Source organism: Hemicordylus capensis, chromosome 7 (assembly GCF_027244095.1).
Source record: "Hemicordylus capensis ecotype Gifberg chromosome 7, rHemCap1.1.pri, whole genome shotgun sequence".
In the NCBI taxonomy this organism is placed as follows: Eukaryota; Metazoa; Chordata; class Lepidosauria; order Squamata; family Cordylidae; genus Hemicordylus; species Hemicordylus capensis.
The window spans coordinates 22,494,542-22,634,539 of NC_069663.1; the positions used below are offsets into that span (position 1 = coordinate 22,494,542).

Here is a 139,998-nt window from a genome sequence, read left to right on the forward strand (position 1 = left end):
CCAAAGAAAACCACATGGCTCTGTGGTTGCCAGGCATCGACACTGACTTGACGGCACAACTTTAACCTTACCACATGGGTAGCTGGCATTGTTTTATTGCTTTGTGTAGTTTTCTACATTTTAGTTATTCTTGCTGTATCTTTTAGATTTTCCAGCAATAGTTTTTTTTAAAATGGTTCATTCATATTAAAGATATATATATTTTTGAATTTGAGGAGAGAGAGAGAGAGAGAGAGAGAGAGAGAGATTTGTGGAACTTGTATTTGAGAAACAGAGAGAGAGAGTCTGCGTGTGCACACATAAACACACTCTCGTATAGATAGATCGATTGTGATTATTGGATTCTTTTTAGATTAATGCTAGCTTTGAATATCCAAGTACATTGGCTTGTGCATTGACTGAGATGTATTTACAAATAGACAGGAGAGGCAAAAGAAAGTTTTCAGCACCCTTCTCCTCACAAGGAAAACTCACTTGTGAAAAGGCTGGCCTTAGAACTTTCTATCTCCTGAGGAAGTCAGGAGTGTAAACTGCTTTCAAGCTTGAATGTGCTCATTTTGTAAAATAAGTGCATGCCTGGGAGGGCGAGAGGAGCTGTGTTAGACACTAAGCAAGGGAATGGAAGCCAAATGTGATTAATGTGGTGTTGGCAAGAGCAAAGGAAATTTCCAGGCAAACATGAAACTCTGCAAGAGAGGCAGTAGGTCACTTCAGCATGCTGTGGTAGAAACAGTGTCCAGCTGCTGGGACAAACTAGATGATATGTTAACCATATAGCTGCCCCACATTGCTGGTTCCCACCCACCCCTTAAATAACCAAATTGTATTTAAGTTATTTAAGGGTTAATAACAGTGAAGGATTGGGACCATGGTACGGTGGGTACAGCCTTCTCCTTTCTTCTACAATCCTGGTGTGCAATCCTCTTACAACTAAGTTGCGTCATTACAGAGTCATCCTATATAACTATAAGTATGCTTAAGTGTGGCAATTGAAAGCACAATGTGTCGCTTCTCTTTTTGCCCTGACTACATGCCCTTTCCTCTGTTCCCTCCTTTGCGTAAATATTAGGCCTGTGCAATTGGAAGGACTGGAATGCTCAATAGCACCGTCCCTTCTGAACGGATGAACTGGTTTAGGTAGCTGTTACTGGGAGTGGTGGCACCCTTGACCCTTTTGGCTTTCATTTCTTGTGTCCAGGAATGGTTGTCATTGAAAAGAGTTGCAGTACCAAGGCTGTCTGTTCTGAACCGAAAGTGCATGGAGGGCAGATCGGACCCACTGGAGGTTTAATTAAGAAGGTTGAATGCCGCAAGGCCTCGCCTTCATCCAGATCCCTCCTCTTGGCTCTCACTGGATGCATGTAAGCCACAAGGAAACATTCCTATAGTGCTTCTCTTGCTGCAACAGAGCCCCAAAGAATGTTTCCTTGTGGCTTAAATGCATGCATGCATCCAATTTTCTGCAGATCCCATCTTGTAGCCTTTCCATGGGATGAGGCTTCTTTGCAAACTGAATATTCATTTTTTAAAAATGGGGAAAGGATTAAAAACCTGTTTTTTGCTTCGTTCTTTTGATGTTTGGGTGTGTTGCAGGTGTCACCCCACCCCACCCCCAGACAAAATGGCCAGGCGCACAACGTGAGAACGGAGTGTGCATAAATTCTAATATTGATAAGCTGTCAGTCTATAAGAGAGGAATAGGGATAAACTTCATGTCCTTGGAAAGACTGAGATACTCTGCCTCCCCCACCGCATACCTGTCACAGCTAGAAATCCCAAGCTACAGAAGGGTTAGGGTTAGGGTTAGGGTATAACACATTTTAAATCTATAAGATAAAAATTAGATTAAAACATGTTAAAAACACATTAACATTTAAAACAACACAAACAAAAACAACAGCCACACAAACAAAAACCTGGGTAGAAGTGATTGTGTGAAAGCAAGGTACAAGGAAAAGCTCCTCAGGTTTTCCTCGTACCTTGCTTCCACACAACCAAAAACTGGGAGCACACACAGCTCCCAAACCTGGGTAGAGCACTGCTTTTGATGGCATGAATGATCTCCATATGTTGTTAAACTACAACTCCCATCATCTGCAGCTACAATTTATTAATTCTGTATTGTGTTGTTCCAGTTCCACCCAATACAGCATGGCTTGCTTCGAAGCAACTGTGCCACCCCAAGAAGTAAAATGTCCTGTGCTTAATGACACCAATTTTGGAATGAATGTGAATAGGTTTGGGCCGTCAGCCAAGTTTTTTTAACAGGTTCAAGCCACTATACAAAAACAAAAAAAGAAGAAGAAGAAACAAATGCACACCAGTGTGGAAACTGAAGGGGCCGTTTTCAAAAAAGTTGTGTAATGGGTATGGCAAAACAGGAGCTGAAGAAATAGGTACTCAAAGGTCTTCTTTAAAAGGAGGAAGAAGAAATGTGTGAATTAGAGAACTTGGAACGTGGTGTTCCCGATCTCCTGTCCGAGTTGCTGCTTTCTACAAACCCCATCTCAGTGGTACTTGGGGATTCGTCGTAAGTACTATTTTCTGTGTGGCCTTTAGTCCATTTCATAGCCTATTCTTCAATGAAACACCGAAATTTAGAGGCTTCTGCAGACTATTGTCAAGAGTCCAATTATAATGCGATTTAGGATTCAAATGAAATCTTCAGAAATTTGGTTGGTGACTACTTCAGGGCTTGTTGAAAACCAGGCTATTTCAGCAGGCTTTTGTGGGTATTGACCATTTGCTTATTTGCTGACTCTGTGGTTTCTTTCTTTCTTTCTTTCTTTCTTTCTTTCTTTCTTTCTTTCTTTCTTTCTTTCTTTCTTTCTTTTTCTGCCTTTACTTTTTTTTGCGTTGCTTTGTTTTAAATTGTAACTGTATATTTGATTCTTCTGTGGAAGCTGCTGTGAGTTTACTTTTACTGATGGAAAAAGTGGGATAACACTTCTTTAATTAAGCAGGAGTTTGGGCCATTACAGGTTCCAAGTTGTAAACAGACTCCCACTCTCTCTCCAGAACTACAAATGTGAATGCCTCTAGATATTGCTCATCTTTGCAGTAAAGGGACGATAGCTTTTAATATATGCACAAGCAAAAATATTTCACAGTCAGCAGCTTTTCTCCTTCTGTACAGGACACTTTTAAAAAGTGTTCCCTTTTGAATCCTCCTGTTCCCTACAAGGGATTCATAGCTACCTGCCAAGGGTGTGTCCTATCAGCTCTTGTGAATTAGCTTAGGCTGAAAATAGCAAATGGCACCAAGTGGCCCCATGGTTGAGCAGGGTTATGCTCTTCCAATCAAAGTCTACCACTCTGCCCACTGCACCTGTGAGTTTCTGCCTGCTTTGCAGCTCTTAGGTACAGAGACAGTACTGGGAGGAGGGAAAGTGGCAAACATGGATGGAAATAGAAGCTGATGGCAGGGGCAAGGGGTGTACTCACAACAATGAAATTCTGCTTTTCCAGCTGCAATATATTCAGAGAAGCCTTCTAAGACTGCAGATTAACTGAGGCAGATTAACTGAGGCTGTTCGCACTGTGGTAGGACAAGTGTCTTGCCTAGGTTTGGGAGCTGTGGAGGCTCCCAGTTTTCAGTTATGTGGGAACAAACAACTTGGTAGGAGGAGGGAGAAGTGATTGTGTGGGAGGCAGGAACTGGGTAGGGCAGCTTTTCCTCCTACCTTGGTCAAATGACTGGGTAGGATAACACTGCCTTACCCAGCTCCCGTCTTCAACACAATCACTTCTCCCTCCTCGTTGTTTGCTCCCGTGCAACTGAAAACGGGGAGTGCACACAGATCTCAGACCAGGGTATGGTACTTGTCCTACCCAATGTCTGGTTGTGTGAACAGCCTTTTTGTCTACTGAATTGATCCAAAAATAAGTGTGTCCCTTTAACAGCTCAGCCGTTTGATCTACAGAAATCGGAAGGATTTTCAGCTGTAAAGATGAGTGTTCTCTCTTGTGAACCTCCCCCTGCTGCCGCCGCCGCTGTACAGGGCATTTCCCTCCAAGATACTCACAGCTGCTACCAAAGATGTGTTCTGGAGCTCACTTGGTGAGCTAGGTTAGGCAGAAGTGGTAGGAGCACATCAAGCTACTTTTAAAGTCTCTCAGTCCCTGCCAGTCAAAACCTGGCAACTCCAATACAAAAGGCATCCTAGAGGTCCTTCTGTGTGATTTTTAACCATGCATTGCCCACAACTTTGCAAATTTACTTGTGTGTGGGGGGGGAGGTTTTAAGGAAACTGAACTTTGCAAGCAAAACCACAGCATTTTTTACAACAAATTTTACATCATTGTACACAATCAGCCATAATTGTGGTTTCCTCTTGAGTAGTTATTTCTTTCCGGCTCCTCCTCCAAAGATATTGAAGCAACTTAGATGGAGATCTTTTTGGTTGCCTTGGTGAGCTTTTATCACCTTTGCCTACTTGCAGGCCATAAAAATGCTGATATTTACTCTTAATAATATTATTCTTTAGAATAATTAAATACTCTTGTTTCAAACAACAGGTTCTCAAAGTGGTTGACATAGCAAAAGAATGGAGACTATGAGGTCATTCACCCAGTCATTCACACAGATCATTCACACAGTCAGAAACTATATTCAAACCGGGTTTGGGAGCTGTGTGTGCTCCCAATTTTCAGTTGTGTGGAAGCCCGCTAGGTCCGTTCTCCCCGCAAACCCCCTTTGTGGGTTTGCGGGTTTTCAAACTGATCATGAGAAGAGCTTTGTAATCTCTCAGTGAAAACCAAGGCAGACCCTGCTTATCAAAGGGGACAATTGATGCTTGTGACCACATGGCCTGCTCTCCTCCTCCCCATACAAAATGCAGAAAAATGCTTACTGGGTCACCATATTTTAGAGGCAGTGCCCCTACCGGTGCTGTTAAGGTGCCCACTCACTCCCCAACCCACCTTCCAGCTGCCCTTAGAAGCCTTTTAAAAGCTGGAGTCCCCTTTGCAAGCATATCTCCTAGGATCATCAAACCAAGTTGAACTGGTTCAACCAAGTTCAATCGAATGGACCGGACTGCTGGTCAGTTCAACCGAACTGTTTTTTGGATCAGTGGTTCAGTTTAAATTCGGTCCGAATTCAAACTGAACTGCTAGGAACGGTTCTGTGTGCACTCCTAGAACAAATCCATGGCTGTAGCCTGAGGAGTCAGGAGGGTTCTGAGTACCCTCTGGAGAAACAAAGCAGAGTTTGATCCCCACCCCCACCCCACCCCCACCCCCCAAAATGAAAGGGATGTGCTTTGAGATCTTAAACTAGAAGCCGTATTAGATGGAAAGTTTCTGAGCTATTCAGTTTTGGGTTCAGATTCCAGTGACTAGAAAGACTACCTCCCTTTGTGTTAATGGATATTTGTTGCAGACTATCAATTTCCCTCCAAATATAGATACAGTTTGGTTCAAAATCTGGACCACTGCATTTGTTGTCGTCATGATGAAGATCCTGCTGGGATCCGTCGTCTCCTTTGTGCTTGTCACTGCAGGTAAGGAGGAACTCTTGCAATGTTCAAGACCAAACATGGCAATGTTGCATGTGTGTCACTCATTGTTTGTCACTGCTTTGACTGATTAATTAAAATAAGACCCATTTTCAAGTAAGACACATTTGTTCACCCAGACTTTTAGATATACAGATTTTAACCTTGTTTTACATTCAAATTATTTTAATGTGTCAGTGTTTTAATTGGTCCTGTTTTGTTGTAAACTGGCTAGAGACACAAGTTTGGGTTTGAGAAACAAGTTAAATAAATAAAATAATAAAATAGAAAGCGCCCTAACCCACACATATGGTCTTAATTTACCCAATGCTTCTACGATTGCCAGCCATGTTGAATTTTGCATTATGATTAAATTTAACTTATCACATCCCCCAAGCCAGAGTCATGAGTGGTCTGTGCATTCTGTGTTTGAGTAAGAAGAATGTTGGGGACCTGGGACTGGCCCACAGACCTTGCTATCAAGTGCCAAACAACAATCAAGCGATGGCTGGGTTCAGACGTAATGCGGAACTGAGGGTCCAATGGTCCCGTGGTTCTGCTCCCCTCCCCATGTGCTTATCTGTTCTAATTTGGATGGAAGCCCTGGCTTCCTCTCTTCAGTTTGCGAGACTGCAGAGAGGAGGCTGAACTGGCTGCCAGGCTTCCTCCTTTGATTGATAGACAGCCACAACAGCAAATCAGGACCCAGAGAGGGAGGAGCTTCCTTCCCTCAACTCTAGTCCTGGGGAAGGCTGCCACCATAAGTGAATTTGTACATAATGGAGGCAGCCGCAAACCGGAGGCCTGAGCAGCGAACCTTACCACAAACTAAGAGTTCAGATTGGAGTTTGGTGAGTGAACCCTCAGGTTGAGTTAGGCTCCAAACCACAGTTTCCTGTTGTTCAGGTTTAGGGCCCACTGGCTGCTTACAGGTTACTGTAATGCACTTTACATGGGGCTGCCCTTGAAGAATGTTCAGAAACTGCAGGTAGTGCAAAATGCGGCAGTTAGGATTTTTTCTGGAGCTGCCCGTTGGGATCACATCACAGCCATTTTGAAAGAGCTGCACTGGCTACCAGTTTGTTTTCAGGTCCAATTCAAGGTGCTCGTTTTGACCTTTAAAGTCCTTAACGGTTTGGGCCCGGGATACCTGAGGAACCGCCTGCTCCCAAGGGTTGCTGCCCACTTGATGAGGTCGTCTGAGGGGGCTCTGCTCTGGGTGCCAACAATGAAGGAAGCTCAGCTGTCGTGCACACGGGACAGGGCCTTCTCTGTGGCTGCCCCCAGTCTCTGGAATGCTCTCCCGGTGGCTATTTGCTCTTCAGTCTCCATCACAGTTTTTAGAAAGCATGTTAAATCTTGGCTTTTTACCCAGGCTTTTATATGATTGTCTCTACTGCTGCTTCTTTATAGTTTAGTCAGATTCATGTTTTTTATATTTTGGCTTAATATTTTAATTGTGTATTTTTATGGTCTTGTGTTAATTTTTCTGTGAACCGCCTTGGGATGGTTTTAATGAAAGGCAGTGTATACATTTAGCAATAAATAAAATAAATAGATAAATTGCAGGTAGAGATAATGGGTAGTCAAGAACATTTGGGGATCTCTCTTACATGGAACGGTTACATGCTTAACCTCATGTGTAGCTTGGCCCTAAAGCAGGAGTTCCCAACCTGTGGTGGTCCTCCAGATGTTGCTGAACTACAATGCCCTTCATCCCCATCTACAATTTCTTGGGTGTTGTAGTTCAGCAACATCTGGAGGACCACGGCTTAGGAGCCCATGCCCTAAAATACAAGCCCTCCCCAAAATGGGAGGGTTGATAATTCCCAAGAAGACGGTTATATATATGAGGAGTGATGCCATTTTTCTTACTTCTCTGACCATTATAAGTCTTTGAATCATTCTCTGGAGAACAGAATAGCTCCTGGGAATGCCAAAGTGGGTCATTTCTGTTACCTATGATTGCTAGACATTTATCCAATGATAAAATTTTGGAAATAAGTTCTGTTTTTCTTCTTCCTCCTCCAGGCAGTTCTTTGGAGTGTGAAGTTTGCTCAGGCCTTGGCACCAGCTGTGTTGGCAAAATGCAGGCCTGTGAGGCAGGCAAAGACACCTGTATCATTGTCTTGGCTGAAAACACACTTGGTGGGTGAGAAGATTTACAAGTATATCCAAGGCCATGAATCACTTGGCTGGCAGCCCTACAATTAGGCAGGCTGAGGCAGCCTGCCTCTGGTGGCAGATCTAATGATCCTGGTGTCTGTATGCGCAGACATGTTATTTTTAAAAGCGAGCCAGGGAACAGACCCTTTCCAACGCAGGGTTTAGATAGGATGTGTACTACTCTGTAACATCATTCAAACAATTAAAAACTGTGATCTACCTGGGTTTGGGAGCTGTATGTGCTCTCAGTTTTTGGTTGTGTGGAAGTAGGAGGAAAAACTACCCAGGTTTTCCTCCTACCTTGCTTCCACCCAATCACTTCTACCAAGATTTTCCTTCTACCTTGCTTCCACACAACCAAAAATTGGGAGCACACACAGCTCCCAATCCGAACCTGGGCAGAACACCATTTTTGATTGTATGAATGACCACACTAGTTCACAGAGTTGCACATCACTGTGGCCATTATATATAATGGCCTCTCACTGTCACACAACTCAGTTTGCACTATTTTGGCTTGCACATCAGGACAAATGTTACATTCAACTACATGCATAACATTGCACAGTGCATCAGCCAGAACTTTTACTGGAATGGAATCTGAGATCTTAAAGGACAAAGTGATTCTTCCTATTGCATTAGGAAAACAGTTTTTCACAGGTGTTATGCGCCTTTCATGTCTAATGAAACATTTAATCCACCTGCTACATTTGAGCTATTTAAATTATCCAATGGTGTTTGAATTCTCCAAGGGTATCCTTGAAGATCATTTGGCTTTTCAGTTCTATTTTGGACAGAGCCCTGAGCCTGATTCAGAGGTTAAAAAATCACACTTCTGTTGCTGAGTGCAGTGGCACAAAAGGGTTCCCCCGCCCTGCTGTATCAATTATCCTCATACCCGCCATTCATACGTACAGTAGGGCTCGTCTGATGAGGGAAGAGCCCTACCCCTGATGGCGGGCACTTCTGGGACTGCTTGTCTAAAGCAGGAAGAGCCCCAAGCTTGATGGCAAGCCTTTTCGTGATTGCGAGGCTGGATCGACCTAGTCTCACAATCACAGAAGTGTCCACCATCACACTTTTGGCTTTTCTCTCTTCGGACAAGTCACGCTATAAGCATGGGCAGCCGGGCACTTTGCTGATTGACATGGTGCGGGCAGGGCATCCTCTCCCTTGGCCCCACTCTACACGGCTACAATGGGTGATTTTATAATGTCTGAATAAGGCCCTGGCTATTTGGAATTTTAGAATGCTGGGAAACCTTCTGGTGAGGTAAACTGTATCCCTGTGGGTGTTTTTTTTTTTTTTTTTTTTTTGCAAAGGGCACTGGTTAGGGATGTGCAGATCGATTCAAATTCGAATAAATTCTACTCAAATCTGGTCGATTTGAAAAATTTGAATTCAAATAGAATCACCCCTTAAAAGAGCAATTTGATTCTATTTCCAATTGAATTGGCCAGATTTGAATTCAAAATGATTCAACAACTGTTTAAGGACATTTTGGCACCTTTTAAGAACCATTCAGATGCCCTGATTGGTTAAAAGGGTACCAAAATAGGCCGAATCGATTCAAATCCCAATTGAATCAGCTTGTTTCCGGCCATTCGACTCGAATTCAAATTGAATCGGTCAGTTTTGATTGAAATTAAAATCAAATCTGAGAATTCAATTCGGGCACATCCCTAAGACTGGTAAGAGGAGCAGAGACTACTGCATCATCCAGGACAATCCCTTTCCATTCTTTCCTCTACAGCTGGGTACTCACTACAGACGATTAATAAAGGTTGTGGATCCTCTAGTGTCTGTCATCATGGACCAAATTATTCAAATTTTGGGCAAGGAAAAGTATTGAGGTCCTCCACCACTTGTTGCGTGGGGGACGCCTGCAGAACAGCACATCCTCAATGTAAGTCATAATTGTACATATTTACTGTCATGGAGTATTTACTGTACAGAAAGCTACTACCACAAAACAATGGGCTGGCTTTAGACTAAGTCATGACAGTTCCATTGAAGCCAACGGGACCTAGGTTAATCATGACTAATGTGTCTCATTTATTCCAACTGTGGTTGACTAACTTGCTCTGGATCCTGCCCAGCAAATGATCCTGTTTCCTGTTGGTGTTTCTCCCCTACTTCTGTATCGTTTTCACAAGGCATGGGAACAGTTTCCCCCAGAATGAATGGGGAAAGAGGGACAGAATGTCAGGTTTCAGCCAAGATGAAACATTGGATGGATCTCAATTAGGGTGCTCTGGATTATGAGGGACCATATTTCGAAGCACCAGCTGCTCAGAAAATATCCTAACAATCTCAATAGGCCCGAGTCAATGTAGCCAAAGCAACACGATGCAGAGGCACTTCACACGATCGGTGTGAAGTGCCTGAGGGGGTTCTGTGGGGAGAGCGGGTTTAGCCCGCTCTCTCTGCAGACGACTGCTGGCTCCGTCACAGAGCCGACAGGGGCAGCGGGGATCAGGGCCCGCGTGGCTCCCGGAAGTTCCAGGATGCCCTGCGCAAGCACACAGGGCATCCTGGAGAGTTCTCCGAACCCCTGGTCTCCTCATGTGTTGCCATGGCGCGGAGCTGGGCCGTGGTGGCATATGATCAAAAAACATGTGTTCCAGGAGTGCTCGCTCTGCTAACCTGAGCTAAGGGGAGGGCTGCTTTGGCGGGCTAGCTGCCAGAGAACTACCAGGCTCGCCTGCTGGTTCTCACGATGGGGGAAAAACGGGCTGGGTTTCTTTCACCCGGTTTCCCTCCATCGTGAGTAGAGCCTCATTGAGTCTACATTCACAACCCTAAATTGTGGCTGGGCATTTATTTATTTATTTATTTTCTAATTTTTCACATTTTTATATCGCGCTGTTCCTCCAAGGAGCCCAGAGTGGTGTACTGCATACTTAAGTTTCTCCTCACAGCAACCCTGTGAAGTAAGTTAGGCTGAGAGAGAAGTGACTGGCCCAGAGTCACCCAGCTAGTCTCATGACTGAATGGAGATTTGAACTCGGCTCTCCCCGGTCCTAATCCAGCACTCTAACCAGTGAGGATCACAGGTTGGGACTCCGGAGCCCCTGTCTTAGGACACTCCACCCTTCTGTGCTCTCTCTGCTCCGCCAGGAGATAGTTATCACAGCATGCAGGCTTTCTATCCAAGTTTGTAACTTCTTAGAACAAACCTTTACATGTTTTAGCCCTTAAGCAATCATCTCCAGATCTCCTCCTTGAGCTCTGTTCTCACCAGACAGGGCTTCTCTGCCAAATAAGGGGTTGTCTTAAATTCTCCCCTGCATTATAGTGGCAAGCGCTGCAGAGAGTGGAAGCCAAGTTGTGCTGCCCTCTATGTGACACAGGGGAAGAATATAGATCTTGAGCCAGCCTCAGAGTCAGACTTGGGGAGGGATTTCCAGGGAGACCGGGAACAGGGTCAGAGGTTGCATTCTGGAAGTATAATCGGCAAGGTTGCTCTTTCAGAACGATGTGTATAGATAGGCTATTGAGCCTCTGGGTAAAGCACCTCTGTTGTTCCATCCAATGTATTAATAGGCTTGTTTTCTGATTGGTCTCAGTGCCTCCAGCAGTTACCAGACCCAATGGGAAGCAATGCCCAGCCTGCTACGCGGTGTCACCCAGCACCTGCAATGACAATGAGACTGTGGATTGCGCTGGACCAGAAGATAACTGTCTTGATTTGGCTTTGACAATCACTTATGGTAATGCTAAACTTCACAATTCACATACAACGAGCCTTGACTCTCGCCACCATGGCATATATCTCAGGGCGCTCTAGGATACAGGACAGGGAAGCCAATAATAGAATTCCACATGCAGCTCTACTCTGACAGTCCCACATAGCCCTTTTGGTGTCCTATTTCCAGCTTTTGTCCATCTAAAAGCATTCTCCAATGTTGAGTCTACAGCGTCTGTATTACTGGCTTAATCATTAGGTTAAGAGGCCATTCACTCAGTCAAAAACTGAAGCTCTTCTCACAATCAGTGAGAAGAGCTACTGTTGGGTCTGTGGCCTCTCTCCCTCCCCGCAGACGATCTCGCTCTCCCACTCTCGCTCCCCGTTCTCCCTCTCTCCGCTCTCTCCCTCCCCGCTCTCCTGTCTGGTCCTAGTCATGGAATCTTCTCCCCAGAAAAATAACGTGGCACTTGACCCCTGCAGATGCACATTTCCTCTTCAAAATGGCCACGCCACCAGTGCAATAATTCCAGTTCTTACACTGGAAATGGCTGTTTGTTGATGGAAGGTGGGGTTGGGGATGTTCTCAAACAAGTTGGACTTGGATGGAGGCCAATTATGCTAGAGTCTGTGGCTCTCTTTGACTTGCCATCTTCTCGTCTGTATCCAGGAACGTTCTTGGTCCAAACTGCTCAGAAGGGTTGTGCCAGCGAGTCGGCTTGCCGTGAATTAAGAAGAGGTGAAAGCAACACAGCAGACGTCCACATTGATGTCACAAAGGCTGAATGCACAGTTGCCTCTCTGCCAAGGCCTGGCTGATGCCTTGATCCGTAGTCTCCCAAGACTTGCTGTGTTCCTGCTGGCCAAGATCCTCTTGCATTCTGCTGCATGTCCACCTGCATTCTGCTGCTTGTCATGATTTGGGACCTTGCTTCCCTAGCAATTATAGCTATGGTCTTCTCCAAAGGCATGTAGGTCTTCCAGGAAGCTTCTATGCCCCTTGTGAGTGAAACAAATAAAAGCTAAAGCAAATAAAAGCAAAAGCAACAGCAGTGCTCATTTTTACCACTAAGCTGGTCAAACAGGAGGTTCTGTTTAGCTCCACTCTGATGGTTTCAAGTGTTTCCATGTATATATTCAAATATATAGCTTCCTTCTGTTGGAAAGTTAAAGGACTTTGTGCTGTCTCTTTGCCTCAGACAGTGGAGGACAGACTAGTAAGTCAGAGGGCTAGAGGGTCAAGACATTTGTCATCCCTTCTCCACTGCTCTGATGCTATCTCTTTGAAATGTAGATTGCTAATCTCAGGGATTCAACTTCCTTCCTTTCTCTCTCTTGCTACCTGGCCGTCTACCTTGCAACATGGCAAGGCTCTCTCCCTGCACCAAATGTGCAGGGAGGATGCAGAATCCATCTGCATCCAGATAGATAGATAGATTAGGGATCCTAACTCCTCACTTTCCTATCTAGAATGGAGTTCCTTAATAAATGCCTTTTATATTGATTTGAAACTATGAATTGGCTCCAAGTTACTTTACTCTCAGGATACACGCATGCCTAACTAAATCCGCTGTGTGTTGTGCCTCTGTGCACTCTGCTATAATGAGAAAGGGATTCTCTCACCACAGAGAATTTCCAACACCTTCATCAGGCAAGATCAAGGCAATTGATTTAAAAAGTATAACATATTCCATTAAAACAATACCAAAAATAAAATCTATGTAAGAATAGAAGAAGAGCCCTGCTGGATCAGGCCCAAGGAGGCCCATCTAGTCCAGCATCCTGCTTCACACAGTGGCCCACCAGATGCCTCTGGGGAGCCTCCAAGCAAGACCTGAGGGCATGCCCTCTCTAATTACAAAACTACCCATGTACGTCAACCAAACATTCTACTGAAGATGTTCTGTCTCTTATTTGGTGAGCCAATTGAGGCTCAAGCCCCCTGAAATCCTACCAATTCCGTTATCTTGGGGAGAAGACTTCAGATCATCCTTAAATATTTTGAATATTATCCCACTGTGTCTCCCCCCGCCAATGGCTCTACAGATTCCATAAATTCATAAGTCTCTCAAGGTGGACCCTAATAGAAAGGTCATCGAAGGCAGGAGTGTCCAGTTGCTATTGGACTACAATCCCCATCTCCCCCAGCCACAATGGTCTTTGTAGCCCAACAAGGTTGAGAACCCCTGATTTAACAGGACTGAAGTAGTCTCAAGCTTGGGCTTTGACCAGTCTCCAAAGGGAGTCTGTTTATGGAGGGGCTCACATATGCCATACAGTCATCATTTTTGAAAACTGACAGCACTACGTGGCAGGATTCACAATGGTTGGCTTTCATTACCTTTCTGAACAAAACTATCATTGTTTCAACAGAAAGGGCAAATATTTCCCAAGCCTTTCGGTGACCAAGATATTGTTACCATTCTGTGTTAATGATTTGCGTCTTTCCACCCCCACAAATCACCTCTTAGGCATGCAGCACAGGAAGTTGGGAAGTCCCCAGCTAAGATGGGTGGCAAGCAGTAGGCATCATGTGGCAGTAGGCATCATGACCCATAACAGCCCAAGTCCTGTCCACTTTCCCCTTCTGTGCATTTCCTGAATGCAGAGGGATGTCGTGGCCTTACTGGAGTGAGGAAAAAGCCACCCAGGTTTTCCTCCGACCTTGCTTCCACTCAACCAAAAATTGGGAGCACACACAGCTCCCAAACCTGGGTAGAACACCATTTTTGATTGTGTCAATGACTTTCTTGGATGCTCCATTTCAGTTACTGTTGTATCTTTTATGTTATTTCTTTGTTTTATTTATTTATCCATTTTATTTATTTATTTACATCTATGTAAACCGCTTTGGGAACTTTTGTTGAAAAGTGGTATATAAATGTTCGTCATATTCGTATTTGTATTATATTTGTTGATTTAGTGGTTTATTGGTTTTTTTGGTTTATTTATTAAAGATTTCTTGTATACCACCTCCTCCAAAGGCTCTAGGTGGTGAACAAGAACAATAACCATTATTAAAATAAAAATTAAAGGGCAAAAGCCTGGCCAAAAAAAGGTAGGTCTTAAGAACGGCCTTAAAAGCCTCTAAGGAGGGGGCTGAATGAATCTGGGGGGAGATGGTGTTCCAAAGATGAGGGTGGCCATAGAGAAGACCTTCCTACAGGCCTACACACCACACAGGGCCCAGGACACTAAAGAGGGCCAACTGAGAGCACCTCACAGGATGGGATACAACCAGCCGAGAGAAGTGATCCCAGAGAAATACAGGTGCTAAGTCCATAAGGGTTTATATCTTAACCACTACAGAAAAAAAATTCTGGTTGGATATATCTCTGTCTCTATCTCTATCTCTATCTCTATCTCTATCTCTATCTCTATCTCTATCTCTATCTCTATCTCTATCTCTATCTCAACAATGGAAAATATATTCAGCATCAAAATAAAAGGAAATTATTCCTCTAGAACCCAGGCTGGGAACCCAACGTTAGCTGAAGCTCTTAAAAAATGGAGCAGTGCTGGGTTCCCAGCCTGGCTGGGATGACTTCTCTCTGCCTACATAAGCAGGGAAAGGCACTCCCCGCAACTCTGCAAATGTGGCGCTGGCTGTCCTTTACTCGCAAACAGGGGATCAAGGCCCCATTTGTGATGCGGTCATGCCCCCCGCATGTCTGATGCAAGGGTGTGGCTGAGGCACCAGGTGCGGCCCCTGGGGCATGGCGGCCCGGGTTATTTGAACCCATCCACGCAAGGGACACGATGCCCCTGAGCACCCTCATTTGCCCTGCCCTGCCAAAGATACTCCCCACAGAGCCCAAAGTTACTCCCCACAGACCGTTCCCCAATGAACAGAACACTCTTCTGCAATAGTGCTGTCAAGTTCCCACAATGAAGGATTTCCACCCCCTGTGGGTAGGCTTATAAATATCATGGAAGGCAACAAAGGATATGTGTCCAGAAAAGAGAAAAGCCCAGGTGCGTATGGTAGCAGCGCATGCTGTACACATGGATTTCATTTGCGTACCATTCTGCTGTTTCGAAATGTCCTTTAAAAAACCCTGTATTGTGGCAAACCGTGGAGGTCAGCGCCATCTTTAAAACCAGTCTCCTGCACTTCAGAATCAGAGATCCTGCCAGCTGTTACTCTTATCACACTCTCCCTTTCTCTAACTTTCATGCGATGATAAGAAGTCACAAGAGTGACCTCTCTGCCTCTTGTGTTTGCTCATGTCGTGCCAAGTAGTTGGTTTTCTTTGTTTTCAGAATGGGAAAGGATTGTGCCGGTGGGAGTGAGAGAGGGGGAGGAAGGGGAGAAATCAAAATCTATTGTTGGCGGTGGGGGCGGCAGGGGGGCGGCTCAAGAGGCGGCAATTCCAACCATAATAGGTGTGTAATTAGAGTCCTTGCTTATAAGGTAGAGCTAAGAGACTCACAAAGCTAATTCCATCGGAAAGGCTGTTCCCTTCAACCGACAAAGAACCTCTAACTTTGGTAAGACTCTGTGCTTCTGTTTAGCACACGTTCAGCCTGTTCTTGTACCTGTTCATTCCTTCTTTGACTCTCGACATTTCTACTCTCCCAGGGATTCAATGGGCTCAAAATTCACTGAGGCTATTCACACGAGTGTGCAAAACCGGGCTAAGGGAGCCCAGCCCAGTTTTGTGTGCTCGTGTGAACCACCAGGATCGTGGTCAATCCTGATGACCACAGGGTGGCAAACACGCCAAAGTAGCCTCCTAGTTAAACGAGGTTTGACCTCATTTATCCCCTGCTGACTCGGCAAAGAGGCACCTTTTACCGTGGTGATTCTCTTTAGCAGGGGGAGAGTAACAGGCCTATCCACCCCCAGCACACTACCTCCAGTGACTGTTGCTGGTGTCTATCACAGACTGGCAACTGCTTCTCCAATGTTGCAGGCAGGAATCTCTCTCAGCCCTATCTTGGAGATGCTGCCAGGGAGGGAACTTGGAACCTGCTCTTCCCAGAGCAGCTCCACCTGTTGAGAGGGATATCTGACAGTGCTCACACATCAAGTCTCCCATTCAAAGGCGGACCCTGCTTAGCTAAGGGGACAAGTCATGCTTGCTACCACAAGACCAGCTCTCCTCTCTATCAATCATAGATGGACCTCCCCAGATGATCTGAATAGGCTCTCCTATGTTTGAGAGTATTCCCTTTGAACACCCTCAGACATGAAAAAGATTGGCTTTAGGATGGGTTTGGGGTGGGAACTGTGTTTTGCAAGTATTTTATCTTCTTCAAATAACATTGCAGGCACTGTGATCCAGCACCTTCACTTCCCCCGAGATCATTTCCAGCCAACATGCCGGCTCTGCTGGGACTTTTCCTTTTCTCAGTGCTTCTAAGGACAGGTAAGAAGAGGCTGGTAATGTTTCCCTGTGGGGACAATGCTCACTTGCTATCCTGCCTCAGACGAAGGTCAGGGGTGGAATTGGGTAGCTTCAGGATGGGTATGAGGCATACAGGAACAACATCCCATGATGTGGCTCCAGCAATGATCCAGAATCGCTAAGGGCTTCTGTGGACAGGTTTTCCGGCCCCACTCCATCCAAAGAATTTTGATAGTGAAAGGAGCTTTGTCCTGTATCTCGGGTGTTGATTCCAGCAGAACTTCCAATGGCACCAGGAGGTGGTAGAGTAGCAGGAAATGCCCTCTTGCATGGCTAAGGAGTAATTCTTGGGGCAGGGCTACTTCCTCAGGCTGTACCTCATGCAGTCTCACCAGCTCCTGCAGTGCCAGATTTCGGCACATGCTCAGTGGAATAGAGAGGCAGCCCAAGTTCATCCTGCCACTGATGCCCCTTCAGCGTTCAGCGCTGGGTTTCCTGTGTGGCCAGGAGCACCTTTCCCTGATTGGAAAGGCAGAGAGACGTGTTCCCAACCAGTCCGGGAACCCAGCGCTGGCTGAAGCTTCTCACAAATGGAGCCGCAGCAGGGTCTGGCGTCAGATGCAGGGGCGTGGCTGGGGCACCAGCAATGGCCCCTGGGGCGTGACGGCCCGGGTTCTTTGGACCTATTCAGTCAATGGTGGCTATGCCCCTGCACACACTAAGTAAGCTACGGCTTAGGGCCTCACATTATGAGGGGCCTCTGTATAACCAGAAAAGGGACTACATCTCGAGACTTTCATAATTGGTTGAAAAATAAAGGGTAAAAGAACAAAGACCCCAAACAGACATTCTTGTTCAGATAAGACAAAAATATACTTCTATGGCTGCATAATTATTTATCATATTGAGTTTATAAATTTCATAGGAGAAATTACAAGCACCCGCACCAAACTACACTTCCCAGAATTATTTTAGGGAAGCCATCACATTTAAGGTAGTGATGTAGATATATCCTATGGCAGGGGTTCCCAACCGGTGGTGCTCCAGATGTTGCTAAACCACAGCTCTCATCATCCCCAGCCACAATTTATTGTAGCTGGGGATGATGGGAGTCGTAGTCCAGCAACATCTGGAATCCCACAGGTTGGGAATCCCTGCTTTGTGGCATTGCTTGCCATGACAATAAAAGCTTGTTCTGCAGGATGAAAGGATAGGAATTAGAAGAAAGCTTATGGGTCAGGAGTTGTGCAAACCTGAAGAAATAACGATGGATCTGTTTCCCTTTTCCTTCTCTCCTCCAGGCACCTCTCTGGAATGTGAAGTTTGCTCTGGCTTTGGTAGCAGCTGCACTGGCAGCATGGAGACCTGTTATGCTGGCCAAGACACCTGTGTCATCACACTGTCTGAAAACTCACTAGGTTGGTGGTGAGCAGGGTCATAATGTCAAATAGAAAAAGGAACAGTTCATAGGTTCAGGAAATGACACTGGAAAGAGTCACTGGAGAGATAGAACAAAAATCTGTTCATCGTTACCTTACCCATGACCCTAACCCTTTCCATTGTGCAAAAATGACTACAATTTTATCCTAATCCTTTGGGGTAAGGGCAAAAAAGGGGGGGGATAACCCATAAGACATTTTAGGTGCAACAGTGCCATCACTTATTATCCATCTTTAGGGGAGTAGACATTGCCAAAAATCACGATGAGCATTTGCCCCCCTGGAAGCCACTCTTGTGGCAGCAAGCATGAATTTCCCCCTTTGCTAAGCAGGGTCTGCCTTGGTTGCATATGAATGGGAGACTATGTGTGTGAGCTGGAGATGTGCACGGAATGAATTTTTCAATTCATTTTGAATTCGAATCACATTCTGAAAATTCATTTTGAATTTGAATCAAATTTGAATAGACGTATTAATCCGAACCCGTTTTGGGACCGTTTAAAACCAATAAGGGGGCCTAAATTATTTTTTAAAGGTGCCAAATGACTCTCGAATTGATTTGAATGCAAATTGAATTGTCCTTTTAAGGGGTGATTTGATTTGAATTTGAATCACTCGAATCACCCCGATTCAATTCAAATCAATTTTCACATACCTGAAAATCACACCCCAATGTTCACATCCCAATATGAGCACTGTAAGATATTCCCCTTAGGGGATGGATCCACTCTGAGAAGAGCATCTGCATGCTTGCATTCAGAAGGTTCCAAGTTCCCTCCCTGGCATCTCCAAGATAGGACTGAGAGAGACTCCTGCCTGTAACCTTGGTGAAGCCACTGCCAGTCTGAGTAAACAATATTGAGCTAGATGGACCAGTGATCTGACTCTGTATAAAGCAGCTTCGTATGGGTCCTATGTAGATGGTTCTGATGGCCAAAATGTGTGGGCCTGGCTCATGAGCTATAAGGAACGCAACTTCATTAAATCAATCCTTTCTCTCTTTTGCAGCTGGTGAAAAGCTTCAGATGGTGACGAAGGCCTGTGGATACTCCTATGAATGCAAAATGCCTGCCATTTATCAAAATTTTGGGTCAGGGAAATACACACGATCATTTGTCACCTGCTGTGCTGGGGATGCCTGTAAAACGGCCACACCTCAGTGTATGTATCCTTGATCTAGGGTTACTGGAAAACAACCCTAGATTTGACATTTGTCCTGTCCAAATTATCCAAGAACTGGGGAATGTCATTGCTGTACCTTCCCCTCAGCTTTTTTTGGCCGGCCTAACCCAGCCCCACCTCATCTACTGTTCAGGACATCTGGAGTCCCATTCACAGCAGTGGAGATTGGTGTAGAGATTAAAGGACTTGTGAAAAAGCTGTTTACTGAATATGCGTGGGGTGGGAGTTGCCAGGTTTTCCCCCTGTTAAGGCTCCTGGGCCTTTAATAATCATGCGACAAGAGGAGGGTTCATCAGATTAAGCCAGGCACGTAAATGTGAGAATGGGGAACGTTTTGCTGTATTTCTGTTTTGTTTAAGTTTGTCATGCAACTGTTAAAAACATGAAAAGAGTTTTAGAGATGTGCACGAAATGAATTTTTAAATTCATTTTAAGTTTGAATGAAATTGTCAAAATTTGTTTCAAATTCAAATCAAATTCAAATCTAGTCCCAAAATTTGATTCAAATTCAAATCAAATTTGAATGAATTTGACCCTGTTTTGGTGCATTTTTTAACCCATCAGGGGGCCTGGATGGTTTAAAAAAGGTGCCAAGTGGCTTTCAATTCCTATTTGAATCAAATTTCAAAAATTCAATTCAGATTCGAATTGAATTACCCTTTTAAGGGGTGATTTGATTCCAATTCAAATCACTTGAATCACTCTGATTCTAGTCGAATCAATTCAAATTCAAATCAGTTTGCACATCCCTAGAGTGGATATCACTTGTCCTGTTCCTGTCCTTATTCTGCCCTATTCACCCAGAATTCTGGTTAAAATAGCAGCATTTCAAAATTAATTCTGGAATTAGATCTTGAGCAGTTTGCCATCATTCTATGTCCCTTCCATTAATCTCTTCCCTAGTTTGTGTTGCTAACGAGCAAGTGTGCTTTGAAAAAACACTGCAAAAAGCAACTTTTGATGGGACTCCTCTCTATGCAGCATTTTAATGAGGTGCAGGTGGACTCCTGATAAAATACTTTCAAACCCCCCTACAAAAAAGGAGTAGCACAATCATGCAGGTCAGCAAGATAGCTTTGGGAGCAGTGCTGTAGGAATGCACATCAGTAATTTAGAGAAGGGGGAAAGACACGGATGATATGAGGGTAGTGAAAGCTCTGAAAAATTGTACATGCAGAGTCCTCTGTATAAAATTAGGGAATAAAGAATGGAAAGATGGATTTCTAATACATCCATTCCACTTCAGAAACTAGACCAAACATCTCCAAAACCTGGGAAGAAAATTGGATATGCACGATTTTAAAAGCATCCACAAAGAGGAGTCCTGCTTGGAGTGGGGGGATGTGGCAGCCTAACTGTAGCAACTGTCATCTTGACCATCATCTGAGAAAGTGACCTGTTCCTTCTGTTTGGTTTCAGTTCCACCAGCAATGACCACAAGCAATGGGAAGCAATGTCCTGGCAGCTACTGTTTGTCCCCTTTTGGATGTGAAACGGAGACTGTGGATTGTGTTGGAGAGGAGAACTACTGCCTTGATATAGAGGAGAAAATAACATACGGTAATTAATTTTAGATCTGCAAGGGGGGAAAATAAGTTGGAATATGCTGCTTCAAATGGAAGGGGATCTGGTCTTGTGGTAGCAAGCATGAATGGTCCCCTTTGCTGTGCAGGATCTGCCCCGGTTTGCATTTGAATGGGAGACTAGAAGTGTGAGCACTGTAAGATACTCCCCTTAGGGGATGGGGCCGCTCGGGGAAGAGCACCTGCCTGCTTGTATGCAGAACATGCCATGTTCCCTCCCTGGCAGCATCTCCAAGATAGGGCTGAGGGAGACTCCTGCTTGCAACCTTGGAGAAGGTGCTGCCAGACTGTGTAGAAAATACTGAACTAGATGGACCAATGGTCTGACTTGGTAGACAGCAACTTCCCAGGTTCTTAAATGAACAATTTGTGCAGTTCATTGTTAAAAACATTGATATCTGTAACGAGAGAGAGAGAGAGAGAGAGAGAGAGAGAGAGAGAGAGAGAGATGGATGGATGGATGGATGGGTGATTTCTCCAGGGTTATGGTTAGGCCCATTGCCTTATGGTTCTTTGTACCCGTGAACAATTTCCGATGAGGAAAATCATTCTCCATGTAGTGGCATTTCAAGTACCTACCAAGATATTGTCTGCATGTGTGAACGGGTTCCCTGCTGACCTGGATGAAGAATGCTTATCTGGTAAATGTTTTCTCACCCTTCTAACCATCCACTTTGATTTCCATCTCCAGGTAAATTTGTCATGCACATCACCATGAAGGGCTGTGTTACAAAAGAAGTGTGTGCTGTTAAAGAGGGTGAAACCTCCATTGCAGGGGGTCAAGCTGATGTCATCAAAGCCGGGTGCAAACCAGCTTCCGTTGCCAACTGAGTGACTTCTCTTGACAGTCTGATTCCTTCCCCACTTTTGCTTTGAGTGAAGTGACTCTTGTAACCTTTCTTATTCATTTTGCCAGAAGTCGTGTCTCTGTTGGTGAACTTGAAGTCACTTCATCTTTTCTGGAGATTTAGATTTCCCCTTTATTTTGTACATTTATTTTACTGATTCATTTGGTTCATTTTACCAGTAAAGCTCATTTTCAAGAGCAGTGAAACGAAGTATCTTTCTCTAAAAGGTTTAATTGCTTTTCCTCAGAGCTCTCTATTGTTTCCAGGCCTGATAAAAAAGGTGAGTGGACCCAGATGACCAGAAAAGCAAGGCAGGAGAGCTATTTTCTCACACCTTGGTTAAGAGCAGGGTAGGAAAGCTGGGCTACCCTCTTGGAGCAGCCTGTGTTGGAGGGAGTTTTGTGAGTGCACACCACCATGCAAACCATGGTACAAGGCCTCCTGTCCTGATACTGATGGTGGTGTGAACAGGTCTGATACATACAAAAAACCTCTGGTCACTATCAGAATGGAACACATTGGAACTCACTCACTCCCTACTGCATCAGCCTATTAGTACAAAGGAACACCTTTTATTTGCTTTCATTGCTGTTACTTTTTATTGGCTTCACTCAAAAAAGGACATCAAAATCCCCTGGGAGGGATGAAGTACTTTGAAGGCAGTTGTGAATAAGCAACAGGAAGACACATGAGTCATGCAGAAGAATGCTGGTGGGTTACAAGGGGGTCTTTTGCTGGCAGGAGCCCAGCAATATGCAGGAGGCAGCTGGTGAAACCATTCTCTAGGGCTTGCTTAGGAGGCAGCTCTGCATTCAGCTTTGGTGATAATGGAGTGGAGCCCTTCCAACAACTTTTTACCTCGGCTTACATCATCACAAGCCCCCTTGGTGACACAGCCCTTCTGCACCCTGCTGCTAACGACAGTTCCTGCAAGAAGAACACAAGGCGGGCAGTCAAAAAGAAACCTCAGTTCCAGTCGTCCTCTCTGGCAGTCCTGCTAGGCTCTAAAACATGCTCCACCCCTGTATCAGACACTTATGGGAACTGGTGGATTGGCCTTTGGATGAGATAATGACCACATTTGCATGTAATGAGGAACCTCTATCAGCTCCAGCCTGGCTGAATGCAGCCTCCAGTGCTGCATTCGGATGGAGCAGAGGCTCCCTGGAACCTTGGTTTAGAGCAGCAAAACTCACTACAAACTGAGGGTTGAAACCGGTCTCCTGAATGCAAACTCAGGTGACACAATTGATGAGACCGGAGTTGCATGTGTTCGGATGTAACCATGGTTCTCTGCTACTCCAGTCCCCCGTTACTTGTGAATGTGGCCAATGTGAGAAGCTCCACATGGAGATGTCATACATAGGAGTATCTGTGTCATTTTCTATGGAGACATTTCCATAATTAGCATCCAAGATCCTGTTTGTGATTGCATCTTGGAAATATTTCCTGCCCATGGGCAGGAAACCCCATGATCCCTTTGACATGTACGTTACACTTCAACTAATAGGAACTGAGGAAGTTGCCTTAAAATGGGTTGGGTCATTGTTCCATCTAGCTCAGTACTGTCAACACTGACTGGAAATACCTCCCTAAGGATTTCAGGTAGTAGTCTCTCCCAGCTCTCCCTGGAGATGCCAGGGATTGAACTTGGGGCCTTCTGTATGCAAAGCAGACACACTACCACTGAACTATGGCCCCATCATCTCAAAAGAGAGATACTTCCATATGCTACCAATTCTGCAGTACTGGCTTTTACCCCTTGTTGTAGGCTGAATGATACCACTGAGAGACTGAATGGTACCACTGAGCTTTCACTCATCCCAGTAGGGGAGTCCAAGGCACATTATACAGGAGATCAGACTTACCATGAGTGACAGTCACAGCCAAATCCAAACACTCAGTCTGCGGTCCAACACAATCCACCATGTCCCCAGCACTGCAGCTATTATAGGAGCTGAAGCAGGCAGGGCATTGTTTCCCATTCAGCCTGGTGATGATGGGAGGCACTGAAAAAAATCAGGAAAAGCTCACTAGTTTGGTGGGTGGAACAAGGGAGGATGCAGTTGATGATGAACACACAGATGCCATTAATTCTGAACCAGGAGCTATACCTTCTGTATTAAAGGAGACTAACATTCCTCAAGCATAGATACCATTCCTGGAAATAACTCTTCCTCTTTCCCATGGCTGACTCAAGTGTGTGAAGGACAAAATTCTATGCCTTTGCTTTCTGACACCCATAGATCTTGTTTTGCAGTTTCTTACATGCCAGCTACTATTATGAGGTAGAATCCATGGTCCTAGTTGTGAGTGGCAGAACAGAATACAGAAGGAGGGACCAGGTGATACAACCCCCTTTCCCCTTGTCTTGGAGGCCTCACCAGCAGGGTGGCTAGTCTCTGAACTGACCAGGGAAAGTACTGGGACCAACATACTTTCCAACTGCACTTGTACACTGGGGAAGAGGTATTTTTGACAATCCTCTCTACCACCTTATACTAAATAGGGCTTTTCAGGTGGCTAAGAGAACATCCTGGAGAAGGGGAGGTGGTCAAAATAGTCCCCCCCCAGTACACCAGGGCAGTTATTTGGGAAGTTCTGTTAGCCTACTCTTCTCACTGATCTGGTGTTCCTTTGCTCTCTATATCAGCCATTGGGAGGAAGTATGATGTACCTTGAGGAGTTGCTGTTCTACAAGCATCCCCTACGCAACAACTGACCATGGTCCTTAATGAAAATCCATGTCCAAAATCCAAATAATGTGGTCCCAAGTTGCAGTATCTGGAGGATTCACAGGCCTTAAATATCAACGGAATCTGAAAGTTGAATCCAGCTGTAGAGGAGAAAAAGAGAAAGGGTTTATCGAAGGATGTGTCGGGCTCAGCCTCCTCTCTCTACATAGGTGGGAAAACCAGAAGAAAGGAAAATGTTATCTGTAGCCAGCCTGTATTTCTTTTCAAAGATGTATATGGCAGCTTTCAATCAAATCTATATTAAAGTCAACCACCAGCTTCATGCATTGAAGAATCACTATATAATAACAGCAACAATAGTAACAATAATATCAGCAAAGCAAGAACGGTGATCAGACGAGAGGAGCAAAACAGAAAAAATCCTTAGTTCTTCCTGGATACTTATTTTAAAAGAGAAGTATTAGCCTATATCGTAGATCTTGATAGAAGGAGCAATATAAGAGAACGTGACCAAGGACAGCCCAAATAGCCAATCATGGCCGGATTGAGGGAGGAGCTTCCTACCTCCGCTCCAGTTAAAGCGAATGCAGCCTCCAGTTCTGTATTTGCTTGTAACGCTTGGAAACTCAAACATCGGGCAGGAGCAGCAAAACTCACTACCAGCTGAGGGTTCTGATTGGAGTTTGTCGAGCACAACTTTGGGTCAGGTTCCAAACAGGACTGGAGTTATACGCATTCAGACATAACGGTTTGGCAACCTCAGCCGCACTTTAACTGCTTAGCAAAGGGGACAATTCATGCTTGCGACCACAAGACCAGCTCTCCTCCCTAAAGTCGCGACCAAATGGATGAACCGGAAGTGACCTGTCTCATCCTAGTAGTAGTGTTGGCCCTCTTCCTCACAGCCTCAGACCTATGTAGGATCCTTCTTACCCACCTACGGTGCATTCAGACACGGCGATGGTGCAGGTGTCTTCGCCCGCTTCACAGGTCTGCATCTTTCCAGTGCAACTGGTGCCAATGCCAGTGCAAACCTCACACTCCAAAGTAGTACCTGGAGGAGGGAAGAGAAAGCCATGGACATCATTTTGCGTTGTCAACGTGCCTCTCCAACATGTCAGAGTTCTAAGGCAAAGGAGGAACACACAAGGAACAGAGGGAGGAACAGAGTCTATAGGTTGTACATTAATTTGTTGTAAAGAGGAATTCAGCTAAAAGGACGGGAAAACTTCGTAAAAGTTGATGCAGCTGCTTGAGTCTAAGGAAGCCTACTTTTCACAAAAAGTAGGAAGTACTTTTTCTCACATTCAGCATTTGCCTCTGCAGATGTGACAAGGGACCCCACCTAGCATAGTGGTTAGAGTGTTGGACTAGGACCAGGAAGACCTGAGTTCCCAATTCAACCATGAACTCACTGGGTAACTCTGGGTCAGTCATGTAGCTCTCAGCCTAACCTACCTCAAAGGCTTGTGGTGAGGATAACAAATAACCATGTACTGAGCAACTCAGAAGAGGATCAGAATATAAATATAATAAATAAATAAATGCCAAATGATGCATAATCCATCCGTCGGTAGCTGATCGGAGTTCTTTACTGATTTGATATTGATATTGATATCCTTCCCTTCAGCCTAAGACCCCAGGGTGGTTAACAGCAAGATAAAAACAATTCAATAAAAACTTAAAAACCAGAAGGAGTACAGCTAAGATTAAAAAGAGCAAGGGACCACCCATTGGCCAAAAGCCTGGATAAAAAGGGCAATCTAATTGTTACCAGACTAATGAAACACCTGACTATCCAAGCATGGGTGAATTCCTCCCAGGTGACCTGAAGCCCCTCCTCACCTGTAGTTACAAGCACACAGCAGACAAAGAGTCCCAACAGGGTCTTCATGATGCTGACGACAAATTCAGACGCCTAGATCTGCCACTAAACGGTACCTGTAATGAGATATATAAATGTACACATCTGAGCACATCTTGCTTCTCGGGGAGGAAAGCTTTCCAGCGGCACAAATCGGGGTCTAACAATGAATTGCTAGAAACAATCCTCCATCAAATGGGGCTGGGGATGATGTGGCCGTAGCAACATTCACTGAGCAAATGTCAAGGGTACAAGTAGGTGTGTGCTTCAAACCTATGCATGTTTTCCAAGAAGTAATTCCGTTGGCGTTCTTTGCAGCATGTTGTCCAGAAAGTACCCATGAGACTGCAGCCTTCAAGGGCAGTGTTGTGAAGACCATCTGCTCATGCACCCACCTTATAGCCCTCTCCAGATGTTAGAAGAGGTAACCGTGAGTGCTGCTCACGAGGGAGTAAGCAGGGAGGAAGTTACACACCCAGACACACACACACACCGTCCGTCACTCACTCCTACACGCAACGGCTACACTTAGGGTGCTTTGCATGGGGCAGAGCCGTAAGCGTGATGGCTGGCAATCCCATGAGATGCAACTTTGATCAATCAAGGTTGCATTTCACAGGATCACCGGCCATCATGCTTTTGGTGCTGCCCCATTCAGGCAGAGCCATAAGCATCAAGGTTGCAGCACACCGGATTGCCAGCCATCGTGCTCCATTCAGATAAACAGTGTTATAAGCATGGTTGTTGAACATGGTACATGGGTGACAGTGGGAGGGTGGGACTTCCTTCCTGCTTTCCCTTCAGTGAGTTACACCTGCGGTTACAATGTCTAATGTCTGAAGAGGGATTATGTCTATTTCCTTCTAGGGCTGCTACCTAACTTTGGGACATTGGGACTGAGATCTCTGAAGTTGATAGTATGGAGGAGGGCGGGCTCCAATCTAAATTTCAGAGATCTCAGTCCCAATCCCCACTTAGCCAAGGAACTTACTGAGTCACTGTAGACCAGTAGCTCACTGTAGACCAGACCCTTCTGATGTTCTTGCCCATTTCCAGTTCTGTAAAGAAGATGAGTGGTCCAGGGAATAGAATAGATGAGAGGTCAGACTAGAACAGATGATCACCTGGATCCTAAGGTCTCTCTGTAATTGAACTCTAGCTCTATGGGTTGCAGCAGTGCGGACATTTCTAGGCTTTGTTCAGTATGGGAGTCTGCCACTTAGAAGAGAGGCATTACAGAGGAGAATGGTGGACTTACTTACCAAGAATGGTTTTCAAGAAGAGGCAACTGTGGATGAAGATTCCAAGTGTGTTGTCCACGTTTTTCTGACTCACCTATTTCTTTTATAAGGGAGAAATCTGAGAACATGTGTTTAAGATCCTGCCTTGCCACGCCTGTTACAAAACAATTCTGAATGGTTTTCCTCCAGATGTTGCACCAGTGTGATTTCTCTTCCCTGTGTGTTGGATACAATGAATTGATTCAAGCCCTCGGACTCCTCAGTGTTCACACGGGAGTGTCAGACCTATGATATTGCTCCCGGGCTGCAGAATCACAAGGCTATTGATCTGGGGGAGGAGGATGTCGCCCACCATTGAGTAATGTGTTGCTGGCAGAAGCTCCGAAGTTCCAACCCTGGCAATTCCTGGAAGGGATTGGGGTGAGGAAGACCTTCTGTGAACCTTTGGTGAGTCACTGCAGGTCAGTGTAAACAATACTGAACTAGAGATAAAGACCAAAGGTCTGACTCGATACAAAGCAGTGTCAAAAGTTCAACAGGAGCATCCATAGCTCAGCAATAGCAGGCACATGCAAAATAGGGAGGAGAACTGGTCTGGTGGTAGCAAGCATGACTTCTCCCCTTTGCTAAGCAGGGTCTGCCCTGGTTGCATTTGAATGGGAGACTACATGCATGAGCAGGGTGAGATATTCCCCTCAGGGGGTGGGGCTGCTCTGGGAAGAGCATCTTCATGCGTGCATGCAGAAGCTTCCAAGTTCCCTCTCTGGCACCTCCAAGATAGTGCTCAGAGACACTCCTGCCTGCAACCTGGGAGAAGCTGCTGCCAGTCTGTGTAGACGATACTGAGGAAGAGCGACCAAGGGTCTGACTCGGTTTATGGCAGCTTCCTACCTTCCTCAGGATTGGTAAAATCGAACATGGCTACAATTCTACCCAAATCAGAGCAGTTCAGAGAGAGTCCAAAAGTCAACCAGACTTTCCAACCCCATTCATGGTTGGGGGGAACGGAGCTTTCTGGAGCTCCAAATGGTGGTAACAGTCTGCTCTTTTTCTTTTTTACATGATCGTGTGTGTGTGTGTGTGTCCTATTCTCTATCAGTCTACCTGTTTGCTTGCCTGCACATAACTCCTTTTTAAAAAATTTGTAAAACTTTTAGCCCATTTTGACTCACAAGTGGATGATTTCTGGGTTTCTCTTGGGATTATCTGATGTTACATCACTTCCCCCACGACTCTCTGGTGTTAGGTTACCTTTCTTCTAAATTCACAGGGAGTATCCATGGTTACTTTAAAAAATGTGTTAAGATTTGCCTAATCCTGACTGGTTTGATTAGATCAGGTTGGAACCAATCTTGATGCATGCGTTCATGCACAGGCCTATGCAGTAGAGCATCTGTGTATGTTCTGCCAAGAAGGCCTTCCACTTCTAAAATGGCATTATCGTTCCCTAAAAGTTTTAATTGATTTTCTTCAGAGAGATCCTATACCTACATTGATCATTTTTCATCTATTTTATCAGAGTATATAGATGTATTGATTTGGATTTATTATATATTACCTAGTCTGGATAATTTCCCACCATCCTATTTTATTACTATGATATTAAAATACTAGTATTTAGCATTTGGATTCTTTTGTGATGCCTTGATATCGTTGAATCCCAACAGGGTTTTGTTTTCTGTTGTTCTCTCCTACACTTATGTCAATTGTGTGAACTGCCTTAGTCTTTACTATGGGATGGAACTGACCAGGATCACCTGATTTCCAGGAACAGGGCATTTCTAGGCGCCAGTGTGAGCGCCCATCTTGAATTGCACCTTCCCTCTCTGACTAGAGATTGCCATGGCATAACAGGAAAGGTGTCTGTGACTGACATGGAAGGAAGGAACTTGGTTTGACCCCCACCCACCCCACATGACATTTGCCACTTCTCCTGGGCAACAATAACAATGTGTCTTATGGCACCTTCAAGACATAAAGGTTTATTAAAGCATTAGTGTTCATGAACTAGGATAGAATTCACCAGATAGACTATGGTCAATTGGCATGTGGAGTGTGTGTGTGTGTGTGTGTGTGTGTGTGTGTGTGTGTGTGTGAACATTTTATTTTACACACACACACACACACACACACACACACACACACACACACGTATTGGACAATGGAGCTAACAGGCTGTGAAATGCAGATGGTACAGTTGGTGATTAGCCTATGCAAAGCGTGAATATACATAAAATAAATGTATGAGAATTCATAAGAGCAATAATTGGTCAGAGCAGAACCTTTCAAGCTTTGCTCAGTTAATTAACAGGAAACCACTGCTCTGGAAAAGGTTGATTAATTAATAGGAAACAACTGTCCACATCAAGCCTCCATTAATCAAATCAAGCTTCTTGATCCATTTGCATTCTGAGATTCTCTCTTGGGAGGCCTGTTGTTGAAGACTGGAGCCTTTCAGGTCGGCAGCAAAGAGCCATGGGAGATTGACGTGTCCACTCAACCACCAGCATCAGAAATAATATCATTCACTTTCTCCTGACTCCCCACCGGACTGTCAATAGCACCAGCCAAAGACTTGATTTACATCCCACGCACCCCCATCAGTTGGTTCAGATTTGTTGCCACTCAGATAAATGTACAGGAGGAGAAATGTCACTGAAAGTCCCAATCATTGGCTCCAGAGTGGGCTGTATATAGATCACAAGGAGGCCATCTTGGGTGCTGAGTCGCTGTATTACAGGAGGGCTTTCATCAGCAGGAGTCCAGCAAGAGTCAGAAGGACAGATCTGAATGATGGAGTTGCCTTGTTACATTCAACCTTCTTATAATAAACATTTTCTACTACCTTCCCTTCAAGTATTTTGAGTAGATCACAGTCAACCTTCGTAGTGCAGTTCTTTTCAATGAAAGAGACAGTGCTTTCCCCTGGGCATAAAAAAGCAAAAGATAAGTGGTCAGGATAGTCACCATTTCCAGTTCCTACCTCCTAAACCGATTCATCCCTCAGTTAAGACCTCACCTTTTCTATCGGCATGTTGATCATCCCTCCCTCCCCGCAGATTAGAACAGTACAAATAAATCACAACAACCCCCCCCAAACTATTTGAATAATAGCAAACTTCCTGTCATTATGACATGGGACACATGTCTGTTATGTGTAGAGAATCCCTCTGTATTGCAATGACCCCAAGGGGTGCTGGGTGTCTTTCTCAGCATGGCTTTTTATCCAGATCTTACACATCCCTGGAGAAGCCCCGGGTGCAAAGCATCTGTGCCTCTAGTTCTCCCTCATTCAAAAATATTGTTATAGTATTTAATCCAGGTGGAAGTTGAGTGCAGCATGAGAAGGGAAGCACCTTTTGGGAGTTCGGCCGTTCAAGCAACAACCCAGACTATATCCGGATTAGGAAGTACAACTAATGTTCTTGGGTTGACGGTTAAGTTACTTCATGATCCCGGGCTCCACTTAAGTTACTTCCCGGGTGCCACTTTTTATCCACACACCCCACGGCCACTTTCTCTCCCCTCCTGCCCATTGGCCTTATCTTCTCGGCCGCGTTCCTCTCCCCCTCCCGGCAACTCGCTTGCAAACTCTCGCGAGAGCTGCCATGCATGGAATTAGCAACGGGTATGTCTAAGAGAATTGCATATACAGATACCACTTTTCAGAAATAAGTTCTCAAAGCAGTTGACAAACAAAAAAAGTTGAAGAAAACGATTCATTTTTCCAAAAAGGATCACCATCAAAATACACACACACAGGTAACAGTAACAGCCATTGAAGAGACGATGGACTCAGATGATACAGTCCTCTGTGCGATAGAGGCATGGACTGGGAGGGCATTGGGATGTCCACTGACATTGACATCATTGATGTCATGAACAGCATAATCAAGGCATACCCCCTTCTACTCTCACGGGCAGCGTATTGTCTGTTTCTTTGTGTGTTTGTGTGCACACATGTGTGTTTTAGACTGGGTCCTTTCCCCAAAAGGACTCACATTTTCTTAAACCTTTCACTCCAGCAGGGCCAGACGAATGTGGTCTCTTCAGGTAGCCCTGTGGAAACCAGCCTGGCTGCCACATTCTGCACCAGTTGCAGTTTCTGCACTATGTACAAAGGCACCTCAACATATATTATGTTATATATTAGCATAGTAAAGTATATTAGTTTAGTTGTTTTTTAAAAAAGAAAATACTGAAAGGATCACACATGGTATGAAGCAAATTGTACTCATGTGTTCTGTATGAACTTCACCCTCTCCTCTGGCCTCAATCTCTCTTACCCACCTTTTGTGACTTGAATCACAACAGATAAACAGATATTGGTGCCATTATGACACAAGTGCTTATTTCCAGTACAGCTGGAGGTGATGCCTTCCGCAAAACAGGTTTCACATTCCAAAGAGGCACCTGGAGGAGGGAAGGGAAAAGGTTGCATCAAGTGTGCCGGATGGACAGATTCCTAAAACATCTGTCTTAGAAAGTGGGTGGATGTTGTGCTCCAGAAACCCACCTGGGTCTCAGAACCTGTGGCAATAAGAAGAGCTAGGAATATCCCACGCTAAAAATAATCCAGTCATCTAAACCCACTTTGGTTTAAGTGGGAGTTAAGATACTTTCAATTTCCACGTGTGCTCTAAAAAGCATCTGCCCGCCTTAACATCCACACCATATAAGCTGTGAAGACTTTGTCCAGTCCTCTAAATCAGGGATTCTCAACATTGGCTCCCCAGATGTTATTGGACTTCAGCTCCCATAATCCTCAGCCCCAGTGGCCTTTGGCTGGGGATTATGGGAGTTGAAGTCCAATAACATCTGGGGACCCAACGTTGAGAATCCCTGCTCTATATTATGCTCCTTTGAAAAAGAGGCTCCTCAGCCTTACTCAGGAGTAGACCATTCACTCTTACTCATGAGAGGTCCTTATGTCCTTACTCATGAGTATATTTCACATTTACTCAGGGGTAACCTCTATTGATACATACAGGGGGTGACTGTCTACTTATGAATAGGGATACACCCTCACCAGCAAAGTGGATTCTCTCATTTCCTACCAGAGAATCTGCTCTCAGAACACCTCAGACATTGAAAACAACAAAACCCAGTGCCCCGTGGGCTTGTCGTTCTGAGGGTGGTTGGCACCCTATGTGCACTATACCACCACCTACTCTGGGCCACCCTTCCGCCGCCCCTTAGAATTATGGGGCTGCTAAAATTCCCCGTTATTCCTTATGGGCGAAAGCTTAAAGAAAAAACTTCAGAAAAGCACTACCACCCAACCCACTTTGGCTACAAAATGGCGGTCCGAATCTCCAAAATTTTGGGGTCCAAATCTGGGGTGATATGTTTTGTACCCGAATCTGGGCAACTGAGCACAGGAGTGATTTGTTTTGTCTACAAATCACCCGAATCAGCCAGATTCGGGTACAAATCATTTTGTACCCGAATCGTTTCACACATCCCTACTTTTTATATCACAAGTGGAAATTGAAAGTTTCTTAATTCTCACCTTATACTGAAGGCTCTTGGATGACTGAATTTCCAGGCTTTTTGAAAATCAATCAATCAATCAATCAATCAAGGGGGTAGCAGTGATTTTTTTACCTGTAGTTAGTAGCACGGAGAAGAGCAACAGTCCACAAAGAGCTTGCATGGTGTTGGAAAATGCACTGTGTGAGGGCTAGCCCCCCAAGACCTTCTTTGTTGAGGCAAATTCTCTGGCCTAAAGTACTGGAGAGAAAAAACAGAGAGGAAGTACGCATGGAAGGATGGAAAACAGAGATAATATAAGCCACCAAAAGGAAGAAAGGGGAGTTCCCAAAATGCCAGCTAACTTGAAACCTTTTCAGGCCCTGCGATTAGCTCCTTGAGGTCAGGTGGTTATCAGTCTGTAACAGCCAGCGACTAGCAATGGGTTCCTCGTTGTACCTCTGGAAAGGCGTCAAACCACAGCACAGCCTAACCTCCTAGACCTCCCAAGGTTGGGAAGTCTGGGAGGCTCTGTCAGAAACAAGGAGGGTGATAAAAACAGGCTGCAGTGCAGTGGTCCAAAGGGCGGGGGGGGGGACAAACCCACTGTGGCAGTTCATCATAGCACTTACATTTATATACCGCTCTATAGCTGGAAGCTCTCTAAGCGGTTTACAATGATTTAGCATATTGCCCCCCCAAAATTCTGGGTACTCATTTTACCGACCTCGGAAGGATGGAAGGCTGAGTCAACCTTGAGCCCCTGGTCAGGATCAAACTTGCAACCTTCTGGTTATAGGGCGGCAGTTTTTACCACTGCGCCACCAGGGGCTCATTCCCTGAAAGGTCTTCCTCTTAGGTGGGCTTTCCCTGACACCAGAGATACACCTAGGTAATTTTGAAGCCTGGACTTAAAGGCTTTTGGAGGCCAACACACACACACACACACACACTTCACACAATTGGTGTGAAGCTCCAGATGGGGTTTGTGCAGGGAGAGTGGGCTTGGCCCGCTCTCCCCACACACAAGCAGTCGCTCATTGCTGGGCGGCCAGATCGACTGCCCAGTCAAGCAGTTGCTCCGGTTGGGCGCTCCTGCGCCCGACTGAGGCTCCGTTGGGAGCTCCAGGGGTCAGGGGGAAAGGAGTGCTGCCACGCAGTGCCCCGGCCTTCCTGGGGTCTCCCCTCCCATCTCCCCCGCACCACCCCACTATGTCAGCCGTGGCTGCAAGCAGCCACGACTGACACACGATCAAATAAACAAGGTTAACAGAAGGCTTGCTCCGTTGACCTCATTTAGAGTGAGGGGTAGTTAGGCAGGCTTTGAGCCAGAGAACTACCGGGCTCGCCCGCAAGCCTGGTGGTTCTCCTGATTACTCAACACAAGGCTAAGGGAGCCTAGCCCAGTTTTGAACAATCGTGTGTGCAGTATTTGTAACACATTTGTAATGCCACCACTCCACCTGGGACGGACTAAAAAAGATTGGGGGGCCCCCAGGGGTGTGGAGGCCTTGGACTTCAGCCTGGAAGTCCAGGGGTAAGACCACCTCTCCCTGACACCTGTAGATCCCCACCACCACCGGGAAGTGGGCTGAGCTTGGTTGCCTCCCTTTCCAGCTGAGGTGGATCTGACTCTGATTGACCTGGCAGAGTGCAGGATCCCCAGCTCCCAGAACAGACGATTCTGACTGAGGGGATCCTCGCAGGGAATACTCCTAGGCAAAGCTGCACGGGCTGCCTTCAAGGAGTGCCTGGACACCTCTGCCAAGGTGCCATTTTTCTTTCTTTCTTTTTTACTTTGGCCATTCAAAATAAGAACCCAAATTACTCCCAATTTAGGAAGTGCTTCTAATGTTTTTGGATGGATAGTTAGCTGAATTCATGATTTATTTATTTTTTTATCATGGTTTTGTAAGAGTAATCTGAATTTGTAATATGCTGTTTTTCCTAACCTGGGTCTGCGACCAGGAAATAAAGCATTAATTTGACTAGAACAGGTGTGGGGCTAACAATCCAGATTTCTAAGGTCCCATTCCAACTGGACTCTGGTTCTATGGGCTCTAGCAGCATCCAAATGACTAGGTTTCATTCAGGAATAGAAAATGCAATTTAGACTTACCGAGATTTCTCAATGGTGAGGTGATTTTGGTAAGAAGAGGCAGCCCTCTGGCAGAAGACCTGGAATGTGTTACCCCTGTTTCTAATCTGAGTTTCTTGTTCCTCCTTCCTCCTTTATAAAGACCAAATCTGAGCACAATATATCTATATCTCGAGCCTTTCATTGCCATCCCCATTGTAGAGCTATAAGATTAAATAAATCAATCTCATTTCTCCTCTGTTGGTTTAGTGATATGAATGTTCTTAAGTGGTCAGCATTGCGAGCAACATTATTTACTTATACAGAGGGAAACGAAACCATTCTGGAAGAGTGGATATGGAGCATTTAACTTTCTAATACACAAGAAAGTTCATAGGTCAAGGTCACGGAATTCTAGATCTAGCAGTTTCGTGAATATCAGTCCTTAAATCTATAACCATTTTCTGCTGCAGAAGTTAGTTGAATGAGAAGAAGATAATTATATGTTGTTTTTGAAGCAGCCTGGTTTCAGGAAGGACTATAACAACATGGCTGGATAGATGTTTTGTGCTGATTAAGAAGTACAGAACTGGGACCCCTAAAAATTTTTGTTCCTCCTTTATTAATCTGTCTTCTGCCTTTGATCTGATTGACAAGACTCAATTTCAGGATAACTTTGCAAAAACCAGCACTGAAAAGCAATCATTCCTGCTTATACAAGAGCTTTATACCAACAACAAAATGAGATCCGAGGTCAGCCTAAGGGTGCATTTTCAGATGAAATATCAACAGCTAGAGGTGTTATACAAGGTTATCTATTAGCACCTTTTTTGTTCAACTTATACAGACATAATATTGTCACCTAGGTAACTTGAGCAACTTTTTCTACCAGCTGTGGACAACCACAAGATTGCTGTGTTAAGGTATGCTGTCCATATCCTGGTGGTCCTGCTCCCTCCTGATCGTGTGGCAGTGTGGATCACACTCCCACCAAGCAATGAAGGAGAGCTGGTCTTGTGGTAGAAAGCATGACTGGTCCGCTTAGCTAAGCAGGGTCCACCCTGGTTGCATTTGAATGGGAGTCTACATGTGAGCACTGTAAGATATATGTTTTGTGTCTGTGTGTGTGTGCGTGCGTGCGTGTGTGTAAACTTCTTCATTGTCAAGGTCATATGGAGACTTTTATTGCATCTCGTTTTAAGACCCACAGTGGCAAATACCAGAATTACACAATGCTTCATCGATATCGATATCGATATCGATATAGATATTAAGGATGTGCACAGAACCGGTTCAAAGAACCAGCAGTTCCGCTGGTTCAAAGGCAGTGGGGGTGCCACTTTAAGAGCGGGGGAGGGTCACTTACCCCTCCCGCCACTTTTCCCCCACCGACGCCCTTTGTTAAGAAAGCTGATCGGAGCAGCAGCATACTTCCCTACCACCCTGTAACTGTTGCCCCTGTTGGCCGGATATGGCCGGAAGGTGGTATATACATGTAACAATAAAATAAATAAATAAGTCCCCAACGTGCCTGCATGTGTCGGCACGTTGGGTCTTCCAGCCATATCCGGCCAACGGGGGCAGTGAAGTGGCAGAGAGGTATACTACCACCCTGATCAGCTTTCTTAACAAAGGACACCAACAAGGGGAAAGCGGCGGGAGGGGTAAGTGCACCCTCCCCCACTCTTATTGGACATGAAAGGGCAGGAGTCAGACCTGGCCCTGCTGAAGAATCATAGAGTGTGCTTGGCAGAGTGGCACATTCACAGATTGCAGCCCCTGTAGCCGCAGCTCTCTATTGTTTCCAGGCCTGATAGAAAAGGTGAGTGGACTCACATGACCAGAAAAGCAAGGTAGAAGAGCTATTTTCTCGCACCTTGGTTACGAGCAGGGTAGGAAAGCTGGGCTACCCTCTTGGAGCAGCCTGCGTTGGAGGGAGTTTTGTGAGTTCACACAACCACACAAACCGTGGTACAAGACCTCCTATCCTGATACTGATGGTTGTGTGAACAGGTCCTATACATACAAAGAACCTCTGGTCACTACCAGAATGGAGCACATTGGAACTCCCTCCCTCCCTCCCTACTGCATCAGCCTAGTAGTAAAAAGGAACACCTTTTATTTGCTTTCATGGTCATTACTTTTTATTGGCTTCACTCAAAAAAGGACATCAAAATCCCCTGGGAGGGATAAAGTTCTTTGAAGGCAGTTGTGAATAAGCAACAGGAAGACACATGAGTCATGCAGAAGAATGCTGGTGGATTACAAGAGGGTCTTTTGCTGTCAGGAGCCCAGCAATATGCAGGAGGCAGCTGGTGAAACCATTCTCTAGGGCTTGGTTAGGAGGCAGCTCTGCATTCAGCTTTGGTGATAATGGAGCGGACCCCTGCCACCTCCTTTTTACCTAGGCTTAAATCATTGCAAGTCCCCTTGGTGACACAGCCCTTCTGGACAGTGTTGATAACGACGGTTCCTGCAAGAAGAACACAAGGCGGGCAGTCAAAAAGAGACCTCAATTCCAGTGGTCCTCTCTGGCAGTCCTGCTAGGCTCTAAAGCATGCTCCACCTCTCTATCAGACACTTATGAGAACTGGGGGATTGGCCTTTGGATGAGATAACGTCCACATGTGCATGTTATGAGGAACCTCCATCAGCTCCAGCCTGGCTGAATGCAGCCTCCAGTGAGATACTTCCATATGCTATCAATTCCACCGTACTGGTTTTTGCCCCTTATTTTAGGCTGCCTTGAGAGACGGCATGATACCATTGAGTTTTCACTCTTTCCAGTAGGGGATTCCAAGGCACATTATGCAGGAGATCAGAATTACCATGAGTGATGGTTGCAGCCAAATCCAAACACTGAGTCTCCGGGCCGACACAATCCACCATTTCCCCAGCACTGCAGGTATTTGAAAACATGCTGTAGCAGGCCGGACATTGTTTCCCATTCAGCCCGGTGATGACGGGAGGCACTGAAACAAATCAGAAAAAGCTCACTAGTTTGGTGGGTGGAACAAGGGAGGATACAGTTGATGATGAACACACAGATGCCATTAATTCTGAACCAGGAGCTATACCTTCTGTATTAAAGGAGACTAACATTCCTCAAGCATAGATACCATTCCTGGAAATAACTCTCCCTCTTTCCCATGGCTGACTCAAGTGTGTGAGGGAGAAACTTCTATGCCTTTGCTTTCTGACACCCATAGATCTTGTTTTGCAGTTTCTAACATGCCAGCTACTATTATGAGCTAGAATTCATGGTCCTAGTTGTGAGCGGCAGAACAGAATACAGAAGGAGGGACCAGGTGATACAACCCCCTTTCCCCATGTCTTGGAGGCCTCACCAGCAGGGTGGCTAGTCTCTGAACCGACCAGGGAAAGTACTGGGACCAACATACTTTCCAACTGCACTTCTACACTGGGGAAGAGGCATTTTTGACAACCGCCCACAGGAAATCCTCTCTACCACCTTATAATAAATACACCCCCAAGAGCTTTTCAGGTGGCTAAGAGGACTTCCTGGGGATGGGGAGGTGTTCAAAATAGTCCCGCCCCCAGTACACCAGGGCAGTTATTTGGGAAGTGCTGTTAGCCTACTCCTCTGACTGCTCTGGTATTTTTTAGCTCTCTGTATCAGCCATTGGGAGGAAGTATGATGTACCTTGAGGAGCTGCTGTTCTACAAGCATCCCCTACACAACAATTGACCATGGTCCTTATTGCAATTCCTTGTCCAAAATCCATATATTGTGGTCCCAAGTTGCAGTGTCTGGAGGATTCACAGGACTTCATTATCATCTGAAAGTTGATTCCAACTGTAGAGGAGAAAAAGAGAAAGGGTTTATCGAAGGCTGTGTCGGGCTCAGCCTCCTCTCTCTACATAGGCACCGGAGGTGGGAAAACCAGAAGAAAGGAAAATGTGTTCTGTAGCCAGCCTGTATTTCTGTTCAAAGATGTATATGGCAGCTTTCAAATCAAATCTTTATTACAGTCAACGACCAGCTTCATACAGTGAAGAATCACTATATAATAACAGCAACACTAGTAACAACAATAACATCAGCAAAGCAAGAATGGTGATCTGATGAGAGGAGCAAAACAGAAAAAAATCCTTAGTTCTTCCTGGATACTTATTTTAAAAGAGAAGTATTGGCCTATATCGTAGATCTTGATAGAGGGAGAAATATAAGAGAACGTGACCAAGGACAGCCCAATTAGCCAATCATGGCCGGAGAGAGGGAGGAGCTTCCTCCGTCCACTCCAGTTAAAGCGAATGCAGCCTCCAGTTCTGTATTTGCTTGTAACGCTTGGAAATTCAAACATTGGGTATGAGCAGCAAAACTCACTACCACCTGAGGGTTCTAACTGGAGTTTGCCGAGCACAACCTCAGGTCAGTATCCAAACAGGTCCGGAGTTGCACGCATTCGGACGTAACGGTTTGGCAACCTCAGCCGCACTTTAACTGCTTAGCAAAGGGGACAATTCATGCTTGCGACCACAAGACCAGCTCTCCTCCCTAAAGTCGCGACCAAATGGATTAACTGGAGGCCACCTGCCTCACCCTAACAATAGTGTTTTTGGCCCTCTTCTTCACAGCCTCAGACTTACGTAGGGTCCCTTTTACCCACCTATGCTGCTTTCAGACATGCCGATGATGCAGGTGTCTTTGCCTGCTTCACAGGTCTGCATCCTTCCAGTGCAACTGGTGCCAATGCCAGTGCAAACCTCACACTCCAAAGAAGTACCTGGAGGAGGGAAGAGAAAGCCATGGACATCATTTTGCGTTGTCAACGTGCCTCTCCAACATGTCAGAGTTCTAAGGCAAAGGAGGAACACACAAGGAACAGAGGGAGGAACAGAGTCTATAGGTTGTACATTAATTTGTTGTAAAGAGGAATTCAGCTAAAAGGACGGGAAAACTTCGTAAAAGTTGATGCAGCTGCTTGAGTCTAAGGAAGCCAACTTTTCACAAAAAGTAGGAAGTACTTTTTCTCACATTCAGCATTTGCCTCTGCAGATGAGACAAGGGACCTAGCCTAGCATAGTGGTTAGAGTATTGGACTAGGACTGGGTTCGAATCCCCATTCAACCATAAACCTCACTGGGTGACTCTGGGCCAGTCATGTATCTCTCAGCCTAACCTACCTCACAGGGTTGTGGTGAGGATAACAAATAACCATGCACTGAGCTCCTCAGAAGAAGAGCAGAATACAAATGTAATAAATAAATAAAAATTTAAAAAATTGTGCAAAATGCCAAATGATGCATAATCCATCCATCGGTAGCTGATCAGAGTTCTTTATTGATTTGATATCGATATTGATATCCTTCCCTTCAGCCTAAGACCCCAGGGTGGTTAGCAGCAAGATAAAACAATTCAATAAAAACATAAGAACCGGAACGAGTACAGCTAAAAGGTTAAAAAGAGCAAGGGACCACCCATTGGCCAAAAGCCTGGATAAAAAGGGCAATCTATTTGTTATCAGACTAATGGAACACCTGACTATCCAAGCATAGGTGAATTCCTCCCAGGTGATCAGAAGCCCCTCCTCACCTGTAGTTACAAGCACACAGCAGACAAAGAGTCCCAACAGGGTCTTCATGATGCTGGCGACAAATTCAGACGCCTAGATCTGCCACTAAACGGTACCTGTGATGAGATATGTTAATGTACACATTTGAGCACATCTTGCTTCTCAGGGAGGAAAGCTTTCCAGTGGCACAAATCGGGGTCTAACAATGAATTGCTAGAAACAATACTCCATCAAATGGGGCTGGGGATGATTTGGCTGTATCAACATTCACTGAGCAAATGTCAAGGGTACAAGTAGGTGTGTGCTTCAAACATATGCATGTTTTCCAAGAAGTAATTCTGTTGGCGTTCTTTGCAGCATGTTGTCCAGTAAGTGCCCATGAGACTGCAGCCTTCAAGGGCAGTGTTGTGAAGACCATCTGCTCATGCACCCACCTTATAGCCCTCTCCAGATGTTAGAAGAGGTAACCGTGAGTGCTGCTCACGAGGGAGTAAGCAGGGAGGAAGTCACACACTCACACACACACACACACCGTCCATCACTCACTCCTACACGCAACGGCTACACTTAGGGTGCTTTGCATGGGGCAGAGCCGTAAGCGTGATGGCTGGCAATCCCATGAGCTGCAACCTTGATCAATCAAGGTTGCATTTCACAGGATCACCGGCCATCATGCTTTTGGTGCTGCCCCATTCAGGCAGAGCCATAAGCACCAAGGTTGCACCGGACTGCCAGCCATCGTGCTCCATTTAGATAAACAGTGTTATAAGCATGGTTGCTGAACATGGTACATGGGTGACAGTGGGAGGGTGGGACTTCCTTCCTGCTTTCCCTTCAGTGAGTTACACCTGCGGTTACAATGTCTAATGTCTGAAGAGGGATTGTGTCTATTTCCTTCTAGGGCTGCTACCTAACTTTGGGACATTGGGACTGAGATCTCTGAAGTTGATAGTATGGAGGAGGGCGGGCTCCAATCTAAATTTCAGAGATCTCAGTCCCAATCCCCACTTAGCCAAGGAACCAGTAGCTATCTTCAACTTCACCTCCTCGCAAGCCTTGCTTTGAAGAAAAACTCTATATAGGTCTTCAGCTCCAGAAGGGGCAAAACAGAATAGAAGGGTTATCAATCAAATCACCAAGTATGCCAAGAAGGAAACCAGCTCATGTGAATGCTCGGAATATTTGCTTTTTAAAAAAAGGTAGCAAAAATTCTTGATAAATTGCTCTAAGGTGGGATTAGAAAAATCACTGAAGATAGCTGCCGATGGACCTATAAATCATAATGTTAATACAGAATCTCTAGGTTCAGAGATAGCATGCCACCATATGCCAGTTGCCAGGAAGCAGGATTATGTCTATTTCCTTCTAGGGCTGTTACCTAACTTTGGGACTGAGATATCTGAAGCTGATAGTATGGAGTGGGGGTGGGTGGGCTCCATACTATCAACTTCTGAGATCTCAGTCCCAATCCCCACTTAGCCAAGGAACTTACTGAGTCACTGTAGACCAGTAGCTATCTTCAGCTTAACCTCCCAAAAGGCTTGCTTTGAAGAAAAACTCTAGATAGGTCTTCATCTCCTGGAGGGGCAAGGCAGAATAGAAGGGTGATCAATCCAATCACCAAGTATGCCAAGAAGGAAACCAGCTCATGTTGAATCTTTGCCAGATGATCACCTGGATCCTAAGGTCTCTCTGTAATTGAACTCTAGCTCTATGGGTTGCAGCAGTGCGGACATTTCTAGGCTTTGTTCAATATGGGAGTCTGCCACTTAGAAGAGAGCCATTACAGAGGAGAATGGTGGACTTACTTACCAAGAATGGTTTTCAAGAAGAGGCAACTGTGGATGAAGATTCCAAGTGTGTTGTCCACGTTTTTCTGACTCACCTATTTCTTTTATAAGGGAGAAATCTGAGAACATGTGTTTAAGATCCTGCCTTGCCACGCCTGTTACAAAACAATTCTGAATGGTTTCCCCCCAGATGCTGCACCAGTGTGATTTCTCTTCCCTGTGTGTTGGATACAATCAATTGATTCAAGCCCTCGAACGTCTCAGTGTTCACATGGGAGTGTCAGACCTATGATATTGCTCCCAGGCTGCTAAATCACAAGGCTATTGATCTGGGGGAGGAGGATGTCGCCCACCATTGAGCAATGTGTTGCTGGCAGAAGCTCCCAAGTTCCAACCCTGGCAATTCCTGGAAGGGATTGGGGTGAGGAAGACCTTCTGTGAACCTTTGGCGAGTCACTGCAGGTCAGTGTAAACAATACTGAACTAGAGATAAAGACCAAAGGTCTGACTCGATGCAAAGCAGTGTCAAAGGTTCAACAGGAGCACCCATAGCTCAGCAATAGCAGGCACATGCAAAATAGGGAGGAGAACTGGTCTGGTGGTAGCAAGCATGACTTCTCCCCTTTGCTAAGCAGGGTCTGCCCTGGTTGCATTTGAATGGGAGACTACATGCATGAGCAGGGTGAGATATTCCCCTCAGGGGGTGGGGCTGCTCTGGGAAGAGCATCTTCATGCGTGCATGCAGAAGGTTCAGGGTAGTTTACACAGAGAAATAATAAATAAATAAGATGTATCCCTGTCTCCAAAGGGCTCACAATCTAAAAAGAAACATCAGATAGACACCAGCAACAGTCACTGGAGGTACTGTGCTGGGGGTGGAGAAGGCTAGTTACTCTCCCCCGGATAAATAAAAAGAATCGCCACGTTAAAAGGCGCCTCTTTGCCAAGTTAGCAGGGGAAATCGTATAAGGCTTGCTCATGGAAGGCTTATATGTAAACTGATCTGGTTTTTTTGCAGATAAGTTACACAAAATTTAGGTAGATGTTAATCTGATCAAAATTAAGCTCCAAGGTTGGATGTCAAAGGACAGCAAATATTGACAGTGATTGTCACAGAACAAGATGTAACTCTAGCAGGCCTGTAAAGATCAGGCTTTGTCACCCTTAGGACTGTCTGCCTCCTTTTGGTGACTATAATTGTGATCTACTGGATAATAGCTTATAAATGAGGGTATCTGAGAAAAATTAGTGATTTAGATAATTGAATTGTAACAAGGCTGAAGAATTGTGGCAAAGACTAGTTGAAAAGAGAAAGCAACTGGTTAGCATTCTATTTGAACCTGGTTTAAATAGAAATGTCCTGGTTTGACTGCTTAGGATCTGGACTGGAACAGACCCCCCCAAAAGGGGTGCCAGTCCAAGTTCAAAACGAATTGGCCCCAGTTCTAATGGAGCCAGTTCTGGACCGGTTTGGCGGTTCGAGGATCATGCTCATAAAGGGGAATATGATGAGGATTCCCCTTTCTAAGCAAAGAGGGGAACCCTGCCAGCCTTAAAAAAAAAAACCCTAATGGGACACCACATTGTCGCCATAGATGATGTGGAATTCAGAGCAGCTGTCGCCACCACCTCCAATATTTGGAGCACTACATGCAAGAACTGTAAGATATTCCCCTTAGAGGACGGGACTGCTCTGGGAAAAGAACCTGCATGCTTGCATGCAGAAGGTTCCAAGTTCCATCCTTGGCATCTCCAAGGTAAGGCTGAGAGAGACTCCTGCCTGCAAACCTGAAGAAGCCACTGCCAGTCTGTGTAGACAATACTGAGCTAGATGGACTGAGGGTTTGACTCGGTATATGGCAGCTTCCTCTGTTCCTATCACAAAAGTTTGAGAACTCCAGGAAGCCCAGATATGAATTTAATGTGGTCAGAATCATCTTGATCCTACGAGTCAGCTGATACCCGAGAGCCAATCCCATGCTACTTTCCTGCTATAAAGTCCCAAGCCTGGTCACACACCCCAAGTCTTCACACCTTGTTTCTGAGAGAAGTCTGAAAGCTTCTCCTTCTTCTTCTTGAGGCATTTGCTAAGGTGGAGGAGCTAGTCTTCTAAACCATGCCACCTGATATTCTTTTTTAATTATGGGAAAAGGGGAAATAAAGAAGTCAGATGAAGAAGTGGGCTGTTCAAAACAAGTCTGTTTTTGCTGCGGATCAGTGTTGAAACAGGATGCAGATGAATCTGGGCAACAGGGTGACAGAAAGTGGTTGGTCATCTGCTCATTTTCCTGTTAGGCCTCCTTATGCAAGATCAAAACCACACCCCCAGTCACAAGTGGAATTAATAAATAATCAGTAGCCAACATTTTTGCAAGGATTGGCTGACCCTCTGAATGTTCCAATAAGCTCATGCTATTCTAGATAAATGTCTTGCTTTTCCTTACTTATCCCACATTCTCTTTTTAAAAAATAATATTTTTATTTAGTAAAAGAATAAAAAGAAATAACATGTTTACATTATCATCTCTTGAACTTCGAGCATTTACATATGTCATATTGCAAATGACAATCCAAAATTCCACTTCCACCCTTTGCCAACCTCCCCCCTCACATCAGATATTACAATATATATATAAATAATGTGCAAGTCAGGCCTCAATTTTAAAAAAAATATCTTGGGTGTGGATGTTGACTTTGTGCTAAATTGTAATTTATGAAAGGTTCCCAGGTTAACGCAAATGTTTCATCTGAGGTATTCCGCAAATAAGCAGTGACCTTAGCCATCGAGGCATATCCCCTCAGCAGAATTGGCCTAGACAGTCGAGGAATTGAACATCCTCTCCAGAAGGTAGTGACGATGTCTTGCAAATGAAATGACCAAGAATTTGAGCAAGAAGATTGCTCTAGTGAATTTTGCCTATTTTCCTGGTCCTCCTCTCTAAGCATTGTAACTACGTGGTTTGAAAATCTTTTAATAGCCTCATTTTCTTTTCAGCTATAGCTTGTGGTTGAAGGAAAGACACAGAATGACTGTAGCTTTAGTGAAGGCAGAACTACACGTGAGGGTGAACTTCAGTGAAACCTGTTCAGAATCTGTTGCCTTTCTAAGTGGCCATGAATCTAAGGTCTGTGGGAGGAGAGCTGGTCATGTGGTAGGAAGCAGGAATTATCCCCTTTCACAAGCAGGTTCTGCCCTTGTTTGCATTTTAATGGGAGAATACGTGTGTGAGCACTGTAAGATATTCCCCTTGGGGGGATATCAAGGCTGCTGCCTGTTTGTGTAGACAATACCCAGCTAGATGGACCAATGATCTGACTTAGTATATGGCAGCTTCCTGTGTTCCTATCACAAAAGTCTAAGGAGGGAAATCCAGGCAGCCCAAGCTGGGATTTAAGCTGGCCAGAATCCTCTTGATCGTAAGAATCAGCTGATACCAGACAGCCAATCCCATGCTAGCTCCTGCTATAAAGCCCCAAGGCTGCCACACTCCCCAAGTCTTGTTTGTGAGAGCAGTCTGAAGGCTGTTCCTTCCTCTTCTTCTTGAGGCACTTGCTAAGATGGAGGAGATAGTCTTCTGAAACATGGCGCCTGCTTCTTTTTTATTAATGTCAAGAGGGGAAATCAGAAGTCAGGTGAAGAAGTGGGCTATTTAAAACAAGACTGTTTGGGCTGAGGATAATAAGGATAATAAAGATAATAAGTATGGAAACAGGATCCAGGTGATGTTGGGCAAGTGGGGCAGGAAATGATGGTTCACCTGCTCATTTATCTGCTAGGCCTCCTTATGCAAGAACAAAGCCCCACACCCAGTCACCAGCCAAATTTATAAATATTCAGCATCCACATTTAAGCAAGGATTGGCTGACCCTCTGAATGTTCTAATAAGCTCATGGTATTGTAGATAAACATCTTTATTTTCCTTACTTATACCAAATTCTTAAGGAAATTATATCACAGTCTTCTCTTGTTTTCTCATGATTTGCAATAGACACATAAAGCACTTTTGCAATTCCCCACAATGACATCACTGTCTGGAACCAACCACAAAATACAGTTGGCACACTTTAAGGGATGCAGTGGGGAAATGCTTGACTAACAAGCAGAAGGTTGCCAGTCGAATCCCCACTGCTACTATATTGGGCAGCAGCAATATAGGAAGATGTTGAAAAGCATCATCTCACACTGTGTGGGAGGAGGCCATGGTCAACCCCTCCTGTATTCTACCAAAGAAAACCACAGGGCTCTGTGGGCGCCAGGAGTCGAAATTGACTTGATGGCACACTTTACCAAGGAATGGAAATCAGTAACTTTCATGTCTGCAGAGCCAGGGAAGACAAGCCAACAACAGACCTGGCAATCGTGAATGTACCCAGCTTGCTGCCCAAGGTAGGAACAGCAAGGGAAGCAGGGGAGAAGAGCTTATGAGGTCCAGAGTGCTGAACCAGCAGGGAGCTGTCCAGCAATTGGCCTGGAAACAAATTCAAACTATAAGGAATCAGAGTGCTGCTGAAAAACCAGGTCTGACAGTGAAATATTTTGGCCGGTTGGTATCTACGTACGGCACCACACTCTTGCAGTCTAATCTCCAGGGCTCAATGGAGCAGAATGCCCAGAAAACAAGGGGATGAAGGGGATGGTGGAGAGGAAGTGGTGAGGCAAGGAATGAAGGGAGGGAACAGAACAAGGGAGAAATATAATGGTGATGAGAGACTTCTGTGCAGGTATCCTCCATGTGATAGAATGTTTCCTGAAGAGTTGTCCCTATTGTACTGTTGCCGATCCTTGTTAGTTAATAAGGTGTGGCTCTAATTCAACCCATCATGCATGTCCTGTCTTCATTGGGGTACGGAGACAATAGCAGGGATGGTAGTCCCTGTTAAGAGATTCTGAGTGTCCCTCACAAGCCTAAAAAGGACCCCCAGGGGTTCCTGTAGCCTTGGTTCGGAACAACTGCAATCAGAAGACCACTCCTTCCACACACATGTCATCTGTTATCGTATAATCTAGATACTACTATATGAACCATGTTTGGCTTTGTTTCAGTTTCTTTGTGTGATTTGGCTTTTGCCAGTCACCTGGAGCACATCAATGGAAGCTTTGGGTATACACCAGAGCAGTGTAGAAACCCGTTTGGATGGTAGTAGTAGTTGGCCCTTATAACCGTCAGGAAGTGGAGTCTTGGAGCTTGTTCTCCACTTCTACACATTCCTCCCAGTTTCTCCAAGAACTAGGAAGCAAATTGTATCTTGCTGATGATGGAAGTTCTGTTGTGGGGCTACAGGTTGGGGACGGTATTTTCGGTCATCTGAGCTGCTGTAACGATGAATCAGTACATCTCAATCTCCCCGGACTCTCTGTTCCTGACCTGAAAGGCTCCATTCTCTAACCAAAGACCTTCCAAGAGAGACATCAGCATGAAAATGCGGGATAAGAAGTGATCTTATTAACTGGGTACCCTTGGTGCCTTGTTGAGATATGCCATGTAATAAACTTACTTTTAAGCCTGCTTTTAAGCCTCCCGGCCAGGGTTCTACTCATGAGTAGGTGTGGCGCGAAAATGCACTGCACATACTCACAATTGCTAAGACCAGGTTTGCGGAGCGCTCACTCCACAAACCGGGTTTTAGACCAGGGGTTCCCGAGCGGGTTATCCGCTCCAGAATCACTGGGCGAGCCTGGTGGTTCTGACGATTGGGAATTTTTCCCAGTCATGGGAATAGCCGCAGAGAATATATATAGAATATAGAATTCTAGGTGGCATTCCCTAGACTCTCCTGCAGGACCATTTTCTGAGTAAGTTTGAAAATGTCAGGTAAGCTTCTTTAATAAGTTAAACAAACTAACAACATTTTTAAGGAAGTGAAGATTTTGCTATACACTAAATACATACAGAGGTATTCAGTGTACAGTGAAATCCTCACTCCTCCATTATCTGTAGGCTGTGTGTGTGTGTGTGTGTGTGTGTGTGTGTGTGTGTGTGTGTCTTGCCCTTTGTTCCTTACCCAGAGTGACAAGCAGAGAGAAGATGAAGAGTCCCCTGAAAGCCTGCATGTTGATAGGAAGATGCAATGTTCAAGCACAAACCCTCACCAATGAAGTCCAGACAGAGGTACCTGGATAAAAATAAAAGGAAAAAGAAGTCAGTGTTACAAATGTGAGAGAGGTGACCTTATTCCACCTGGCCAAGCTGAAGATCTGGATGAATGCATTCCTGAATTAGATCATGAAATATTCAAGGAAGGAAGCCATAGCAGCACTGGGATACTTCAACTAACTTGACACCAGTTGGAATTTTAGCTTTGCTAAGAGTGATATATCAGAAACATTATTGTCAGGTCCTGCTGAACAAGACAATAGGCTTGATTTGAAGCTAGGTTTCATGTGGGTTGCCGACACTGAAGTGATTGTGTGAACCCATGCCAGTGTTGGGAATCTTGGCCATAAACCACCTTGACATGCGTCCACACAATCACTTCAATGTTGGCAACCCACATGAAACCTAGATTTGTATGATTGTGTGAAGAAGCCCAATTTGGTCTTTGCTATCCAGAACGGCCTCTCTAGGAGTGCAGCTCTGTTTGCTGCTCTGATGATCTCTGCGCCTGAAAGATGCTCTCCAGCTGCTGCTGCTGCTGCTGCTTACGAAAGGCACGGGAGGAAACGGCCAGCTCCCTTGCCCCCAGCAGCAGTCAGGCTGTGCCTGTGTGGAATCACAGTTGCCTGTGGCTGCTGAGCTCCAAACAGCTCCCCGTTGAGCTCAGGGCTGCATGTGATTCCAGCGGGCAGGTTTTGTCTGCCTCCCTTGTTCTGCGCCGTTCTTCCTAGGGCATGCCGCAGCAGGCTGCCTGCCTGGAGTTGTATTTCCACATTCCTTAGTCCCAGCCGAGTTCTTACCTGTTGAGCCCTACATGTAAAGAGCTCTCCCTTTTCTCCCCCCCCCCACACACTCCTTTTTTTGGTATAGCTGCAGGATTATATTCTCCTCCCCAACCCCCCTCAATAAATGCTCAGAGAGAGTCGTGATTTGCAGATGCTGGCTGGCCCTAAAGACTGGGGAAACCAACCCCGGGGGAGGCTGGAGGGGGATCGATCGCTCCATGCAAATCCCTTTGGACCAGAATCACGTGTGTGCGGGCAATACTCTCGGGTCTGCAAGCATCTGTGTTAAGTCTAACGCCTTAGAAGAGTTCACGCTTGGCATGCACTCTCTTCTCATAGCCTTCTCAACAACCCTGCATGATCGGCATCATCCCCATATCCGGGGAGCTCTTGTGTGCTTACGGGGTTTGACTGAGAGAGAGGACGGCCCCCCCACACACACTTCTTGCCAGCCCACCTCGCCCTCCCTGGCTTAGTAGAGGGGACTAAGTAGTAAGCACCTTAAGCACAAGCAGGCACAGCTATGCCTGTTGTTGCTCCCGTCGTCCCTCCTCATGTCGGCAGCCGACCAGCCAGGCTGGTAGCGGCGGCGGCGGCGGCAGCACACACATGTGTGTACACACACTCAATAAGGAAAAGTTTGCATTGTAACAATCAGTCTACACTTCTACAAGTCCCACCCTCACAGGTTCCCAAGGGACCCTTCTTTTGTTGCCTGCATTGGAGCTCAGCTCTGATCCTTATCTTTCAGGTGGATGCCAGTGGTGTGTGGAAAAGACTCAGATCACGATGTGACTCCCTCTTGGACCTGAGTTGCTTATGTCGCAAGGCCAACAATGTTGAGACTCAGTATATTCTTTCTTCCCTTTTTTATGCCTTTCGGCAACAAGGTGTTTTGACCTGCCCCTCGTAAGAATGGTTCCTGTCTGTCTTAACCTCAATGAGCTCATCTCTTTTCCTGTTGATATCTTCATCTTGGGATGTGTTAATATTGTGGTCAGGGCGCAATGCATCCTCTCCTCATTTATGTGCACACAGCACAAAGCCTGGATAGGGTTCCCATCTTGGTAGTTTGGGCATCATATTGCCTTGTTGACCCGAGGGGGAAATGCCTACCTAGGAGGTGAGGGTGGTGACTGGTTGCTTCTATATGTAGTTCGAAACACAGAGGAGATGAAGCTTCACACCAGAGATCCTGCATGATGACTGGATTGCACATGTTCTTTTTGATGGGAATCTGAGATGAAGCTGGAGAATCTAGACTAGGGATTCTCAACATTGGGTCCCCAGATGTTATTGGACTTCAGCTCCCATAATACCCTAACAAAGGCCACTGGGGCTGGGGATTATGGGAGTTGAAGTCCAATAACATCTGAGGGCCCAACATTAACAATCCCTGATCTAGACAAGCTTTCTAGTAGAACAACAGGTGTTCTTTATATTCGGACTCTTCTTTAGAGTTAGCAACTTCTCCCTTTCCCCACATTTTGATAATGACTGTATCATCCATTGGTCCCACGTCAGTCCACCGTTTCTGCTCTTGCATCTGTGCTCAGCGGGTTTCAGGATGTGGCACTTTGAGGTCTCCTGCAGCTGCAAGTCCCTCTAGAAATAGCTAGTTCTGCATGTTCAACTGGGTCTGTTTGCCAGAAGGAGGGGCTGGAAGTGATTATGCCTTTAAAGACGGGGACGGAGGAAGTTTGCACCCAGGAAAAGAAGTAATGTGCTTTCTTATTTCTTATTTCTTATCTTATTTATTTATTATTTCTCTATGTAAACCGCCCTGAGCCATTTTTGGAAGGGCGGTATAAAAATCGAATTATTATTATTATTATTATTATTATTATTATTATTCACACGACCGGGCGGCGAGATTGGATGGCACATGTGCACCCTCTTACCTCACTTTTAGCCCAGCAGAGGAGCCCCCAGAATTGGTCCCAATCCCAGCGATTCTCACCACCAGCCACACCCGGGCTTATGCTGCCCTACCCAGTAGGGTTGGTCATGAAAATGACCACACTGTTTTCTAAGAAGAATCTGTCCATTTTCTGAATAAGTTTACAAATGTCAGGTAAGCATCCTGATTTATTCATTCATTCATTCATTCATTCATTCATTCATATCAAATTTATATGCTGGCCTAAACTTCCGTCTCTGGGCCACATTGATAAGGTTAAAAAAAGTAACAACATTAATCAGGGGAGCAAGGCTTTTGATATCTATTAAATACTTATAGAAACAGTGAATATGTAGCAAAACCCTTGCTCACCTAAGAAAGTTCTTTGTCACCCTGTTGCTCTCCCAAACTAGTTGTTCTAGAATTGCTCCTGTCGCACAGAAACCAGTAGCAGAGCCAGACCAGCAGCAACCCATGTCCAGCCACCGCCACAGCCCCACACACCCCGCCCCATACATCTGATGTCAGACGCGGTGGTAAGCCATGCCCCTTTGTCTGACGTCTGGCTCCCGAACAGGGCCGCGTGACTCCGTTCGGGACGTAGATTCAGACCAGCACTGCGTTTGCAGCATGGCCAGGAGCAGCTCTTCCCTGCTTTAAAGGCACGGAGAGCCTCTCCTGGCCACGCTGCAAATGCAGTGCTGGCCATCTAACTCCTGAATGGGGCTGTGCAGCCCCGTTCGGGAGCTAGAGCCAGAAGCGGCTCTCTCTGTTTTAAAGTCAGGGAAGATCCGCTCCTGGCTGCACTGTGAACGCAGTGATGGCCATTTAACTCCCAAACGGGGCTGTATGGCCCCACTCAGGAGCTAAACCAGAAGACACCCCCCCCCATAATTGACATCAGACGCGGGGTGTGTGTTGGGGCCGCAAGGCGCGGCCCCTGAGAGGCAGCGGCCTGGGTTCTTTGAACCGCTCGCCCAATAGTGGCTACGCCCCTGAGAGGAACATTACTACCTAGTCCCACAATTAGATCAACAATGTGTATTCCTTCCTCCAAAGAGTACAGGATTCCTTAAAATGTTAACAAAATTCAAATCAGGACACTTTTTTGTGTCCGTTCTGATCCCTGGGCACTATGCTTAGTGAAGTCTTAAATTCCTGATCCCCAAAGTCAGAATGCACCAGACTGAGGCCACATCTCACTTCATGCTCAGTTTTATTCTCATTCCCTTGCTCAGACAAAGGGGAAGATATTTTATCTTTCTGACAGGCCATCTTCGGATGAGAGAAGGATGCCTGGAAATATGAGGAGTTGAGTGCTGAGTCAAAGCAGGGATACATCACGAGAGAACTTTGACTAGGAAGAGACCAGAGATGGCCAGAAGGAGGGATCCTCCAGATGATGGAGAGGCCATGCTGGCTAATCTGCAGTTAATTTTCTGAACATAAACAGGAGGAAAACCAGTAAATGTAATTTGGTAATTTGCTGGTAGATTACAGAAATTTTTATCAGAACAGCCCTTCACCTTGGCACGGCCTCCTGCACAGGAAAACAAAAATGAGATGTGAGAGGCGTCTTTGTTCTCAGTTAACTAGTCAGTAAGTTTATTACATGGCATATCTCAACAAGGCACCAAGGGGTGGCAGCAGGCTGGTGGCCGGTCCCCTAGGCCACTCCAACACTCCCCCTTCATGTCTGAAGGGGAAGAGGCCTGAGATGATAGGGGGAGTGATGGCAGGGCCTAGGGTAGCGTCCACCAGCCCACCACTGGCCTCAAAGAGCTGCACTGATGAGCATGAGGTAACCTTCTGGGCACACCCACAGACCCTTTTTCAACCTCATAGGGTTCCCCCATTGATTGTAACGGGGAATCCTTAAGAGATTCCCCTTTGCAAGTACTAGAACTGGTCAAACTGGACCAAACTGGTTAGATCCAAACTGGGCCTTGTTTGGCTCAAACTCAGACTTGCCCCCCCTTTTGGAGGGCTGGTCCAGTTTGAGTTAAGACTAGTCGAACCGGCTGGTTTGACTCAAACCCAGTTGGAGCTCGAACTAGTTTGCCCACCTCTACACAGAACACATAGGGGATGTTCCACATAACCCCTCTTTCACCTTAATGGTGTTTCCAGTTGAATGGCATGATTTGCACAACCACCCGGAACCTTCACTCCCCTTCCAATGTGATCAAACTATAGCAGTAAGCAGTTTTCTCCCTTACCTGCCACTTGTTTTGCATCCATATCAAAGCAGTAGGGCTGAGACACAGTACAGCTGAGCATTGTTGTACTAGAACTGTCGCATTTGCTTGATAGAGAGAAGCAACTTGGGCATTGGAATCCACTGAGCGCCTTCCTCTGTTGATACGGAGTGCCATTGATACTGAAATCAGTGCCGTTGATACTGTATGCTGTTGATACTGGGCGGGGGGAGAGAAAGGAGTCAGTAAACTAGTGATGGATTGTGGATAGGAGACATCAGTCAATAAGGATGTCCCCAGCACAAATGTCAGCACTGCCATGAACTTATTAGGTAACTTGAAGAAAGGTCCTTAGCCTTTCCTCCCCCACTGACAACCCACTGTATAGGGTATAATAAAACCGATTTACCTTACAAGGCTGTTGAGAAGATCATTGAATACAAAGTGCTTTAAATACTCTGAAATGCTGGGTAAATATTACGTACAAAAGGCCCTTGAACATTTCCCGTGGTTTTGCCCATTCGTGGACAATTTCCCTGCACACAAGTTTGCTTTTTGCAAGGATCGTTTTAATGTATATGTGGGTTAAACCTCTTTAACGGTCTCAAAAGTAGGGATGTTCATGGGACCGTCTGGGGCGGTTTGGTTTGAATTCGAACTGATTTCAAACTGAATCTCCAATCCATGAATTGGTTCGTTAGAACTGGCCGGCGGTTCGGTTCGTGCTGCCAGACCAGCTGCTTTTAGGGATTGCCTTTGAGCTTTGAAGCTGGTGCATGGGCAGCACAGGGAGCTTTACATTCTAAATACCAAACCCCTCCCCACCTCTCAACGGGCACACGGGGAAGGATTTTTAAACCCTCCCTGAGCCTCCCGCACAGCAGCTGAGAAGTGCAGTAGATGCTTTGGGGGGTGGGTGGATAGACTTTAAAACAAGTGCTTTCGAGTGGGGGTGTGCAGAACTAGTTCAAATCAATCCTGGGATGGAGCTAAACCAACCCTGGTTGTCCCAGTTGCTTATAAAGGGGAATCTGATCAGGATTCTCATCAGGATTCCCCTTTACAAGCCAAGGGGGATCCCTAACAACTCAAAAAGGGATTGAAAGGGCATGTGGGGGTGGGCAAGATGGCACCCTACTGCCAGTCCAGAGGTGGTAGCCCCTATTCTATCCATCAGTGCTCTCCCCCCTTCAAACTTGAGGTTTGGCGGCAAAACTCAAAGCAGACCAAAAGTTCAAATTCAGGTTTGGGGTCGAGAACCAACGCATGGTTTGGTGACAAAACCGTGTGTTCGTGCCTTTGGATGACCACAATCATGAACCTCTGGCATATCTGCCGGTTGTGGTTGCCACCAGCTTGACTGGTGGCGACTCAAAACAGGGCCTTTTCTAGAGTTGCCCCAGAACTCACTTGCTAATGAAAGTAGAGTTTCCCCTTCTCTGAATGCTTTAAAGAAGGACCTAAAAACATACCTGTTTAGTCAGGTTTTTAGTTTTTAGTTTTAAAGTTTTGGTTTTTAGAATTTTTATTGTATTTAATTTTTTTTAATCATGCTAATGTTTTAATGGTTTTTATAGTGTGAACAGCCCAGGGACATTTTGGATAGGGCAGTATATAAATGAAGTAGATAGATAGATAGATATAGATAGATAGAGAATATATATATAGACTATATATATTCTACATGGCATTCCCTAGACTCTCCTGCAGGACCATTTTCTGAGTAAGTTTGAAAATGTCAGGTAAGCTTCTTTAATAAGTTAAACAAACTAACAACATTTTTTAAGGAAATGAGGATTTTGCTATACTAAATACATACAGAGGTATGCAATGTATTGCGAAATCCCCAGTCCTCCATTATCTGTGGTGTGTGTGTGTGTGTGTCTTGCCCTTTGTTCCTTACCCAGAGTGACAAGCAGAGAGAAGATGAAGAGTCCCCTGAAAGCCTGCATGTTGATAGGAAGATGCAATGTGCGTCCAAGCACAAACCCTCACCAATGAAGTCCAGACAGAGGTACCTGGATAAAAATAAAAGGAAAAAGAAGTCAATGTTACAAATATGAGAGAGGTGACCATATTCCACCTGGCCAAGCTGAAGATCTGAATGAATGCATTCCTGAATTAGATCATGAAATATTCAAGGAAGGAAGCCATAGTAGCACTGGGGTACTTCAATGAACCTGAAACCAGTTGGAAGTCTAGCTTTGCTAAGAGTGATATTTCAGAAACCTTATTGACTGGTCCTGCTGAACAAGACAATAGGCTTGATTTGAATCTAGGTTTCATGTGGGTTGCCGACACTGAAGTGATTGTGTGAACCCATGCCAGTGTTGGGAATCTTGGCCAGAAACCACCTTGACATGTGTCCACACAATCACTTCAGTGTTGGCAACCCACATGAAACCTAGATTTGTATGATTGTGTGAAGAAGCCCAATTTGGTCTTTCAGAGGAGAAGGAGGAAAGAGGTGGAATAAGGGAGCTGGCTCTCCTGTGCTTAATCCTTATAATCAGTCTGGAATAATTGGAATGGAAGCAGCAGGAAGTTTAGAGGAAAGTGACCAAAACGTCTTGGGATTTAGTCTGTCAATAGAAGAGAAAACTGTGAGTAATCAGACAAAGATCCTGGATTTTAGAATTAGTGATACTCCGGTCTCATCTGAAAAGCAACCCGAGCTTTCCTTTCCCAAACTTCAATCTGAAACCTCATGCTGAAGTGAGTTCATGAGAGACTATGCCCCTGTGGCTCAGGACAGATTGAAACAACCCAGCATGTCCTTCTACACTGCACTTTCTATAAAGACATCAGCACCTCGCTTATCCTCCCATCGCTGAACACGTTTCCAAGCCAATTTGATACCTTTCTGCTACTCTCTGACTCTAAGCCTGCCATTACAAACAGTGTTGCCAGGTTTTGTGCAGTGGCGACAGGCATCTGCTGGAGTTTGATGGACTATGAGCCCCCTTAGACATAATCTGATTGCTGGTGACTCTGTTTAGACTTCGTATTTGCCTCCTCTCCCTTTATTTTGAATTTTATCGTTGTATTTTTATTACTGTCCTTTATAATTCTTAACTTTTATTGCTTTTAGTGTTATTACTGCCTTTGTAATGTCTATTTTGACTTGCCCACTTTTATTAGCATTTTATGCTATTATCATTACCATTTTATGCTTTCCTATAATAGAAACAGTATTATGCTTTTTAAATCACTTATAGCTTTTTTGCACTTTTTAATAACAGAAATAGTGCTGTTTTATCTTTCTTATTCTTAGTACTTTTAGTTCTATTATTACTAATGTGTTTCTTAACCTGTTTTTAAATCCCTTCTATATGTAACATAATAGCAATCTCCTTTACTTCCTCATACTTTAACAGATAAATTTTAACTTGTATAATTTTATGCTGGTCTCTGTCCATAATAAAAGTTGATTGATTGATTGATTCCCTCATAAAGCCATCCAGGTTGTGGGCTGTCACCACATCTCGTGTCAGAGTATTCAACAAGTTGATTATGCGTTGTATGAAAAAGTACTTCCATTTGTTGGTCCTAAATTTCCCGGCAATCAATTTCATGGGATGATCCCTGGTTCTAGTGTTATGTGAGAGGGAGAAAAATTTCTCTCTATCCACTTTCTCCACACCATGCATGGTTTTATGGACCTCTATCATGTCTCCCCGCAGTCACCTTTTTTCTAAACTAAATAGCCCCAGGTGTTGTAGCCTTGCCTCATAAGGAAGGTGCTCTAGGCCCCTGATAATCTTGGTTGCCCTCTTCTGCACCTTTCCCAGTTCTACAATGTCCTTTTTTAGATGTGGTGACCAGAATTGTACGCAGTACTCCAGGTGTGGCCGCACCATAGTTTTGTATAAGGGCATTATAATATTAGCCGTTCTATTTTCAGTCCCCTTCCTAATGATCCCTAGCATGGAATTGGCCTTTTTCACAGCTGCCGCACCTTGAGTCGACACTTTCAACGAGCTGTCCACCATGACCCCAAGATCCCTCTCCTGGTCAGTCATCGACAGCTCAGATCCCATCAGTGTATACTTGAAGTTGGAGGTTTTCATCCCCATGTGCATCGCTTTATGTAGCCTTTATGACAGGGCTAGGTCTTTACTATCCAGAATGTACTTCACCAATAAACCTATTCAGTTTCGATTGTACTACACTCTCCATGCTCCATGTTCTTTAGATGACTGCAGCAACAGAACTCTGCACTCTACTCTGTAACTGGAGTGGGGAGCTTCCTTTGTGGGCACTTTGAAAGAGAATTACAAAATCCAACTCCCAAAGGGTATGCATAAGAAATGAAAGGAAGGGCCTATAACGAAGGAACAGCACAAACACCTAGCCCAACCCTGTAGGGTGTGAGGGATGATGTCAGAAGGCTAACGTTCTGAATGAGTTGAGACTTGCTAGGGATGGGGTGGAAATGGGGGTTTCCAGATATATCCAAAACAAGAGGAAGGCGATCAAAGGGTAGGTCTGCTGATTGTGAAATGCTAATTTCACAATCAGTGAATTAGTGGAATGCTAATTTCACAATCAGTGAATTAGTGGAATCTGTAAAGACTGTGAAATGCTAATGGGCAACAGAGGAAAGGCAGAGCTACTTAGCTCCTACTTTTGATCTGTCCTCTCCCACGAGGGAAAAGTGGGCCCTATGCGGCAACAGCCGCAGAAATGAAAAAAGGAAGGCACTGAATCCTAAGACTGGTAAAGAGATGGCAAGGAAACACCTAGCTACTTAAAATTAATTTTTAAAAAAATATTCTGTTCTGCTCTCTCGCACAACTGTGGAACGATTTTCTTGGATCTCAAATCCGCCCAATTCCAACTAGCCTCATTTACTAATTGCAGTAAATTCAATGTCATAATGCTGTCCTTGACTTCAGCCCACAATAACTGTTCTGTCCTAATAGCCACAAAACTGTACCGTGTGCCCTGGAATCCATTTTATACCCGTCTAATTGGTTCTACTAAGTGAACTCCTCAGACCCTTACGATTCGGATGATGTTGGGTATGAGATGCACCCAAAATCACCTCCCACTTCGCTAAAGAGCAGCGGTTCTCTTATGTAGGTAGGAGAAATCAAACCACACACACGCACACACCCCATTAAAATCAAATCAAACAATAGACACATGAATGAATGAATGAATCAATCAATCAATGAATGAATAAATTAAAGCATGAGCTTCTGGCGACATCTACCTGCACCTCCACAGGGAGCTTCACCTCACACTTTGAAGGATCTGGACTTGTGAACACCTGTGACTGTGAGCCCGTTTTATCAGAAATGGAGATCAAGATTAATGCACAGCTGCATGTCCCAGGAAGGAGTGGTTGCGGGGAATGCCCAGGTTTTTATAAATGTTGTAGGATGTGATTGAACAATGAACCTTTGGCTCCACCCCGCAATTAAGAAAATTGCATAAGAATGGATGATGGCACAAAAATGTTTATTCCAAAGATCATAAGTGTCCCCCCTCCCACCAACTCATGCATCAACCTTTGTCCCTGGGTTTTACGGCAGCAAGGATTGCTGGGGTGGGGTGGGGTGCAGGATCGTGTCACCAAATGCAGTGGTTTGCATTTCCGCATAAAAATGCGAAGCTCAGAGACAATCTTTTTGTTGGATTCAAAGTCTACTTCTGAGCCCAGCCATTGAGATGGAGGCATACTCCTATCTATGCCAGTAATGAATAACGACATCAATAAATATTACAGCGAAGTGGATTGAATACCCATATCAGTTGATCTCTTTGCCAAAGCACGCAAGCATGAGATGGGAAGTGCGATTGCCAAGACATGTGAGCAATGGGAGGAGAGCTGGTCTTGTGGTAGCAAGCAGGAATTGTCCCCTTTGCTAAGCAGGGTCTACTCTGGTTTCCATTTCAATGGGAGACTACATGTGTGAGCACTGTAAGGTCTTCCCCTCAGCGAATGGGGCTGCTCTGGGAAGAACAAGAAGGTTCCAAGTTCCCTCCCTGGCAGCATCTCCAGGATAGGGCTGAGACAGACTCCTGCCTGCAGCCTTGGAGAAGCTGCTTGCCCGTCTGGGTAGACAACACTGAACTAGATGGTCCAATGGGTATAAGGCAGCTTCCTATGTTGCTATGAGCTTAAAGAAGGAGAATCATGTTCTAAACAGTGTCACCATATGTACGGAGAGGGACAGTTTTCTGCCAGAAAACCATGGTATCCTGAAAAGTGGATAGTGTCTGTTTCAGAAGTTCATCTGTGGGTCAGTTTTAACAAGTTCTGCTCCTTATCAACAACTGTACCTGCTTATCAGAACTGTCATGAGACATTTTATAAGCACTGAGTTACCTCTCATTAAGCACCTGCTTCTGTGCTCAGTATATACTGATATGTAAGCCATACTGATATGTAAGCCAAGAAAACCACCTTACGTGGTACAGCGGAGACGTTTGACTAACAAGCAGAAGGTTGCCAGTTCGAATCCCCACTGGTACTATATCGGGCAGCAGCGATATAGGAAGATGCTGAAAGGCATCATCTCATACTGCGTGGAAGGAGGCAATGGGAAACCCCTCCTGTATTCTACCAAAGAAAACCACAGGGCTCTGTGGGTGCCAGGAGTCGAAATCGACTTGACAGCACACTTTACCTTTACTTTAAGCCAAGAAAACTGTGTTTTGTCTAGTTGTGTATAAAGAGACAACCTTTCCTTAGAACGCTGGATCTCAACAGAGGTGCAGCTAGGTAATTATGGAGCCTGGACCTAAATGCATTTTGCCGCCACCCCCTGCCAAAAAAAAAAAAAAAGCAGAAAGATCCCTCCTGGAATCTCCAAAATAAGGTGAGAGAGACTCCTTGGAGAAGCCACTGCCAGTTTGTGTAGACATTACTGAGCTCAATGGACCAAGTTACCAGTACTAGTACTATGTTAAAATATTAACAACACATGAATTTATGTACAGTTCTGTTCTAATTTTAACCTCTGGTCAGTTGGATGGTTGGAAACGTTTCCTCCTGAGGCCCAAACCAAAAGAACTAGACAAAGACCAGATCACATTTCATTCTCGTTTTTATTCATGTTCACTCCGTAAAACAACAAGGAAGTCATGGAATCTTTCAGAGAGGCCATCTTAGGAGGAAAGAACATTGCCTGGAAATAAGAGGAAGGCCTGCTTATGTACGGAGTCAGAGAAGGGGTGCATCATATGAGGATTTTCAGGAGCAGGAGCCCAGAGAGAGCCAGGAGGAGGGATCCAGCTGATAGAGAGGCTTTGTTGGCTGGTCTGCAGATAATTTCCACAACAGAAAGCACAGGCAAAGATGGAATTTTGATACTGGTACCTTGTTTAACGTTACAGAGAGCCTCATTCGTGCAGCCCTTTGCAACAACATGGTTTCCTGCAAATGAAGACAAAGGAGAGTGATGAGGAGAATCATGGGGTGCCCAGTAACCACCACCCAAACCAGGTTCTCCCTTCCTCCTCATGTCTATGCCACCTTTCCACTGGCAGGCTAGACGAGACTAACAAAGTCCACATTGCACAAAGCAGTTGAACCAAAGCCAATAGTAACAAGTTCTGCCATAATGATGATTGTAACTTCTGGCTTGTGTTTGGCGGAAGTACTCCTCGGTTGCAGAGAACCCTGTGGGATGCAATATTTCCCTGTGCCCAGAGACACCGTTCACCTCTCCTTGAGGGCATCCCTATCTGAGGGCCTGAAGGGAAGGGACCAGCATAGGCTGCTAAGCTGCCTCTTTCCAGCTTCCATGCATGGGCGTCACAAGGTTGGAGCTGGCCCTAGGACAAGAAGTGAAGATTGGCCCCTGGGCCCCCATTCACTGACCTGATAGCTACAATCAATCCACAATAAGCAACAATCAGTCCACGTTCTAGGAAAGGGTGAAAAACTCAAAAGGAATCAATCAGAATTACCATCCGTTTCCGTTGCGCTCATATCAAAGCAGTAGAACTGATCGCCCGCGCATCTCTGGACAAATGTCGCACGGCATGCGCTTGAGTTAGAATAGCAAGATGGGCATTGCAGTCCATTGGTTGTGATGCCAGCAGACGACCCTGAAAAGGAAAAGAAGTACGTAAGCTAGTGCTGGAGTGCAGCTAAGAGATTGCTGCCAATGAGGACGTCCCCAGTTTAATGTCAGCTCTGCCGTGATGATACTAGATGGCTTTAGGGATGTGTGAACAGGTTCACACATCTGGAGGCTTACAACTGAGGAATTACAATTCCTTACAATTGAGGAAGTCCACCAGGAAGGAGCTGGCCAAGTTCCTACAACACAGCCAGCTCTGGAGTTCTAGAGATCCCTCTAGGAAGGGGGCCAAACCCACTCATATTTATTCCCCATCAGGAAGAGTGGAGATAACCCTGAATCATGAGAGGCTTATGGCCTTCAGTCTTGGAGAAATCGACCCCGCGTAATATCAGGTCCACTACACACCACTCCTTTCAGAGTAACATTGACCAATTAGCCCGTAGCTGTCAGAAGACACAATCTAATCTAATCTAATCATGGAAATTGAGCTGACATTAGGGATGTGAAGTGAAAATCAGGAAGAAAATTCACTGGCCTTGTAGGAATTGGTTTCACTTCCCAGGAAAATTCTTAAATGTCTCTACTTGAGAGGAACCCTGAAATTTGTTTCCTTTAAAAAAAAAATGTCAGTATCACACTGGGGTAGAGCCACCATTGGGCGAACAGGTTCAAAGAACCTTGGCTGCCACCAATCAGGGGCTGCGAGTGCAGCCCCAGACATGCCCTCCACATCTGACGTCAGATACAGGGGCGTTATTTTGGTCCCAAACGAGGCCGCGTGGTCCCGTTTGGAGCCGAAATCAGCCTACGCTGTGTTGGCAGTGCGGCTGGAGTGACTCTCCCTGTCTTAAAGGCAGGAAGAGCCGCTCCTGGTCTCACTGCCAACGCAGTGGGGCCAGTTGATCTCCCTCCCAAATGGGGCCGCATGACCCCATTTAGGAGAGAGATCTGCCTGCACTGCATTGGCAGGGCGCCCGGAACAGCTCTCCCTGCCTTTAAGGGAAGCTTAAAAAGTCAGCCCTTTGCCCAATTTATTTGAAATCTGGGTGGTAGATTCCTTGCACCCATTGGGCACTACCACCCACCACCACCCGTCCTGGGCCACCCTGGTGCCACCCCCCTGGGGGAGTTATAACTAAGGCTGCTGAAATCCCCATTATTCCCTATGGGAAAAAGCTTAAAGACATGTAAACTTCAAAAATCATTTTAAAATCAGCCCTTTGCCCAATTCCTTTGAAATCTGGGTGGTAGATTCCTTGCACACATTGGGCACTACCACCCACCACAACCCACTCTGGGCTACCCCGGTGCCCCACATGTGGAGCTAGAAGTTTGCTGGGATCCCCATTATTCCCTATGGGAAAAATCTTAAAGATGCGTAAACTTCAAAAATTCTTTAAAAACCACACCTTTGCCCAATTTCTTTGAAATTTGGGTGGTAGCTTCCACCTATTGGGAACTACTACCCCCCCCACTCTTTTGGCCCCAGGACCCTTTTTTAATCCAAATTGATTTGGATTTGGATTCAGAAAATTCAGGTACAAATTGAATCTGGGGTGATTCGGAGGCGTCAGATTTGGACCAAAAAAATTTGGGGGTGTTTTGATTTGGGTACATATTGAAACAAAAAAATTGATTCATGCACATCCCAAATATAAATTGAATAACTAACTAACTAATTAACTAACTAACTAAATAATAAGTAATTTCATTCCACTATTAATCTGGCATTCAAGGCTTAATGATTCATTTGTAGTCATTAGACAATTCACTTCAAATCCTCAATCAGCCTTGAAAGGTCAATGCTGTCTTCTACTGAGTCAGACCATTGGTCTATCTAGCTCAGTATTGCCTACACAGACTGGCAGTGGCTTCTCCAAGCTTGCAGGGAGGAGTTTCTCTCAGCCCTATCTTGGAGATGCCAGGGAGGGAACTTGGAACCTTTAGATGCTCTTCCCAGAGTGGCCTCATCCCTAAAGGGAATATCTTCCAGTGCTCACATGTAGTCTCCCATTCAAATTCAAACCAGGGCAGACCTTGCTTAGCAAAGGGGACAATTCAGGCTTGCTGCCACAAGACAAGCTCTCTTCTCATAAACCAGCAATCCACCCATGTCCTGGGGGCAGTCCTCCTCTTTCCGCCTAATGTACCTTGCAGAGATGTTCTGAAGATAAAACAGAAAGAGAGAGAGCGCGCTATAGGTCCCTTCCATTTCTATTCCTGTCTTAGGTGAAAGAACCTTCTCCAGCATGGAGTTTGTCACACTGATGGAGTGGTACAAATTTTAGCCAGCTTGGATCTGGTTTGGCTACACTGACCACCGCAAAACAATCCCGTCCTTCCAGGCAGAACGATCATACAATTTGTTACTTACCCATAGTGAGAAGCAGAGAGAAGAGGAAGAGTTTCCAGAGAGCCTGCATGATGATGGGAAGACACGATCAGAGCACTAGTGCAATCTTTCTCCAGCGAAGCCCTGATAAATGTGTCTGGAGGAAGTACAATAAGTAGCAAAAATGATACCATGGTGGTAGTGGTCTACAGTCAACCCAGCCAAGCACGAGTTATGCAGTCCTAAATTAGGTTATGAAACTGTCACGGAAGGATGCCCAGGTAGTGTGATGTGGGGCTACCACTAACCGGGCATCTGCAGGAAGGCTAACTCTGCTGAAAAAGAAATGCCAGAAACATTTTTGACGAAACCTGCCGATAATGCTGTTTCTCAGAGGGATGAACAAGCGAAATGGCTCTTCTGAACAGGATCTTAACCGACAGGGAAGAGTTGAGGAAAGTGGAAAAAACCTTAGAGAAGAGTGCCCGAGATATTTTAGAACCCATGATATCATTGCAAGAGGAAACTGTGGGTAGTCAGACATAGGAACATGGGAGCAATCTGATTGCATCCAGACCTCAATAAACGACAAAAAACGCATAGTCGGTTAGAAACATAGGAAGCTGCCTTCTACTGAGTCAGAGCATTGGTCCGTATAGCTCAGAATTGTCTACACAGACTGGCAGTGGCTTCTCCAAAGCTGCAGACCAGAGTGTCTCTCAGCCCTGTCTGGAGATGACAGAGAGGGAACTTGGAACCTTCTGCATGCAAGTATGCAGAAGCTCTTCCCAGAGCAGTCCAATTCTCTAAGGGTAATTTCTTACAGTGAACATAAGAACAGCTCTGCTGGATCAGGCCCAAGGCCCATCTAGTCCAGCATCCTGTTTCACACAGTGGCCCACCAGATGCCTCTGAGAAGCCCACAGGAAGAGGTGAGGGCATGCCCTTTCTCTTGCTCCCCTGCAACTGGTATTCAGAGGCATCTTGCCTCTGAGGCTACAAGCAGCCTATAGTCACCAGACTGGTAGCCATTGATTGACCAGTCCTCCATGAATTTGTCTAACCTTCATTGAATTCCCCTTTACAAGAATAGCCCCTCAAACCGCTGAACCAGTTCGGTGAAATCATCGACTTAACTGGCCAGTCAGTTCAACCGTACTGGTTTGGGAACCAGCAGTTCCGTTCAGATTCGATCTGAATTTGAACTCAGCCGCAATTCTTTGTCCATGCACACCCCTAGATTTGACCCTCCTGACTTTCCCTTTCAGCTTCCTTTTAACCAGTCCCCTCATTTTTTTTTAGAAGTCTCCTCTTCAGAAGTCCAGTACATCTGTGTTGGATTTCCTTGGCAATGCTCCTCTCGCATATAAGCTGAATTGGATCACACTATGGTCACTGTTCTTGAATGGCTCTACAACTCTGATATTTCACACCAGGTCCTAGGCACCACTCAGGATTAAGAACAAGGTCACCTTCTCTCTGGTTGGTCCTGCAACCTAGTATTTGAAGGCACAATCATTTAGCATGTCTAGAAATTTGGTCCTTTTGTCAATACCTGGACATGAATTTGCCCAGTCTATGTGAGGGTAATAAAAGTCACCCATTCTTACAGCTCTGTCTCTGACACCTCTCTGATTTACTTTTCCAACCCCAGGTCACTCTCAGCATTTGGTTCATCAGCAAATGCATGTGTTACATTAATGGGCTTCTCAACTTTTGCTTGCTTACGCTAATGGAGGAATGTTCTCTCTTATCAGCTTATATTGCCAGAAAAATGTGGCCAATAAAGAAAAGTGTTCTTATTCATTAATGATTAAAATGGGAAATTGTCCTATGAAGATCAAGCATCTACATACCACCCACTTCCTGAAGGAGTTGGGTACTGTTCTTCCAAAATCCTCTCCTGCACATCTCTAAGTTCCTCTGTAGCCCTCTAAATAAAATCCATTTTGGACTAATTTACAAGGGCACATTTTAAAGATAGTTTCTCAAAGGCAATATTTACCATCTCATAGATACGAGCCGGGTTTTCTTAACTTTGAGTCCGCAGATGTCAGACTACAACTCCCATCATCCCCAGCCACAATGGCTGTGAAACTGATTGCCAGGATATTTAGTATGGACAAAATGAAGTACTTTTTTACACAGCACATAATTCATCTATGGAATTCTCTGCCACGGAATGTGGTGATGGCCTCCAGCTTGGATGGCTTTAAAAGGGGCTTAGGCAAATTCATAGAGGACAGGTCTATCAATGGCTACTAGTCTTGATGGCTATAGGCTACCTCCAGGCTCAGAGGCAGGATTTAGGAGAGCAATGGCAAGAGAGGGAGCATGCCTTCACCTCCTGGTTGTGGGCTCCCCAGAGGCATCTGGTGAGCCACTTTGGGAAACAGGATGCTGGTCTAGATGGGCCTCAGGTCTGCTCCAGCAAAGATCTTCTGATGTTCTTAGGACTTTCAGGCATTGTGATGGGGATGATGGGAATTGTAGTCCAACCGCTCTGGAGAACCAAGGTTAAGAAGCCCTGCAACAGGCTGTATTTTAAAGCCTTGTGTTCATGGGAACCGAAGGATTGATGATGTGTTTCTGAACTATTGTGGCCAGTGCTCTCACAGCTGCACTATGAAATTCTGCTTGCAAAAAGAGAAATAGGTTTTAAAAACAATGCAAGCAGCTGTTGTGACATTTAATGTGGTATGTGTGTTTCCCTTTTGCTTCTGAAAGGGGAACTTTTTGGCAATACCAAAAATGCAAATCCAATATAATCATTATAACCCATATAATGATTTAATACCATGATTTGTGCCTTGTCAATATAGGAACTCATCCATTGTCACTATTTTTCCAATGGGGGACATTTTGGTTAAAAAAAAAATTCAACATGAGAGCCATTTCCCACTGCACTGACCTCTGCACAGCACAGCACTTATCTCAATGCTGGAAGGACCCTTTAAGAGAGACGGAGAAGACCTCTCTTAAGAGCTCTAGGAGGAAAGCACTGGGAAGTGTGCAGGGGTTCAAGAGGGCTCAATTCTCCTTACAGGAATGCTGCCCCTTGCTAGGCAGCATGTTGCGAATGGTCATTTCTGCATGGTGCCAAGGAGAATATGCAAAGTATTCAGCTTTGACCAACGTTTCACACAGGCCCGATAAACAATTAGTTAGAGAGTCATACTTTGGGTTGATGGGAGACACCACTGGCCCCTGGGTGTCTCACATGCAGGACATCTTTCAGAGCATATTTAACCCCTTTTTCTTTTGCACACAATAAATGTTTACAATAGAGATGTGCATAGAATTGATTTTTTGATTCATTTCCAATTTGATTTGAATTCTGAAAATTCATTTCAAATAAGAGTCAGATTACAATCTGGTCCGAAAATTTGATTTGAATTCAAATCACATTCAAATTTATTCCACCCTGTTTGAGTGCCTTTTTTAAACCGAGGAGTCTGAATGGGTTTTTTTAAAGGTGCTAAATGGCTCCCAGATTAAATTCAAATCGAATTTCAGAAATTCAATTCGAATCGAATTGCCCTTTTAAGGGGTGATTCCACTCAAATTTGAATCACTTGAATCACCCAGATTTGAGTCAAATCAATTCAGACTCAAATCAATTTTGCATATCCTTAGTTTATATGGCCACTGCTATGAGACCCAAAGTATTATCTGCAGTTCAGCATTTCATTTCCAGCAGACGTTAGCTAAATGCTTATGGGAAGTTTGAAAATAGAGCCTTTCTTTCCCCCTTACTGGTATTTAGAGCGACATAGCCTCTGGAAATGGAAGTGCAGTTTGGCAGTGGGAACAATTGTTATGGGATGATTATATAAATAATATTCTTATTATTCTTACAATTTACCAATATAGACAGTTATTTCTAATCCGCATAATTGACTGAAGATTTGAAGCAACCTATTCACCAGAGATCCAGAAGGTATAGGGAGGGGGGCAATCCTCACACAGTGTACAGACCACTTCATTTCAATAGGACTTTCGCTGAGTAATTTACGCAGGATGTTGGTCACCATTTCAGTGTCAAAAGTAGCTTTTACAGTTAGGCAATGGCTCCTCGTAATATCTAGCCTAAATCTGCTTCCTTGTCATTACTACCCATTGGTTTTAGTCTGACCTTCAGGAGAAACAAAGTTCACTGCTCCTTCTACATGTCAGCCCTTCAGATATTTGAAGATGGCTGTCTTCTTCTCCAGGCTAAGCATACCCAACCTTTAACTGTTCCTCGCAGGACTTGGTTTTCAGATCTCTCGCCGTTTTTGTTGCCCTTTTCTGAATCCATTCTGCGTTATCAAGGTCTTAAAATGTGGTGCCAAGAACTGGGCACAGGAATCCAAGGGAATGTGATCACATTTCCCCCAGGGTGCCTGCCAATTTCACTTCCCCTCATCTACCAATTATTCAGGAATAAGGTCCGCCTTCTGCCTTTTCAGAAGTGGAAAGAAGGAACAAGAATATAATGAATCCTCTTGTTTCTTCTTTCACCTTCTGAAAGGTGAAGTTGTCAGCAAGGTCAGTCAATCGTTAATTGGTCATTTCATTCTTAGTATGGTTAAACTTCCAGCAGATGTCAGAATAGTGAAAATCCCCCAGTACATAGCAAAGGTTCACAACCTGTGGTCCTCCAGATGTTGATGAACGACAACTCCCATCATCCTCAGCCAAATGATGTAGTTCAGCAACATCTGGAAGACCACAGGTTCGGAACCTCTATTATAGGGTGCATAGTAATGTATGGACATCTCAGACTTTGGGTAGCTCCTCCTTCTGGATCTCAAAATTTTATAGGCATATAGTAGATGGCATTTTGGGGTAGCACTGCAGCTTATAAAGGCACGTCAGGCAGAAATCCATCAGGGGCATCTAGCAAGTGATGGCAAAGCTGCACCTGTGGAACAATGCATCACTCCCCACCCAAATGCTGAGCTAAAAGACCAGGGGGAATTAAGAGTGCGTGAAACCTCATTTGCAAAGGCAACACACCATGCAAATGACTCTTTAATGCTTATATTGCATCTATATGAATTCTGATTCCAGATTTATGGGGCCCAGTCCTACTGGGGAATCACCATCACACACACCCTAGAACCCACCCCCCCCCCGGAACAAAAGAAACCAGCAAACCTGGGCTCAGATACAGTAGCAGCCTCGGCGTCCTTGTCTTGCTGCTGCAGACTGGTTCAGGAGGGAGCTCCTTATGAGTCAGGAACATAGGAAGCTGCCTTCTACTGAGTCAGACGTTTCCTTCATCCACTTCAGTATTGCCTACTGAAGTGACTGGCAGCAGCTCTCCAAGGTTGTAGGCAGGGGTGTCTCCCAGCCCTCCCTGGAGATACTGCCAGGGAGGGAACCTGGGACCTTCTGCATAGGTCAGGGTGGCATGGGTCTCACATCCAGAGACTGCTTAGCTTCAGCAAGGTAGCTGTAGCATGCACCCTTAGACCATGCTCTTGCCCTTGCATGTTGGAAGATGTGGGTCGTGCTGCCTCCCTGCTGGTGTCAGCTGCCTGAGACAACTGCCTCACCTGGCCTCATGAAAGGGCCTCCATTGCCTGCAGCAAATGGTGCTCCTGGTGGTGGGTTTGACCTGCCGCATCACCTTGGCAGCAGCCATTCAAGGGATCTTCCCTCTCCACTCCTAGGGGTCCATCTGTAGGTGACGATGCCTCTGTCCAAACCTGCCAGGACCTAAAGACTGCTCACAACCACACCTTGCTATGCCATCCAGTCTTAATCTTTAGGAACACAGGGACATAGGCCTTCTACTGAGTCCAACCATTGGTCCATCAAGCTCAGTATTGTCTACCCAGACTGACAGTGTCTTCTCCAAGGTTACAGGGAGGAGTCTCTCTCAGAAAATGCAGCCCTTTGGCAGGCAGGAGAGTATCATTTTTGAGAAACTGGCCTGTCAGTGACCTCACCATTAAACCTACAAGGAAAGAGTTTTTCGAAAAAATACCTCTATTTTTATAGCTCTTGTTTGCTCGCTTTGCAAATGGCGTTATGCAATTTATATGAGCAAGCATTATGGTATTGTACTTCCCGGTTCAGGCTCATGGACTCAGGGAACCAGCAAGCTTCATTGTTTGCCCAACATTTATAGCATGTTGAGCCTTCTGGTTTATTCCTTTCATGTATTTAAACAGCAGTTTTAAAACTGGGCAAGATCTGGGGTGGCTGTGAATTGGTGGTGTTCAAGCGACATACTGGATGTGGAGGCCAAGATGACAGTCTGCCAGGAAGTCATCAGATGAGTCAATTCCCCAGTTCTCTTCCTTTTTTGCTTCATGTATTCACTCAGCTGTGCATCCTCAATTTGAATTCAACTAAGCCATGGGCTGCCAACCTGTGGTCCTCCAAATGTTGCTGAACGACAACTCCCACCATCCCCAGTGACAACAAACTGTGGCTGGGGTTGAGGGGGTGTTGTCGTTCGACAACATCTGGAGGTCCACAGGTTGTGAATCCCTGGACTAAGCTAATCTCTAGGGATGTGGAGAAACTGTATGATAGATTATATGATGGTTCACCTGGAATTCCTGGAATTCCTGGAATTCCTCTTTGATATTTAATATCCTTGGTCCTTTGCACATGTGCAATGCCCTGTACATAATTTGGATTTTGTTTTTCAACTGGAACGATGAAGAATTATTCGTGCATTGTTTTCCCTTATGAAAGGAGACCAGAAGGCCCATTCACACGTTATGTTCAACACTTGTACAATGAGTATCCAGTATACACAAGTAGATCTGTACCTATATCTGTCATTCACACGTAGTGCTGAACACAGGTAGAGAAATACACTGCCTATCTGCATCATGCATCTGAAGGGCCTGTATCTGGGATCACTTTTAAAATAAACACAGGTACAGTCATCCACACAACCATGTGTACGAGTGTACAGACATCTGTATACTCGTACAGCATAATGTCTGAATCAGGTCCATGTAATTTGGAATTCCAGTATTGAGATGGGGAGAATTTCAGAAATATTCCATGGCCAAATCAATGGTATGTATATATTTGCCACATTTTAGACCACCCGCCCTTCGAGGATCTCAGAGCATTTTGAAACATTGACCAATGGGGGATGCATGCACAATCTTCTCTCAGCTCTGATCTCCACACCATTCGATGGGTGGGATTTTTTCTTCCAGACCTCAAAGTCAATAAATGCAGACAAAAACCAGGTCTCATTTCTTCTTCCAGTTTTATTCATTTTCTCTCAGTTAAGACCAAGAAGGAGACAAATCCCCTCTGAAGAGCCTGATTGGCTCCAGGGAAGGGTGCATGGAGATGAAAAGTAGCTTCCTTGCCTGCTGTGTTGCAGCATACCAAAGGAGCCACATCAGCAAGAGTGTAGAGAGCTCTAGAAGTGGGGCTGTCAATCACAGAGAAGAATCATCAGCTGGCCGACATTCACCCTCCATACGACCGTTAGTGCCTAATATGTTGAAGTCTTTGGCACTTTTCAGCAGATCACAGAGAACACTGGTGGTGCAGCCCTTCATGAGGAGATCAAACCCTCCTGGTCATGGAACAAGAGAGATCAATGGTCAGGTAAGCCACTGTCCCAAGTGTTGAGGTTGATTGATCCAAATGTGACATCTCTAAGGCATTTACTGTAGCCCAGGTTAACCAACTGGTGGTCAGTGTTCCCTCTAACAGGGATTCCCAGATGCTGTTGACTACAACTCCCATCATCCCCAGCCAAAGACCACTGCAGATGGGGATGATGGGTGTTGTAGTTGGCAGCATCAGGGGATCCCAGTTACAGGGAACAGTGCCTGTGGTCCTCCCGATGTTGCTGAAGTGAAACTTCCATCATCCCCAGCCATAATTGTAGCTGGGGGTGATGGAGGTTGTAGTTCATCAACAATCAACCCATCAATAGCTCTGTTTCAGTCTTTGGCCAGCATAAGGTAGAACGAACATAAAAGCTATAAAGTTACATAGGAAGCTGCCATATACTGAGTCAGACCATTGGTCTATCAAGCTCAGTATTGTCTTCACAGACTGGCAGTGGCTCCTCCAAGGTTGCAGGCAGGAATCTCTCTCAGCCCTATCTTGGAGATACTGCCAGGGAGGGAACTTGGAACCTCAGATGCTCTTCCCAGAGCGGCTCCATCCCCTGAAGGGAATCTCTTACAGTGCTCACATGTAGTCTCCCATTCAAATGCAACCAAGGTGGACCCTGCTTAGCAAAGGGGACAAGTCATGCTTACTACCACAAGACCAGCTCTCCTCTCCTAATTTGGTATAATGCAGCTTCCTGTGCTCCAATGAGAGTGAGCACATCCCAGTTTCCCCTACTTCCAGACTAGCTGCTGTTCACGGGAATCCACCGTATCTCTTAAAGGAACCTTTAACTTCTTCCTTAAATTTAACTTTCTCCTTGGAGGAACCCAGAAGTTCTTCTCTAAACTTCTTTTCTTCTCGCTGATTTTTCGCTGCAGTGATGACACAATGATTAGGGAGGCTCTGTGGGCTTGGTTGCAGTGAGGAAATAGTTTGGGGGTGCACAGAATGGATGCATGCATCAACTCTTGAATCAGTGTGATGTTGCGCTATATCTAAGCTGCTATCAACATTACAGTAAAACAAGTACAGTTATTATGTATTCTGGATTTCGTCTCCTCCAGCAAATATAGAAAGCACTCATTTTCAGAGACAAGAGAAAAATTCCAAGACTTATTGAATGCAATTTTTTGCCACATGAAACTTTGATCTGCTTCTGATCCTGCTTCTGATCCTACATTTTTATCAACTTCCTGGACTTCTGAAAACTGAAGGTTTGTCTGGATTGAGACAAACTTCTCTACCATTTCTTGATCTGGAGTAATATTTCCAAACTGAGATCAATATTTTTTCACATGCTGCAGAAGATGGAGGAATCCGAAGCAAGCAGGAAGCTTGGGAGAGTAAAGGCTAGAACACCTTTTCTTATATGAATCTATCTGAACACATTTTCTTTCCAAAGCCATTCCAAAAGAAAATATTTCATGATCCAACTTTTTTCCATTGGGGGGGTGGGTCAAAAAAAGTCATTTGGGGGGAAATGGAAAAATAGTGTGTGTGGGGTGGTGGTGGTGGTGGTGGTGGTGGTGGTACTGAATTTTTCTGTCACCCACCACCAGGTCTTCACATCTCAGATATTAGAGCTGAAGCTGAAATTTCAAAAAAGTGAAATTCAAAGAGAATTTCAGGGTTTTTCCCAAGGCAAAACAACTCAGAATTTGCCTGGGAAGCTAAATGAGTTTTCATAAGATAGGCAATTCCTCCCCTCCCCCCACCCTTTGGAAGTTTCTCCACGTCCTTATGTGAGCCAGCATGGTGTAGTGCTTAGAGTGCTCAACTAGGACCAGGGAAGACCCGAGTTCAAATCCCCATTCAGCCACGATACTTGCTGGGTGACTCTGGGCCAGTCACTTCTCTCTCAGCCTGGCCTACTTCACAGGGTTGCTGTGAGGAAAAACTTACGTATGTTGTACACTGTGCTGGGCTCCTTCGAGGAAGAGTGGGATATTTTAAAAAATGTAAAAATAAAAAAAAATTCTGTGCTAAGGTGATGAACATTCTGCACCTGAGCAATCCAAACTGTGATCTCTAACAATTTTGCAAATCAAACAACTTTCCACAATTTCTCTTGCTTTGCACATTTATTCTGTTTGGGCTGGCCCTGGGGAAAGAATGAAATATGCAGATGACTGAATCTGCATTTAAGCCCCCACTCCCCATCACCACTGGAAATCTTACTGAAGTACCTGAATATCTTGTGAGGTCTAAGTTGCTGTTGCCCAAACTTTGTTGTACACATTCACATCCACAAATAGCTGAATCCTACATCTGATATTGCATTCTGAGATTCCACTCTCTCCAGTAGTATTACAGGATACCCAGGGGTGTGGCTTTAACAGTGAGAAGCAGAAGGAAGCCAACACTGCCGTCTAGTGGCTTCTTGGGAAAATATCTGAAAATTCTCCTTGGGAGATCTGAAGAGAATTTCAAGTCCTTCTTGGGCAGAACCCTTGAAATGTGAAGAGAATTTTGCCTTGAGAGAACCCTAACCACCCTGAAATTTGGAGAGCATTTCCACTCTGAAGCCATTTCACTACATCAATACCTGAGATCCACTTTCAGGGCTGAATTTAGGTGCTGACATCCAGACTAATATTCTCACAAAAGGATCTCTGAGACCATGCAACAGGGGAGGGTCCATTTTTGCTGATCTCTCCCATTTTCTGCAGCTGTCTGTGCCTCCCAAAAATATGTCCCTAAAGGCCCTGCAACCATCAGTGACATCTTCTGGAAGGCACAGTGGGCTTCAGAGGAATGGGGAGATCAGCAAAAAATTACCCGATCCCATTGCACATTCGGAACATTTTGTAACTGGTGCAATGTTAGTCTGGATGTCAGCCATAGGTTATTAATGTAGTCAGGGAGAGATCAATATCTATCCAGGGCTAAAATGAGCTGGGTCTCAATAGGCTTTTGATTACCTGCCATAAAAATATGAAAAAAAAACAGGGAAGCATCCTTAGGCTGGATCTATAGATCCATATAGGATCCATACATCTATATGTGGAAATGAGAAAAGAAACAATCTCTAGTTCCTTGGTTTCGGTGTAATATGCAACATGTATGAATGTTCTGAAAAGAACATCCAGAAGTCTAGATTCTTTTGTCTTTGTGCGGCTGATTTCTATGCCTCTGAGATTCAAGAAGACACACAGACAAATAATAAAATCAAGTATGTTTATTCTCACCCAATTCCTTGATGATTTTAGAAGACCGCAATGCAATACAGCACTCGAGGTGCAGGTAACACATTCCAATCATAAAAACTAGACTGAGATATTTTCAGAGACCTAGCTGCTCTAGCCAGAAGCTGCTGTCTATTTTTTCTTGCTTCTTTCCTCCCTACTTTCCTGTGTTGCCCCCCACCCCACCCTTATATCCTGTAAAAGACATCACTCCCGCAAACTTTTTTGTTTTAACATTGACTGGCCAGACGGGGAGAATTTCAGAAATACCCCATGACCAAATCAATGGCATTTATTTATTTGCTACAATCCTCCCTTCTAGGATCTCAGTGCAGTTTGAAATGTTGACCGATACGGAATGCATGCACAATCTTTCAGCTCTGATCTCCACACCATTGGATGGGTGGGGATTTTTCTTCCAGACCTCAAAGTCAATAAATGCAGACAAAAACCAGGCCTCATTTCTTCTTCCAATTTTCATTCTTTTTCTCCAAGAGGCAGACAAATCCCTTCTGAAGAACCTGCTTGACTCCATCAGGAAGAGTGCAGGAAGTGCTGGAAGGAGGGCTGTCAATCATTGACAGGTGTTTTTGGCTGGCCAGCACTCACCTGCCATGTGATTTCCAATGCCTGGTAAGCTAAGGTATTTGCCAAGGTTCAGTAGATCACAGAGAGCATCCGTGGTGCAGCCCTTCATCAGAATATTTACATCAAGCCCATCTGGACATGGAACAAAAGAGACCAATGATCAGGTGAGTCACCATTCCAAGTATCTATGACCCAACCAAATTCATCTATTGATCCCATTTCTAGCATATTCGATGGGCCATTTGAGCCTGCCAGTGTTTCAACTGGCATGCTCAACCTGGCCAGGTACTAGCCAAGTGCCTACTGTCAAACGAGAGAGAGAACAAAGAAAACAATGAAGCCATCTGGGAAATTAACTCAGGCGGGCCTGGGTGCTGGCCATGTTTGTGATGTCACACACAGGGGGTGTGGCTGGTGCAGCCGAGGGACTGCCAGAAAGAGGGGCAAACATGAGCCTCCTCTCCCCTAGCTATGCACCTGCTTTGGCCCAAAACAAATGGTTATCTGGGACAGCTGAAGTGGCTCGAATTGAAGCAAACCAGGCTAGGAGTTTGCAACCTCAACACCTAGGTTGCTTGAAGATTTGCTTCGGCCCAGACTCCAAGGCTCCCTGAAGCAAAGCTTCCTACTTTGCACAGGCCTAGCTTGCACAAATCCAAATGGGATATCACTAAGGCATGTGTTACTGTACCCCCATTCTGCCTTTCTCAGGAATGGGCACCAGCGGTTGGGCATAGTCAACTGATTCAGAAGAACCTGCTTGCTCTGCTTCCTTTGCTAGGTGCAGCAGGCCACACATCCAAAGAGAAGTGGGGGAGAGGATTCCGAAGAAAATGATTTATCAACACAGAATTACCAGGATAACCAATCACTGAATGTGAGACTGATTTAAAGCAGTAGTGCTGAGACCCGGTGCATTGGACGACCTCATCAGGGCACGTGGATGTGTAGGAGTGGCAGGCAGGACACTGCTTTCCGTTGGGTTTGGTCTGGATTGGTGCCACTGGAAAGGAAAAGGAGGCAGGCAGCTTAAAATAGGGTTGTAACCAAGTTTTCTCCCAATAAAATCTGAAAGAGGATTTCAGAGTTCTTCCCAAGGTGAAATTCAGAGAGGAATTTCTGGCTTCCTCCATGGAGAAAGTGACATTTGAAAGTGGCATTCTAAAAAAAAAGGCACATTCACATGACAAATGGCCAGTCTGGATGTGGAGAATATGGAGATATGTCAGCTGCAAGAATGTGTTTTCCCAGCAGACGTGAGATCTGAACCCAGCCGAATCCAGTTCCCTTACTCTCCATCTGAAATTCTCAAGTATCTCCACCCAACTTCCTGATCTTGGGTACAGAATGTTGGGTGGAGAATCTTGGGAACCAGACATGGGAGGGATCAGATGTCACACCCGCTGAGAAGGCATGATCTTCCATCCCAACATATCCCCAGTGTTTTCCATATTATCCATCACCAGCACAGCACCTCTCCAGTAGCTGTTGCTGGTGTCTACCTTATGCTTCTTCTAGACTGTGGACCCTTTGGGGACAGGGAGCCATCTTATTTATGTATTCTTTCTTTTTCTATGCACACTAGTTTGAGAATCTGTTGGAAAGCAATATATATATTTGTGTTGGTGAAGGTGGTGGAGCTGATATTTTTGATGGTGATGGTGATGATGATGATGATGAGCTGGTGTGCTACCATTTGTTCACCTTATGAGTTCAGTCATGGTGCCTGAATAGAACTAAAGTTGCTTTCAAAGTACAAGAAGTGTTGCTTGTTTTCAGACTCACCCATTAATGAAGGACCACATCTTAATTTTAATTGATTCACCATAGCCATTTATCCATTAAGCTTGCAGCCCTATGGCACAACTTCTGGGGTATGGTTGTGGTGGCAGATATGTGGAAAAAGAGAAGAGCAGAAAAATGATACCTACACTCAGGTAAGGCTGATTTGCAAGCTTCTCCCACACAATAGACGCCACTCATCCTGAAGATTTTCCCTCCACCAATTGTAAAATAATATTGATTGGTTATGAGCTTGTGGAAAGATGCACAGCCCTTTATTATAACTGGAAATTCTTGTTCATCTAAAAGAGAAAGAAAGAAGATGATTTATTATATAATTCTGGAATCTCCCACTTCCATATATCACGGCCCTTTGCAAGCTGTACATGGTATGGCAGTTTTTGCCATAAAGTTATAAATATCCAGAGTGGGTCTCTGATCTGGACTTTTCTGGCCAAGTTTGACCCGGTGACTGAGCATCACCCGTTGCTTAACAATAAGCAACAATAATCAAGTAGTCCCTATGAGGTTGAAGATATAGATCATTATTTGATGTTTCCTGCCTTTATTGGGACCCAAGAGAGAGATTTCTAGGTCAAATGCTATATTCAGTCAATTATAAAGATCTAGGTGACTGCGTCACCTAGCCTCATGGAAGATCCACCCTTGCGAATAAGGCAGCTTCATACGAATAGAATCTATATCTCCTGCTCTGTCTCACTCACCTTGTGAGACTTCAATCAACGTATTGGAACAGGTCTCCTCAACAGCTGCACAAGTTTTCATTCTGCCGGTACAGGTCCTGCTGCCCATGGCGGAGCAAATTTCACACTCCAAAGCAGCACCTGGAAGAGGGAAGAAAAGAGATTCCTAAAATATATGGGAGAGACAGATTTCTAGTTGATATGCCATACCAAAGGGATGAACATCAGTGGATGGGTAATGTGGTTTTCCTCTGAGCTGCCGGTGTCTCTCTCTCTTTTTTAAAAAGACCTTGTGCTTTTAAGCAAAGTTCTAGATACTAGAGTCGAGGCTGAAATTTCAAGAAAAGAGCAATTTTTCAGTGTTTTTCCCCAAAAGTGCAAAATAATAAATAAATTGAAAAACACATCCTGAAAATTATCAAGGGAAGCCAGATGAGTTTCTACAAGACAAGAATTTTTTTTTTACTGAGAGTTTATGCACAGCCCTATGTGGATATTCTATGCTCAGAAGATGAAAATCTGCACTCTAGCAATCCATATCCTATAAACTGTAACAATTTTGCATATCAAACACGTTTCCACAATTTCTCTTGCTTTGCATATTTATTCTGATTTGTCTAATCTTGGGGAGGGGGAACAATGAAATTTACAGATGATTTAAACCTCAATTTCCATCCACAGACTCAAAATCTTGTTGAAGGATCTATACAGAGATGTAGGTTAGGGGTAAAATACCCATAGAACAAACAAGCAAACAGACAACCCCCTGCTAACTGAGCAAAGAGGCATCTTCTTAAAGTGGCAATTCTCTTTATTTAGCAGGGGGAGGGCAACTGGCCCTATCCATTCCCAGCACAGCATCCCAGTGGCTGTTGCTATCAGCCTTTCCATACCTGTATTTAGAAGCACACAGAAAAGAAAGAGTCCCAGGAGAACGTCCATGGTGATAAGAAGTGAACAGCACTAGGGCTACTGCAAACACTTCCCAGGAGAAGGTGACTTCTGTAGCCTAAAGAATCTGTAAGAACATTTGGAGGAAAAGCATAAGCATGGAAGAAGCAAAGCATAAGATCTCTCGCTTTGTAATGGACTTAACAGTAGAACTGTATTTTTCCCTTGATTCCTCAGGAGAATTCATTCACCCAGGGTAGCAAAAGCATTTCCCCTGTGGCTTCTGACTGACGGACACTGTTTTGTCCCAGAAGACTGTCCCATGATTTCAGCAGAGGATTCTGGGACCAAATCAAGGGGGTTGGAGGTACAGGGTGGAGCAAGTGAGAACGTCATCACATAGCTACAGGGTGATGTGATTTTTGTTGACTCCCCCTTCACTTTGAAGCCATGAACCCCACCCCCCACCCCCAAATATCCCTGAGAGCTGCAGACCTCTAAGGTAATATCTTCAGGTGTCAGAGTCAGCAATTTTAGTTAATCAGCCTCCCCTCTGAAGCTGACTATAACCACCAGAAATATGTCCTTGGGGGTTGTGTAACCATCATCAAGATTGGGGGTGGGGTCACAGCTTCAGAGGGGGACACAGTCAATTGCTTGGGAAGGGTGATTTTATTCCATTTCCATCTGAAGCTGACGGTGACCTCCACAAATATGTCCCTGAAGATCACACAGCCCTCAGGCACATTATTTCTGGGGTCACATTCAGGGTCAGAAGGAAGGGAAGAGCGACTAAAATCATCCATCCCCCAGAGCACTGGTGCAGCAACATTGCACCAGAACCTCCTTAGTCTGGATGCTGGTTATTTATTGCTTGCATTTCAATACTGCCCCATACAAAAAAGGTCCCTTGGCAGTTCATAGTCTAAAAACCGTTAAAACACTGACACAATTAAAACAATTTGAAAATACAAATAAAAACTCTAAAACCCAAAGATTTACAATTATAAACTAAAAGCCTGGCTAAACAGGTATGTTTTCAGGTTATAGATCTATATGTGAAAAAGAAAAAGAAAACAAATTCCAGTTCTTTGACTTCAATGTGATATGCAGCAGTTATATTAAATTCTTCGGTACTCAAACTGGGGAAGGGTGGAAAGGAAACCAAAGGACTGCAAAAATAAATCGGCAGTTTCCAGAAAAGAAAAACTGGACAGCCAAGTAATGAAGAACCAGAGGATCTGTCAGTAGTGAGAAAAGGAAAATAAAAGGCTTAAAAATATATATTTTAAAGCTAGGGATAGGATGGTTGCTTACCTGTGGCAGCTGGCAGGGAAAGGAACTAAAAAATAATTTTCATCCCACGTTCACCTTAGTTTGCATCCAGCCTGGAGTGGAGTCTGTGGAATCTGGATGGCTGACTCAGGCTCAGTTGAGCTGGTAACAACAGATTTGTCGACAAGGTTTCAAACATCTTCTTTGAAGGAAGTACAGTGGGGTTTCCCATTGTCCATGTGATGTGGGTGAAATGAAAATAGAGGCTGGGCTTTTAAGGAAACAGCGCACCATTTACTGGAATCTCTCCTGCTTTTACATATTTGCTTTTGCTTTTGCTTTTGTCTCTCCGTATTCCCTCTCCCTACCAACACTCGCTCAAAGCCAAAGAGAAGGACATAGGGGATCTGTGCTAGGCTCTTCCAAACTTTTGTTCCCTTTAAAGGAGCTGTATGATGGTGGGGGGCTCCAATTTTGATCAGAGGTGTGGTCCAGGGGGAGGGAGTGTTCACCCTTTCCCGGTATACAACTTCCTGGTCTACCGTAGGTTTAATGTGTGGGTTACCAACATTGAAATGATTGGGTGAACCCATGCCAGGATTGGAATCTTGGCTCATAAACCAAATTGGCATGGGTTCTCACAAGCACACTAATGTTGGTAACTCACATTAAACCTAGATTTAAATTACTGTGTGAACTAGGTCGGTGAGAAACAGATGAGTGGTCCACTTCCTGTACTACATGTATGTCCTATCAATTAACCTATCAATCAAGTAAATAACCAGAGACAATAATGTTTCTAAATTTGAATCCTTGCCTCAGTTTATGGCAAGCCTGCTCAGCTTAGGTCCCTCAGATGTTTTTGGACTACAACCCCCATAATCCCCCACCACAATGGCCAATAGCCAGGGATTATGGGAGTTGTAGGCCAACATCTGCAGGAGGGCCGAAGTTGAGCAGCCCTGGCTTAAAGGTTCCCAACCTGTGGTACTCCAGATGTTTATGAACTACAGCTCCCATCATCCCCAGCCACAATAAATTGTAGCTGAGAATGATGGGAGTTGTAGTTCAGCAAACTCTGGAGTGCCACAGGTTGGGAACCCCAGCTTAGCTGGTATAAGCAAGGGTTTCTCCCCCACCTTGGATGTCCATCTGAACTGGAGAAGAACTTTGTGGGGCCATAATGCTCACTTCAGACTGAAAGCAAGTAACGTCATCAGTATCATCACCTTTATTAAAAATATTCATACTGCCTTTCAACAACAACAACAAAATGTTCACAAAGTGGCTTATGTAGCAAGAGGTCTACAAAGAATGTAGTACCCAGAATGTTGGGGGCAATATGCTAAATCATTGTAAACTGCTTAGAGAGCTCCAGCTATAGAGCGGTATATAAATGTAAGTGCTATTGCTATAGTGCTATAAAGGTCTCCCTGTCCCCAAAGGGCTCACAATCTAAAGCACAAACCCAAAGGAGATATCAGCAACAGTTTCTGGAGAGATGCTGGGCGGAATAGGGACAGTTGCTTTGATTAGTGCTAAATATAAGAGTCACTGCTTTAGAGGTGCCTCTTTGCCCAGTTAGCTAGGAGTATTAAGAGCCAGTGGAGTTTTATTCGGAGTCTTTTTATTAGTATCACTAATTTATATGTGAACAAGATCCTCACAGATGACAGTGTGCAGTGGTGGGTCATTTCACTTCTTCCTTCTCATACCCCTTGAATTTTGTGAAAATTGCTTCTAGAAGGATTGTCAGATGATCTCTAGTAAGCTTATGTTGAAAGGCAGTACACATATTTTGAATAATGGTGATACTGCTTGCTTTCAATCTGAAGTGAGCATTATGGCCCCCAAAGTTCTTCTCCAGTTCACATGGTGAAGAAACCCTCGCTTATATCAGCTAAGCAGGGGTTCCCAACCTGTGGTACTCCAGATATCGCTGAACTACAACTCAAAGGTGTGTGCAATACATGATCCCCCCCCCGCCCCGTTATTGCATATACCTTTGATCAAGTCTATTTTATTTCTGTTGTGTTTGGGGTGGTGGTGTTGAACCTTGATCTTACTTCAATACTGAGATTCATAAAAGCAGCAGCAGACTATTGACTGCAGGAGGTACAAAGTCCGATCCACTGAGATAGCCAGGAAATGTGTATGACACACATGGCAAAAAATAGAACTGGCCATGTATATCGCAGGCCTTAGCAGGTGAAGCAAAGCTCTATAGCACAATGACAAGCAAAAATTAATAATCACCTGCTTATTGTACGGCTGTCAAAGGTTCCCCAGCTCCTGCCTTCACTGTAGAATTCTTACATTGGCCTGCTAGGTGTCCAACTTTGCCTCTCAGTGTCCAACTTTGCCTCTCAGTGCCTTGGGGGAGTGCTGCTATTTTGCCACAGCATTCAGGACTTGGTTTTGCCTCAGAGATCGTGGGGAAGGGGTTAACTTTAATCTTTGTCCTCCTCTACATATTTGGTGGAGAAATGGTCCCCACTCCTCCCTGGAAGCCATTAAAATATTTAAAATAGTAGGTAATACACCCGTAACATGAGGTCTAATCACCTAAAAAAAGATAGAAGTTGTTGTTGTTGTTTACATTTATAAACCATCCCATCCAGAGGCTCTGGGAGGTGTACATTTAATAAAAATGCATAAGTTAAAAGTACATTTTATTAAAATGTAATAAAAATGCACGAGTTAAAAGACATGAGAGGACAGAAATATATGAGATTCTGAGTGATCAAATTGAGAAATAGCCCGGTTAAAGGTTATAAGGAGCAGTAAAAAGGGAGGCACGTAAGCAATTGCAGGACCCGCCCCAAGTCATCGAAAGTCAGATTAAGGCTGCAAGGACTCGCTACATTTCATCTGCTGCCAAATGCTAATCGCAGCCACACAGTACCTGGTGACGCTATATGTGATGGCAGGCTTAGAGTCAGAGAGACGCAGGGAGCTATAGAATTGGCTCAGACGACCTGGATACTTGCTTAGCAATGGAAGGATGAGGGAGGCACGAATGTCTCTGTAGAATGAGCAGCAGAGGAGAATATGCTCAGTAGTTTCGATCTGCCTTAGGCCACAGGGGCATATTTGCTCTGCAGATGGGGTCCTTCTATAGCGTCCTTCTAGCACTGCTGAAGGGAGGCCATGACAGCGAGCCAAGGTGAATGCCCTTCTGTGCTTTGGAACCTCCAGCTGGGTGACGTATGCTGCTGGAGAAGCAGAATATCTAAGCCCATCACTGATGAGAAATTTTGGAGCACTGCTGAGATCAGTTTGGCGCTCAGTGTCTGTAATGCGCTGCTTAATGGTGGTTTTTGCCTGATCATAGCCCATACTGAGCAAGGTCAAGGAGGAAAGGCCCAGAGCAGCTTATTTTTGAATCAATTGCCTTAGACCAGCTGGATTGGTAATCATGACTTTTGAAGTGAACGCAAGTACAGTCATCACACAAAAACATGTCCACGTATGCAGATATCTGCACATACATGCAAGATAATGTCCGAATAGGGCTACGGTTGCACACATATGACAAGGAGGCCTTTCTCAATGCTGAGTCACTGCAAAAGGTGGGTTAGAAGACAATCTTCATCAGCAGGACCCCAGAGAGAGCCGTGAGGGGCAATCCAGACGATGGAGAGGCTGTGTTAGCTGGCGTACAGTTCACTTTTAGAATCTCAGAGTCAGTGAATATGAAGCTTCTTTGGCCAGGTTGCAATAAAGTACACACCGTCCTGGAACTGCAGCCTCTCATGATGGTTTCGACAGTACTTCCTCCTACACATGGAAAGGAAAGGTGGGGGATTAGGTGAATTATGATTCTTAGTCAATAGGATGAGTTAATAGTCAATAGGATAATAGGATAATAGTCGATAGTCAATGGAATGAGTTAATAGTCAATAGGATGAGTTAATAGTCAATAGGATGAGTTCTCATCCATCCGCCCTGTTTATATTCTTCCCAGGAATGGATCCAGATGGGAGTATGGGAGGGGGCAAGCACCCCTCCCAACAGTAATTTGCTTCCCACTCTCCCCCCATTTATGTCCCTTCCCCACCAAATAAACAGGATTTATTCCAGGGGGGATGTGTTCAGGATGAGAGAGTGTTAATGTGAAATATACTATTATTTCTGGTTTTTTAAAAAATCTGACGTGTGGGACACCGCTCGCCCAGCTAGAAATGCACTTTGCCTCTTCTGTGCCCTCTCAGTTTCTTTTCTGGTGCTGCCAGTAATCCCCTTTTTCAATTGACTCAGGAGATCTTCACAGTGACTAAGAAGAGCCACAAAGCAACTGAAACAGAACCATTTTCCTCCCAGTACCGCTGGTGTGTGCTTGTATCCATGAGTGCAGGGGTGGGGGGTTGCTTACCTTTTGCAAAGCTGCCAAAGACACATTGGCCTGGTTCACACAATCATTCAAATCTAGATTTAATGTGATTAGTGACATTAGTGTGATTGTGTGAACCCACACCAAGGGAATCTCAGGTGTATCTCATATGGCTGGGAATCTCAGATTCATCTTGGGTCATAAGCCACCTTGGCTTGGGTTCACACAATCAAGTTGATGTCAGTAAGCCACATGAAACCTAGATTTGAGCTATTGTGTGATCCAGGCTGTACACACACACACACACACACACACACACACACACACACACACACTCTTGTGGGATCCCTGTTTGAGGGCATGAGCCACCCAAGGGTGGAGTACAGACCTTGCAATTCCCATAGAGTCCAAGGCTTTGTTGAGCATAGTACTCTTTTCCCCCTAGAGGAGTGGATCACAGACATTCACTTCTTTGGGAGAAAGTAAAATGAGAGCAAACCCTCTCCTTGCTTCTGTTGATGTCAGTGTCTTGAACAATGTTCCCTCTAACAGGGATCCTCAGATGTTGCTGGCTACAACTCCCATAATCCCTAAGCAAAAACAATTGCAGCTGTGGATTCTGGGAGTTGTGCTCAGCAACATCTGGGGATCCCTGTTAGAGGGAACATTGTTCAAGACACTGACATCAACAGAAGCAAGGAGAGGGTTTGCTCTCTCTATTAGAGGGAACATGGGTTCTGAACCATTTTTTTAAAAAAATAAGATCTTCTCCTATTCACTTAGAGCCATCTTGAGTTGTTGTTTTGGTCACACAGTAGTATAACAGACTCTTCAGACCTGGCTTTTATATACACAGAAGGTTTAAAAACTGAAAGCTAGAACTTCCTATCTCTTTGCTTGAATTATTGTTCTCTGCTTTCCCTGCTACATAGACTGTGGAGATCAGATATCAAAGAAGTTAAAAACAAATCACATATCGAACAGGGGTGCTTAATTTTGGCTCCCCAGATATGATTGAATGACAACTCCCATTTTCCCCAGCCAAAGACCATTACAGGTGGGAATGCTAGGAATTGCAGTCCAGAATTGCAGTCCAGAACTTCTGTACTAGAAGAAGAGAAAGATCTCAAAAGGAACCTTACCAGTGTTGGTACGGGTGACCAAATCAAGGCAGGTGTTCTCCAATCCAGCACAGTGTACCAACCTTTCAGAGCACTTGTTCGATGTAGTGAGGCAGAGTGGACATTTGTAGCCATTCCGGTTGGCATATCTTGTGGGCACTGGAACGCAAAGGAGTCAGACAGCTGGAGAGCCTGCATAGCATAGCACAGTTGCTAACAGAAGGAGTTGTAAGTCAGGAAGTTGATTCGTCAGAGCCCTAAATCCATTAAAGCCTGCAGCCCAGATTGCCATTTCTACCTGGCTGTAGCAGAGGATGGGACGACACACCAGGAAGACACCACCACTGGGCAGGTAAGGAGTAGTAAGATACTGAATAACCATCATAATATTTATTGTAGACTTGGCCCATGCACACAATTATCATTGGGCTAGGACAAGTGCCCTACCTAGTTGGAGAGCTGTGTGCACTGACTCCCATCTTGTGATTGTGTTTGAGGGAGAAAGCAAGGCTGGAGGGGGAAGGAAGTAATATCTGGGAGAGAAGAGCTGTGTCGTTTGGGCGAGGCTGTCCTACGCAGCTGTCCTACCCAGCAGTTAGGACAGCTAACTAGATAGCGGGGCTGTCCTACCCAGCAGTTAACCAAGGCAGGAGAAAATGCCCTCCTCTCTCCCAGATGATCACTTCCTCTCCCCCGCCAACCTTGCTGTTTCCCTCACACATGGCCACAAGAAGGGAGCCCACACAGCTCCTGAATGCAAATATTGTAAGGATAGGTCAAGGGATGTCACCTTAAATGGTGCAGTGGGGAAATGCTTGACTAACAAGCAGAAGGTTGCCAGTTTGAATCCCCAATGGTACTACATTGGGCAGCAGCGATATAGGAAGATGCTGAAAGGCATCACCTCATACTGCACGGGAGGAGGCAATGGTCAACCCCTCCTGTATTCTACCAAAGACCACCACAGGGCTCTGTGGGAGCAAGGAGTCAAAATCGACTTGACGGCACACTTTGCCTTTACCTAGGTCAAGTGATAGCCACCTAATGGTGCAGCCAGGAAGTGACTTGCCTTGGGAGCAAGAGGTTGCTGGTCAAATCCCCACTGGTATGTTTCCCAGGCTATGGGAAACACCTATATCAAGCAGCAGCAATTTAGGAAGATGCTGAAAGGCATCATCTCATACTGAACGGGAGATGGCAATGGTAAACCTCTCCTGTATTCTATCAAAGAAAACCACAGGGCTTTGTGGTCGCCAGGAGTTGACACCAACTCAATGGCACCACTTTAGGTCAAGTGATGCCATCTCCAGGGTTGTGCTGGCAGAGAGGCATGAAAAAAGAGAAGTTATCTATATCTATTTCTATCTATACAACTCCCATATCCATATCGAATAAGTTATAATGACGGTGAAAGACACATATTCCACAATTCACCACCTGCCCCCCCCGCTGCCCGAGACCTCTTTAGCACGCAAATATATGTTTTAAAAAGCAAGTGTTCAAGATAGCAGACATTTCTATGCAAAACATCAACCTCAGTGACTGCCATACTCTTAAGCTCATTTACTTGTATTTAAGAGCAAAACTCAGCCACTTCTGGATAGCACTGAGGCTGAGCTTTTACATTGAAACGTCTGTCTTGAACACCTGCTTTTAAAAACATATATTTGCACACTTAAGAGATCTCGGGGGAAAGCTGGTATATCTATATCTACATCATCTATCTATATCTACATCTACAGACTCACGCCATGGATAGCTTGATGAGCAGGGAGACTGCCCGCAACAGAATGTAGCTCCCCTAACAAAACCGTGGTCTCCAAAATTCAGGAAAGTGGGGTAGTCTGTGCAGGCACTGGTGGAGCGACAGCTCTTCATTGACACCTGAGTTGCTATTCCACCTGTTTGAGGAGGAAGGAGGAGGGGGAGGAGGGGGAGGAGGAGGAGGAGGAGGAGGAGGAGGAGGAAGAAGAAGAAGAAGAAGAAATAGAGAAATAGTTGTTATTAGGCATTGTGTGAGAGCTTTTATCATCTAGGTTTTAAGTGTCAGGACTGAATTCCTAGCTGGATACTTTGGGCCACGCTGGCTCAATTTCCTCAGGTGAATGGGACAGGTGTGTATTTCGTTAACATGGCTGACTTGTTACTTTTGGTTTGGGCCAAAGACCATGGCAGGACTTCTCTTGAATAGGTGAGATGTGGGCTGTTGCTAGGTAACTATTCCCATGCTTATCCGTTTCGAACCAAGACATCCCCCAATTCCACATACAGTAGGGAATTGCTAGTTATATAGATGCACAGATGATTTTTTGTTTATACTCCAAAAGTGACCCAGCAAGGAACTATGAACTTCCAGGATCTAGACCAGGCCTGCTCAATCTAGGCCCCACCAGCTGTTTTTCAACTACAATTCCCATAATCCCTAGCCACAGTGGCCAATAGCCAGGGAATATGGGAGTTATAGGCCAACATCTGCAGGAGGTTGAAGTTGAGCAGCCCCGACCTAGACCAACAAGATGGGGGCAGCTTCCCTTTTCTCCCAGCTTGCAGACTTCCCAGATGCCTCTGGATGACCACTGCACAAAGCAGTATGCAGGACTAGATGGGCTTTGGCCTGATCCAGCTTTTCTTCTGTTCTCATCTGCTAACTGAGCCATGAGGCACCTTTTAAAGTGGTGCTTCTCTTATATTTAGCAGGGGGAGAGCAACCGGCCCTCTCCAACCCCAACACAGCATCCCTCCAGTGGCTGTTGCTGGTGTCTTAGTCTGAGAGCTTTTTAGATTGTGAACCCGTTGGGGACAGGGAATCATCTTTTATTTATTAATGTATTTTTCTGTGTAAGCCACTTTGAGACTGTTTGTTGGAAAGCGGTATATACATATTTGCTCTGGTCATCGTTCTCAGCTCTGCCTGCTACTTCTTCATAAGCTTCAGCCTGATTGTCAAATTTGACTATGTAGGGAAATCTTAGAAAACAAATCACGAAAAGGAAATCTTCAGAGGACACTTACAGGTGAGGATGGAGATCCAGAGATGATTGCTTTCTAAGATTACCCTACATCTGGATGTTACCAGCTGGGTAAATCCACATTCCCATCTAGGGGTGTGTACGGAACTGTCCACAGCAGTTTGGTTTGAATTCAAACTGAACGACCTGTCTGCAAACTGGTTCATCAGAACAGGCTGGCGGTTCGGTTCACACTGTTGAACCAGGTTGAACCAGTTCGGCCTGATTTGGCCCAGTTCAGTCCGGTTCGAGTGATTTGCTTGTGAAGGGTTCCAGTAAGGATTCCCTTTAAAAGCAAGGGGGATACCCTAACTATAAAGGGGTTCAAGGGGCGGGCGAGAGTGCACCTTACTGCTGGCAGTGCAGTGGTGGTGTTTTCTCAGAGATGGCGACAGCTCCATGGAGGTGGTCCCTCTTGGCCCTGCCAGCACTCCCCCCATACCATGGGCCAGAACTGGGCTGCCCACCAGCCCATGGTGCCAGAAAAGTTCTCTCATGTCCGCCCCTCAAACCCCTTTATACTTAGGGAACCCCCTTTGCTTGTAAAGGGGAATCCTTATTGGAATCCCCTTTACAAACCAAGGCACTCAAATGAGGTTGAACCAGGCCAAACCGGTTCAATTCAAACTGGGCCCGGTTCGGTTCAAACTCAGACTGGCCCCTTTGGCGGGGGCACTCCAGTTTGAGCTCCAAGCAGTCGAACCGGGCTGCTTCGAATCGAACCGTGTTGGATTCAAACCGGTTCTGCACACCCCATCCTTGAACTTTGGTGGTGTCACTATGTTGCGTGAAGAAGGCCCCAGGTTCAGCCGCCAGTGAAAAGATCTACTGTAGCAGAGCTTGTAACAAACTTCTCTCTGGTTTTCTCGTAGCTCATTAGGATGGACAGCACTGTGCTACCGTAGATAAGCCAATGTTCTAACGGTACAAAGTGGTTTGACATGTGAATAACACCTCTCCCCTTTTATTCATCACCTGGGGAAGTTTACAATCCTTTTCACACCTACCTACTGAGGCTTCATATGCAGCAGCGAAACAGTTGGTTTCGTTAGCAGCACAAGTCCTTGCAAAGCCACTGCAGGTGCTTTTTTGTGACTCACAAGTTTCACACTGCAATGAGGCACCTGGAGTAAGGAAGACAAAAGGGTTAATAAAACATTCAGGGCCAAGAGATTTATTCCCCAGGGAAAGGACAGAGATTCCATTTCAGGAGTATTCCTCCCAATCCTGTCGGCTGGTTCTTTCATCCCCAGGACTTTGTGGCTATAACCAGGCTCTATACCCAGAGCACCTATGTTTAAATTCTGTGCCAGACAATCAAAATTCTGCTCTCAGAAATTCTGAGGCTTGTCTAATTCACACAAAGGGAGCAACGTTTGCATCATCGGAATAATATGTGCTGAATATAAGACTTATCCAACATGCTCCCTCCGCTAAAAAAAATCTTCAGCTTATTCTCAATCAGCAAAAATAAAGGCAATTTTGGTTAATTTGGGGGGAATGGGGTTTGAGAAATTCTGAGAAATTTCTCCACCCACTGCCTATTTTCCCCAGAAGCCCCCTCAGAATGACATTAAAACAACCAGGGGATGGGGAGATCTGCTTTCATTTGGGAGTGTGTTGCAGAGCTTCGGGATGGCCCGGTTTGGGGTCACCACCAAGCGAGCCAGTGGCAAACACACCCGGACCTCCCCTGATGATCTTAACAAGTGGCAGGGTTTCTGAAGAAGGTGTTCTCTTAAATCGCCTCATTAACCCCAATAGAACAATTCCCTTATCCCAGAAAGAAAGGGCCCATGAGCCTTGCTGTCTGTCCCAGCTCTCAGCCAGAGTCACAGTGGGTGTGGCTTGTTCATCTCATTTGTCCTGGTGAGAAGGTTCCTTCAGTTGGATCCCTTGATGCCTGCTCAAGAGCTGCTTACCTAGCTGGCACTGGACTTTGCCATGGTGGAAGGAGAAAGTAGGCATTCCAACAACTCTAACATGGAAGAAAGGTAGAGCAGGGTTGGGCAAACTTGACCCTCTAGATGTTGAACTACAACTCCCACAACTTCCAGCCACAATTTATTGTGGCTGGGAATGATGGGAATTATAGTTCAGTAAAAGCTGGAGGACCCAGTTTGCCCAGTCCTGAACTAGAGGCTGAAGGCAGGGTCCTCACTGAAGGCAAGGATGGGGAAGTGGAGATGTTGTCCTTGGTGGAGGCTGAAAGTAGGGGGAAATATCAGACAATTTATGACATACACACCCCATCTCCCTCTTCCTTCCTTTTGGTAAATTGTTACCTGTAGTGAGAAGCACAGAGAAAAGGACGAGTCCCAGGAGAACCTGCATAGCGATAGGAAATGCACAGTGCACAACCTGGTGCAAATACTTGCTCTGATGAAACCAATGTTGTGTCCTGATGTGTCTGCAAAAGGGAATCCGTCAAGTAACAAGACTGCATCAGAAAAAAGTACTTGCTTATTAGCGAGCTTGACAGAGAGTTTCCCCAACATATACACTGCATTCACACAACCATGTATGCTTGGGTATGCATGGGCGAGTGAATGGGTGTGTGTACACACATGGAAACAGATTTGGACAAAGAGGGGAGTATGCCGGGCAACTTGGGTACCCCAAAACAATCAGAATTGGAGCAGCTGAAGTCATCTGCTGCCCTTAAGAGGCCTGGTGGGAGTCCAGCCCCTTCCCTAGAGCCCCTTTTATTGCCTCCAGGTCCCAAGAAGCAGAGGCAGAGCTGGGCTGGGACAGAGCTACTGCGACGATAAATATTTATATACTGCTTAACAAAAGTGCTCAAAGTGGCGTACAATGAAAAATAAAATAAATATGATGGTTCCCTGTCCCCAGAAGACTCACAGTCGAAAAAGGAATGACCAAGACGAATATTTATTTTATTTATTAATTTAAAATATTTCTATACTGCCCAAAACTTGCGTCTCTGGGCCAAACTTGCGTCTCTTTAAATGACAATGTAAATCATTTAAAACATCAAATCAACTAATAATTAAAATCATTTAAAACATTAAAAAGCATTTAAAACAATTGAAACCGAGTATTAAACATTTTAAAACTATACATCTAATCAAAAGCCTGGGTGTACAAATGTGTCTTCAGTGCCTTTTAAAAAGTTGCCAGAGATGGGGAGCCTCTTATTTCAATGGGGAGTGCATTCCAAAGTCCAGGGGCAGCAATGGAGAAGACCCGTTCCCAAGTAGCCGCCAAACGAGTTGGCGGCAACTGCAAATGAACTTAATGATCTTAAGAGGCAATGAACTTAATGATCTTAAGAGGCAATGAACTTAATGATCTTAAGAGGCCAGATGATCTTAAGAGGCAATGGGGCTCATGGTGAAGAAGATGTTCTCTTAAATACCCAGGGCCTAATAATATGTATAGGCCCCTTTCAACAAGATTTCTCAAAGTGGTTTACATAGAGAAATCCATATATAAAATGGCTCCCTGTCCCCAAAGGGCTCACAATCCAAAGAGAAACAGAAGGTAGACACCAGCAACAATAACTAGAGGGAGGCTGTGCTGTAGTTAACAAGGGACAGTTTTTGAGCTCCATCTCTGGCCTGGACCGGCCCAGCAGAGTGCACACCTGCAAGCAAAGTGCCTACCTGGCTTCTCACTGCCTCCCTTTCAATGGCTGTCCTCGGAAGGAGAGGGGAAACCAACCTGGCTTTTGTTTTTAGGCCTTCAGGCATTGTCAGCTCGTTGTGGTTCGACAGCTCCCATATTTAGGGGTAGAACCAAAATGTTTCCAAAGTAAAGCTCAAAAGAGAGTTCAAGGGTTTGGCGCAGAGGGGAAATGACTTGACTAGCAAGCCAGAGGCTGCTGGTTCAAATCCCTGCTGGTTTGTTTCCCAGACTATGGGAAACACCTATATTAGGCAGCAGCAATATAGGAAGATGCTGAAAAGCATCATCTCACACTGCACAGGAGGTGGCAATGGTCAACCCCTCCTGTATTCTACCAAAGACAACCACCGGGCTCTGTGGTCACCAGGAGTCAACATCAACTCGATGGCACAACTTTACTTTACCAAGAAGAAAGCGAAATGTGAAACAGAATTTCAGGGTGCTTCCCAAAGAGAAAATCTGAGAGGTTCTCAGATGGTTTCGCCATATCCTGACGAGTGCATTTCCACTAATAAAGGCACAGGGAGGAAGCTGGTAAAGTACGAGCCAATCTAACCATGAATCGTGATCTTTCATGTTCATATCCCTATAAGCACTATAAGCTGTCTCAAGGCTATGAGTGAATAGGGTTAGAGCGCCAATAGGATCGGAAATCAGCATTGGGGAAATGGATGAGACAGTCTGACTTACCCAACGTTCTTAGGGAATGAACGTAGAGTGCTACTCAGTGAAAGACAGGCAAGGAGTCCTTCTGTAGACAGACAGGGAGTCCTTCCGTAATTACTCTTATATGGCCTGATATCTAAAGAAGGGGTGGACTTAATAATCAAACATTAACTTAGAAAGAACTGCAGATGAAGAGTTTCTTTTTCAGGCATGCCATGCAAAAGAAGCTCATCAGGAGTTGCTAGCCTTTGTCAAAGGTAGATTGTTACCCACACTATGATCAAAGCAACCTGTACAAATGGTAATTTAAAAATGCACACTGGGGGCTATCAGCCAATTAGGGTTGCCGGATCTCCTGAGGCTCAGACTCTGAAAAGTCTTGGAAGTCAGGGATGGAGCCTGCAGACCAGGGAGTGGAGTTTGGGGTGGGAAACTTAAGGTCCATTTTTTAATTAAACAGTAATTTCCCAGGTTCATACTTTCAGATTTGGGGATCAGAGGTAAAGGGACCTCAGATTTCCTGTTACATATGAACTAGGAGGTGTTTTGAAGAATTGCATCAGGCATAAATTCATCAAGGACACTTAGTAACTGACTGTGGGGAGCAACATCTATTGAATTTCTGCCAGGATGCGTCCTTTAAATGTTGACCAGAAAGATCAAGGCAAAGTATGTTCTCATTGATCTTGATGATTTCAACATCCAGGAAATGTATCTTATCACATCCATATGCAAGTTGAAATTTTATTATAGGGTGGATACTGTTTAGGAAGGACTCAAAAAGGAGTAGATCATCTTCCGAGCCTGTCCAATTTATGAAAATATCATCCCAATATCTCTTACGCAGTCCAGTGAATTGGACACATCTTTTAAGATATGGGGCTGTTCAAAGATATCCATAAAGAGATTTGACAGCAATAGGGCAAAGCGACATCCCATCACCACCCCAGATACTTGCCAGTAAATCCGGTCTAAAAATTGAAGAGAGTTATATTGAAGTGCTATTGTTGCTAAATCCCTAAAGAATGAGTTAGTAGATCTTTTATCTAGCACAGTTTCTATAGTTTGTAATACCTCACCTTGCAGTATATTGGTGTACAGATTGATTACATCAACAGTAACCAAAAGACAGTGAGGAAAGAGTACCTTATATCTCCAAGGTGATTAAGAAAATCCATAGGGTCTCTAAGATAAGTTGGTATGCTGCTAACAAATGGCTCCAAAAATGATTACACATATATAGTAATTGGTTGAAAAATAGAGCCATACCCTGAAACTATAGGTCTACCAGGTACTGGCAAAATGTTTTTATGTATTTTGGGAAGAATATAAAAAAACGCTTTGTTCCAATTCCAGGAAAAATCCATAAGTATTTTAAAAAATATATCCCATAGGTAGACCCTCATCTAATATTTCCAAGATGATAGGATATATTCGATTGATGAGATCTCCAGAATTATATTTGTAATGTAATGGGTTGTTGAGTTGACTCTCAACTTCCTTAACGTAATCATCTCTATTGAGAATCACGGCTCCTTCTCTATCTGCAGGTTTAATTACTATATCCTGTTGGTTTTGAAGATTATATAGAGCCTGTTGTTAAATTCTAGTCAAGTTGTGCCAAATAGCCAGATATCTTCCCTCCACTTTCCGCCAATACAGTAGCATTAATAAAATTAGCAAAATAATTAAAACCAGGAGCCAGTTCAGCTCAGATTTAAAAACGGAGGGTTACAAAGTTAAATTGTATTATGGAGCTGCAGATCACACACTAAAAAGCCTCTCCAAAAGGACAGGTTTACACATGCTTTTAAAGCCCCCGAGGGAGGGAGCACATATAAATGTGAGCTGGAGATGTTGCCCCCCACCACCATCCAACAACACCCCAGCCAGCTGGCTCATCTGATGGGCTCATCCAAAGAGGCATCACAATAGAAACAGCCATACTGGGGGCGCATCAATGAGGGAGTCCATAATGTGCAGCTGGATACCTTTTGAGGCTGAGAGCAGATCAGCACCGTCACCAGACAGTGGCTGAAGTAAAGGACCTCATCTGAGGTTACCACTACCTACATCCCTGTCTGCCCCCAGCAATCAGCCAGAGTCACAGTGGGTGTGGCTTGTTCATCTCATTTGTCCTGGTGAGAAGGTTCCTGCAGTTGGATCCCTCGATGCCTGCTCGAGAGCTGCTTGCATGGTGAAATTCAAATCAATTCCATGGTTCCTTCCATGGCGAAATGTCTGAGAATTATCAGAAGCCCAATGAGTTTCTATAAGACAAGTGAATTTTCTCCGGGTGATGTCTGTACTGGAAATTGAGATGTCTTATTTACCTGCATTTACTTGTTCTCCTGTCATAGGCAGGTTGGAAGAGTCATTGCTGTCCCTTCTTGAAGCACTGTGATGTGACAAGCTGTGGTGGCTAAAATTCTCTCTTCCACACAATCGCTAAAGGCCAGAGAAATAAGTGCTCTAATGCATTTTCTTACCCTGTTCTGGTTTAATGCAGGAATGTTACTATTCCTGGTAAGGAAAGGTAAGCACAGCTGGGAGGTAATCACAGGTATTTACACATGTTGACTTTTTAAATGTGTTCTCGTACTAAATAAAATGTGTTACAGATGTAGATAACAAGAAAGGATTATATGTTGGGAAGAAGGACGTGTTTGGGCTCTGCTGTGTAATATGGGGCCTTGTGCAGAAGATATAGAGGCTCTTCTCATGATCGGTGATCAGCCAGTCTGCTCTGGGCAGACGCAGCAGACGGCCACACGACTGCCGGCTCTGTGAAGGAGCTGGCAGGGTCTGGGAGGATCGGGGGCCATGCGACCCCCGGAAGCTCCATTGGAGAGGAGAGCTGGTCTTGTGGTAGCAAGCATGACATGTCCCCTTAGCTAAGCAGGGTCTGCCCTGGTTGCAGATGAATGGGAGACTAGAAGTGTGAGCACTGAAAGATATTCCCCTCAGGGGATGGAGCCACTCTGGGAAGAGCAGCAGGTTCCAAGTTCCCTCCCTGGCAGCATATCCAAGATAGGGCACAGAGAGGTTCCTGCCTGCAACCTTGGAGAAGCCGCTGCCAGTCTGTGAAGACATTCCTGAGCTAGATGGACCTATGGTCTGACTCAGTATATGGCAGCTTCCTATGTTCCTATGCCCTGCGTGAGCATACTATGTGAGCACCACGGCTACTCATGATTTTAAAAACCAGGTTTGCGGAGCGCTCACTCCACAAACCCAGTTTAAGGGGAGGGGTAGTTAGGCGGGTTAACCGCCTGGAAGCCACCGGGCTCGCCTGCAAGCCCAGTGGCTCACACGGTCAGGTGAAATTGGGCTAGGCTCTCCTGGCCCAATTTCGCCTGATCGGCAGAATAGCCTCATAGTTTTCTCAGGACTGGTTGCAGAAAGTTAGATACTAGTGTTGTGCATAGAACTGTTCCAGGCGGTGCGATTTGTCTGAACCAAACTCAAACTGAACCACCGAGTCCACGTACTGGTTCTAACGAACCGGCTGGCGGTTCAGTTCGTGCCTAGAGCCAGGGTTGAACAGTTCAACGGGAAATGGAATCCGATAAGGATTCCCCTTTACAAGTATCGGGGGAATCCTACAGGGTTGAAAAAGGGCAGCTGGGGAGTCAGGCAGGAGGTTAACTTACACACTGCAGTGTCGCTACAGCTCCTTGGGGTGGCTGCGGCATTCCTTGCCAGCACTCCCCCCACCATCACCTTGGGCTGGCAGGGGCCCAGTTCAGGCCTCTGCACAAGCACAGAGGCCATTAGAACGACCTCCACACATGCGCAGAGGCCATTTGCATCACCCCACAAATTTGCAGCTTCCTATGTGCTTATCTTGTCAACACTTGAGGCCCAGGACAGGTGTCTCATGACCTCTCTATGGAAGGCCTGCATGACAGTTTGAATACGATTAGGTTTTAGGCAAAAATATGTGGAAACGCTATGGTGAAATCTGGCAAAGGTGCTCCATCTTCTTTTCCCTCCTTCCAGGAGTGTCCCTGTATTGTGAGACCTGCCAGGAATACGGGCATACCTGTTGGGGCCCAATGTGGCCTTGTACTGTTATTCATGAGAGTTGTGGTGTCACTCTCTCAGAGAGGACAGGAGGTAAGTGAATGGAAGCAAATGCTGTACACATGTAGAACAAATTCGGGATCAATTCAGACATCTAGTGAAAGGCGTAGTGCATTTCCATCTCTGTTTTAAAAAAAAAGATTAGCCAGGGAAGCCTCACCCAGATCAGAACCATGGCACAGTGGGAATACTCATATAATCCTTTTCTAATCCTGTGCCAGTTTGCTAATGAAAATCAGGGCATCTTTGAACAGGAAGGGACCTTCTGTCCTCTGCTATTCTGTTCAAACTGCCCATAAGGCTGAGGCCTTGTCAGGAACACAGGAGGCTGCCTTAGATTGAGTCAGACCTGGGGTCCATCTAGCTCTGCCTTGCCTACACTGAGTGGCAACTTCTCTCCAAGGTCTCAGAGGAGGGTCTTTCCCAGCCCCACCTGGGGCTCATGCCATGGATTGAATCCGGGATCTTCTGTGCGCAAAGCAGATGCTCCACCCTTGATGGAGGTGGCATATCTATCGTATTTATGTACCACCTAATATAGAAATCTCTAGGTGGTGTACAGAATTAAACATAATATAAAATATACAACATTTAAAATACAACATTAAGAAGATAAATATCATAAAAGATTTAAAAAACACATTAAAATTTTAAAATTTGGTCTCAGTTGAAGGCCTGGGGAAATCTATGGACTTTACAGCAGGGTTTGAAATTTAGTAAAAAACTGCAGGTTGGGTAGATTAGCTATGTTTGTAAGGGTTTGAATTTATGTTTTGAATTATTATTACAGCAAGGGTAAATTTTATAGTTGATGATTCACGAAGAGATGTGTGCGGGAAGTCCACTTTTTTGTGTGTATTTGCAATGAATGATAATATTACTACTGTTAAAATTAATAAAAATTGAATTTGGGGAAAAAAGAAGAAGGCCTGGGGAAATAGGTACGTCTTCAGGGTCCTCCTGAAAACAAACAGAGAAGGAGATGCTCCTATTTCAGCAGGGAGCTTATTCCAAAGCCCTGGGGCAGCCACAGAGAAGGCCTAGTCCCAAGTTGCCACCAACGAGTTGGCAGCAACCATAACCGGACCTCTCCAGATGATCTTAACAGGCGACAGGGTTCACGACAGAGAAGGCACTCTCTAAGTACCCTGGACCTAAGCCATTCCAGGGTACTTAAGAGAGCACCTTCTCTGTCGTGAACCCTGTTGCCTATTAAGATCATCGGGAGAGGTCTAGTTATGTCAGTGTTCCGTGAGGTGAGGCAGAAAGGGGGCTGGAAGAGGGAAGGCTGTCTTCTCCATCCTCCTTCTCCTCTCCTCACACTTCCTACTGGCAAGCGTCAGGTTGGTCCTGAAGAGCTGCTTGGATGGGCATGAAGAGTGGCAAGGGCTTGGGGAGATCTGGTCTGGTGGTAGCAAGCATGACTTGCCCCCTTTGCTAAGCAGGGTCTGCCCTGGCTTGCATTTGAATGGGAGACTAGAAGTGTGAGCACTGTCAGAGATTCCCCTCAGGGGATGGGGCTGCTCTGGGAAGAGCATCTGCCTGCTGGCATACAGAAGCTTCCAAGTTCCCTCCCTGGCATCTCCAAGACAGGGGTGAGAGAGACTCCTGCCTGCAACCTATTCCTGCTGAAATAAGAGCCTCCCCATCTCTAACAACTTTGAAAAAGGGAGTTAAGAAGACGAGTTTGTGCACCCAGGCTTTTAATGAGACTTGCCATTTTTAACATTTAACGTTGTGTTCAATTTTATTGTTTAGATGTTTTAATTTTGTTTTAATTTGCACTGTTTTGTTGTAAATGGCGGGCCATTTACAATAAAACAGTGCAAATTAAAACAAAATTAAAATTAGGTTTTGGGCAGTATTTACATATGTTACATACATACATACATACATACGTACATACATACATACATACAAACATACATACAATAAACCTTGGAGAAGCCGTTGCCAGTCTGGGTAGACAATACTGTGCTAGAAGAACCAAGGGTCTGACTCGGTAGAAGGCCACTTCCTTCCTCCCTATGTTCATTTTGTTGCCCTGCTGGCTCCCCAATAATCTGCCACTTGTGACCTCTTCACCTCACCTCGTGAGAGGACCGCTTCTCCTGCAGGATGGGGGGAAACCCTGAATGAGACCCTGGAGAGGAGAGCCCTGGAAAACCCGGGAACCCTGGAGAGGAGAGCTGGTCTTGTGGTAGCAAGCATGACTTGTCCCCTTAGCTAAGCAGGGTCTGCCCTGGTCCCACCATATGAAAGGGAGATTGGAAGTGTGAACACTGTAAGATATTCCCGCTAGAGGATGGAGCTGCTCTGGGAAGAGCATCTAGGTTCCAAGTTCCCTCCCTGGCTTCTCTAAGACAGGGCTGAGAGAGACTTCTGCCTGCAACCTTGGAGAAGCCGCTGCCAGTCTGTGAAGATAATACTGAGCTAGATAGACCAATGGTCTGACTCAGTGTATGGCAGCTTCCTATGTTCCTATGAGACTCGGGACAGATGTCACCACCAGTTAGAGTGGGAAATGAAACTGGTCTCCATGGACCAATGGCCTGCTTCATCCGGTAGTATCAGAGTTGTGGGACACTCACTGAAGTTGCTGCTTGTCAAGCGTTGTGCCCACCCGCAAACCGTCCCTTCTGTTTAGAAGGTCTCATCTCCTTTTCTCACCCCTGTAGGGAGAAAGATTGTTTTTAAGAGATGCGTTTCATCCAGTAAGTGTGGCACAGGTCTCACCCGTGTCAACTTCGGCTCCAAAGGCATAATAGCCACCGTGCTTACCTGCTGCAGTGGAGAGGAATGCAAGAACCCTCCAACCTCCAGTAGGTCTCTGCTCAGTCCCTCTGTCCTCCCTTCACTCTCTCATGCCATCTTCAGCTCTACTGTATTTTAGATAGCCAGTGTGGTGTAGTGGTTAGCCTAGGAAGATCTGAGTTCAAATCCCTTTTCAGCCATGACATTCACTGGGTGACTCTGGGCCAGTCACTTATCTCTCAGCTTAACTTAACTCACAGGGTGGATGTGAGGATAAATATAACCATGTTATACCACTCCAGGCTCCTTGGAGGAAGAGCGGCATAAAAATAAATAAATAAATAAATAAATAAATAAATAAATAAATAAAATAATGCTATTGACTACAACTCCCATCACCCCCAGCTGTAATAGCCTTTGGCTGGGGATCATGGGAGTTGTAGTCAACATCTGGGAATCCCTGTTACAGGAGACACTGGTGCCTGCCGTGTTCTCCTGTAGAGATGTACACGAAATGAATTTTTTTTATTCATTTTGAATTTGAATCAAATTCCAAAATTTCATTTTGAATTTGAATCAAATTTGAATCTGGTCCAAATATTCTATTTGAATTTCATTTGAATTTGAATTGATTTGACCGTTTGGGCTTATTTTTCTTTCTTCTTCAACCAATCAAGGGGCCTGAATGGTTTTTTTTAAGTGCCAAATGGCTCTCAAATCTAATTCGAATCGAATTTTGAAAATTTGATTTGAATCAAATTGCCTTTTGAAGGGGTGATTTGACTCAAATTCAAATCAAACAACAACAATTATTTATATACTGTTTTTCAACCAAAGTTTCCATAGCAGTTTACATAGATAAATAATAAGTAAGATGGATGGATCCCTGTTCCCAAAGGTCTCACAATTTAAAAAGAAATATAAGATAGGTGCCAGCAACAATCACTGGAGGTACTGTGCTGGGGGTGGATAAAGCAATTTTCTCTCCCCCTGCTAAATAAAGAGAATCACCATGTTTAAAAAGTGCCTCTTTGCTCAGTTAGCAGGGGCTCGACCACTCAAATCTCCCAGCTTTAGGTGATCAAATAAATTCAAATTCGAATCAATTTGCACACCCCTATTTTCATGTTAGCCTCTGCACTTTTTATAACTTTGCTTGCTTGCTTTCAATGCACTCGGGGCAGTTAATAAACAGGAAGAGAAACAATCAAACTCAAACAATAATACAGTTAAGAACAAACAATTTTTAAAAGCCCCAAACAATAAAACAGTCAATAGTCAAAACGATAAAACTGGGAATCAGGGCAATTGACAAGCATCATATGTTCAATTCGGCCAGTCCCGAATTGACTGTTTGTGAAGCAATAAATAGACCAACTGTACTTAGCGACTATGTCAGTCTACGATCACTAGTCCAAGGCAAGCAAGAAGACTGGCATGAAACTTATTAGACACGTTCCCACGACCTTATGGGGGTAGGTTGGAGGGTCAGGGAGCATCTGCCCTAGTAGTAGCAGACAGTCAGAATCCCTGTTTAGGTCAGCAACCCAAGGAATACGCGAGTAAGTCAGGGAAGGCGTCCATTGCTTGGATCGGGAGCTGAAAGGAAAGAAGGTCTTCCAAAAGCCTTGCAGGCCTTCCCAGCGTGCTTTGCACTGCCCATAGACTGGAAAGCCTCGTGACATCAGCTGCTGCCCGATTTGTTCATTATTTATTTATTTATTCCATTTCTATGCCACCCTTCCAAAAATGGCTTGGATTGGTTTACACATTCCTGGTACAATTTCCCTGGTGAAACAAACATCCTATCTATGCAGGGCTGACCATAGGGACAGACCGCCCGCAAGGAGGACGACAACCCGGGGCCCCACAGTTTTAACCCCCACTAAAATTAATTGGAAGGGTGCCCCACACTGGCTGATTTCCCTCAGGCCCCACACCCCACCACGGCTCTCAAGAACAGCCCTGTATCTATGGAATTTCCCTGGCAGAGTCACGATCCTTTCAAGCTGACCGTCTCCTCTTTCTCACAGTGCCGCCCATGAACACCACATTAAATGGGAGGAAATGTACCGCCTGCTACGGTGTGCACAGCCGTCACTGCAAGAGAGAAGTCGTCCAGTGTGCTGGAGATGAGATCTATTGCCTTAAGATGACTGGGGTGGCAGCCTTAGGTAACGGATGGTGTAAACAGTCTCTCTCTCACACACACAAATGCTGTGCCATTATTTTCCAAGTAAAGGTAAAGTGTGCTGTCGAGTCGATGTCGACTCGTGGCAACCACAGAGCCCTGTGGTTGCCTTTGGTAGAATACGGGCAGGGTTTACCATTGCCTCCTTCCGCTCAGTATGAGATGAGGCCTTTCAGCATCTGCCTATATCGCTGCTGCCCGATAGAAGTGTTTACCATAGTCTGGGAAATACACCAGCAGGGATTCGAAATGGAAACCTCTGGCTTGCTAGTCAAGTCATTTCCTGTTGTGCCATTAGGTGGCCCAGTTTCCATCATTGTTTTTGTTGGTAGTGGGAAACGGGGGGGGGGATTTCAATGGGAATGGGTCTCCCCTCAAAATTGCTATGGAAATTCGAGGGGAGTAGGGAAGAAACCAAGAACAGTCCTGCTAGATCAGGCTTAAGGCCTAGCTAGGTCCAGCATCCAGCATCCTGAGGCCTGTCTAGCATCCCAAGGCCTATCCACATCCAGCATCCGGCGGCCTATCTTATCCAGCATCCGACAGTGGCCCACCAGATGCCTCTGAGAAGCCCACAGGCAAGAGGTGAGGGCATGCCTTCTCTCCTGCTGTTGCTCCCCTGCAACTGGTATCGAGAGTTACCTTGTCTATGAAGCTGGAGGTGGTCTATTGCCATCAAGTCTAGTAGCCATTGGTAGACCTGTCCACCATGAATTTGTCTCAGCCCCTATTAAAGCCATCCAAGCTGGTGGCCATCACCACGTCCCATGGCAAAGAATTCCATAAATTAATTATGCACTGTGTGAAAAAGTAGTTGGTCCTTTTGTTGGTCCTAAATTCAAGTCCCAAAGAGCTTGCTGAGTCTAGCGGTGGCCGATTTGATTGTTTAAGCATAAGGAACCCTTGGGTGGAAGTAGATAGCTACTCATCTCTACATTTTTCTCCAGGGTCAGCCCTTCCTTGAGGCAAATTTCTCTCGCTCTCCACTCTCTCCACACCATGCATAAATGTGTCGACACGTTTTACGAACTTGATGGATGGACCAATGGTCTGACTCAGAATAAGGCAACCTCTTATGTTCCTCAGCAAGGAGATGATGCAAGAAAGCCTCCTCTGGGTCCCAGCTTCCATCTCTCCCAGAGGCAGCTGGTGTGGGCGCCTCTCGGGAGGCGGCGGGAGGCACCTTTAACTAAATTACTAGGTACTTACCTCTCCTCCCGCCACACCTGAAAGCCGTTTGGAGCAGCGGCACACTGCCCAGCACCCGCTGCGGCAGAGGATCAGCTCCGCCACTCAGCTGCCCTCTGTACATGCACAGAGGCCATTTGCTGGCCATGCAAATGGTCTCTGCCTGCTGAGTGGCAGAGCTGATCCTCCACCGCAGTGGGTGCTGGGCAGCATGCCCCAACAGCTTTCCGGTGCAGCAGGAGGAGAGGTAAGTATCTTTTTTATTTGATTTGATTTGATTTGATTTGATTTGATTTGATTTGATTTGAAATATTTCTATACTGCCCAAAACTTGCGTCTCTGGGCGGTTTACAATTCACATCCTTTAAAACATCAAACCAATTAACAATTAAAATCATTTCAAGGGTGAAAAACATTTAAAACCCAGTATTCAAATTATTTAAAACGATCAATCTAATTCAAAGCCTGGGTGAATCAGTATGTCTTCGGTGCCTTTTTAAAAGTTGCCAGAGATGGGGAGGCTCTTCTTTCAACAGGGAAATTTCAACTAAATTTCAAATGCCTCCCATCGCCTCCCCGGTGGTGCCCGCAACAGCCGGCACTGTCCTCCCCTGCTCTCAGAATCTGCTTCCTGGCTAGATAATCCATGACAAGCCATCCCAAAGAGAAATAAAGAAGGGAGAGACAGAACTCCCAGGGTCCTGCAGCCTTCCTGATCTGACTGCCGTCTCCATCCATTCTCTCTGCAGGAAGAGAAATCATAGAGGTCTTCATTATGGGCTGTGCCAACAAGGGGATCTGTGACGATTTCGAGAAGGGTTTGATCTCTCTTGCCGGGGTCGATATCCTCGGAAGAGGCAGCTGCGTCCTTAATTCCAAGGTGGCCTCTGGGATGGATTGCACCACGTCAGGATTGTTCAGACGCTTCTTGCCGTTCCTTGCTGTGTTCCTGTCCACCAAGATGGCTTCTTGATTTCTCTCCATTCTAGCAATCCTGAGAGCCGCTCTGAGCCCTGAGCCATCCCTCCTGGCCCCTTGCCTGTGCCTCTACAATCATGGACAATGCTACCCATGTTCATTTTCAAGTCAGGCAAACATTTTCTTATGTTACTGTAAAAAAAACACGACTGATAATGAGAAAAGTGAAGTGAGTTGTCCAGGCTCCTCTAGAACCCAGATCCCGATCAAGTGGTCCCATTTTTCCACCTCCTGCCAAAGATGCTTCCCACAGATGCCACTGCTGCTCCCCACAGAGTCTTCACCCCCAAATATCTCTCTCCTGTGCAATCATGTTGCCAAATTCCCAGTGATGAGGAATTCCCAGGAACGAGGGATTCTCCCAACCTGTGTGGGCTTCCAAGTCTCTTGGAATGTGGATCTAGGCAACAACCTTGTATGCACACGGACGGAGGAAAGTGGGCTAAGGGAGCCCAGCCTGGTTTCCCTTATATGTGTGAACTGCCTAATTCCACCCCCCACCCTCCACCCTGGGGGTTAGTGGAGCAGGCACTCTGCTATCCCCATTTCCTGGATTGTGAATTGCCATGGGGTGGCTCCACACCATGGTGACTCATGAGGAGACCCCTGACCAGGAGGCTACCACAAGTCTCCCGATGTCGGGGGTCTCCCCAGAATGCCCCGCGCAATCACGCGGGACACTTTGGGGCTTCCAGGGGCTAGGCAGCCCCTGATCCCCACCACCCCTACCAGCTCCATGAAGGAGCCAGTAATCATGTGGTTGGCTGATCCGGCCAAGCCACTCATGTGCAAGGAGACAGGCCTTGGCCCGCTCTCCCTGCTGAACCCCACCTGGCTCTCCACACTGCTCGTGTGGAGAGCCTCGTAGTCTCCCATTCAAATGCAAACCAGGGCAGACCCTGCTTAGCAAAGGGGGCAATTCAAGCTGTCGCCCACAAGACCAGCTCTCCTCCCACGCCTTATGCTGGGTCAGACCATTGGTCCATCTAGCTGAGTGTTGTCTACACTGATTGGCAGTGGCCACAGACAGCTGGTTACAGGAAGGAGTCTCTCTCAGCCCTACCTGGAGATGCTACCAGGGATTGAACCTGGGACCTTCTGCAGGCAATGCAGATGCTCTACCACTGAGCTACAGCCCCAAGTGGACTGGTTCATCACTAGGAAGAAGGAAATAGAGGAAGGACAAAGTAACCCAGATGATGCTGGTGTCCAGAGAAAGGGGTCGATGGTGGTGAAGATGGGCAGAGTTCCTTATGATGTGGGCTGGGCGGCATTCTTCGATTGTGGATAGTGTATAGGTGGCTGTGCCAGAAAAAACGGACATCTCCCCACTCTGCTCACAGACACTCTGTGTAGCGCAGCCTCTGGCGGCAAATCTTGAACTCGTAGCCGCTGCCAAGAGAAATACAGGAGATCATTGCTCTATTCACACAGTACTTTCGACACATATACAGTAGGGTAATTCGAATGTGTTCCGAGCTGTTCCATGAGTTCCACAAGACCAGAGGAGAGCTGGTCTTGTGGTTCCAAGCATGACTTGTCCCCTTAGCTAAGCAGGGTCCACCCTGGTTGCATATGGATGGGAGACTTGATGTGTGAGATCTTCCCCTTCTAAGGGGATGGAGCCACTCTGGGAAGCCACAAGACCAGCTCTCCTCTAGCCCCATTGTCTGTGTAGTCCTTGATTTCTCTGCATGTGCAGACCTATTGACTATTGACTGCTGAGTTACTCTTTATTGCATTTCATGCAAGCCAGCTCTGTTCCTGTCCCTCCTCCTGGTTTCCCCCAGAAGTCTTGCAGATCTCCAGGTGAGTCGAGCTCCATCTATGTCAACCATACATCAATTTGATTCGGAATGGTTTTTCAGAGACTTACTGATGTTGACTAGTGACTCTAGGGTGCCGGTGATGTAGACACAGTGGTTCTCAGAACCGGTACAGTTCACAGTCCTTTCAGCTTTACATGAAACGGAATCCTGCGCGAAGCACACTGGGCATTGGAACCCGTTTTGTATTGTATTGATCGGCGGTACTAAGATAAGAGGAACAACCACAGCAATCAGAATACTTAATCAAAAGGCCCAATGTTCACCCCATCTCCTTACGGACTCCAGGAGGTGTCATGAGGGGTGTGCACGGAACCGGCTGGCACCTGTTTTAGGATCAGGTCCAACCTGAGCTCTATGAATGGGTGGGACTCCTCCACAACCCCTCCATTTGCAGCCAGTCTTCACTGGTTCAACAACGTCTTCATACCCAAAGCTTGCTAGTACTGGGTATGAATAAAATATGGTACAGAGAGAAACAAACAGCCAGGTCACAGTGTGCACCACCTCTTCATTTCTGCCGTTCTTTTATTTGGAAATAGAAAGGCTGTATGCCACTCTAGCCTCCTGTGCTAACTCTATGGTTTCCTGCTTACTGCAGCGCCCCCTGCAGGTCTGGAAGCTAATCCTCAAGGCCAGGCAGATCAGCTAGGTTAGATACGCACATTTCGCTGATTCCCCCTGGCAGTTCTCAGTCTTGCAGCACAAGGCACTCCTCCGCAGTATTATCCCAGCACCAACCGTCATAGTCCTGATGCCAGCTCTGCAGGCTTGATATTCTGTACAGGTCTTCAATGTACCTCTCGATCCCACCATGCCTGTTCCAAGAAGAAGAATGGTTTTTTTAAAAAAAATTTCTGTTAAGAACTAATCTGCCTACTTTCCTTTCCCTTTCATCTTAATTGATCATTATCGTCTTCTCAAGTTGGCCTACTTGCGTCTCACATGTCCACACATCCACCATCTTGAACTGGGGTGGATGACATCATCACAAGCGACGCCATTGAGGTGTCTCTGTGTAACATTAGGGCTATACTAAATTTGGTCAAAATTGGTTCCTACTTGTGCCTCAAACATTCATGTGCCCACCACCTTGAATTGGGGTATATGACATCATCACAAACCATGCCGTTGAGGTGTCCCTGTGTGTCCCTACAGTGCTACCAAATTTGGTTCAAATGGTTTAAGTGGTTCACAAGTTAACCCACTTGCATCTCACACATTCACGTCTACCATCTTGAACTGATGTCATACATCCCAGGATGACATCATCACAAACTATCTCATTGAGATGTCCCTACGTGTCCCTACTTAACAAAGGGGATAATTCAAACTCGGGTCCCCAGATATTGTCGGACTGCAACTCCCACCATCCCCAGCCACCTTCAGCCATTGTGGCAGTGGATGATGGGAGCTGTAGTTCAGCAGCATCTGAGGAACCAAGTTTGAGAACCTCTGGGTTAAAATAAAACCAAGATCAATCAGTTTGGGCATCATGACTGAGCTTGTCTTGTTTTTAACCTCAATTGGGTGTAGAATTCTTCTGAAACTCATGTGGGCAGGGGAGGGAGGCGTTCATGCTCCCAAGACTCAAGGATGTTGAACAGAAACAAGATGTCACAGCAATTTTGCATTATGCCTGAACCAGCCCATTATTTTACAACAGGCTGAGAAGTCTGTCAAATCATATTCGTTAAGAGTAACACCGCCACCTACTGGCTAATCACTGTCTCTACAGTCAGTGGCACTAAAATTGAGCCCCATTGAGTTTGCCTACCAAAGTTGGTCTCCCCTAAGAAGCTACCGCAAGTATCTTCACCCAGGAAGCAAAGCCGCTTCTCCCCTTGACAGGTCGCCCCTGGAGCAATGCAGTCTTCACAAGATAGCAGGTCCTCTGAGGAGAGAAATAAGAAAAGGTTCTGGCTGGAGTTAAATTCATAAGCCATCATTGTCGTGGTTTGGCTCTGTCCAAACTCCCCTCTCCTTAGGGGAGGAGAGCTGGTCTTGTAGCAGTAAGCACAAATTATCCCCTTTGCTAAGCATGGTCCACCTTGGTTTGCATTTGAATGGGAGACTATGTGTGTGATCACTGTAAGATATTCCAATGTGGTATAGTGGTTAGCGTGCTGGACTAGGACTGGGGAGACCCGAGTTCAAAGCCCCATTCAGCCATGAGACTTGCTGGGTGACTCTGGGCCAGTCACTTCTCTCTCAGCTTAACCTCCTCCATTTCTAGCTCTTTATTAATAATGTTTAATTGGAAACCTTTTAAAATATATATAATTCTACATGTGTCTTTAGCTTGGCCTTTTTAACTTGTTTAACTTTATTGGTTTTTTAAAACATTATTATTATTATTATTATTATTACATTTCTATCCCGCTCTTCTTCCAAGGAGCCCAGAACGATGTACATGGTTATGTTTATCCTCACAACTACCCTGTGAAGTAGGTTAGGCTAGGAGATACGTGTGGCCCAGAGTCACCCAGTGAGTGTCATGGCTGAATGGAGATTTGAACTCGGGTCTCCCTGGCCATAGTCCGACATTCTAACCACTACACCACACTGGCATCATATTTATTTTATTAATGTTGTGAGCCATCCCGAGCAGTAGTGTACTGGAGTGGCCGGGTATACGTAGTTTGTTTAAAGCAGGGTGGAGAGAGAGAGAGACAGAGAGAGAGAGAGAAACAAGCATGCCTCCGGTCTTCCTCACACACTTTCTCCTGCCCCCGCCTGCCTCCCAAAGCTTATTCATTTTGCAGCTGCCTTCCATTCAACATTATCTCCTGGCTAACCTGTCCAGGAAACACATTGGAGTTGTGCCTTACCTGCAGCTACCAACGTGAAGAAGGCGGAGAAGACGAGACAGGTCTGCATGGCAGCCACTCTTGATGAGACCGCGGTCGAGGCCTTTGAGCAGTGCAGAGCAACAAGATCTCTGGAGTGGGGATTTCGGGGCGGGGTGCCGCTGTTTACAGTTCAGACAGAAGTGAATCCGCGTCTATCTGGCCTACCGACATGAACCGGAAGGCTCAAGCTGATCTTCCACTCTGTCAGGGCTCAAGCCAGCCATGAACACTGTGCAAACAACCCCTCCTGTGACACCTGAGAGATAATGGCAAAATCCCGTTGTTATATTCACGGTATTTACAAAGGCAGCACAAGGAAGTGAACACTATAAAAAGGAGTGTTGTTTTTCCCCCTTCAAACGGCTGTTTCCTGCTTCATGGAACAGTGTCTGTGTCTTGTGGTCTCTTTCTTGTAAATGGCCATCAGCTGACAGAATGGTGAATAACTTTCGGCCCAGATCCAGGTTTCTCAAAGCAGGAGGTGAACTTCCCTATGGACATACAGGTAGCTCCCACAAGAGATACTAGTTTGTCCCTGGAGTGCCACTTGTGGAAGGCACCCCCTTGCTTCAGAACATGCATTAGGGATGTGCCCGAACCGGTTCGGCGCCTCCTTAGGGAAGCGCCGAAGCGGCTCGGGCACCTGCATCCGAACCGATTCGGCAGGGTAGGGATTGGTTCCTTTAAAAACCAGGTAAGCAGGTCCTTACCGGCTTCTTCGCCACCCCACTTCTTTTCTGGGTGTGGCACTTGCTTTCCAAAAGGCCGTGCGCGACTACAGTGCTGCTCCCAGCAGATTGTGTGCAACATCAGGACACACACAGTAAAAGGCAGCTTCTTACGGTCCCATGTTCCTATAGCTAACACCTGCTGTTTGCTGCTAATGCCAACACAGACTGGGGAATTCTTTTCCAAAGGCGTCTTGCTTTCAATCAGGTTTCCACTTGTGGGTCTTTTTTAGTGTTCTTTAACGACGGTCTCTCCACCAGTATTCCCGGTAGCAGAGATTTCCAGATGTTGTTGACGACAGCTCCCATAATCCTAGGGATTATGGGACTACAACTCCCAGGATGATGGGAGTTGTAGTTGACAGCATCTGGGAATCCCAGCAATGTAGGGGCAGCTATATGGTTAACATATCATCTAGTTTGTCCCAGCAGCTGGACACTGTTTCTACCACAGCATGCTGAAGTGATCTACTGCCTCTCTTGTAGAGTTTCATGTTTGCCTGGAAATTTCCCTTGCTCTTGCCAACACCACATTAATCACATTTGGCTTCCATTCCCTTGCTTAGTGTCTAACATGGCTCCTCAATCCCTCCCAGGCATGCATTTATTTACAAAATGAGCACTTTCAATCTTGAAAGCAGTTTTGCATTCCGGACTTCTGCCCGAAGTAGAAAGTTCTAAGGTCAGCGTTTTCACAAGGGAGTTTCCATTGTGAGGAGTAGGGTGCCAAAAACTCTCTTTTGCCTTTCCTGTCTATTTGTAAATAAGTCTCAGTCAATGTAGAAGCCAATGTTCTTGGATATTCAAAGGAAGCATCAATCTAAAAAGAATCCAGTAATCTCTCTCTCTCTCTCTCTCTCTCTCTCTCTACACACACACACACACACACACACACACACACACACGTGTGTGTATACACACAGTGTATATATATCCCAAATTCCACAAGTGTGTGTGTGTACACACACAGCAAAATTCCACAAATATATATCTTTAATATAACCATTAAAAAAAACACATTGCTGGAAAATCTAAAATATACGCCACGAATAACTAAGTAAACTACAAGAAGCAATAGCATAATGCAAAAAACTACCCATGTGGTAGGGTCATGAAAATACTAGCAAAGTATGTCCAAAATCCAGTCTCATCCATATCCAAAGTTATGACGAAATTTCAGAAGGAGATACTTCAATTTTACCACTCTTTGGATATCTAGTATGTATCTTCTTCTCTACATTGATGATTTATCTCCTTTCGGAATTTCACCGTAACAATTGCAAGGAAGCAGGTTCCAAGTAGATATGTGGAGGAATTTCCTAACTGTAAGAGCTGCTCTACAGTGGAAGAGTCTGCCTAGAACAGAGTGGCTTGAAAGGGAGGATGGGGAGGGCAAGTGCCCCCTCAGACCAGAAGTTTATCCCCCACCCTTCCATTTCTGTTTCAGAAATCTAATCTAGCAGACTCCGGCATAGAACTCCAGGATCTCTTCCAAGTCTAGAATCCTATGACTCTCGAGCAGGAGCCTAGTTTCATAGCCAACTTTCCTTTCACACAATAATACCAATCTCGTATCTGTGTCAATAGACTGACTGGGATATGAATCAAGCATTCATTCTGCAGTGCAATCGCCTGTTCATTCCTGTTCTGGAGCAGATGAGCATCTGTAGAGAAATAAATGCGTAACGGGAGCACACACTTCATTTCCAGCAATAACTGGAGGCTTTTAGCCTATAAGCAGCCGCAGATACTCACCAGGAGCGAGGCAGCTAACCAAGAGGGAAACGGTAAGAAGGTGGATTCCAGATGTCTTCTGGGGCTAGAACTCTATTTGTTTTTGAAGTGCTGGATGGAACTACGCCTCTTCCTTCCCCTGATGAAGCTGGGTGTGTTTACAGAAGAAGACGATGAAGAAGACAAGCTGTGCCTGGAAAGGGGCGGAGACAAAAATTTCCCCACCTTCTCCCTACCCTGCCCCAGCAGAATGCACTCAGGTCGAATAAAACTGGTGACCTAGCAGATTGCCTGGCAGCGCTTTATATTAGGGTGGTCCTAACCAATTCTGAAAGATCAGGGAAGAACATAGGAACATAGGAAGCTGCCATATACTGAGTCAGACCATTGGTCTATCTAGCTCAGTATTGTCTTCACAGACTGGCAGTGGCTTCTCCAAGTTTGCAGGCTGGAATCTCTCCCAGCCCTATCTTGGAGAAGCCAGGGAGGGAACCTGAAACCTTCTGCTCTTCCCAGAAGGAAGAGCAGAAGGGACTACAGACTTTGCATGCATTTGATAAAATGCTCTCTGGTCAGAGATCTGCAAAAGGAAACCCACCCCTTGCCAGCCACACCCACATTCCAGTCCATTCCAGTTTGGGATTCTTGTGTTTCCAGAGGATCATGCTGCCACTTGATTTCCCACACACACACACACACCCCACACACACTCTGCAGTTTGTAAGAAAGTTTGGAAGTAGGGATGTGTACAGACAGGCTGTGCACTCCCTGGGGTGACGTGTGTGTGTGGGGGGGGTGCCATTAAAGAACAGGTAAGGCGCTCCTTACCTGTCCGCCCCTTTTCCCCCTCTGGCATGTGAGTTTGAAAGAGATGCACGGTGCTGCAGTGTCACCTCCTGCAGCCCCAATCGGCGTTCGCATGCAGGGCGCACATGCACTGGCCATTGGTATGCCGACACCATTCGGGGATGCAGAAAGGAACACGGCAGCCTCGTGCATTTCTTTCAAACTCGAGCAGCAGCGGGGACGGGATAGGAACATAGGAACATAGGAAGCTGCCATATACTGAGTCAGACCATTGGTCTATCTAGCTCAGTATTGTCTTCACAGACTGGCAGCAGCTTCTCCAAGGTTGCAGACAGGAATCTCTCTCAGCCCTATCTTGGATATGCTGCCAGGGAGGGAACTGGGAACCTTCTGTGCAATCCCCAGAGCAGCCCCATCCCCTGAGGGGAATATCTCACAGTGCTCACACTTCTAGTCTCCCTTTCACATGCAACTAGGGCGGACCCTGCTTAGCTAAGGGGACAAGTCCTGCTCGCTACCACAAGACCAGCTCTCCTCTCTCATAATTAAGTTTCTCCTCACAACAACCCTGTGAAGTAGGTTAGGCTGAGAGAGAAGTGACTGGCCCAGAGTCACCCAGCAAGTCTCATGGCTGAATGGGGATTTGAACTCAGGTCTCCCCAGTCCTAGTCCAGCACTTTCACCACTATACCATTCATCAGGAAATAGGTAAGGAGCACCTTACCTGTACTTTAAAGGCACCTCCTCCCCGCCCCGCCACCTGTCATGCTCGCTCAAAAGGCAGCATTCATACCTTGCTTCCACACAATGAGGCACTTCACACGATTGCTGTGAAGTGCTTGAATGAGGTCTGCGGGGAGAGTGGGCTTAGGCCTCCCCACAGACGATCGTGGTGGAGCCTTGGGCAGCCAGATTGGCCGCCCACACGACTGCTGGCTCCGCCATGACCAGCCACACACACACACACCCAGAAGTTCCAGGATGCCCCACGTGAGCTCGAACTTCTTCGCACACCTCTAGTGCCGCCTTGGATCTGGCAGTCCTAGTGAAGCAAACTGCCTTATTGGGATCTCTGCCTTACAGTGTAAGATACACTGAACCTTAGTACTGGAGTTGTGAGCTACATTCACTTCTGAGAAAGATGTCGTCACGGTCAGTAAACCCAAGACAGAGCCATGTTTCACCCAGTCATCCTGGACCCTGGAGCTGAATGTGACCAAGATTCAGACCTCCGTTTATCATGTACACACATTCACGATTCAGAACTCCGTTTATCCTGTACACACATCATGAGTGCCCAGGACCTTTGGGTTTCTTAGCCTGAAATGTCGTTGTGCTTGCTAAGCCCGAGACAGATCTGTGTTCCAGCCAGTAATTGATGTCTCTGTAACCGGATGTGGTCAGGAACTGTACGTTCCATGCACAGTATTTCAGTCCTCAGAGCTGTAACTCGTGCTGGCATGGACTGAGAACTCACCATCTCATTCACACACATGGTCCTCTGCATATATGCCTGCCTCTACGTTCATCGCACACACAAGTTGGCGCTTCGGCCTTGGAGATTTGTGGTGCCATGAAGACTCCTCTGGCTGGCTGCCTCCTTTCTGCTCTGCTGGCTACGGGTGAGTTGGCCATTTTAAAGCCATGGAACTGTCCGATCACTGGTGACCTTCTCCTGCATCACAGAACAACCTTCCTTGGAAAATGCTCTTTTCTGACTGCCTGTGCAGGCTACTAGTCCATGCTGAGTTTATATGAATATCGGGGCTTATTTAACTGTCTCTAGCCAGTGCTTTCCTTGGGAAGTGGAATGCACACCTTTGCAAGTATACAGAAGAACACAAGAAAAGTCATGCTGGATCAGGCCAAACAGCGCTTCACCAGATGTCCCTAGGAAGCCCACAGGCAAGAGATGAAGGCATGCTCTCTCTCCTGCTGTTGTTCCCCTGCAACAGGTATTTGGATGTATCCTGCCTCTGAGAATGGAGGCAAAGTCTAGTAGCCATTGATAGACCTGTCCTCTGTGAATTTGTCTAAGTCCCTTTTGAAGCCATCCAAGCTAGTGGCCATCACCACATCCCATGGCAGAGAATTCCATAAATATTAATTAGGTGCTATGTGAAATAGTACTTCCTTTTGTCGGTCCTCAATTTCCTGGCAACTGGGACAGCTGGGAAGTGTAACCATAACTGTGCACAGCTTTAAGGCAGTGAAATGTGATGATGGACATTGCTACCTTGCAAGGCGATACGTATTGCAGTGGATCCCAAAATGGTTATCGAAAGTGACGAAAGACATGGGCATGGATTTCCAAACAGCCTTCAAATAATCAAGACTTCTGCACTCTTAATAAGAATTTATTCAGTTTGATTCTGCCAAGTAGAAAAGCAATCTAGTTATCCAACCTCATAAAATCAATAGAAATGGAAGATGCCAAGAATAATGCCTGGATTTTTATTTATTTTTAGATTTCTTTTGGACTTCAGCTGCTGGAAAGCAAGATGCTTCAGCGGATGTTTTTGTTAGCCGGAGTCTCTGTTCTTGTGAGAATGTCGGTGCTTAGTGTGTATCCTTGGGGCTGGAGTGCATTGGGCTTTCTTATACGTTTCCATAAACTTCCCAGGCACCCCAAACACACGTGAGTGATGCATACAAGAGTTCCTGGTCCCACAGCCACGTTTCACATGAGAATAAATCATGCCACCTGAAGAAATGGAGAGAGAGAGAGAGAGAGAGAGAGAGAGAGAGAGAGAGAGAGAGAGAGAGAGAGAGAGATCAGCTCAGGGGATCGATATCAGGGCTGTATAACTTCAGCCCCCAAACCACTTCAAATGGTTTTGAACTACAACTCCCATCATCCACAGCCACAGTGCCCAGTTATTGGGGGTTATGGGAGTTGTAGTCCAACATCTGCAGGAGGGCCGAAGTTGTGCAACCCTGGCCTATAATATGAACTAAACCGGGGTATCCCAAGGTATTGTACCATCATGGAGATGGGGTCATGGCTCATATGCTTTGCATGCAGAAGGTCCCAGGTGCAATCCCTAGCAGAATCTCCAGGTAGAGCTATGTAAGAACATCAGAACAGCCCTGCTGGATCAGGCCCAAGGCCTATCTAGTCCAACATCCGATTCCTCAAAGTGGCCCATCAGATGCCTCTGAGAAGCCCACAGGCAAAAGATGAAGGCATGCCCTCTCTCCTGCTTCTGCTCTCCTGGGAAAGACTCCTGCCTGAAAGCTTAGAGAAGCTTTCCCTAAGGAGTAGGCAACCTTGGCTCACCAGCTATTGGACTACAACTCCCATCACCCCCAGCCATAATTTATTCCACCTGGGGATGATGGGAGTTGTAGTTCAACAACAGCTGGGGAGCCCAAGTTGCCTAACCCAGGTGTATACAATACAGTCATCCCTTGCTAAGCAAGGTTCCGTTCTGGCAAATCCTCACCGTTGGCAAATTTGCGGTTGGCGGGGCATGAAAGTCTATGGGAAATGGGGGGGTTAGGGGAATCACAACTGCAAAAAGACCTAAAAATAAAGGGGGGAAATACCCCCCAAATGCTAAAATATCACAAACAATCCTGTGATATCACCAAGAGTCACCAAGAAGAATGAGCAGATCGAACCTCTGGAAATATTTTGAATCCCCTCAAAAATCACTCAAAGGCAAATTGGCAAGGGTCCGCAAGAGGAATGAGCAGATCGAACCGCTGAACACTCCCTCTCCAAAAGCACTGAACAAATCACCACCACCCCCAAAAATCACTCAAAAAATCCTCGCCCACAGCAGATACTTGGGTCGCCGTTGGCAAGGCCAGTCACAATTTCCTATTCGCATATACTCAAAACTGCGGTTGGTAAAACCGTGAGTGGTAAACGATGACTGTACTGAGTTAGGTGGATCGGTGGTCTGACTCGGTATAAGGCAGAGTCCTCTGTTCCTTTGGGAAGCAGCATTTGCCACCCACTGTGCCCCTCCTTGCTTGACTGCCTGACCCTGACCGCCTCATCCTGCCTCATGGAAGGGCCGTCCCTGTTTGGCTCTCGTCTTCATCCCCAGAGGGTGCAAAATCTTGCTCCCGTTTTGAGCTGCCACCTCGTCCCATTGCCTGTGCCCCTGATGCTACAGTGCCACCCTTAGGTCTTACCCTGTTCCACATCCACATTATAATAGACACAATGGTCTTCCCAGCCATGGCAGTGTATTAGTTCAGTGGGTGGGCAACTTGGATCCTGCGAGATGCATCCAGGACACTTCAGCCCGTTCGGTCTGATCCCGAATTTTGGCACTGGAAATAAGCAGAGACGGGTCAGGACATAAGGATATAGGCAGCTGCCATATACTGAGTCAGACCATTGGTCCATCAGGCTCAGTATTGCCTGCACAGACTGGCAGTGGCTTCTCCAAGGTTGCAGGCAGGAGTCTTTCCATCCTTTCTTGGAGATGCCAGGGAGGGAACGCGGAACCTTCTACAGAATGCTCTGCCCAGAGCGGCCCTATCCCCTATGGGGAATATTTCACAGTGCTCACATGTAGTCTCCCATTCAAATGGAAACCAGGGTAGACCCTGCTTAGCAAAGGGGACAGTTTGTGCTTGCTACCCACAAGGCCACACCCTCCCACTTCTCCTGCCTGATCAGTTTTGTCATTCTGAACTGGGTAGTACATTTATTTATTTATTTTTATTTTTAAATTCGATTTCTATATCGCCCTTCCAAAAATGGCTCAAGGCGGTTTACACAGAGAAATAATAAATAAATAAATAAATAAGTTGGTTCCCTGTCCCCAAAGGGCTCGCAATCTAAAAGAAACATCAGTTAGACACCAGCAACAGTCACTGGAGGTCCTGTGCTGGGGTTGGATAGGGCCAGTTCCTCTCCCCCTGCTAAATAAAGAGAATCACCATGCTAAAAGGTGCCTCTCTGCCAAGTTAACAGGGGTATTCACATTCACAAGCAACTTCCCCCTTCCAGGATATCAGATGATCCCTCCAAAAAGGAGGGGAAGGGGATTGTTAAAGCAATTTTCCTGCTCAGGTCCCTGGACATTTCATTTCCGGAATGACACTTCTACTTCTGGATAGAACATCTGATTCCTGAATGGTGACAACCCTACATTTTACATTTATATTCCACTTTGGCTCTGAGGAGACCAAAGCACTGCAAATGCTCCTCACAACAACCCTGTGAGGTAGGTTAGGCTGAGAGATAAGTGACTGGCCTGGAGTCACCTGTTGAGTTTCATGGCTGAGTGGGGATTTGAACTCGGGTCTCCCCGGTCCTAGTCCAACACTCTAAGCACTATTCTACACTGGCTGTCAGAGGCTACTACCTCTGGGACAGTCTGGATTCATTCTCGAAAGAGTCCCAAGCCTGAGGTGGGGCATTTTACCTCGGCATGGAACTCCAGGCGTGGAGCTGCATCTGGACCCAAGACTATTATAAGGGGGGAAATGAGTCTAAATGCAAGAACGGGCTTGAGGGTGCTTATGCAGATCTATTCCCCATTTTTTTGTATGGGGTATTCTGTCCAGACCTGGCTATAAAATACAAACCAGGCCTCCAGAACTGGAAAGTTCTAACCAAGGAAACTAAAGAAGTGGAAGGACACCAAACACCACCTTTCATAGCAGGGAGGGTAGAGGAGGTCCCTGTTCAAGGCCTGCACCAGGCCCAGAGAAAGGATGTTCAGGCAGCAGCTGGCCGCCATTTTGGAACTGCGCGTTGCCCTTTAAGAGGAGGGGAAGGGGCGGGGATAAATGGTGGGAGGAGCTGCTTACGTGTCACCATTCCACGGTTGCAAAGATCCTTGCGGCAGCACTTGGAGGCTCTCCGTTTGCGCTTCAAAGGGAAGGTGAAGGTCATGGGCGACCGGCTGCAGTGGACGGACCTTGTGCAGCCTTTGTACGTTGCAATAATTACTACCGCATCCTCTGGTTCGCACAGGGGGAAACAACAACTTAGGAACATAGGAAGCTGCCATATACTGAGTCAGACCCTTGGTCTATCTAGCTCAGTAGTGTCTTCACAGGCTGGCGGCGGCTTCTCCAAGGTTGCAGGCAGGAATCTCTCTCAGCCCTGTCTTGGAGATGCTGCCAGGGAGGGAACTTGGAACCTCAGATGCTCTTCCCAGAGCGGCTCCATCCCCTAAGAAGGGGAATATCCCACAGTGCTCACACATCAAGTCTCCCATTCATATGCAACCAGGGCAGACCCTGCTTAGCTACGGGGACAAGTCATGCTGGCTACCACAAGACCAGCTCTCTCCCCAACTTGAGATGAGGGTTGGTGTTTTCTCTTAAGTATATATGCTGCTTTTCTTCTAAAGCTGGGATTCCCAACCAGTGGTCCTCCAGATGTTGCTGAACTACAGCTCCCATCATCCCCAGCCACAATAAACTGTAGCTGAGGATGATGGGGCTTGTAGTTCGGTGACCTCTGGAGGACCACAGGGTGGGAGCCTCCATTTTGAAGTATCCAAAGCTGCTAACAAAAATAAAACCTGTTTAAAAACCAAGGGGAAAGTGACTGACCCTCACCTGGGTCAGGCCTTGACTGAAGCTGGCCGGCCAGGGAGCACCGAAGGCAGGCATTCCCAACGTGCAGCACTCCAGATGTTGCTGAACTACAAATCCCATCACCCCCGGCTGCAGTTTATTGTCGGTGGGGATTGTGGTAGTCCAGCAGCATCTGGTGTGCCACAGCTTGGAAACCCCTGACCTAAGGAAATCAGCTGGTGGCCCATTGCTTGTGGAGGGCCTCACATCTGCCCAGTAATTCCTGCATCTGTGCACATAGTTTTAAAAGTAGTTCTCAAGGGTTTCGGACAGGGCCCTTCCCCAGTCCTACCTGGAGGAACCAGGGTTTGGACTTGGGGCCCTCTCGGGGCCAGCCTATGAAACTGATTTGGAGTCATTCCACCCCTTCTGTACGTTCATCTCTGCTGTGGCCAGCAGTGTCACAAAGCCTTTGGGGGCGCCACTCTAGCCAACCCAACTCTACGGGCAGAAATCCCTGCCCGGCTGCTGCTTCTCCAGGGTCAAATGATGCTTCTGCTTGTTGCCAATCCTAACTCGGCCCCCCTAATTTTCCTTTCCATGCTGATTTGCATGCCCAGATCATGCCTGTCTTGGGCATGCTGACTTTCCATGCTTTTTTTTGCATGCGCAACACTCTCTGGAGAAGATAAGCTGCTTTCAGCCCTCTGAAATGCTCAAGGGGATAAGTGTTCAGGGGGTGGATGGAGAGTAGCATTTGGCACCCCACTTCAGGTGCCCGAACATTTGGGGCCACTGCTGAACCTTCTACCTGCAAATCAAATGCCCCCCCCCGAACTACAGTGTGGGAAGCAGCAGCAAAGGACTCTCTTAACTACAATTCCCATGCAGGATGGGTACTTCCCATGCGGGATGGGCCAAAGGGGCGATTTGTTCTGTCGCCCGAATCAGCTCGATTCGGGTACAAATCGATTTGTATCGAAATCGATTCGCACATCCCTAGTACTTAAATCATTCAATCATAAACAACAGAAGTGTGTAGTGTACACTTTCCTAGCTTTAGATCCCCCCCCCCACTTTTTTGACACTCATTCATGAAAAGAAACCCCAAGCATGGAGCAAGCCCCTCCCCCCCCAAAAGGCAGCCACCCACCAACGATGGTCTCTATGGTGAGGGTGAGGCAGACATCTTCTGATGGTGTGCAGAGTTGTGACAGCCCCTTGCAGTTGGCAGTTTGGCTGCTGCAGAATTCACACTCCAGACAAACACCTGGAAGGGAAAAACAGCCGTGGGGAGGTGGATCTATCTCTCTATCTATATATACTGCCTGATATGCATATCTCTAGGCGGTGTACATAATCCAAATTGCAATATTAAAATAAAAACAAAAACCATTTAAGCACTTTCACCAAAGAAAAACAATTAAAAAAAACATTCACAGAATGAAAGTTAAAACAATCTGACAGAGTAAAATAATTATATAGTTTAAAATTAGTTCTAATTAAAAGCCTGCAAAAACAGGTGTGTAAAGGGCCTTTTAAAAAGCAGTCAGAGATGGAGACACTCTTATTTTGACAGGGAGTGCATTCCAAAGCCCTGGGGCAGCCACAGAGTAGGCTCTCAGAAACATATTGGCAGGTAGTGCAGTCCTTTAAAAATTGGTGTTAAATGGTCCCTTCGGATTGTCCCAGAGACCAACCTGGCTGCTGCATTCTCCACCAGTTGTAATGTCCGGACTGCCTACAAAGGCAGCCCCACATAGAGTGCATTACAGTAGTCAAGCCTGGAGGTTACCAGCACATGCACTACTGTTTTGAGGTCATTTTCCTGCAGAAATGGGCGCAGCCGACATATCAGCCAAAGCTGATTAAAAAACATATTTTCCAAGTTGGAAGGCACCTCTGTGTATGACAAGGACCGTGACCCAAGGTTCCGCAGTGCTAAGTATGATTCACACATGCCAGGAACACCTTAAATTAGAAATGCCTCCTATCTGTTTGATGGCACACATTCGATTCAGGACTTACCAGTCGCAAGCAGGATGGAGAAGAGGAAGAAGATCAGAGATGCCTGCATGGTCCTGGGAAACACAACAGATTGAGCGCAAGGTTGGAGCAGAGGAGGCAGCGGCACGCAGGGTGTGTTGTCCTCCGTCCAGGGGTTTTTATAGCTTCTGGGGAGGAGAGTGGGGAAGGCCAGCAGGATGGGGTGTGTGGAACAGTTCCTGGTCTCTCTGGCTTCAGGTAGGGTCTATTCCTGGATAAAGCCAGCACCTGTCCTGGGGTTGCTGACCATAACGACATGCAAAGGCAAGTGAATTGAATGGACCTTCTCAGGCTTCTGGGATGGAGGCCAATGTGTTATAGAGAAAAGGGTGTGTGGAGAGTGTCGTCTAAATCTGGGAAATCATGGGGAGTGCAGCTGTTCATTGAGCAAAAGGAGGGGGACCCTCACAACATAATCCTGAGAATGTTGATCTCCTGCTAACTGAGCAAGAGCCACCTAATGGCACAGAAGGGAAATAACTTGCCTAGGGAGCAAGAGGTGGCCGGTTTGAATCCCTGCTGGTTTGTTTCCCACTACATCAGGCAGCAGCAATATAGGGAGATGTGCGCGGGAGCTGGCCATGGTCAACCCCTCCTGTATTCTGCCAAAGAACACCACAGGGCTCTAAGGTCACCAGGAGTCAACACCCACTCGACAGCACAACTTTACCTTTTAACTGAGCAAAGAGACACCTCTTTAACGTGGTGATGCTCTTTATTTAGTGGGCGGGGAGCAACTGGCCCTATCTAGCCCCAGCACAACATCCCTCCAGTGGCTGTTGCTGGAGCTTACTTTATGTTTCATAGGAGCATAGGAACACAGGAAGCTGCCAGACTGAGTCAGACCATTGGTCTATTTAGCTTAGTATTGTCTTCACAGACTGGCAACAGTTTCTGCAAGGTTGCAGGCAGGAGTCTCTCTCAGCCCAATCTTGGAGATGCTGCCAGGGAGGGAACTTGGAACCTAGATGCTTTTCCCAAAACAGCACCATCCCCTGAAAGGAATATCTAGTTCTCAAACTTCTAGTCTCCCATTCATATGCAACCAGGGCAGACCCTGCTTAGCTAAGGGGACAAGTCATGCTTGCTGCCACAGGACAAGCTCTCCTGTTTTGGTTTGAGATTGTGAGCCCTTTGGGGACAGGGAACTACCTATTTATTTATTTATTTATTTATTTATTTCTCTCTCTATGTAAACCACATGCAGAGGAAAGCAGTATATAAATATTAGTAGTACTAGTACATAGTTTACTCAGAAGTAAGCCCCACTGTGTTGAGTGGGATTAGTTCCCTAAATAAGTACAGGATGCCCCCTTTATCTGAGGATTCCATTCTTGCTTGCAACTCCAAGTATGGAAACCGCAAATAGAAACCTTACCCCTATGGGAATCCAGGTTCCTTAAACCAAAACAAAGGTCAAAAAAAGGCAGAAATAAGAGGAATAAACCACAATACTTTGCTCTCCAGCTTTCCAGCAAGACCACCCTCCAGACCTTCCAAATTTTCACAAATTTTGTGAATATTCATGGGGGGAAATATCTTATTTCTTTTTCTTTTTCTTTTTAAAGGCCACAAAATGGGTCCACATTGCAAAATGGCAGCCAGAAAATGACATCGGAAATCATTTCTAGCCACTCAGGTATCATGGACAGGCAAATTTTGCCTATCTTTCTACCCAAGAGTAAAGAACTCAGGTCCCTAAGACCCAATCGTGGATCCGCGAAAGCGGGATATGCAAGTCTGTGGATATGCACAGTCTGATGGGCCTCCTGTATGATTAAGATTGCACCCTAAAGAGTTAAAGTACAACTGCAGTGCACAGTCATGGCTTTCTAGATATGTTGTTCTGACTGCTATGATTAGCAAGCATTGCAACAAATATTCGCAAATAAATGAAATTCACTCGAACCTCCAGTTTGGCCACTCTGCTTTTGAACGTGAAATTTGGAAATCAGACTGAGAATTCTTCTTCTGAATGGGAAATCTTTACCTCCACATTTAAGGGTTTTTTGAGCAAAATCCTGCACATGTTTACTCAGGAGTAAGTCCTCCCTATCAGCAGGACTGACACCCAATTCTGTGTGTCCAGAATTGGAGCCTTTGTCATGTTGTCACCTTTTTTTTAAACACAAGATCTTAATAACCCCAAATACACATTAAACACAAATAATCAAAAATAGAAGCCTTACGGGGCTTAAAAACTAAAAATAATAATGATAACCAAATCAAGTTATTGAGATATGAGGTCTAATAACCCCCTGCTAAATTAGCAAAGAGGCATCTTTGACAGTGGTGATTCTCTTCTATTTAGCAGGGGGAGAGCAACTGTCCCTATCCAACCCCAGCACAGCATCCCTCCAGTGGCTGCTGTTGGTGTTTACCTTGTATTACTTTTTAGATTGTGAGCCCTCTGGGGACAGGGAACCATCATATTTCTCTGTGTGTGTGTGTGTGTGTGTGTGTGTGTGTGTGTAAACTGCTCTGTGAACTATCCTGTTGTTGATGAAAAGCAGTATATAAATATCCACACTAGCAAAATTAACCAGAAGTTGTTGTTAGAGGTCAAAAGCTAAGTACCCATTGTGTGTCATCTATCTGATGCTCTCAGTGCCATCAGCCAGAGAAAGAGCCTGGTTCCCTCCTCCCTGTCAGAAAGAACATTCTGCTCCAACTGCCAGTTGGGGGATTGCAGAAGTCACAGGAAGCACACTCTGGCTGCTGGCTTTTTCTAGAGGTCACCTGTACTGTTTGTGAGTCCAGAATTGGACCCCCTTGATACCCCACCTCTGCTCCTTGAGAACCACAGTCTGGACTCACCAGCGCATCAAGGGCCCATCAAGGGCCCATGAATGAGACAATGTTTATCACCGTAGCTAGGAGTCTCGTAGGGAGACCGCCAAAGGGAGGAGCCGAACCACAGCTCCCTACCCTATGGGGACCTAACCCCTGTCACCCTGAAATAATATCCCCCACGGAGACCCTAGCACTTCTGAGCCCCCAGGGAAAGGCAGTCATGGCTTACCCTTCACCCAAGCACATTGCTGCCTTCTAGACCTCTACACACTGAGGTCAGCCCCATCTCTGGGATAAGCTCTAAATCCCTAAAGTCAACACCCTACCTCCCACCCAGAAAATCCAGTCTTCAGGTAATAGCTAAGTGTGCGTCCAGATGGGTGTGCCTCTGCTCCACAGCTCAGTTGTAAAATCTTAGAGAACTCGGTGTCACACAATCTTGTGTTCAGCCCACAGGTGCACCAATTAGATTGATTGATCAATTGCTTTATTTGAATTTGTACGCCACCAAATCATAAAATCTCAAGGCAGTTTACATCCAACAATAATAGATAGAAAGGATGAAAAGCAATTCAAAACATCCGTCAAAAGCTTTGCAAAAGAGATGTGATTTTATGGCTGCCCTAAAGGCCACCAGAGATGTTATGCCTCATATCTCAGCAGGGAGTGCCTTCAAAGCTCAGGGGTGTCCACAGAGAAGAGCCAACCCCAAGCTGCCACCAAACGAGGTGGCTGGAACTGCAGGTGGACCTCCCTGGCTGACCTGAAGAAGCAGGTGGGATTGTGCTCAAGAAGGCGTCCTCTTAGGTAACCCAGGCCTACACCATTTAGGGCTTTATAGATAATCACCAGCACTTTGTATTTCACCGGGAAGCATTTGGAGCTTTGGGCTGTACAGTCTGATTAGCTGGACACTTTAACTGGTTGGCTGGCGCCAAGGATGCAGAGAGAAAGAAAACTTGAGGAGTAACTCCTCATTTAAAATTTGGGAAGGAAAGGAAATATGCTTTGGGGTGGAGATATGCATTGTTAAGTTTGGTGGGGAGTTCAATAAAATAAGGGTGGGGGGAGTCCTCAAATACTTAGGAGGTACCTCCATCCCTGGCTGGGGATGGTTTATTGTGAGGCAATAAAGCCACCTGGGATCTGAATATTTATTATGACCAACTTAGATCAGATACAGACATCAATACAAAATAAAATTTAAGTAACACAACATTCCATACTAACAGACAAGAGGCACCTGGGATCTTTAGAGACCTATGGGTCTTGGGATAAATATACTGAAAATTAGTGAGAGCTGTGCTTGAATTATGAGGGAAAAGGCAGGGGATCCCTTGGTGAAATCCACAAGACCCACCTTCTGGCTCAGTCAAGACCCACCCAGTTTCAGGCATACGATTTCCCCCCTGAAACTTTATAGAAAAAGTTTAGAACCACCACCACCCCCGCCATGGTCCTTCTGTAATTTGAGCACTGGCGCATGCTCTCTTTTAAAAGGTTGCTAGTCCTTGTGATTAAGAAAAGCCTTAACATTTTATTCTGCCATTCTAGAGATCACACAGACTTGGTGCTTTCATCCCGCACATCAGACTGCCACGTGGATGAAGAGGCAAATGCAGGAAGACTTGCTCAAGGAAGGACATTCACTAAGAGGAACCCAGCAATGGCAGGGAAAAAAATAGTGGTTGGAGAGATGCTAGTGCTCAGACTTCCTCTGTCAGTGCACTGTGGTGCTTTGCTTAGTTGGTAGACGTTTCCTTCAAAGGCCATGAGGCTATTATTTCCCAATTTGCAGGCACTCTCAGTAGCACAGCCTTGGATGGAGAAGTTTATTGAATTATTAGCTGTGGAGAGAAGAGAAAAAGCTGAGATGCAAAAAGCAGGGGAATCACAAATCAGTCCTTCCACCCCAGCTCGAATTTCCAGGCTATGATTGGGCAGATTTGGGCAGATTCAGAAGCCATCTTGAACCTGCATAAGTGAGCCCAATGAGTTGGTTATGTTCACACGTGCATGTTCACCACTTGAGGACTGTACCATGCCAAAACTGAAGAAAGGGAGAGAAATTCCCAAAGGTGCTGATTAATTTTTAACAAATTGTTTATTCAGTATTGCCTGACAAGCTTTGAGCATGCGATGCTCTTCTTCAGAGGCAATTGTATCTCTGGGGATAATACTCCCACACCAACAGGAATATTTGTGTCACAAGTATTCCTGTTGGTATGGGGTATTATCCCCAGTTTTTATTATTAGGCTATTTACACACAGTCTACCAGATGTTATTGACTGGATTTGGTACTTTAATTACTGGGCCCTTTCCAAGGGTCTAAGATAACTCAAGAAAAATTAAAGATAGCATTGTAGTAGGGATAGGCCCGGACCGGTCCGGAGGGCATTGAAAAGGCCTCCGGACCGGTCTGGACCGGTCCAGACCTGGGTGGTTCGGATTGGGGGTGGGGGTCGCTTTAAGAGCGGCGGGAGGGTTTACTTACCCCTCCCGCTGCTTTCTGCTGTGGCGCCGTAATTTGTAGAGTAATTGGGGCGGCAGGATACCTCCCTGCCGCCCCTTCCCCGCTGCGGCTCTGCAAAGCTCCCAGTAATGCTTTGCACGCGCACACGTCAGTGACGTGAAGCGCGCGCACAATGTGCGCACACGCAAAGCAGTACTGGGAGCTTTGCAGAGCCGCAGCGGGGAAGGGGCGGCAGGGAGGTATCCTGCCGCCCCAATTACTCTACAAATTACGGCGCGACAGCAGAAAGTGGCGGGAGGGGTAAGTAAACCATCCCGCCGCTCTTAAAGCGACCCCCCACCCCAGTGCCGGACCGCAGTGTGGCAGTTCCGTGCACACCCCTACATTGTAGTATTCGTGCTGTCCTGAGTAGTGTGGCCTTCTGTAGCTGATGTGTTGTAATTTTATCAGTACCCAAGGTGTCAAGATGGTGTTCAAGTTCTTTTGGTACTGCACCAAAGGCACCAACAACTATTGGCACCACTACTGTCTTCTTTTTCCAGAGCTACTCAATTTCAATCTGAAGATCCTTGTATTTCGTTATTTTCTCCAGTTGTTTTTCACCAACTCGTCTATCCCCTGGGATTGCAATATCAATGATCAGAACCCAGTTCTTCTCGATGACGGTCAGATCCGACGTATTATGCGCGAAATGCCTATCAGTTTGTATTCGAAAATCCCAAAGGATTTTTGCCTCTTCATTTTCTGTGACCTTTTCAATCGGATGATTCCACCAATTCTTGCTTGCTGGCATTTCATTTATTTATTTATTTGCTTGCTTGCTTGCTTGCTTATTTATTTATTTAAAATAAACTGTTTATATTGGCACCTTTGCAAATATTTCCTCTTTTCGGCAGTTTTGACTTCTTAGGTACATAGTCAGACATTGGTCCATCTAGCTCAGTATTGTCTACCCAGACTGGCAGCGGCTTCTCCAAGGTTGCAGGCAGGAGTCTCTCTCAGCCCTATCTTGGAGATGCTGCCAGGGAGGGAACTTTGGACCTTCTGCATTTTTCTTCCCCCTCCTTTCATTTTTTTTGGGGGGTGTACAAACCCCCCCCCCATGGCTTGGTGGCATTCTTACATGCCACTGCCACTGTTGTACCAGCATGGCCTGATGATGGCAGGAACCCGTCCATGATGGGAGGGGCATAATAATTTCATCAGGCAGCAAAATATCTCAGACCACCTGTCTATGGTGAGTCCTGGATCCTCTAGTAACTCCCCCCAAACCCTGTAGCTTTCCCCAGAAGTGGAAACTGAGGGCTCCAGAGAAGGCCTTTCCCCTAAATCCCACTTCCCGTTTCTTCCCCCAGGAGCATTTCCAGACAGGGCTTTTAGCTTGCTTCTCCTCCGGGATGGAGAGTGTGTGTTCACATAGCGGCCAGATTTACCCCAAAATCCCTGCGAGCTATTGGGGAGCAATTCACAAACAATTCGGGTTTTCACTTTTCGCGTCGGTTTTGGGGGCAAATATGAACTCACAGTCAAGCCTCACAGTCAAGCCTGCTGTCTGGAAATGCTCCAGGTGAATAACCCAAGTGATGTGTGTTTCACTGGCTCTCAGAAAGGCTTTATGACACAAGGCCATTGGACAACGTTGCTCTGTAAACAGGGGTGTGTGAAGAAATACCTAGTGATGTTCCTGAAAGGGAAATGCACTTCTGTTCAATTCCTGTGCAGGCGATGCGTGTTTGGCTGACACACTGGCTTGTCTTCAGGCTCTCACAGGCAGGGCAATGAGCCCCGTTTTCGGAAACACCCACTAGTGGCTCTGTAAAACAGTCAGAGGTAGAACTCACATGACCATGGATAAGAGGGACAAGCGGCATGTAACTGGGACAGGCACAAGCAAAGATGTCTCTTATGTCCCAAGACTGGCCAGTTTCTAATAAAGCTGACCAGTCAGCTAGCTCACCTTTTGCTTTGTTCTTGGTTTGGTTATGGATTTAATCTTTTCTACCCCTCTTTCTGTGTGCAATGCAGCTGATAATGGGGGTGGTGGCGGGGGGGGGGGGGAACAGGCTGGTCCCGTTCAGGTGTTGAGTGCAAGGCAGCTGATGATGGGGGTGGGGGGTGGGGAGAACAGGCTAGTCCCGTTCAGGTGTTGCAAAAAAGTGAGGACACATTAGGCTGGTTAGGATCATAGGAAGCTGCCATATACTGAGTCAGAACATAGGTCCATCTAGCTCATTATTGTCAACACAGACTAGCAGCGGCTTTTTCAAGGTTGAAGGCAGGAATCTCTCTCAGCCCTCTCTTGGAGATGCCAGGGAGGGAACTTTGAACCTAGATGCTCTTCCCAGAGCAGCTCCATCCCCTAAAGGCAACATCTTACAGTGCTCCCACATCAAGTCTCCCATTCATATGCAACCAGGGTGGAATGGGGAGGTCGGCAGGCCCATAACTCCACGAGGGGGGACACCAGGGTGGCCCAGAGTGGGTTGTGGTGTAGCGCCCAAGGGTTGCCAACCACTCCCCAAGCCACAGGCCCATATGGTACTGGGTTTGTTGTTATTTTCTATTTTTGAAGTGAGAGCGGATTCTTTGGTGCAAAATGATAGTGGATTCTCTGGTCATTCATCATTTTGCACCAAAGATGATGGCCATCCATTTCATAGGATGACCACTGGTTCTAGTGTTATGAGAGAGGGAGAAAAATTCCTCTAGGTTTACTCTCTCCACACCATACATAATGTTGTGGACCTCTATCATGTCTCCCCTTAGTCGTCTTTTTTCTAAACTAAAGCTTCAGAGAGTGCCGGAAGAGAACTCTCGGTGAAAGCAATAAAACACAGCGGGCCAGTTCTGCCAATACTCACCACTAAAATTCAGCCCTGCAGCACACTTATCGTTTGCACAGCAGGCCATGCTGCTTTGGAACTGCCTGCCTTTGGCTGTGCTCAGTGTGAGGGCATACGGTTTGCAAGAACTTTGGCTGATGCAGCCTTTGTAGGCTCCAGTGGTCTTTGAACCTAGAGGAATATCAAAAGCAAATCGCATTATCTCCTCCCTGTTCTTTGTGAGGAACAGTGCACAATTAATTCACTGGCCACATTCACACGTAACACAAAACCAGAGCTGAAGGGACCTCCAGTTTCATGAACTGGATGTCCAACTGTGGGCAACTACAGGTTGTTGGTTTCTTTCAAAAACAGGTTCATGGTTTCCCTTAGGGGTGTGCACAAAACCCTGTTCAAAACCCTGTTCGCACCTGGTTCAGTTTGAGTCCGTACTAGACTCAGACTGGACCGAGCCAGTTTGGGTTCGTGCCCCCTTGAAACACCCCCCCCGGTTAGGTTTAGGGGGGGATTGAAGTAAAAATATATATTTACTTTGAACCCCGCCCCCCGAACAGGTCAGGGGGGCGGCTTGATGCAGAACTGAACCGGGGGGGGGGGCGCGGTGTCTGGCTTGACATCAAGTCATTGAACTGAACCAATTCAATGTCAGTTCCAAACCAGTTTGCACATCTCTAGTTTCCCTCCCCAAACTGTATTTTGTACCTTCATTTGTAGTAAACTCTGCTGCCTGGACCTCCGGTTCCACAGTGCCAACATTACATCTGAATGTTGGCACCACAGTTTCCCCCTTCAGCAACCAGAGTTGAGGGAAGATCCTCCCTCGCTCCAGCTGCTATTGGCTGTCGGGGCTGCCCTTCAGTTCAGAAGGGAGCCCTGCACTACGACCAAAGGCAGCCATAATGTCTATCTGATATACCACATCACAGGTATTGGCCAATCTATTATTGTTTGCACCCACCTGTGTAGAATTCTATTAGATCAACACAAATTTCTCCTTCTTTGCACACTTCATGGGAGCATGTGGTGTTCCCAAGATTACATACAGTACACGTGATACCAGCTCCTGGCGGGGTGGGGAAAAGAAAGAAACAATGAGAATATGAGTTACTCTTAGCATGATCAACAGAATTAGTGGGTGCAGGTCCCCAGTAGGATCTCTAGGGGGGCCAATAAAGCCTTGGCTTTGGACCCAATCAACAAGGCCCACACAGAGTGGCAGAGATGAAACTCTCATGATAAGGACCCTTCCTGGTTGAACACACTTCTCCTCTTTCCATCCTTTCTGCTTCTGTCTGGGAACAGGGTTGCTAGCTTTCCAGAACTGGCTTAGAGCCTCCATGAATCAGCCTCAGCTGGGGTGGGCCAAGGTAGTGCAGCACCTAGAGTAACAAATTGAGCCTCGCCTCGTGCCTCCGGTTGAGGCCAGCTCCATTGAGTTCTTCCTCTTGAGAGAAATGCAGAGTCAACTCTCGTTTTGTGGCCCTGCCCCAAAGGTAAATTATTTGTTGGAGACAATGCAAAACTCAACCTGAATAGGAAAAAAAAAAGTAAACCCCAGAACTATCTAAAGCAGGGCTGCTCAACTTCGGCCCTCCCGCAGATGTTGGCCTACAACTCCCATAATTCCTAGCTATTGGCCACTGTAACTGGGGATTAAGGGAGTTGTAGTCCAAAACCAGCTGGGGAACCAGGGGCGGAGCCTCCATTGAGCAGACGGGTTCAAAGAACCCGGACCACCGCCCCTCAGGGGCCGCACCTCACATCCCAGACATGCCCCTGCATCTGACATCAGATGCAGAGGGTGTGGCTAAACACTCCCTGCATCTTATGTCAGATGCAGGAGGTGGGGCAAGGGGGGCTATAGCAGCAGCAGCACTCGGGCCGCTGCTGGCCTCCCTCCACGCCTGTGGGGAACCCAAGTTGAGTAGGTCTGATCTAAAGGGTGGACTCTTTAGCTCCATCTCCATATACGGAATGCTTCCTATTTAACCTCGCAAGTCCTGTTCAGTTGTTGCTCCAAGCTCCCATTCAAAAATGACCCTTACAAGCTTTGAATGTGGCACAGGGGGCAGGCAGGAGGGGAGGTTACTAGCAGCCTTCCCTTTTCTCCTGATGCTTCTTGTCAGCTTGGCTAGGAGTGTGAGGAGAGGACCTCCTTGCAAAACTGGCTAGGGCTCAGTTGGTTCCTGAAGAGCTACTTCAATGGTGGGACTTCTTGCCCTCCTGAAGGCCCCAAAATGTGCCACCTGAGGGGACTGCATCACGGTGCCTCATGAAAGGACCGCCCCTGGGCCTCAATCTGAAACAACCCTGGAGATTTTGATGGTTTGAAAATATGAACCGAAATAAATGGGGTTAAGTGTCGTCTGGGGTGGGGAATCTTGAGGCATAGTTCCAGTCTGAGTTGCAACCCTAACTGAGAAGCAGAGAGAGGACATCGATTAGGAGGGTACCGTTGGGGCCCCATTAGTGGGCTTTCCCCCAGGGATCCTACAAAAGCCCAGAGACAGCCCTGTAACTTAAAGTTAAAAGAGCACTCACCATGAACACAAGGCAGGAGAGCATACATGAGGTGGAGGATCAGGACTCTCTTCATGGTTGCTTAGAGGAAGCAGAGACAGGACTGAACTCTCCAGCGCAGGAAACACTCAGCGTTTGTGGTGTCTTCCTTATTTTATTAATCTGAGACCTAAGATTAGCATGTCAAGCTAATCTGTTAGACAGACAGACAGTGAAAGAGAGTGAGAGAATGAGAACTATATGGTTTCCCAAACACTGGAGGGATAAACTGGTTGTAGGAGCACATTATCTGTTGCAATAGGACTTTCTTTGGCAGCAGACCATTTTATTTCAATAATAAGAACAGAAGAAGCACTTTGCTAGGTCTAGCCCCAAACCTATCCAGTCCTGCATCCTGTTTCCTGCTGCGTCGGCAGGGAGCGAACCTGGAACTTTCTGCCTACAAGCTGATGCTCTACCACTGAACTAGATCCCCATTGCCGAGGGGAACCTCTTCCAGCAAACAGTGCTCCCATGTAGTCACCCATCCAAATGCAAACCAGGGCAGACCCTGCTTAGCAAAAGGGGCCATTCACGCTTGCTACCACAAGACCAGCTCTCCACTCCGACATAGTGACTGAGTTCCAAGATGGTAGAATGAACTATACTACTTTTTAATGCTTCCCATCAAGTGTGGGTGTGTGTGTATGTGGGATGGGAGGCGAAATCCTGCATGTAAAACAATAAATCGCCTAAACTAGAGCCTTTGGAGTCAGGAGGGACATGAAAGGAAGGAAGGAAGGAAGGGAAGGGAAGGGAAGGGAAGGGAACAACAAAAACTAAAATGCCAAGGGAAATATGTCTAGCCCAGCCCTATACCGACTCCACTGGTTTTTCACTTGCAAACAGTTTTAAACCTAGGAGCACATTCAAAAATGTTACTCCCCCAGCAGCATTCCGGAGTGGTATCGTCCATCCATTCCATCAACGCAGCATCTTACCACCTTGTTCTTCTCTAGGTATAGATCAGGGCTAGGAAAACGCAAAGAACCTAAACAGCTTCGGCTTACCCGTCAATCTTGTGGTGATATGTTCATCACAGCCTTCCCTATGAAGCAGCGATCCGGCTGGTACAATCCTCTTGCAACCCACCCACTGCCCTTTTTATATTGCTGATGGAGGATTTATATGGGGTGGAAATGAACTGCGTGCGAACAGATGCTAGGTGGCAAATGGGAGGAGATTGTGGGGATCTTTATTGCTACTTCCTCCTTTTCAATATTGACTTTGGAGGCAGTACTTTCGAACAAAGCACATCATGGACCGACAGTATTGCACTTTATAATAAGAAGGTGGCAATCCTCCGTCAAGGACCCTTCCAATGCAGATCTCCTTGCCCGGCTGCTTTAAACCTTAGGGCTATTCAGTACCTTTGAGCTATGACCTTAGACCAGGCCTGCTCAACTTAGGCCCCCCCAGCTGTTTTTGGACTACAACTCCCATAATTCTCAGCCACAGCAGCCAATAGCCAGGAATTATGGGAATTGTAGGCCAACATCTGCAGGAGGGCCGAAGTTGAGCAGGCCTGCCTTAGACCAACAGTAGAACTGGATACGGATGATAGAACCCAGGGTTCCAGGCAAGGGAGCAGGAAGGAGTTGCAGGTGATCTCGGGAACTGGCTGATGGTCAGCCAAGATGCCACACCGGAGATGGAGCCCTTCCCTTGATCTGCTGCAGCCCTCACTGCGTCTCCCTGCTTCTGCATCCCCCCTTTCTTCTTCTTGCCCCGGCTGAGGAATTCCTCTCCGGAGCACTTTCCAGATTACACCCTGCAAGGGGGTCATGGCGGATCTCTGAAGTGTGCTTCCACACTTCCTGTGTTGTGACACTGCAATCCCTACACTGACAGCAGGGTGCCACACACATTTCCAAGGCCTCGTTTCGAATTTAATCGCTGCGATATTGAGTTATGACATCGTGTATCCGGCGTAAAAAGGTTGCTCTTCTTTTGGGTTGTTCGTTTCCACGAGACTGCTCCCCCTGCTGTTTAGGTTTCAAATGCAATTTGCCTGAATGGAAGAATTTGCTGCTGTCGAGCAGCTAAGCTGGAAAGCACCCAGATCCCAAAAGCTGTTTCTGTCCAATCTCTGGGAATGTTTCCTTTGCCTTTTCCTTATAGGGTCAAATCAATACTTATCATAAATCAGCTAAGGGGCAGGTTCTTCAAAACACCCTGCCGAACAAAGGACTTTGGGAGTAAATATAATAAATGTGATCATTAATGAGACAGTGATAATATCTATGATACTAAAGGGTATGAGCAGACAGAGTGTTTTTCCACCCATGCAGTCAGTCTCCCAGGTATATCATGTTCCAGAGATGCTGGAGACAAATGTCAGAGAAGGGCTATCACCTTCATGGACTGTGTCGAGGGTGGTTCCATGGAGGCTATGGGGAGCAGATCCCCCCCAAGTGGCTCCCCCCCATTTCTGCTGCAGAAACCTAATATGTGGGAAACAGCTTGCCCACCCATAAATGTACTAAGCCCCTTCTGTCCTCCCCACCCCAATGCCTGCTAACTGACCAAGAGGCACCTTTTTAAAGTGGTGATTCTCTTTATTGAGCAGGGGGAGAGCAGCTGGCCCTATCTGTCCCCAGCCCAGCATCCCTCCAGTGGCTGTTGCTGGGGTCTTTCTTATGTTTCTGTTTTGAATTGTGAGCCCTTTGGGGACAAGGAGCCATTTAATTAATTAATTTATATCTCAGTAAACCGCTTTGGGAACTTTTGTTGAAAGCGTTATATAAATATTTGTCGTATGCATATTCTCTGGTTCTCCAAGGCGGGCTGATGCACCAAGTCTGGAGTGGAGGGTTGGTCTACCTGCCAATCCCAATGGTTAGACCAGCTCACCGCGGAAAACCAGGGGAGCTGGTCTACCAATCGGGATCGGCAGGTAGACCAGCCCTCCCCTTGGACTTAATGCGTCAGCACACCTCTGAGGGCTGGTCTTCCTGCCAGTCCCAATTGGTAGACCAACTCTCCTGGTTTCCTTGGGAGAGCTAGTCTACCATTTGGGATCAGAGGATAGACCAGCCCTCCACTCCTGACTTAGTGTGTCAGCCGGCATTGGAGGGCTGGTCTACCTGCTGATCCCCATTGGCCAACCAGCACTCCTCAGAAAGAAGCACCATTTTGCGGACCATTTTCCTAGCAGAATGGGCCTCAAAATGACATCCCAATTGCCCAAATCGATTCGGGTCAAATCAGGGGTGATTATGTTCTGCCCTGAATCTGGCACCTTGTCTTCAGGGCAATTCGATTTGAGGTGGAATAATCAAATCACCCCGATTCGACCCGAATCGATTCAAATTGCACAACCCTAACAAGAGGAGGTTGTCTGGCAGACAGACATCCTTACTTTAAATAAATAAATAAATAAATAAAATGTTCATCCTATTATTGAAATAAAATTCCAGGTAGAAATCTTACTACACGTTTATTTTATGCCTGTTGGTTGAAAGTACAAAGGTGAACTGAGGCATTGCCACACCACAATTAAATCACTTTAAAACTACATTGAAGAGATAAGGATGTGCATCAGTCCCATGTTTTGAATTCTCCAGGCTTCAAAAGGGTATACATTTGGCTGCCTCGTGCCTTAAATTAAGTCATCTGGATCAATAATTTTAATTAATTAATTAATAATCCAGATGGATTAATTAGATAGTTAATTAATTAATTAATCGGTCACTGTGGACATAGGCAGCACTAGAGGGAGGATGCGGGCACAAGCACCTTCCTAGACAAGTAATAATAATTCTTATCATTATTTATATGGCTGCCCCATAACAAATTGTTCTCCTCACCCCTGCCCACCCCACCCCCCGTTGCTAGACCTCTGTGGTAAATTGAAAGAGAGACACCTTTTACATAGTCGGAGTGCTTGTCATTATCATCAATCATCTCTGTCTTTCTGAAGCATCAATATATAGAGAACTTAAATGGAACAAGGTAGATTTGAAGGGAATTATTTATTTATGTATTTATTATTTAATTAATTAACAAATTTGTACACCACCCCAAACATTCATCTCTGGGCAGTTAAATGTGTCCACACCTGATGGCGTTTGATCTGATTTTATGTCTGTTGAGTAAGATGTAGGGCTGAGCATTGGTCGCTCCAATGCCAATGAATTTGCATCCTCCGCCCCATTGCAAGGCAGAGATGCCATGTGGGGACATCTGGGAAGGGGAGTTCCCCATGGGCATCCCCACATGCCTTCCCAGCTTCCCTGTGAGCTCTTGTTCTGCAGGAGATTGCACCCCACCCCACCACCCCAGCTCCAAGGGGTGAGGTACTACACAGAATAGGGATGTGCAAACAGGTTCGATGTTGAACAGGTTCAAAGTTGAACCAATTCGGTTCGACAGTTCAGGATCAAACTGAACTACCCCCTGTTCGGGCCAACTCCTGACCGAACCCGCCCCTGCCTGGCCATTCAGGGCTGGGTCATGACCGGTTCATGTGTGGTGGCCTCCAAAATGGCCACCGTGAGGTGGAAAGGCCCAGAAAGGGCTGAAGAATGCTCAATTTTGTCTACAAGAAAGGCCAGCAGGGGAGGGGGAACCTCCATGGACCACCCCCCAAAGCCTCAGGGAAGCCCCCTAGAGGGGGTAAATGTACTAAAACAATTTTTAATGACTTGAGAAACCCGCCCCCCCCCCTCAAAATGAACCCGGGGGTTTGATAGTGGTGTGCAAGACCAAACTTGCCCGGTCCGGTTCAAGTCCGGTTCGGACTCAAACCAAACCGGGCGAGCCAGTTTTGTGCACACCCCTAACACAGAGTTGGCTGTGCTGGGAGCAGTTACTTCTTCACAACTCTGAGGAGTGATGATGCAAATTCATCGGAAGCAGAGTATTCGAAGCAGAACCCTAGGGGGGGGAAATGTTTGTGTACAGAAGATCACGGGCTTCACTGTACTAGGCAGAGAGACCAATAGACCCCTAGCTTAGGTGAGCTCTTTCACCAACAGCACCTGAGAAAAACCAAGAAGCAAAGGGCAATGGATATGCTTGTGGGGACCTGGTTAATGCTGCCGCCGTGGGTGGTAAATGTGGTTTGGGAAGATTTGGTGGCAGGTTTGGCAGTGGGTTGCTTGGTGGGCGTTGTCAATCCTGGTATTACGGGTTCAGTATAGGATTCCAAGGTCTTGAACTCATACGTTGCCTGTTGCCCCACCACGATCAGCTCGCTGTTATTCACAGAGTTTGTGGCACAACCTTGAGTAGCAAATGATCCAGGTTTCTTCACTGCAAGAATGGAAGAGGGAAAAGGGAAAGATGGAAGGAGAGCTGGTCTGGTGGTAGCAAGCATGGATTGTCCCCTTTGCTAAGCAGGGTCCACCCTGGCTTGCATTTCAATGGCAGACGACGTGGGAGCACTGGAAGTGATTCCCCTGAGGGGATGGGGCTGCTCTGGGAAGAGCAAACCCCTGCTTGCATGCAGAAGGTTCCAAGTTCCCGTCCCCTTTGAGGGGAAGAAGCCTCAAAATGCTTACCTCCCCGACAGACAATTTTCCTGGAGTTTCTGGGCAGCGGATCGCCTCCCTAGATGCCTGTTGGCTGCTCCCGACAGCACAGAGGTTTGGGGGCTGGGAGGCCCCCAGAAATCCCATGATACACCACACAAGTGCACAGTGCATTATGGGGACCCCCTCCGATGCTGGCCAGGAGCCCCGCAATCTGCCAGCCCTGGCTGCAAGCAGGGTTAAAAACAGGGCTAAAGGGCTCCCTTAACCACGTCCAAGCTACGGGCTTTGCAGGTGGGTGCACCGTGGTGGTGCCCTCAGCCACTTGCCTCCCGCCGATTCTCATGAGCAGCCATGAGACTGTCTTAGCCCTCTCTTGGCTGCTCATGAGAACAGAGCAAGTGTGGTGTAGTGGTTCGAGTGCTGGACTAGGACCAGGGAGACCCGAGTTCAAATCCCCACTCCGCCATGTAACTCACTGGGTGACTCTGGGCCAGTCACTTATCTCTCAGCCTCACCTACCTCACAGGGTTGTCGTGAGGGTAAATGTAACCATGCACACCGCTCTGGGCTCCTTGGAGGAAGAGCGGGATATAAATGTAAAATAATAATAGTAATAGTAATAAATAGTAATAGAAATATCCGCACCACATAGTAATAGTAATATCTGCACCACAATATCCACACTTTTTCATTACCTGGTTTGTTACCTGGTTTAAATTCAAGTTACCTGGTTTAAATTCAAGTCCAGAAGCATTGATGCACATGAGTTCAGGTCCTGTACAAGGAGTCATCACACCCTTACAAGGGAAGCCTGTCACGTCGAAACAGGTCAGGCACTCCTTTCCATTTGACGTGGTGTTCCCTTGAACTGCGGAGCAAGAGATTGTTACAGATGTAAGAAAGGGAGGCATATCACTGGTATGGCAACACAATGAGGTGGTATTTCATGGGGAAATCCAGGAGACAACCAGAAGAGGTTCTCCGTCTTGGGTCCCCAGAGGTTCTTGGACTACAGTTCCCATCCCATGTAATGCACTCTACGTGGGGTGGCCTTTGTATGCAGTCCGGAAAAATGCGGCCCCAGAAGGGTCTCTGGGTCATCTCGGAAAGACTACATTGGCACATATGCTGGTAACCTCTAGGCTTGACTACTGCAATGCATTCTGCGTGGGGCTGCCTTTATACGTAGTAAGGAAACTACAGTTGGTACAGAATGCGGCAGCCAGATTGGTCTCTGGGTTTACCCGAAGGGACCACATAACACCAATTTTGAAAGAACTGCACTGGTTGCCAATAGGTTCCTGAATGAAATACAAAGTGCTGGTTATTACCAACAAAGCCTTCAATGGCTTGGTGAACCCTGTGGCCTATTAAGATCATCTGGAGAGGTCCAGTTACGGTTGCCACCAACTCATTTGATGGTCACCAGGGACCAGGCTTGGAATTGGAACCCGCTCCCTGCTGAAATAAGAGCATCTCCTTCTCGGATGGTTTTTAGGAGGACTCTGAAGACGTACCTGTTTCCCCAGGCTTTTGACTGAAACTGAAATTTTAATATGTTTTTATTCATTGAGATTTTTTTAACCTGTTTTATGAATTTTAACTGTTTTATATTGTTTTTATATTTGTTATGTTTTAACTTGTACTTGTGTTTTAACCTGGAGTCTTCTATATCAGGCGATATAGATATCAATAAATCCCAAATAATTTACACCTATATTAAAAGAACTGCACTGGCTACCAAGCTGTTTCTGAGCAAAATACGAAGTGCTGGTTATAAAGCCCTAAACACCTTAGGCCCAGGGTATTTAAGAGAACACCTGTGGAGGGGGGGGTCCGTCTGCAGTTGCCACCAGCTCATCTGGTGGCTACTCAGGGACAGGCCTTCTCCATTGCTGCCCCGAGGCTTTGGAATGCGCTCCCAGCTGAAATAAGACGCCTCCCCATCTCTGATCAACTTTTTAAAAGGCAGTCAAAACACATTTGTTCAGCCAGGCTTTCAATTAGGCTGATAGAATTTAACATTGTTCATTCGTTTTAAATTGTTGTAATTTGTGTTGCTTTATTGTAAACCGCCCAGGGACACCCTCATGGCAAAAAGGATCAAGCCCTAACATTCAGTCATATATACATACCTGCATACGTTTTGTTGTTACACTTATCTGTGGAACACAGTGTTACGTTCAACCTGTAATATTTTCCTGTCCCAAAAGTGATCGATTGAAAACCCAATGAGACCTCCTCAGTGTGATTGACACATCTTTTGGAATAGAATGCCACGGGGTCTCCATCTCCTTTTGGAAAGAGAAAAAACTACATTAATGAAATTTTTTACCATTTCCCCCTTAAAACTCCATGACAGAACTACTACTATTACTGTTACTACTACTGTTCTCACTATTAATACTAAGAATAATAATAGTCAGAAGGCCACACTACTTGGGACAGCATGAATACTATGACAATATCTTCTTCTTTTTAAGTTATCCTAGACCCTTGGAATAGGCCCAATAATTAAAGTACTAAATCCAGTCAATAACATCTGGTAGACTGTGTGTAAATAGCATTATTCTTTCTGTCAGACAGATGTTATTGACTGGCATCATCATCATCATCATCATCATTATTATTATTCTATATTGCTTTTCAAACAAAGTTCTCAAAGCCATTTACACAGAAAAATAAAGAAATAATAACTGCAATGCTTTCTTGTCTTTTTTTTTTTAACCCAGCACAAACCACCACCCCTGGAGGGATGCTGTGTTGAAGCTGGACAGGGTCAGTTGCTCTCCCCCTGCTAAATGCAAGAGAATCACTGCTTTGAAAGGTGCCTCTTAGCTCAGTTAGCAGGGGTAATTGATTTTTTAGAACTGTTTTTGGAGCCTGGAAGTTTAGCTTTGGTTGTGATGATATACTTACACAAAAGAGTCATGGTGACTGTAGAATCCAAGAGAAAGAGAGTTGTGGTATGCAAGAACAAGGCAGTGGAGTGGAATCAGGAATATTAATAGTTTAATGACATAGATATTATATACAGAGAGGCAAAGGCAGACTGCTTTTCAGTGCTCTTGCTGCTGGCTGTTTGTTAAGCCCGCCTCTGTTTTGTTAGTTAGCCCTGCATCTTTCCAGCACCTCTTGCTGCTGGCTGTTTGTTAGCCCCGCCTCTGCTCCAGGACTGGAATACAAGTAACTAAAGCCCCATTCAAAAGCAGGCCTGGATCAAGGAATGGATTCACCAAAAAACACCCTAGTGACCTACCAAAGGAAATGTTCGTTTCCCCTCTCTTCTCTCCAGTGCCTTCCCAGTTCTCAATTTACCCTTGCTCCAGCTAAGGAATGGGGAGGGGGAAAGGCTTGCTGGGCATGCAGGAGGGGATGGAGCCCCAGCTGAGTGACAGAGCATTTGCTTTGCTTGTAAAAGCTCCCAAGTTCAAGCCTTGGTGTCTCCAGGGAGGGCCCGAAAATCCATCTGCAAGCCTGGAGAGCGGCTGCCAGTCAGTGATGACAATCCTAGCTTGATGAACAAATGGTCTGACTCAGTATAAAGCAGCTTCCCATGCTCCTATCTCTCACTGCCGGTTTTACC

The 139,998-nt window shown here is 45.8% G+C and overlaps 9 protein-coding genes and 2 long non-coding RNA genes across 13 annotated transcripts; 3 read left to right on the forward strand and 8 right to left on the reverse strand.

Moving 5' to 3' along the window:
* Positions 1-2,426: 2,426 nt before the first annotated feature.
* On the forward strand, positions 2,427-12,304 carry LOC128333188 (phospholipase A2 inhibitor NAI-like). The gene is made up of 6 exons (XM_053268373.1): positions 2,427-2,530; positions 5,409-5,504; positions 7,530-7,646; positions 9,418-9,570; positions 11,234-11,377; positions 12,023-12,304. The coding sequence occupies exons 2-6, from the start codon at positions 5,453-5,455 to the stop codon at positions 12,169-12,171; spliced, it is 615 nt and encodes a 204-aa protein (XP_053124348.1). The 5' UTR covers positions 2,427-2,530; positions 5,409-5,452; the 3' UTR covers positions 12,172-12,304.
* Positions 12,305-15,788: 3,484 nt separating this feature from the next.
* Positions 15,789-21,955, forward strand: LOC128333189 (phospholipase A2 inhibitor NAI-like). Its single transcript, XM_053268375.1, has 6 exons — positions 15,789-15,843; positions 16,627-16,724; positions 18,005-18,121; positions 19,151-19,303; positions 20,744-20,884; positions 21,599-21,955. Exons 2-6 carry the CDS (start codon positions 16,676-16,678, stop codon positions 21,736-21,738), a joined length of 600 nt encoding a protein of 199 aa, XP_053124350.1. The 5' UTR covers positions 15,789-15,843; positions 16,627-16,675; the 3' UTR covers positions 21,739-21,955.
* Positions 21,956-22,325: 370 nt separating this feature from the next.
* On the reverse strand, positions 22,326-27,835 carry LOC128332541 (phospholipase A2 inhibitor and Ly6/PLAUR domain-containing protein-like). The gene is made up of 6 exons (XM_053266885.1): positions 27,578-27,835; positions 26,297-26,392; positions 25,389-25,505; positions 24,433-24,591; positions 23,624-23,764; positions 22,326-22,682 (listed from the first exon to the last, which is right to left on the reverse strand). The coding sequence occupies exons 2-6, from the start codon at positions 26,343-26,345 to the stop codon at positions 22,549-22,551; spliced, it is 600 nt and encodes a 199-aa protein (XP_053122860.1). The 5' UTR covers positions 26,346-26,392; positions 27,578-27,835; the 3' UTR covers positions 22,326-22,548.
* A 9,386-nt stretch (positions 27,836-37,221) lies between these two features.
* LOC128332524 (phospholipase A2 inhibitor and Ly6/PLAUR domain-containing protein-like) lies at positions 37,222-42,693 on the reverse strand. Its single transcript, XM_053266845.1, has 6 exons — positions 42,455-42,693; positions 40,663-40,758; positions 39,737-39,853; positions 38,770-38,922; positions 37,934-38,077; positions 37,222-37,578 (listed from the first exon to the last, which is right to left on the reverse strand). The coding sequence occupies exons 2-6, from the start codon at positions 40,709-40,711 to the stop codon at positions 37,445-37,447; spliced, it is 597 nt and encodes a 198-aa protein (XP_053122820.1). The 5' UTR covers positions 40,712-40,758; positions 42,455-42,693; the 3' UTR covers positions 37,222-37,444.
* Positions 42,694-52,426: 9,733 nt separating this feature from the next.
* LOC128333336 (uncharacterized) lies at positions 52,427-58,742 on the reverse strand. The gene is made up of 4 exons (XR_008310916.1): positions 58,629-58,742; positions 55,314-55,428; positions 53,432-53,629; positions 52,427-52,752 (listed from the first exon to the last, which is right to left on the reverse strand). It is a non-coding gene; the product is annotated as an uncharacterized LOC128333336 (long non-coding RNA).
* A 1,708-nt stretch (positions 58,743-60,450) lies between these two features.
* Positions 60,451-69,039, reverse strand: LOC128333335 (uncharacterized). Its single transcript, XR_008310915.1, has 4 exons — positions 68,927-69,039; positions 63,827-63,941; positions 61,334-61,474; positions 60,451-60,797 (listed from the first exon to the last, which is right to left on the reverse strand). It is a non-coding gene; the product is annotated as an uncharacterized LOC128333335 (long non-coding RNA).
* Positions 69,040-74,543: 5,504 nt separating this feature from the next.
* Positions 74,544-79,929, reverse strand: LOC128333346 (phospholipase A2 inhibitor gamma subunit B-like). The gene is made up of 6 exons (XM_053268762.1): positions 79,848-79,929; positions 78,533-78,657; positions 77,661-77,780; positions 77,085-77,237; positions 76,010-76,156; positions 74,544-75,285 (listed from the first exon to the last, which is right to left on the reverse strand). The coding sequence occupies exons 2-6, from the start codon at positions 78,579-78,581 to the stop codon at positions 75,140-75,142; spliced, it is 615 nt and encodes a 204-aa protein (XP_053124737.1). The 5' UTR covers positions 78,582-78,657; positions 79,848-79,929; the 3' UTR covers positions 74,544-75,139.
* A 14,656-nt stretch (positions 79,930-94,585) lies between these two features.
* LOC128332494 (phospholipase A2 inhibitor gamma subunit B-like) lies at positions 94,586-103,936 on the forward strand. 3 transcript variants are annotated; one of them, XM_053266812.1, is made up of 6 exons: positions 94,586-94,778; positions 94,942-95,144; positions 96,584-96,700; positions 99,346-99,489; positions 101,455-101,595; positions 103,550-103,936. In XM_053266812.1, the coding sequence occupies exons 2-6, from the start codon at positions 95,057-95,059 to the stop codon at positions 103,771-103,773; spliced, it is 714 nt and encodes a 237-aa protein (XP_053122787.1). In that variant the 5' UTR covers positions 94,586-94,778; positions 94,942-95,056; the 3' UTR covers positions 103,774-103,936. The 3 variants fall into 3 exon arrangements, with proteins under 3 accessions (XP_053122787.1, XP_053122786.1, XP_053122788.1); XM_053266811.1 differs by having other exon boundaries at positions 94,586-95,144; XM_053266813.1 differs by having other exon boundaries at positions 94,586-95,117.
* A 654-nt stretch (positions 103,937-104,590) lies between these two features.
* Positions 104,591-111,127, reverse strand: LOC128332493 (phospholipase A2 inhibitor and Ly6/PLAUR domain-containing protein-like). The gene is made up of 6 exons (XM_053266809.1): positions 110,940-111,127; positions 108,436-108,712; positions 107,382-107,498; positions 106,270-106,422; positions 105,655-105,810; positions 104,591-105,170 (listed from the first exon to the last, which is right to left on the reverse strand). Exons 2-6 carry the CDS (start codon positions 108,482-108,484, stop codon positions 104,908-104,910), a joined length of 738 nt encoding a protein of 245 aa, XP_053122784.1. The 5' UTR covers positions 108,485-108,712; positions 110,940-111,127; the 3' UTR covers positions 104,591-104,907.
* Positions 111,128-114,165: 3,038 nt separating this feature from the next.
* On the reverse strand, positions 114,166-122,945 carry LOC128332491 (phospholipase A2 inhibitor and Ly6/PLAUR domain-containing protein-like). The gene is made up of 6 exons (XM_053266806.1): positions 122,844-122,945; positions 120,249-120,301; positions 119,374-119,490; positions 117,504-117,656; positions 115,872-116,012; positions 114,166-114,429 (listed from the first exon to the last, which is right to left on the reverse strand). The coding sequence occupies exons 1-6, from the start codon at positions 122,855-122,857 to the stop codon at positions 114,248-114,250; spliced, it is 660 nt and encodes a 219-aa protein (XP_053122781.1). The 5' UTR covers positions 122,858-122,945; the 3' UTR covers positions 114,166-114,247.
* Positions 122,946-124,691: 1,746 nt separating this feature from the next.
* Positions 124,692-130,972, reverse strand: LOC128332863 (phospholipase A2 inhibitor and Ly6/PLAUR domain-containing protein-like). The gene is made up of 4 exons (XM_053267634.1): positions 130,918-130,972; positions 128,395-128,547; positions 127,206-127,346; positions 124,692-124,906 (listed from the first exon to the last, which is right to left on the reverse strand). Exons 1-4 carry the CDS (start codon positions 130,970-130,972, stop codon positions 124,692-124,694), a joined length of 564 nt encoding a protein of 187 aa, XP_053123609.1.
* Between the last annotated feature and the right edge of the window lie 9,026 nt (positions 130,973-139,998).

Bases quoted from the DNA above. Each gene is read 5' to 3' on its own strand.
- LOC128333188 (XM_053268373.1), top strand. From the start codon at position 5,453: ATGATGAAGATCCTGCTGGGATCCGTCGTCTCCTTTGTGCTTGTCACT. The intron at 5,505-7,529 runs GTAAGGAGGAAC...TTCCTCCTCCAG, and splicing joins CTTTGTGCTTGTCACTGCAG to GCAGTTCTTTGGAGTGTGAA. The intron at 9,571-11,233 runs GTAAGTCATAAT...GATTGGTCTCAG, and splicing joins CAGAACAGCACATCCTCAAT to TGCCTCCAGCAGTTACCAGA.
- LOC128333189 (XM_053268375.1), top strand. From the start codon at position 16,676: ATGCCGGCTCTGCTGGGACTTTTCCTTTTCTCAGTGCTTCTAAGGACA. The intron at 16,725-18,004 runs GTAAGAAGAGGC...TCTCTCCTCCAG, and splicing joins CTCAGTGCTTCTAAGGACAG to GCACCTCTCTGGAATGTGAA. The intron at 19,304-20,743 runs GTATGTATCCTT...GTTTGGTTTCAG, and splicing joins TAAAACGGCCACACCTCAGT to TTCCACCAGCAATGACCACA.
- LOC128332541 (XM_053266885.1), bottom strand. From the start codon at position 26,345: ATGAAGACCCTGTTGGGACTCTTTGTCTGCTGTGTGCTTGTAACTACA. The intron at 25,506-26,296 runs GTGAGGAGGGGC...TCCCTCCTCCAG, and splicing joins CTGTGTGCTTGTAACTACAG to GTACTACTTTGGAGTGTGAG. The intron at 22,683-23,623 runs GTAAGTCTGATC...TTCTTCTTGCAG, and splicing joins GGCTGTGACTGTCACTCATG to GAACTGTCGTTAGCAGCAGG.
- LOC128332524 (XM_053266845.1), bottom strand. From the start codon at position 40,711: ATGAAGACCCTGTTGGGACTCTTTGTCTGCTGTGTGCTTGTAACTACA. The intron at 39,854-40,662 runs GTGAGGAGGGGC...TCCCTCCTCCAG, and splicing joins CTGTGTGCTTGTAACTACAG to GTACTTCTTTGGAGTGTGAG. The intron at 38,923-39,736 runs GTGGGTAAAAGG...TCTCCTCTACAG, and splicing joins CATGTCTGAAAGCAGCATAG to TTGGAATCAACTTTCAGATG.
- LOC128333346 (XM_053268762.1), bottom strand. From the start codon at position 78,581: ATGGACGTTCTCCTGGGACTCTTTCTTTTCTGTGTGCTTCTAAATACA. The intron at 77,781-78,532 runs GTATGGAAAGGC...TCCCTCTTCCAG, and splicing joins CTGTGTGCTTCTAAATACAG to GTGCTGCTTTGGAGTGTGAA. The intron at 75,286-76,009 runs GTAATTCTGTGT...TTCCATGTCCAG, and splicing joins TTCAGTGATTGGTTATCCTG to ATGGGCTTGATGTAAATATT.
- LOC128332494 (XM_053266811.1), top strand. From the start codon at position 95,057: ATGCATTTTCTTACCCTGTTCTGGTTTAATGCAGGAATGTTACTATTC. The intron at 99,490-101,454 runs GTAGGTCTCTGC...TCTTTCTCACAG, and splicing joins CAAGAACCCTCCAACCTCCA to TGCCGCCCATGAACACCACA. The intron at 101,596-103,549 runs GTAACGGATGGT...TTCTCTCTGCAG, and splicing joins GACTGGGGTGGCAGCCTTAG to GAAGAGAAATCATAGAGGTC.
- LOC128332493 (XM_053266809.1), bottom strand. From the start codon at position 108,484: ATGCAGACCTGTCTCGTCTTCTCCGCCTTCTTCACGTTGGTAGCTGCA. The intron at 106,423-107,381 runs GTAGGCAAACTC...TTCTTGGAACAG, and splicing joins CTTAGGGGAGACCAACTTTG to GCATGGTGGGATCGAGAGGT. The intron at 105,811-106,269 runs GTGCGTATCTAA...CTCTTATCTTAG, and splicing joins CCAGGGGGAATCAGCGAAAT to TACCGCCGATCAATACAATA.
- LOC128332491 (XM_053266806.1), bottom strand. The intron at 117,657-119,373 runs GTGGGTGGCTGC...TGTGCGAACCAG, and splicing joins CACCATAGAGACCATCGTTG to AGGATGCGGTAGTAATTATT. The intron at 114,430-115,871 runs GTAAGACCTAAG...CCATTTCTTCAG, and splicing joins TAATGTGGATGTGGAACAGG to GTGGCATGATTTATTCTCAT.
- LOC128332863 (XM_053267634.1), bottom strand. From the start codon at position 130,972: ATGAAGAGAGTCCTGATCCTCCACCTCATGTATGCTCTCCTGCCTTGT. The intron at 127,347-128,394 runs GTGAGTATTGGC...ACTGTTTTACAG, and splicing joins TGCAGGGCTGAATTTTAGTG to AGCCACTAGTGGGTGTTTCC. The intron at 124,907-127,205 runs GTATTTCTTCAC...TTCTCTCCACAG, and splicing joins CCTTTCAGGAACATCACTAG to CTAATAATTCAATAAACTTC.